The following is a 116,949-nucleotide window of genomic DNA, read 5'->3' on the forward strand; positions in this document are numbered from 1 at the left end:
CAGGTAGACATAGTGCTTGGGGACATGGTTTAGTGGTAGTTTTGGTAGTGTTAGGTTAATGATTGGACCTGATATTCTTAAAGGTCCCTTCCAACACAGGCGATTCTACGATTCTATGATTCCACGATTCCAAGGTAAGTGCTGTTTTCAGGTGAGTTGGGATGTTGACTGTTCCTGCTGTTGAGCATGCTCCAGTCTAAGCCGCAATTATTTGCTGTTATTGAACATGAATATCATGGGACCTGAGTACCTGTATCATATGGTTCACTAGATGACTCAAGCCTAGCTTTTTGTCTGTGGACAACACTATGCTATCCCATAGGTAGTTTGACCATTTCATAGAAGTGAGGACTTCTTAGGACTTAGGACAAGAGGTAACGGGCACAAACTTGAACACAGGAAGTTCCATCTTAACATGAGGAGGAACTTCTTTACTTTGAGGGTGGCAGAGCACTGGCACAGGCTGCCCAGAGAGGTTGTAGAGTCTCCCAACCTGGAGACATTCAAGGCCCGCCTGGATGCTGTGCTGTGCAACCTGCTGTAGGTGACCTTGCTCTGGCAGGGGGGTTGGACTGGATGATCTCCAGAGGTCCCTTCCAACCCTGACCATTCTGTGATTCTGTGAGGACTTGAAAGTTAAAATAAGTGCTGCCTTTTGGAAGATGTGTGGGAAGAAGGAAGTATCTGAAATAATCTTGGAGTGGTCTGAGCGCAACTTTATTTGTCCCTTTAAACTTGAGGCCCTGTAGCGGGCTTTTGTGAAGGTAGCTGTTGGCAATGCTTTCGCATTTTGAGACAAAGCAATGAATGTTCAGAATTTATTTCTCGGACTGTGTATGCCCTTCCCTTTGGAGAAGGAGGGAGAAGAGGTGAGCGGGAAGTATGCCTTCCCTTTATTATTTTTATCATCACAGCAAGCATGAGTCAGAGTTCCTATCGATTAATTCAGGTTGTTTGAGCTATATCTTGCACATCAAATTTAATGTCAAAGATCAAGTCTGTGATTGTAAAATACAATCTCAACCAAACAGAGAGGCGAGCTAAAAATAGTGAGTACTTTCTTGTAGTAATTCCATCTAGGAAGTAGGTGCCAGCAGCAGGGTACCACTAGAAGCATCTAAAGACTTGTTTCTCCTTTCAAATGCTTGTTTGCTCCTGGGCCACACTTGGGATCCAGATGTTTTAATTACACCAGTTATGTTTCCAGGCTTTCCTTTAGATGCTTAGTAGGACAAAAATACTTTAAAAAAAAAAATATAGAGATGAGACTGTGTTGTCTTTCCTATGAGTTAGCTTTTCTTCTTGCTTTTCCCAATGTGTTTGTAGACAGAGAGGCCACTTGCACAACGGTTGTATTTACGCCCAGGCTGTCAGCTCAAGAAAGCAAAGCTTAGTCAGAAGCTGAAAGAGACTTGGTAACAGTTAAGGGGCCTTAACTTACTGCATCACTTGCCCGACAGTAAATTCTCTTTTGAAGTACTCTTACTGTGCTTTGCAGACACTCATTCTTCCCTCTAGTAAAAGTGGGTAGCTCGTCTTTGTGTCTCTAGGCTGTGATGGCGCTGGAGTCTCTTCTGCAGTCACTAGCACACATATTCCTTAATCAGCCTGACTCTTCTTTATGGTTAAGTTAATTAATTTTATTCCCGATTGAGGAACATCATCAGCAAAATGCCCTTGTCTGTTTGGCCTCTGGAGGGGGCAGACAAGCAAAAAAACGAACTGACCTTGGCAGATGAGAGCAAGCAGATTGCCTCAACTTCTCGGTAGGAGTTTCTGTCGCTGGTTTTCAGGGACTCGGAGGTGTCCAGTGTCTGCAGTAATTATTGCCAGCAACAGAAACACTCAAGATATATTTTTTTTAAGGTTTTTGAAGTAGGTCACCTTCTTCCTAAAGAACAAGCTGATTCAAGCATGCAAGTACGGGCTGAGGTGCGAGCCTGTCACTGGCAGCAACAAGTGAGGGACACTGCTGTTCCTACATCCAGTAAATATAGGGAAGAGTAGCTGATACACTGGAGGATCCCCACGGGACATCCCACCCAGACCTGCATGGGTTATATACGTTCCACCATCAGTGGTACCTGCTGTCAGGGAGGATTCAGCTCTGTGACAATCCTCACAACAGTGACAGGACTCTGCAGTTCCTGTGTTTAGTCTCTGTGCTTGGAGAGGAAAGCCAAGTGCTGCAGAGTGCTTGAGGAAACAGCTTCTGACTTACAGGGCTTTAAAACTAATTGTAGTAGACAGTGGTGGGGGTGGGGAAAGATGCATTAACGAGGTTTCTGAGAAGATTATTTTACCCTTTTGCCGCCTGACCCAGTGGAAAGACCTCCCCCACTCATGGCTGAAATTGGAGATGTATACAGAAAATACAGCAGTTAAAAGTTGTATTCCTGGAGACTCACTGAGAAGCCCAAGACCCTGAAAAGCTGTGGAAGACCTTGCCTTCTTCTGAACCTATGGACAGCCACTGTCCCAATCTGCCTTGTCAAATTGCTCTGGAATAGGTCTGGCATGTTAATTACCGACTGGTGCAGTGGGTGGCTGACCAGGCGGAGTCTTGCAACAGCTCAGTCGTAGGGACCCTTCTGTCTTGAGCAAATAACGACACGTAGCTGGATCCTAAGTTTTGCTGAAAATGGCAGAAGTATCCAGTGCTAAGTAACTGTGTAGATTGTGACGGAATATCTAGAGATGGATCTTCAGATTGGCGATATAACCTCACAGTTCTCTGCTGCTAATTGACTGCAGCCCAGGAGCCTGATTAGAAATGAAAAGGAAGAAGCCACAGATCAGTTGTTAGTGTGTGTAGGGATAGGTTTCCCCTCGATTTGGGAGATTGCTTCTTAACCTCTGGAGAGGTAGTGGTTAGACTTTTGCAGCTGTTAGCCTAACCAGAAGGACCTGCAGTAGCTTATTCTCTGTGAATCTGTGGCTTATGAAATTTTTAACGGAACATTTGGTTCTTCACACCTAAATGGCATTAGCCACTTCAGAAATGAAAAGGTACGGGTGCATCCATTGATTTTAGTATACATAAAGATGTTGGATGGTTCTGCCAGCCCTGTTAGCTGAAAACATCTTAAAAAGATGCCCTAAGATCCATTAGTGTGGTTGTCCAGTCTTACTGTATTCCATTTGAAGGACTGGGCCAGAAGTAATGGGCACCCTGTATCCCACTGCGGTCGTCAATGCCATCCCCTTAATAGCAGCTTACACCACTTGCAACTTAGTAATGTGGCTTTGGACAACTACTGTCAACCAGACTTTTGGCAAGTGAGCAGAAACCTCTTCCCAAAATAGGGCAGCAATTTCACAAAAGTGTTGGAAATGTGCAACAGCATAGGGATTAGAATCATAAAATCATCTAGATTGGAAGGGACCTTGAAGATCATCGAGTCCAACCATCAACCTAACACTGCCAAAACCACCACTAAACTATGTCCCTCAGCACCACATCTACACATCTTTTAAATACCCCCAGGGATGGCGCTTCCACCACTTCCCTGGGCAGCCTGTTCCAATGCTTCATAACCCTTTTGGTGAAGAACTTTTTCCTAATATCTGTCCTAAACCTCCCCTAGCACAACTTGAGGCCGTTTCCTCTTGTCCTATCACTTGTTACTTGGGAGAAGAGATCAACCCCCACTTCTCTACAACCTCCTTTAGGTAGTTGTAGAGAGCGATTGTTTCACTAAAAATGTGAGTATACTGCCTGTATGTGGAACAAGTACTGTCACTGGTGTATTGTTATACTATCACCAACTAATGAAACAATTGTTGAAAGGTAAGTGGAAAAATCTGAAATTAGCTAGTACTTCTCTGTATTTAATTACACCGTAAACCTTGGCCTCCTCTTCCCCTCCTCTCCCCAATTTGAATCGATGCTATCATATTGCTAGGTGTACATTTTGTCTACAAAGGTAGGAAGAGTGATCTCATGCTTCATGAAACGTTTTAAACTGAACCGAACTGAAATGTTTTAAATTGTTACTGTTTAGAACTACAAAAGTCAAAGTTAACTATAGTACTTAATATAGGATAATACAGAAAATAATATAGTAACTAAGAAAGAGAACAGAATATAGCCAGGAGGTGAATATGTATGTGTTGTTGCAAGTAGCTTAGGTTAACCTAGCAGTAGTTATATGGGCAATGTTAGACAATCAAAAAACATTCAAGATGTGTGTCTGATTTAGGGCATGGGGAAGCATTTAGAAGAAACAGCTTGAGTGCCAAGTCACCGATAACTTTATATTGAGGAGATAGCATGGCTGTTTCTGATTACTTCTATAGATGGACATCTTCTAAATCAATTAAAATAATAAAAGGGGGAAGGGAGGAGAGCATGGCACCTAACAGTTTCCTTAACACCCAAGCCCTCCTTAAAACAGGTAATTTCCTTATCACTGGTTTTCAAAACAATATTTACTCTTGATTGAATAGGTTTTTCATTCTTCTGTACTCACATAATCATAATTTGCACATATGAGTGTAGAAAATTTTAGTTTATATTCTTATATTCTTTATTCATATTGCATAGTAAGGATAAGTGAATATCTCTTCACCTTCCTATGAAAACCTGATTCTTCTGGGACAAAGTCCTTGAACACATGATTTCTCAGTCAATGTTGGGTGGTCATGTGCATTTCTTTAGCTTCATTTTTTTGCCATCCACACATTACACTGGTTCTCTCATACTGCTCATTGCTCAGATTTCTCAAGGGACTTCTGTATCTATTTCCTCTGTCGTGAGAAACATTGTTATCATGGGACCACAGTGTTGTTCCTAATAGCCTTAATAATGCCTTAATAATTATCCTTTCTGTGTTGTTCCTGTAAAAAATAATATTCTTTTTATTTTACTCAACATACCAAGCGGATGAACTTGGTAGAAGCATCAGCTACTGTTTTTCCTAAGGACAGGGTTCAGTAGATAACACTCAATATTCCTTCCAATGGCTAACTAAGCATATATTATTTTTTCTCTCTCCCCAAAACTATATTTTCCTCAAGGGAAGCACATATATGTGTATTAGGACTTAGACATACAGAAGTAAAGGTGTTCAGCTGAGCTCCTGGCTTATTCCAAAAACTTCAAAGGATCAAGGAATCTTTGGTAACTGTATGCCATAGCTAATTCTCTATGTTTCTAAATACCTTAATGTGGATATTATAGTTAGAAAATGCTTTATCAAGCCATATATTAGTATTTTTCAGAAATATTTTCAAAATTGGTTTGTATGGCATCTACTTCAAAGAGCGTACATAACTCACTAACCCTAATTCAGTTAGAGGTATCTTATCTTGACACTTAATTTACTAAAGTCTATACTTACTGTTCTGTTAGACTAAATTATTTCTTCCAGTAACAGTCTATTGCTTGTGATAAGAAATGGAGTACTTAAGGGGAGTTACTAGCACAGTAAGTCGATTTGAAATGTGTTGGACATGGATCTTCCACCCCCACCACTACATATCTTTTTCCAGTCAATTCTGACCTCTGGATTAAGAAATCCAAAGGTGGCAGACAAAGTAGGTTCTGTTTCTTGTTCCACCTGCTATCTCCACCACACTCTGTTGCACTTCCCCATTAGTTCTGTTGCACTTCCCCATTAGTCCCATCTTAATCTTAAGTAATAGAGCTCCAAGTAAGTGCACTTCATCTCTTGCAGTATCAACCGAGCACTTCATAAACATGTGAAAATATCCAGTCTCTGTCAGACTGAAAGGACCGTCTGGACTCTCTCACCCTGCTTTTGAAATAGCCAAAAGCAGATAGAGCAGAATGTAGAAAACGGGTCATATGCAGTGAAATCTCTCTGCTTATATGATCTCCCACACCAGCACTTACCAGCCTGGGGACTCGCCAGCTGGAGCTCACTGTGTCGTGATAAAGCCCTCCCTTTTCAGTCAGGGAAATGGGGAGTGAGGAAGAGAGTCATTCAGACAAAGTCAGGAAAGGGATTTTTGATTCTACAAGCGACCAGGTCTCCTCTGGGGCTGTATCAGGAATCAGGACTAGGCACTCAACTCCAATCAGAAATACATATTTTAGTGGCGTTGCTTAAAGACAGTGGCACAAGATTTGTTCTTTTTGGTCAAAAAGCAGTTTCCCCTGGAGTCTGTTCTTCTGTTAGGAAGGTCAGCTGTAAATCACTGAGAGCCCTATATATGCTAGCAGAATATTTGAGTCATCTTAGAACAATTACAGAGGGGGAAATACATTCCTCTCTGAGGACTGAGAAAACCTGGAGGTCAATTCTCTTCATCACATACTAGGAAAGTGCTAGACCTTCAGCTCCAAGTTGAGTCTCTCTCCAGGCTTCTGTTGGATGCTCCCCACCCCATCTGAAAAGACTTCAAATCTTTGTTCTCTCCGTAGTGGTGCGATGGTGTCTGCCTTGCTCACTAGCAGCCTGCTGAGACTTGCCATGGAGCAGAACCACCTCCTGTGGTGGTGGGGCTGCACAGGGGTTCTCTGAACCCTTTGGTGTCCTCGAGAACTGCTTCTGTCACTGAGATATGCAGAAATACTGTCTCAAGCTCTGGTCAAACTTTTGCTTAGTATGCCATCACAAAAGCATTTAAATTTGATGGTGCGGTTGGCTGCGTGCTTCTCCAGCCTCTATTTTTATCCTTCATTCAGCTGCATAAGACTAAGTAAAGGTGTAGGGGATATACTGTTTAGAGGCATCCACCCCGTGACAATCATTCGGAGCAAAAAGTTAACTCACCAAAAACTAGAAGCTGTTTAAAAATGGATGTTCTTCCTTTGTATTTACCTTTGAATCCCTCAACAAAACTTGGGTATGAGATGCAAGAAGAAGATGAGGCATGTTCTTCCTCTTTTGTAGGTTGCTTGTGTAGTTTGACAGAGGAAAGTACTGCTGGATCTAAAATTTTTTCCAGCTCAAATAACCACATCTATGTATAGCGCAGTGAGAATATGCCTTCGGACAGCAGGTTTTGAAGAACTTCCTTTTTTTTGTGCTGTGAAATAAAGGCTGAGTGTACTCTAGTCCCTGTTCCAAGCGTCTTGTGTAGATAACACATGCATGCCTAAAGAGACAAGGTGTAAACCACTGACCGCTCCCAAGCTAGAACTTTCATGATATTTGGGGCGTTAACACTGATCCTCAGAACACACTGAAGAACATGGTAGGTGAGGAGAAAATGAGATCCAGTGGAGACCAGAAGGACTATTACATCTTGCATATCAATCACATTCAGATTAGGGGCTCCTGCCTGTTTACATAGTTTTCAATTGTTTTTTATGGTAACAATAATGAACTGACCTAGTTTACATAGCTGAAGAACTATACTCGTATGGTTTCTTCAGCAGATGTTATTATGTTGTACCATTATACAATATTAAGAAATATCAGAAGCCGCAGAAACCTTGTTCTCTCTTGGCCTGAACTGAATTAATGGTAGCATGGGAGTCTTTTCAACTAAAGTTGTCCCATTGTAGTTATATTGTGAAATGAGTCCCTTGATGGTACTGAAGGTTAGTTTATGTTTACTGGTATAGAGTTGAGTATTGACCGCTTTATGAAGTTGATATTTGTGTTACTTTATTTCTGTATAGTTGTGTTGGCAGGACAATGTTGCATTGGTATATTGGCACAGAAAAGGATTGGAAACTAACATTTATTAAAATACAAACGTTTCTGAAATAGTAAAAATTCTAACACTGATCATTAGCAAGACAATGTTTTTGAATAAATGATCTTTAGGTACTTTCCTGGTCAATGGTCATTTTGAAACTCTGCCATACTGTACCAATACAACAGTTTGTGCCACACATTCTGAACCATCTCAGAGCAGCTAAGTTACTTAAGAAAACTGTTTGGATTTGGGTTTTTTTGCAAACCTGTTTTTAAGCTTGCATCTCATTGAAATCTTCTGTGTTCTGAGTTGTGTCCCTTGCCTCTTGTTCATCCCCAGCGTGCAACCAAGAAGAGTCTGGCACTCCAGTCTCTTCCCCTCCACCCCAATTGTGTAATTGCAGACTGGAGTAAGATCTCCCCTCATCATTCTTTTCTATAGGCTGAGCAAACCCAGATCTCTCAGCCTCTCCTCAGTATCACGCTCCAGTCCCTTCAGCAGTCATCTTAGTCATCTGCTGGACTCGCTCGTTTTTTCTCATGCTGGGGACCCCCAAAATGGACACGGTACTTCGGGTGCAGTCGCAATGTAACTGTGTTCTTCACTGCAGTCTCAAACAAGCATCTGGTGTATGATTTTTTTGTCCACTACTGATCTGTTGGAACATTTGATCTGAGTCACAAGACTTGAACTTGACTCCAAGAATCTGAGAGCTCCTGACTCGCTTCCCTGTTAGAGAAGGTAACTGAGTGACTCTGTCTCAGCAGCGGATTTGTATGAAGCGAAAAAATACAATTGGGACATATTGCATAAAAAATTTAGAGGCTCCCTTTTTTTTTTTTTCAGACTACCTTTCATCTTCAATGCAATCAGATCCGCCTGTATCTCTAGTGAAAAGAGGTTGCTGTCATAACCACAGATATATAGATCTGAAAGCCCTTTGGGGTGCGGGGAAGGCGGGGGGAGAATAATTCTCATGTTTTATGGGCTCCCTGTGAATTTTTTTTTAATTTTTTTTCCAGCTGTGTGGGCTTTTTTGAAGCTAGTTTTGTTAATAGCCATTGAACTTAGTTGGGAGAATAAGTGAGATTCAGTTGTCACTGCAGATATCTGAACCACATAAATAATCTTCTGTCAGAGATGAAGTGGCACGGACTCTGATATGCAGGATCGAAATCAGCTTTATTAAGCAAGTGTGCTCTTTATATACTTTTCTACCAAGGCCACTAATTTTCTGCTTTACTTGTTTACACCACCGCATACTCTAAAAGATCATGTTCCCACCGAAAAGGGAATCTCTCTTCCCTGTGAGGAGCACCTCCTTATCTAGGGAGTAGCTTCACACAACTTCATCCTCTGCCAGAACAGTGCTGCAGCTGCTTATTCCTCCCTATTAGTTCTACCACACTTAACCCTTCTTTTGCCTCAGTCCCCACAATCTTTCACAAGACGACAGATTTTATATGCATTTATGTCTCAAGCTTAGATTGGGACTTTTGCTAAATTCAAGTTAAGTCTTAAGATTTCTTCAACATTCAGTTACCAAAGTTCAATATACTAAAGTGGGTTTTTGGGGGGTTGTTTTTTGTATTTTTTTTTTTTTATGTCAGAACTATATGGTTGCCAAAAGGGATTGGCTACATAGGATGGCCGTGGAAGGGTTTTTACCTATTATTTCAGTGGTTTCAGTTTGAGCTAAAATTCAAAAGTCTGATTTATATCTACTGAATCCCAGCTGAGAAAAGTAAATGCTAGTATAAAAGGTAGGACATACTTCTCATACCAGAAGGACCTCCAGAGGCACACTTGTTTGAACTGTGACGTTCTTGAATTATTTTTAAGTTCATGATTAAATGAAGTATTTTTCTTAAGTCTAAAACCAGTCTGAGTGTTCATTCTGTAGGATCATTTCTTTATCTTTTTATTTAATTAGCCAGAAGCCTTTCTTCTAGGGAGGTGCCTTCTGAGGAAATAAGTGCAACTGCTGGAATAATGTCATTGTTATTGCTGAGAGCTGGTCTATTCAAGCCCCATTTAAAACTCCTGTCCTGTATCTATTTGGGTGGACAGTTTGGTGGATAACAAATTGCTGAATGGTCACATCCAGAGGGTAGTGGTCAGTGGCTCAATGTTCAGATGAAGATCGGTGACAAGTGGAGTCACTCAGAGGTCTGTATTGGGACCAGTACTGTTTAATATCTTCATTTATGACATTGACAGTGAGATCGAGTGCACCCTCAGCAAGTTTGCAAATGACACCAAGCTGAGTTGTGTGGTTGACATGCCTGAGGGATGGGTTCCCATCCAGAGGGACCTGGAAAAGCTCAAGAAGTGGGCCTGTGTGAACCTCACGAGGTTCCTGGACCTGGGTTGGGGCAACTCCCAGTATCAATACAGGCTGAGGGATGAAGGGATTGAGAGCAGCCCTGCTGAGAAGGATGTGGCAGTAGTGGTGGATGAAAAGCTGGACATGAGCTGGCAAGGTGCACTCGCAGCCCAGTAGGCCAACCATATCCTGGGCTGCATCAAAAGAAGCATGGCCAGCAGGTCGAGGGAGGTGACTCTACTCCACTCTGGTGAGACCCCAGCTGGAGTACTGCACCTAGGTCTGGAGTCCTCAGCACAAGACATGGATCTGTTGGAGCAGGTCCAGAGGAGGGCCACAAAAATGACCAGAGGGCTGGAGCACCTCTCCTATGAGGAAAGGCTGAGAGAGTTGGGGTTGTTCAGCCTGGAGAAGAGAAGGCTCCGAAGAGACCTTATTGCAGCCTTTCAGTGCTTAAAGATGAGGACAAACTTTTTATCAGGGCCTGTTGCAATAGGAAGATTTAGGCTAAAGATAAGGAAGAATTTTTTTACAATGAGGATGGTGAAACACTGGCACAGGTTGCCCAGAGAGGTGGTAGATGCCTCACCTGAGCAGCTTAATCTAGTTTAAGATGTCCCTGCTCATTGCAGGGGGGTTGGACTAGATGACCTTTAAAGGTCCCTTCCAACACAAACTATCCTATGATCTACTCAAAGGCGCTATTTATTTCTCACTGTCTTGGTATCAGCAACCCCTAAAGTCACAGTTTTCTATCTCTAAAATTTAAGACAGAAGAATCTTCAGATAAGTCTTCTAAGTGTCAGAAGTTGAAGACCTCTTCCATGGCCAAACAGCAACTGTCACAGACGCACAAATGGAACAGTCACTGGTGGTTCAAACAGCACCAGCTTTTACTGGACCACTGGATCAGGTACTGGATCTGCATGAGACATGCAAAAGGCTGGTAAAAGGAGACTTCTGTTGCTTGGACACTGTGTTGAAAGCCTTGCTCAATTCAACACAAATAACATCCACTGCTCCCCCTTCCTCCACCAAGCCACTCATGTCATCAGGCAAGAGGCATGATCTCCACTTGCTAAATCAGTGCTGACTACTCCCCAACGCCTTCTTATGCTTAATATGTTGGAAATCATTTGCAACACCACCTTCCCTGGGGCTGAGTTGAGGACACCTGCCCTGTAGATTCTTGGATACTCCTTTTTGCCCTTCTTGAAGAGAGAAGTGACATTTGCTTTTTTCCAGTCCCCATGAATGTCCCCTGATCACTGTCACCTTTCAGACATTAGCAAGAGTGGCCTCACAATGACATCAGCCAGATCCATGATGTTATAACTTACATAATTCAAATCTAGAGGAAGCAGCACATTCCATGAATTGCAGGATTTGCACGGAGGAAGAAAACTGATCCTTAATTGTACATGACAGTGATCTTTAACCTTTGAAATGAAGGTAAGTTAATGTTTGATTAACATCAGATGTTTACGCAAATTTTGAAATGTACAACTATCTTAATACATCTCTGTGAGACTTCTGTAAATTTATGCTATTTTACCTTTTTAGCATACATATTTCTGTTTTCTTTGTTGAAGTTTTATACATTATAAACCAAACCATCTGATTTTTCAGCACTTGTAGGTGCATTAGATGCATCCCATCAGGTATCTTCTGGCTCTAGTTTCTCCCGGTATGGCTGCTCTGCTCCTCTCCTTTAGATACATCATGTCTTACCACTTCTCCACTGAAACCTAGAATACTGGATCCAAGGTCAAATCCACAATACAAGAAAGAATTTAGTTGTGTAGAATATATGGATATATACTACCATCTGAGGATGGGGTCTTTTCTGTAAGGAAAAAAAAAAGCAAAACCAAAAATTCCACACTTCTAAACAGGAGACAAGCAGCTCACTGTTCCCCTGAATATGGTAAAGCAAGCTGTATTGGTGGTGAGACTTGAAGATCATATTGACTATAAATTACCTTATTGTTATTTGCCTAAGATTATAGAAATCACATGGACTGCCATATGCATGGCAACTGGCCTCTTGCAAGTATCGCAAAAGTCCACTTTTTAGATCCAAAGTATGCAGGTCCAACCAATTCAACCCCTTTTGAAAGCATTCTTCCCTGCACCATCCAGCACTGCTAGAACAGAAGTCTATGGCCAGCACAGAGGGTCAAAGAGGTAGGAGCAGAATTTGTTCATAGGTCTAGGTGTTTCTATCTCCTCTGCTTCAGAGAATGCTCTATACCTCTGTTGTACTGAGGACAGGATCATAAATTTGAAATTATCTTTCTATTGACATTTAAGTGCCAAATGGACTATTACAATTTGATCTGCTCCATCACATCAAGCTATACAGAAAAACCTGGCACTTTTATTTATTGTCTTTCACGTGCAGCTTATTCCTAACTGACAAAGGCAATGGCAGTCCACAGACTTAGAGGAAAATTATGATCTTCAATATTTCCTGATGGAGGAAAAAAAAAAATGCAATTGAGAAAGGGACACTGCTTTTCTTTATCATGCAGTGTGGGAAACTACTGGGCTGAAATGTTATGAAATCAATGCAGTTCACAGCAGAATACATCTATTTATATCAAGACATTTCCCACAGACCAAAGAAATTGAATAATGCTTTGATAACAGAAGGCCAGAGAAAGGCTAATTACTAATTTAGGTCCTCTTTGTTTCAGACATGGGCAGAAGGAGCAACTGAGTCTAGATTCAGATTTTAATGTGGTAGAGGAATAAGTCAACTAAGTTGGAAAGGTGAATGGGTGCCAGGGCAAGAGGAAGAGGGATGTGGAGCAGAAGTGCGACTTGAATACCTTTCCTTAGCTGAAGTCTCTTGCTGTACTTCTAACTCCATAAAGTGGGTTGATGAGAGGTGTTGTCTTAGTTGTGCAACTCACCAAGGTGTTTCCCATCTGTTGAATCTTCTCTCTTCAAACAGGCTAGGTGACAATCTTCTACCACCACTCATGAAACCAAACAATGTAATAAAAAGATTAATAACAGGGCTTTATTAATAAAATGTTGCGAAGACCTGAAACCTGCTGTAAGATCATAAGAATGTTGATTGGAAGGCACCTCTGAAGGTTGTCTTTTTGTTGGACCATCTCAGCACTAGAATATGTCACTCTTGGCTTTGCCTGAAAAGCCCCAGTGATAGAGATTCCTCCACCTGCCTGGACAACCTTTTTTAGTGCCCAGCTACCCTCTTGTTGATTTTATTTTCTGGTGCCCAGTCTGAACCTCCCAAGCTGTAAACTGTGGCAATTGTTCTTTGTTAGACCAGCTGGCAGTAGCAAGAAGAGTTTGGCTCTGTCACTTTTCTAATAATACTTCAAGCAGTTTTAGGCTGATGTTATGTCACTTCCTATCTTCCTTTTTACCAGACTAAATCAGTCCAGCTCCCTCAGCCTCTCCTTAATAGCCTTCTTGGTAGCCGCCCACTGAACTCTTCCCAATTTCATCATGTCCCTCTTGATCAGAGGTATGCAAACCTAAACACTATTTCAGGTATGGCCTCACCAGTACCAAGTAGAGATTATCAGCAAATTTCCCCTTATGTGCTGGCCACACTTCTAATGTTAACCCAGTATGTAGCTTCTTTCAGAATAGCAGGTTGCAGGTTAGCATTCAACCCACAGTGTGCTGTAAGCCACAAGACTATGACCTAGACAGCCACTTCCCAGCCCCTACCCGTACGTGGGGTTATTCCAGCTGCTCCAGGTACAGAACTTCATACTTCTTATAAGGATCATGAGGTCTCTGTCCAATCCTTAAGTTTCTCAGGGTCCTTCTGGGTTGAACCAGCAGCCACTTCCACTAACTAAGTGCTATCTGCAAATCTGCTGAGAATGAGCTCTGAGTTGCAGCCAGGTTGTTAACGAAGGCATTGGGTATGGGTGCCAGTATTGACCCCAGGGTGCTTTGCTGATTACCAGCCAAATATTGAGTTATTGACTGCTACCTTTACAGTCAGTTTTCAACTCATATAACAGTCTGTTTGTCCGGTCTCTGCTTCTGCTGTTTCCAGAGGGGAAGGCTGGGGAAGTTGGTGTCAAAAGCCATATTCAAATCAAGGTATATTACACCCACCACTCTGCCCTTGCCCACAGAGCCAGTCATTTTATCATAGCTGCAATCAAGTCAAAAACACGGTTTGCCTTCCTGGGCTGACTACTGCTGATTATGTGTTCCATGATCTTTCCACTGACTGAAGTGAAGCTGACTGGCATATAGTTTCCCAAGTCCTCCTTCTTGCCTTTTTTCAAGATGCAGATTGATAGTGGCCTCATACTCAGGCTCATCAGGTCTTCCAGTAGCTTGGGGTGATTCCCATCCAGCCCACTGGATCTGAATACATCCAGTTTCTCCATTGCTGGCTGCCTAATTCCTTCACTGACTGGGCCCATCCAGGTAGGGGTCTGGGACTTAGATTTCACTGTGAAGAAAGAGAAAAAAAGCACTGAGTTCGTCACCTTTTTCATTGATACCTGTTGTCACTATGGGCCTCATCAGCAGAAGCCCATTTTCCTTGAACTTGCTTTTCCAATTAGCATTCTCGCAGAATCTGCCTTGTTCCAAACAGTGCCCCTCGGCAGCCCCAGCTCTGGCTTGGCTTTGGCCTTCCTGATTTGACACTAAGTACCTAACACTGCTTTTTTTTGTGTGCCTGTCAAGTGGTAGTGGCTTACTTAAGACATCAGAATAATTTTATTTAGTGTGGCTAATCTAAACCACATAGGAGATGTTTTTTTTCTGACTCTTGCACACTTTTGCTCCAGCAGGCCAAGACTCATGAAAGAATATGGAAAAATTGCTCCAACTGCAGAAGCAATTGTCTGCTAGTAGGAAGACATGGAAAAGATGTCTGAAATCACAATCCAGTGAAATATGGCTAATACAAAGATCAATAAAAATGGAATGGAATTCTCCTGGTCTTTAAAGATTTAGAGGAGAGATGCAACTAGACAATGATGACAAACAGATCACTCTATAAGAAGGTTTAGGGTTGTCTGCCACTGGGAAACATTCTTGGAAGAGGATCATACACCAAATAGTTCGAGTTCTGGACCAGGATCAAGGTTAATTTGATTGCTAAGAGCTTAAATTTAAAAGTAGGGAACAAAGCTGGGAACGGCTCATTTAGTCTGCGTGATGATAATGTAGTGAGAAAGAAACATGAGAGGGCCAGAGGAATGCAAGTGCCAATACTGATAAGAGCGCTTGCTGGCTAATACAGAGTGGGAAAGTATTGGCTAAAAATTAGCCTCTTGTGGTGGCCAGTATGAAGCTATTACATTGGCACAACAAAACAAAGGATCCAGAACAACTGAGTCAGAATGCACAGTACAGAGACCTGTGGAGGATTAGCAGTTGTGGCTGAAATATCACGATGGAAGTATATGCATCATTTAGGAAAGACAGAAGAGAAAAATAAAGATGATGAAATAGCATTATGCATTAATAACTTTAGAGAAAGAAAAGGGACAGTATGTATAAGATGGATCATTTAGAGAAAGGTAGAAAAAATACTGTACTGAAGTATCAGAGAGCCTGAAGTATCCATGAGAGCCTTAGGGTTGGATTTAGACAGGGATGTAGATCACTGCCATGTCATTTGGAAAAGAAAAGAAGTACCCTTAGTGACTCTATAAATATGGAAAAGTTTAAAGTCCTCAGATTGGAAGACTTACCTATTCATACATGTGCTAACCGATCACTACACTGCAGTAACAAGATATGCGAGAGTGCTATGCAAACTTTCTGTCATACGGCCTGGAAGCAATATGCAGAGTCCTTAAACAGTTTTTAACTACAAGTAAGTAATTTCCATTATTTTTAACAGAGTTTGAATGAAAAGAAATTCTGAAATGGCAGAATTTTCATTGAATAGAAACACTGGGTTTAGCCATCTTAATTTCTTCCAACTAGTTGGGTTAGTTGCATCAGTTTGTATCTTCAAATTGAGCTTGAAGGCAGAGTAAATAACTTCTCTCACAATTTAAAACCAAACTTTGAACATTCTGATATGCAGTAGGAATGACAAAAAAGGAAATTACAAGATACATACTTGACATAATTAGACTTGATTTTCAAGGGGCAGGGGGAAGACTAAATTGTCAAAGAGCTAGACTTCAGAAAACAGACTAAATGACTGCAAAAAGAACATTATGCATTTGGTACCGTCCTTTACATTATTTCCAGAGGATCTGTCATGCCTATTTTTATTAGCCTACTAGCAATCACCAGATCTTTTTATTTTATATTTTGGTCTCTCTTATGTTTGCTGTAGAGGTTTGTAAATGCTTACAAACCATTCCCTATGTTTGCTCAGCTATAACCCCTATAAAATTAAAATCTAGAGGAAGCAGCGTGTTCCATTAATTGCTGGATTGGCAGGGAGGCAGAAAATTGATCCTTAATTGTATGTAGGAGTGCTCTTTAACCTGTGAAATTAAGGTAAGTTAATGTTTGATTAACATCTGATGTTTACGCAAGTTTTGAAACGTATGACAACTATCTAAGTACATCTCTGTGAGACTTCTGTACAGTTGTTATTTTATCTTTTTAGCATATATATTTAAGATTTCTTTGTTGAATTTTTATACATAATAAACTGAAATATCTGATTTTTCTGTTCAGAGGCAGATTGTGTAATTTGTTGTAGCTGTGCTGAAGTTGTTGGAGCTCAGCCTGAGGATCCATTTCATTCTTGATGAACAAGTTTTGTCAACAGACCCTCCCCTTTTGTGTTAAAATGTTCAGTATAATTTTTTATACCCATTGATTTGAGACTCAGCTCAGCCATTTTTCAAACACTGCTTGCTTCAAAATTATTGATCTCATTTTAATAACCAGGAGACCTTTAGACTGTAAGCATCTACAGCCTGATTTATCTTGCTTTGAAGCAACCACAGAATCACTGTGACCAGTGCTGCATTCTCTATGTTTGAGTGCGCCAAGTCACACGCATGAATAAATGTCACGGTCTGTGGAAGTTAAGGAAGAACAAAAATTGATTATGAAAGTAATAAAATCTTCATCTTTTACAATGTTCTTTCTTTAAATAAAAGCAATCAGAATTCAACTTCTGTTTTCCTATGCTGGGCAGATTTTAAGTATATACTTAAGTCGCATATGGGTCTGTTGTGGATTCCTAATAGGTAGTTATGAAAGAAGACCTAAACCACTTTGACTTCTCTCCTCCAATTATTATGTCTCTCCCAGAATTACCTTATGGATAGCGCTCAGAAAGGCTGAGGCACAGGATTTACCAGTCATATGTGAAGGACTGAGCATGGGAGCATGCAAACGGTCTCACTGCAAGTGTGAGGCAGAGTCCCCTGTGCACATGCAGTACTACTCATAAATTCAGGTGGCCTCAAGACTGCCTGGCTTCTTGGACCTATCTGGTCTATATGTCCCAGAGGTTTTGTATCCCCATGGTAGTCATGACTTCTCTTCAAGGTGACTTCATTTCTTACACATGGGATTTAACCAAAATGTTAACCAAATGTTTAACCAAAATGTAAAAAAAACTAATTCTCTACTGACTGTCTGCCATTGGATGCAGTATAATTATTATTCAATGATAACTAAACTTAATCAGCTTAATGCTATTTTAGGCATTCACTCAGAGTAGAAATATCTTAGGATTTGATATTCCATAACCCTGAAAACAGCCTATTAACAATCTGATGTAGATATGTTCTTGTCCATGCTTCTATCATGTATGAATACAACATAATCTTCCCCTATATGAATAGATGTACTGCTGGGAAGGAACGTTCTTCTTCCTGGCAAAGTACGCTGGTGTGCAGTTAAACAAAAATATTACAAATAATTGCAAATCCTTCAGGCAAATATCAATCACTTCAGCAGGTGGTGAAGAGAAATGGAGAACTGTTTCTATGGCTGCAGGGCAGACATTCTTTCCTTCCTAAGCAAGACTTATCTTCTCCTGCCTCTCCCAGCAAATGCTAAGACTGTGTCACATCCTGTTAAAGCATGAAAAGCTAACAGAGCTTTTGCCTTTTCTTTGCCTAATACTGCAGTAACGAACCTTTAGTTTAATCCCAGAATTAAAAGCAATCCAAAACTCATCAAAATCTAACTTTTTCGGATCCCCCGGTGATACCTGGCCACAAATCTGCAAAGCAATTAATAACACGGCTCTTCTTAAGATTCATGGCTCACAGGGTTCTGAATATTGGAGGAGAAGAGCAGGTATTTGGTGGTAAATAAGGAAGGCCTTATTTACGGGAGAACTGGAGAAATAATATATATCACCCTTTCAATGAAACATTGATGAAAAAATATTCTGTTTAAATCAGGTGTGAAATAGGTTTATGCTGCATTCCACTACTGTTTAGCCCATTCCTGTGCTCAGTAAAGCAGGGTGTGTAGGCAGGGGTATGTTTGTACATGACTTAAAATGCCTGTGCAGTCAGTAAATAATGAAGGACAAGGTGATGAGAGAGTTTCTCCCTTTCTCCCTTTTCACTTATTTTTGTGAAGATTGACACCATTAGTCACACCAAGTCAAAAAGCTCCGGCTGAACTTCAAAAGATAACATCAATGTGTGAGGCAAGTGAGAATATACCCCTAGTTCAAGGCTTTCTGGGAGTATAAAATATCATATATGGCATAGGATATTGGGGTAGAAGATGTGGGATTTTACAATATAAGGGGTTTTTTTAATATGTTTTCATGTGGAGGAGAACTAATACACTTTCTGCATGCCAAATGACAAATACAAAAGCAATCCATTATGATTCATCCTAAAAATTATTTTAACATTATAATGATCAGTAATTAATGATATTCACTGATTGACACTTCTTAGCTGTGTAAGTACATAAAAATAAAGCAGACAGATGTAGTTCAAGCTTTGCCAGACTGAGCTGCATATTGGTCCTGCTCTTCAATCAAGAGAACTTAAAAAGTTAGTTTAATTCCTGTGGATATTCTGCCCATGGCTTCTTAGACAGTGAGAGACAAACAGAAATTGAAGCCATTTCACCAGGGAAAATTCAGCTGTATTTCATAAAAACATTCATGACTAAAAGGTAGAAGTCCTTTAGAAACAGCACTATGACTTTTGAATTCAAAATTGTGGTTTTGAAACAGAGTACCATTTTGCTGTTGATATCGAGTGTCAAGACTGACACCACCAATGGGTTTTATAGAACAGTTCCAAGCAACTGGAAAAAAAGATTTTCTCAGTTATCAAGCCACATCTCAGTTTATTGACTCAGTGCCCAAGAATTTTTCATGTAAGGCTGATGCTTCATGAGGAATATTTCTTATCGGCCAATTAGTCCATGAGCATTTCTGCCATTTGCAAACCTAATTTCACAATAACCCTCTAAGTACAATTATGGTTTATAATCTATTTTAGGGGAATGCTAAAGGTGGCAAATTAGTAATTCAACAATCAGGAATAACTATGATTAGTTATACTCGCCACCCTTCTTCAGTTTCTCATATATGTGTTACAATTCTTTTTAACTTCGAGTCATCTTCTGTTTCTCTTAGAGGACATGAACTTAGCCCATGAAGAGGAGTACTTGTCTTTTGATGAATTTGTATTGTCTGTAAAAATACTTTGGTGTGAGCACTCAATTTCATTCAGAAGTTATAAGAGAGATGGTAAAGGTGGCACTGGATTTCCAGGAGTTTCAGAAAAGGATGATTCTGAAGTTAAAGCAGGCAAATACTGCCAGGGAGAACTGGATTTCTCATCTTTGACACACAGCGTTTATGTGACGCTTGGCCAGTCACTCCCACTGAATTACCATGGGCAGACATCCTGTCTGCTTCGCTCTCTTGGGTTCTCAACCTGCCGGCTATCGATTCAAAACAGCAACAAAGAGAAGAAACTGCAGACTGTCGCAGATTTGTTATGTCGTAGATTGGGCCAGTTTGCTCAGGGCTCGCCATTCTGTTTTCCCTTGGAAGCATTCCTAGGGATAGATGGGATAGATGGCTTTGGTTGCATAGATACAACCACAAGATATAAAAAACCACTGAAAAACCAAGCCAAACTTTTCAAAATTAGTTTAGACTTTAGACAATTTTTACTTTAATGTCTGTTAAAGTGGCAAAATCAGCAGTCCCTCCAGCTTCTTTCTGCCTGCTTACTGAACAGACTTTAAGACTTTACCTCTGCAGATTTACCTCTGAGATTTTCCCATCCTTAGGCTGACCAACACCTATTGTAGCTCACAGATGAATATTTGGACAGACCTGCTTCAATACAGCACCTACTGAAAACTTGCGGTAAAAGGGAAAAATGTTTTCCATAAAAGAAACCCAAAAGGTTGTTGACTTTAACAACACACAACACACCATAAAAGAAAGAAAAACACTTTAAAATACAACAATCTGGAAGAAGTATTACCAGAGTTTCATTCACAGAAAGACAAACTGGGCATCAGATGAAGAAAGAAGAGTAACCAAAGTGCCTGCAATGAAACGCCTTCCCAGAGGGCTCAATGCGATGTGCCTTACAGAGATGAAGTGGCGCTTGGGAAAATTCCTGCCTTGCTTCATAATTCATGCTGGAGAGCTGATGATAAGAGGCTGGCCACAGCCCAGCACACACACGGCTGCTCCCTGCCCGTCTCCCTGCCCTCATGGGCAGCACTGTGGTAATTTGCTCTCCTGGTCCTTGGGGTGAGGAGAAACTTCCCGGTCCCGTCCCTCAGCTCCCTGAGGCTGTAGGGCTGTCAGGTTATGTCTTCCTTCCCCTATCACTCAAAAATGGAGCCTCATGTTGCTCCTGGTGACGTGCCACCTCTAGGGCAGTTTCCTTTAGTGTGATATGAAGGGACAGTAGACCAAAGCGGGGGGTGGAAAGTCAGAGAGGGACATGGTAACATCTCCAACTCTAAGCATGCAGACGCTGGCTGTAGTGCCATCACAGCTGGAAAAGCCTCTTTAGCTGCTATGGTCAAGAAAATCATCTTGTTCTGTAAAGTATGGGCAAAATTGAACAGTGCATAACTTCTTTTTAAAAGCAGAAGATTAAAAAATTCCCCAGAGTTCCTCTGTCATAAAGAAGAATACACAGACAGGTCTGAAACTAGCTCCTGACTCCTGGCTGTCAGTGCATGCCAAAGCTTTGTAGATTGTAAGAAATCCGCCACATCCGTAAAGTATTCAAAGTCAAACCTGAGCAAGAACGCTTGTGGTCTTGTTTCTTAGATGCTGGTAGATGCACACTGTATTAAATCCACTGTTGTCCACTTTAAAACAACCTGCCAACCTCCACAACATAAAGAATTAAAAACCATCTATGGACAACTCCAGACACATGACCTTCTGTCAGTTCTTCCCTGTGTGTAAAATATGATAATAGTACTACTTCAACTTAGAAGGCTGTTATAAAGTTAAATTTATTAATCCTTGAAGGAGTTATGAAAGTACCACAGGAAAGCCATCATGGAAATTAATTAACCTGCCTTCAAGGCAGGGTTTGAAGAATGTACAGTGAATATGACATGAAAGATTCCACTTTGCATGATGAAAATGAAGAGAAACACTGAAGAACTATACATTAATTAAACACATCCTTTGCATTGAATGAGGCAGGAGTCTTGCGGAAAAAACACTTTGTAAAGGTAATTTAAAAACTGACTTATATCACATACTACATAAAATACTATCGGGGAGGTTTTTGTCTTTGGAGCTTTTACATTTTCCATGTAGTTTCCTTAAGTTTTCTTTAAAATCTTTTTTTCACTGCATGACTCCCAGTCTGAATACTGGTGAGGCTGCAAGCCAGCTATCAGAGGAGATTACCATCGCAGGAGACCACTTATTTCTCCATGTGACATGCTACGCTTACGGGTTTCACGGCTGCTGGACAGACAGCACGAGTAGGCTCACATTCCCTGGGGCAGATTCTCCTGTGGTCCGATCCACCTCTTTCCACCCAACCGTCGGCTCCTGCCCAAATACCCTCCCTGCAGATACCCTCACATCCCTTTCTTCAGCTTCTGGCTCCTCCATCTTTTCCTGTCCCTTCGTATCCCCCACATCCATTGACTGCTTTCCTAATTCTCAGTCCTGGAAACTCATCCTCTCCGTTTCCTTTCCCTCAGCACTAAGCCCATGTAACTTGCACTGAGAGCAGCTGTTCCTTCCTGTGTGCTCGTCAGGCACCAATAGGCTAAAGATTAATTAAGATTACAGGACAGTCTTCCTTCTTTTGGTTTTGTTGCCAAAGGGAGCCCCCGGAAATCAGGAGGCACAGCTACAGGAAGATAGGTAGGATTTTTCTTCTGTAACATGAGCGAAACAGTACAATTTCATGTTTGGACAGGTAAAATAATTTTAAGTGGAGCCCCTTGACAGGAGTTTAGCCTGAGAAACAGCTGGCATGGAAACATCCACTGGCACTTTTTAAAATTTGGCAAAGTTATAAACAATGAAAGTGAAGTCTCTCACCGATAAGGCAACATCAGGAATAATTTTTACTATACGCAACGGGAAAAACTAAATCTGTCTAGCTAAACTTTTATTGAGGTGTGTAAACCCAAACATGAAGACACCACTCGAATGTACAGATGGAAGACAAATCGTTGACCAGCGCCCCAACAGAGTAATTTGCACTTAACAAGAAATAGCGATTTACTGGGACACACATCAGGAGTACCCAAGCAAATGTTTTCAAAAAAAAAAAAAAAAAAAAAAGAAGGGAAAATACTTTCCTTGTCTTTAGCTGAATTTTCAGCTAAAGATGACTATAACAGGAATACAATTGCCAGGCAAAAAGAACAGAACAAACGGAGTAAGAATGGAAAGCAGGAGGATTAAATATGTCTTCAGTTGCAATTTTGGTAAACTGGCACTGGAGACGAGACAATAAGGCTTTGTGGCATCAAACACCACTTTTGGTGACATTTTGGGGCGGTGGGGCCACTGCCGTCCCAAGGCCCAGCGCCGAGGCCACACGCGCTCCAGCGGGGTGGCAGTGTCCCCACCTGGTCAAGAAGTGGGTAAAAAACGGGAAAGCAGGAGGGAAACAAATACGCAGGCTGTGCGTTAAAACTTCTGGGTTGTTTTTTTTCCCCAACCGCTAGCATATAAACATTCAGGAGAATAAAAAATATGAGGTTTCCCTTTTTCCTGCCAGCCGCCGCAGGGCCAGCCTGGCACGAGGGCCCACACGCAGGCCTGCCTGCAGGAGTGACCTCGGGTGGGACCCACCAGCCGGGACAGGAGGACACGCTTCTGTCGTTCTCCAAGGCCATCCGCTCAACCGAGGCAGTCCGTGGCTGCCGACAGGATGGAAAAATCTAGGAAAAACGGCAGGGGCAAGGCAGAGGGTGCGTTGTTTGGCTTTCCCGGGCAGTTTGCTTTCCCAGGCAGCCGGATCAAACGTGCCCGGTCACCAAGACACAGGCTCGCCTGAGGGAGGGCAGACCCACGGGCGCAAGGTGACGGGCAGGCGGGGGGCAGCGGGCCAGGCCTCTCCTGCCAGCGGGATGCCGCTGCCCTACAGCCAAGGCCCGTCCCTCCCCGTCCCGCCGGCCGAGGTGCCGCTCTCCCGGCCGCAGCGGGGGACACGGTGGGACGAGGCTCTACCGAATGACTACCGGCGGGGCTCTCCCCGCCGCCCTTGGCACCGCGGGGCGGAGCAGCGGCAGCACCTGGCGGCGCCGGAGCCTCCCCCCCGCCCCGCGCAGGCGGCACCGGGTGAGGAGCCGCTGCCGAGCGGCATCAGGCTGCCGTCGGCCGCCGTGCCCGGCCCTGTTCCCGCTCCTCCCCGCTCGCCGCGCGGTGTCAGGTGCCGCGGGGCGGGCAGTGCGCCTGTGCGGCGGCCCCTGGGCGCCGCGGATCGGAGCGGAGCGGCGCCGAGCCCCGGCGGCGGCGGTGGCGGCAGCAGCACCAGCGGTAGGACGCGGCGGTGGCCACCGGCCGAGGAAGATGGCGGAGCCGGGGGCTGCGCGCAGCTACCCGCGGGCGACAGGTAAGGGATGAGTTTGTGGCCCCGCAAGGTGCTGGAGGACGGCAGTTTGACCGCCCGCCCGCCTCCTTCGGCTGCCCCCGGCACCGTCCCTTCCTTTCCCGCCCCGGGCCGGGGCTGCCGGAGTCCTGGGGGGCGGCGGGCGAGGGTCGCTCCCCAGCCTGTCCGGCAGGTGCCGGCCGGCGCGGCGCTTGAAGGGGCGGCGGGAGGGTCCGGCCGCCATCTCGGGCCGGGCCCGGGGCCGCCGTGGGGCGCGGAGTGGGGGTGGCCCCGGCCCCGGTGAGGGACGAGGCGGGTTAGCCTCGGCGGGAGCCGTGGGGGTGCTGGCGCCGGGGGGAGGTGGGGGTTGGCGACTCCTGAAGAAGGGGGGGGGGGACGCAGAGCGGTGTCGCCCCGAGGCCCCCGGGGTGCCCCTTCCCCCGCCGCCCGGTGCCGCCTTTGTGGTGCGGGAGGTGTTTGCCATGAGGTGGCTTTTGTGCGGCGGGTCGGGCTCGCCCGGCAGCCGCGTGTGCCGCCGCGATTTCCCCGACCGGCGGCGGTGCTGGCGGGGAGGGCGGCAGCTGGGTTTTGCCCCGAAGTGGAGAGCGGGGAGGGAGCGCTTTTATAAACCTCATTTTCAGCGGTGCCTGGGCCTGCCTGTGCTGGTTGGCCAACCCGGGCACCAAACTGGTTGAGCTGGTATCGAGCGTGAACGCCTCGCTCCGAGCCTTTATAAAGCTACCGCTCCGATTAAGGTGCCTCCTCGTTGCTGGGCAAATGTAATTTTTAATTTCCGAGGGCGGGTGTGAGATGTGGTGGAGGCTGCTGGGGCGTACGGAGGTGCGTGTGGTGTGGGATCAAGTCCCCCAGCACCAGGAGATGTGAGGGCCAAGGCTGGTGGTCACGACTGTGGATCTTGGCCTCACGTGTAGGTGTCAGGGTGGGTCTGGCTGCTCTGCCTTCGCGTGACCTCTCCCCGGTTCCACGTATGAGATGAGTGGTGATTAAGGGGTTAGGCAGCTGCTTATTACGCTTCTACCTTAATTATCTGATAGGGGGCCTTTGCTTTGTGGATGGCAAACCATCTAAACCCGGGGCGTAAGAGGGCGTAATTTCTCTCTTGTCCTAAGCCACTGTAGTTTCCAAAAGTAGCTTTACAATTGCTTTGGGAGATAAGGTAGTAAGTAGTATTATCCCAAATTTATGGGGTGGGAAGATGAATGTGAGTCTTTGGCTTCTCTGAGGTAATGCTGTGTGAGGAGCCAGGGAGGGAGCCGGGAACGCCTGTGTTTGCTATTCCTTGCCCTCCTCCTGGGCTCAGCAGTCACAGCTCCCAGGGTAAGCTGTTGTGGTTGAGCAGTCAAGCGCTTCTAGGTCTTGGATCTCCATATTTTCATGTTTCACATGGAAGAGAAGGGATAAAAACAATTAATGCTCAGAATTTGTATTTGTGACTTTTTTCCCCCCTCCTCCTCTCTAAAGTGTAAGGAAGTCTGTCCAATGTTTACTCACAGTCTTCCCAAACTTTTTTCTTCTTGTGTTTTTCTACTTTTTATACTTTCTAACTTCAGAGGCAAATGTTGCAAAAAAGCTTCAGTCATTATGTGGACCGGAACTTCACCCTGTATGAGATTGGGAATCCATAGAAAAGGCGGGATGTGGTGTAATTAGAGATGATATCAAATGGGTCACGTGTTGTAGAGCATGGACAGGCATGGGCAGATATAATCACTTGTGGTCAAGCATTGACATTTGAACACTAATGCCAAAGCATGGCAGTATAGAGCGGTCTCAGCCAAATCTGTTATTTTATTTGATCTGGCTTCTGGAAGATAATAAATGATGTGGTATCAATGATTGTCTATATGTTTGTGGTGTGTTTTACAGTCAGCAGTGTGGATGGGATTTGGATCTGTTGCAACAGAGAATGAGACTTTTTTACTGGGACCCAACTTATGAATTTTGTGGCAATCACAACAGTTACTAATGCAAATTGTTAACAGGGGTGTGGAACTGATGCTCTCTTAATTTATGTGTTTGTATGTACATCTAGGTCCTGGAGTCCTCATCTTGTTCATGGGGGTAGGAAGAAGGTAAAATGTTCCTTCCCAGTGTGTTTCCCCTAGAAAGGATGCTGTCTGCCCTGGCAATGAGTGGTGGCTGCTGCCACCGTCCCCCTTCCCAAACTTTGTAGTTCTCTGGCAGTGTTTAAGTTTTGATCTCTAGTGTCCTCCAATGCTGGGGGTATTGCTAGGATGGCAATGAAAGTGAGACGCCAGAACTAGCATGTCCATCACTTCAGACTGTCTGCACAGATCAAGCTGTAACAAACAAGCCTGTAGTAAGGGAAGATATTTGCATCTCTTGACTACTAGGGAGGAGGCTATTGTTCAGTGGTTTATAATTCTGCAAAAAGGAACAAAACTCTGTGGCACAATCAAATCATGTTTGCAGAGGTCAAGTGTTTACCTTTGCCAAAAATCAAAGGCATGTGGCAAACAATGGAGATGCTACATCCTGAGAAGGCATCACAAGAATCTTTTTGTCAGGGAAAGTGTTAGGTGACCAAAATGTAGGCGTTATTGCTGGTGCCATCTGTAGTAACAATAATGACTAAATAGCATTTGAAGGACAAGCTGCTCAGTATTGAATCTCTTGTAGTCCCTCTTGCTGCCCAGTGAAATTTGCTTAATGTATGTTCCAAGAGATTGAAATACTGAACACCGGTTTTCAGAGAAAAATATATTTTTCTTCTTACAGAAAAGTTGGTCAGTCCTAAGAGGATTTAAGAAAAAATTACGTATTGTGCCAAGTTAGACTGTATATCACAAAAACAGTTTGTGTGAAAGGAATTCATGTGTGTATTTCTTTAAAAATACTGCGTGGGTTTTTCTTCTTGATAGCAGTGCTTTTCCAACTGATTTCTTATCAGCCAAAATGATTTAAAGAAAGTATACTTATACTCCTTTTTTTTTTTTTTTGTACTATATTATTTTCTCTTATATATGGACACTCAAGGTTATTTATCCCTGAGGTTAATTCGTGTGCTGCTTTTCATGTGATATTACCATTTGCAAGTACTGGGCTTAGTTCAGAGCAGTTTAATATACTACATCTTCTCAAGGTTATTGTTTTATTATTTAAAATATTGTAACACTCACAGACTTAGCCTCTGTTCTTTCAAAAAAAAAAAAAAAAGTCAGATCTCTTTCCAACTAAGTTTTATTAAATTCCAGTGAAGAAAAATACCTTGCCTTTGAATTCCAAGATTGCAGAAATAACAGGAAGGAATAATTTGAAATGTGCATGTTAGGAAAGTGAAGCATCCGAAACAGTGTTTGTAAGACACTGTTGCATGGTGTCATATACCTCTGTTTGCTTTGGTGGCGAGCATATCCGTAGCAGTGGAAAAGGCATCAGGGATGCTTTTTTATATTAGGTAATTATTTCTAGACATGCTAATTGAAGAAGCATGTACATATTTAATATAAACGAAACTATATATCCTGCATGTTGATATTATACAGAGATTTATGTAGTAAGGCTTTTTTTTTCTCATGAATAAATAAAATACAATTATAGCTTTCTTAGTTATTGGTCTTTTAATGTGTGCAGAGCAAAATCGACAGGGGAAATGCTTTTAAAATCTTATCTGTCATTCAGTTACAAATGCATTTTAAGGCTACAGAATAGTAACAGCAAGGCTTTTAATTCTGTTAAACTCTGGACTGTTCAGGTGATTAAAAAAAAATAATAAATCTTCTTGTGTCTTTCACCTCTGCCAGAAGGTCCCAGTGTCAGTAATGTTGAGTAGCTTGTTTGGCTTTTCTCTGTTAAGCTTATCTTGACCACTCCTCATGAAATCTGGTTTTTGCTCCAACTCTCTGACAAGCATTACAGTTTTAGCCCTTCACTTACAATTGGCTCAAGCTGTTGAACAGATCCTAGAAGCAGTTATTCTCAGTTTAAATTCTGTATACACTTATGTGTTGTTTTGTTTTCTAAAGTATTATAAATAACTAGACCGTAAAGTTGGGGGGAGGGTTGGGGAATACAGCTGATCGAGAAACTGATGCAAATTATGGGAATACTAACTGCATTGAATAACAGCCAGCTCAAGTTGTGTCCTCCGTGTTTCCATCTTCCTCTTTTAATTGGCTTTCACGGTTGTTCTCAGCCTGATAACTTTGGGTTTTGTGAGGTCTGTGTGTCTTAGGTCCTGTTCCATATAGTTACCTTTCAGGTGATGTGTGTGTGTGTGTGTGTGACAAATTATACTTGGCTCTCAGTGTACTGTGGTACAGTGATTTGGGTCAGTAAGTATGATAAATACGCTTGTGTTACACACCCAAAGTTAACTTTGCTGTGAATCTCTCCTACTGGCTGAGAGGGGAAAATCTGGATAATATGCTTAAATAATGGAAGGAGTAGTAATGCTGTAACTCAGCCAAGGTTGTTGCAGTAATCAAAAGCAAAGTTCTTCCAGTATTGCAACAGATATTTTTTTTTAACCTGCATGGTTTATGACATTTAGATAATTTCTGAGCTACTATGCTGTAATTGACTTGTGTTTGGTATTTCCATCACAACTTGATATATTACCTGTGTATTTTCTATGGTTGGAATTAGTGCTTGTAAGAACACAGTATGTATTAGTTTTCCCAATATACTTGTGTTCAAGCAGCTAATCCAGTGAATTAGTGCTACTTAAGTAATTTAGTGGTCTGCCTATCAAATTGATTAAAAAAAGTTACTTGAAATCTTGGCTAATCACAGAGGTATTTTGCATTATAGTATTACCCTGGACTGACTTTAGATAGGATATTTACAAATACCTTTCACTGTGTTTTATCTCCACAATGATGAATGATGATGATGTGTGGGGGTGTAAAGATAAGAGGTAAGTGGGATAGTAGACATCTATCTAACCATTAAAATGGGGGAAAAAAATTAAAGAAACTCAAGATTATTGTTATGTTATTTGAAATACTGTAACACATCTGCCAGACTTTGTGCCTGTCATTCAAATAACACTTTTTCTTTTCTTCATTTGTATCATGAAACTGTCAAGATCATAAAACCCTAGCACCAGCACTCTCTGCAGGTCTGAATGTTGTAAGGATCTTAGTAAAGTACTTCTTGTTGCAGTTAAATAGTAATTAAAATGTTTCATATAGAATTACTTCTGCTTTTGAATTGTCTTGTGTGTTCTGTGTATGTACATACATAATGCATATACGTTTCAGGCTTTCTGCAGATGTAATGAAATAGTATATTAACCTGCCTGTTGGTCATGTCTTAGTTTTCATCTTCATTTTATTCCTGTAACTCTTAAAGTGTAGCTACTGCGGATAATTCATTTTCACAGAATCACAGAATGGTGAGGGTTGGAAGGGACCTCTGGAGATCATCTAGTCCAAACCCTCTGCCCGAGCAGGGTCACCTACAGCAGGTTGCACAGGATGGCATCTCGGCAGGTTTTGAATGTCTCCAGAGTGGGAGACTGCACCACCTCTTTGGACAGTCCTGTGCCAGTGCTCTGACACCCTCAAAGGAAAGAAGTTCCTCCTCATGTTAAGATGGAATTTCCTATATTCAAGTTTGTGCCCATTACCTCTTGCCCTATCACTGGGCACCACTGAAAAAAGATTCTTCCCGTCCTCCTGGCACCCTCCCTTTAAGTATTTATAAGCATTAATAAGATCCCCCCTCAGTCTCCTGTACTCTAGACTAAAAAGACCCAAGTCCCTCAGCCTTTCCTCATGAGAGATGTTCTAATCCCCTAATCATCTTCATAGCCCTTTGCTGGACCCTCTCCAGCAGATCCCTGTCCTTCTTGAACTGGGGTGCCCAGAACTGGACACACTACTCCAGATGCGGCTTCACCAGGGCAGAGTAGAGAGAAAGGATGACCTCCCTCCACCTGCTGGCCACTCTCTTCTTGATGCACCCCAGGATGCCATTGGCCTTCTTGGCCACCAGGGCACATTGCTGGCTCATGGTCATCCTGTTGTCCACCAGGATTCCCAGGTCCCTTTCCACAGAGCTGCTCTCCAGGAGGTCAGCCCCCAACCTGTACTGGTGCATGTGGTTATTCCTCCCCAGATGCAGTACGCTACACTTGCCCTTGTTGAATTTCATTATGTTCCTCTCTGCCCAGCTTTCCAGCCTGTCCAGGTCACACTGTAAGGCAGCACAGCCTTCCGGCGTGTCAGCCACTCCTCCCAGTTTTGTGTCATCAGCAAACTTGCTGATGGTACACTCTATCCCTTCATCCATGTCATTGATGAATATATTGAACAGGACTGGACCCACACCTGACCCTTGAGGGACACAACTCGTTACTGACCTCCAGCTAGACTCTGCACCACTAACCACAACCCTCTGAGGTTAACTTTCCTTAACTATTTAATATCTATCTCCTCTGCAATACGAAGTCTTGTGAAGTATGTCCTTGTTTTCATTTACTGTATTATTTGCATATATTATTGTTGTTTACTGAATGCCAGATTAAACTATGTGGAAATGTTCTGCCCTAAATTCTGGGACATCAGTTTCTCTTTTGCACTTGAGTATCTGGAGGTTTTTGCTACTGCTTTCATGTATTTGTCTGTTTTCCTTTGATCAAGAGGAAGCTGATTGTTCTTGTGGTTTTAAGGTGCTGCAGACAAACATCTGCTTTGCAGAGATTGATAAAGCATTTCTGTGATCTTTGCGTAAACTTCAGTTACATCGTAGGTAGGCTCCTCTTCGTTCCTTAGCTGCTTTTCAGTGAGAATGCCCAAAGTGGTGATGAGTAGCAGTATTCCTGATGTTGTGTAGGGTTTGCGCAGTTGCGTTGTGGTAGATGTTTGCTTAGAAGTCATTGTGCTTTAAGCTGTTTGTTTCTCAGTGTGCCAAAGTTTGTTCTTTCACTTTAATTTCATACTATTTTTGTTGGCATTAGTAGTTGTGCCATTAGCAAACTTCTGTTATTAATGTTTCGCTTCTGTTAAATTAATTCCTTTACAACATGGAAACTGCAGCTTTTTATGTTCCTGTGTTATGCTTTTATTGATTGGGATAATTTGAAAAACATATCTGAAAAACATTCATACTGAGCTGAATTTCTTGTAGCAATTTAATGGAGATTGTTTCCTGTGCATCACACAATACTTAGCTTTTTTTTTTAACTTTCTTTTTTTCATTACAACAATAAATAATATTTGGTGCAGTCTTGGGCATTCACACCCTTTTTCTGGTGTGCAAAAAATCTGGAGACTGTCCTTCTGCACTTTGTATACAGAAATAGATTAAATTGTTCAAGCTTTTGAAGTCAACCCTTTCACTAATAATTACACCTGTTGTTTTGTAACATCATTCCTGTGTGCTTGCATTTGCCTTCCAAGAGGTCCAGTCCACTTAATACATATTAGCTTGGTTTGATACAGTGGACATTTTAGTCTGGGGTGCCTTTTCAGTTGGTCCTTCATGCCAGAGCCACCTGCCTGTTGGCCCCACATGCGCATTAATGCATCTACTTGTACAAAAAGAGAAATGGATTTTATGCCCTGTAACCTTAACACCATCGTGGATCCAACATTAAACAACCATTTTGGAAGAGAGTGTATGAAGTTTCATAAATTTACGTTCCTTTGTTAATAATTTCTCTCAGATATTCCTTTTTCCTAGTAGTGATTGTAATAAATAAAATGAGGCTCTAGAATTTATCACGTGATACCGTGTGTCAGTTCATGGATGCCACTGTAAAAGCATCTCAAAAAACCTTCAAGAAAATACTAGTAACACTAGTATATCTGATTGTTTTGTCTGTTTTAATGCCAGATGCTGGAGGATGTATTGTGGTTTTGTTTCAATTAGGTAAGACCTGGAAGTATGCCTTGCTTGTTCAATCCATATGAATTATCAAATTACTTGTCTCATGCCAAGCAGAAGCTAGTAGAGCTCTTCTTTATTGCAGCAAAACATTCATGCAAATATTTCTAGTTTGCAATTAATTTTGGTTGTAGGTGGGGTGGAATACTGAAACTCTTAATATGGGTTTCATCAAAAAGAAAGATACAAACTTTCCTAAGGCAGCGCAGCATGTCTGGGTTTGTTAATTACAGCAAGAGTGCTGAAGGGGTCTTCCCCTGCTCGGCCAGGGAGAGCACCGCTTCTTTTTCACCTAAGCAGTAAATCAGTGATAGTTTGAAGAATACTCCAGTCTTGATGAACTAGCCTTTATTATTTAGTTAGAATAAACTTCAAATATGTAATTATACTGTAAGTAAAATAAACCTCGCTTTGAAAAAACTCCTGTCATATGAAACAAAAATATTTTCTTATGCTGCTAAGGTGGCCGTGTGACAAATTGCAAAAGAAAAGCCTTTTCTTCTTTCACAGAAGAGAAACTAAGACAATACTGCAGTGTTTATCCACACATCGTTACTGTGATTTTACATATTATAACTAAAGGTTTCTAATTTCCCTTCCCTCAGGAGGGGGATCTGGTTCAGCTGGACGGACAGACTTGCTGTGGTGAGGTGGGAGGAGATGCTCGTGATGGGATAGCCTGATATAGTGTGCTTGTCGCCAGCTGAAGAGAAATTTTGCCATTGGCATTCCTTCTCCCATCACTGGAGACTCACCTGCTCTCACTATTCTTTTTCATTCCCTCATTTGTGTTGAATGTGTGTAGAGACCCAGTCTGTGTATGGGGAAAGAGACCTCAGGGAGAGGACTGGAAACATGCTGTTGGGGCTCTTAAAATGCTGATAAACAGTAAGTCAATTATGGCTTCCAAAATAAATGATGGATGGGCTGGTTCTCCTTTCCCTGTCCTAAGGGGAAGAGGGAGTAGGGCTTTACTTTTATCCTTAGTTTCTTGACTTTTAGTACTGTGCTTCAGCCACGGGGCATCTCTTCCCCATACACTTAATGGTCTATTAATAGATGTAAGTATTTCCATTATGTTTCCTGGGTTTAGTAGTGCTAAGTGCTGTGGTTATAAGTAAGCATGGCAATTTTCAACAGTCATAGGAAGTGGTTTAATGGTGCAATGAAATAAATGGGTGACCTTCCTTTGGCATGAATGTTTTTTTGTTGAGGTTCTGGATGAGGATGCTGGATTGCAGGGTTGTGGTCCAGGATCTGTTTCATGGCTCTTTGAGGCTGGGTTATGGCACTGAATGAAAATGTTTGAGTGATGCAGAGGGGAGAGATTGTTTAGAGAAAGTATTCTGCAGAAATGTTGGGGTTTTGTGGCATTATCAAGTTACAGAACTGAAAGAAAATCTGAAATAGAAATAACTGCACGGATTATTTGAGGCATTTACAGATAATGGGAAGAGTTTGTTTTTATAATACTTGTTATAATCTAAGGGTGGTTTTGCATATTTCCCCCTCAGTATGTTTTCCCCCTGAGGTTTTGTAAAAACAGAGATTGCATCATAGTTACTACCTGTATTCACTTTTCCTTTAAGTATCATACTGCCAAAGGGTGTCTTAAAAAGAATAGGTGGCCTGTCTTTGGATCTTAATATATTTAATCTGTGATGAAGTTGCCCAAATGACGTGTGAATGGAACTGAAAGTCACATTACACAGTACAAGCACATCCACTTTCAAATCCAATTTTTGTGATGGCTGGTCTGTTTGTAGTGCTGAAGAAAAATTGAAGACTGTAAAGGTAGTCTTCATGCAACCAAAGTTCCTTGGCATGAATGCTCCGTAAGGCATAGTGACAAGCTTACAGGCCATGTGGCAATTCAGAAGGTGTTTAAAATAGCACAGTAGTGCTCCTGGAAGACCACTGAATTCTCTGTTGATGTAAAACCCTGCAATGTAGAGATCTTTTGTTGCCTACTTGCTGATAATGGTGCACCTGTGCTATTGATAAACTGACATCCTACTAGGTTAACTCTTGAATTTTTATAAGATGGCTTTTTACTTTTCTCTCTAATGGTGTTTTCTTCCTTCTCCATTCTCATCTACTCACCCCTGCCAATGAGGTCATAAGGATGGCCACTTCAGTAAGAGCAACAAGTATCTCCGTCGCTGCTCTGTCATCCCTGGTGGCTAGAAGACAACATTGAGGGTGGCGTATAAGATCACAGCAAGCATACAGTGTGCTTCCTAGTGTCCCACAAATTACAGTTCCAGGAGCTAGAGAGGTATCCAGAAGACTTGGATACATCTTCCATCATATACATACATATTCCTATGCTCTAGCCTGCCTCTCGCTCCAGCTTCATAATTGCACTCAATGCAGTAATTCCTTCTTGTGCCCCAGCAGAGCTCACCCTGCTCCATCCAGCCTTGGGAACAGAGGGAGAGAAAAGCATGAGGCCAAGGAGGAGGCTGGGCCCATCAGATGGGCTCCGGCAGGAATCAACCTCTCACCAGCCCACCTGCCTCCTGCAGTGGGAACCCAGAGGGCTAAAGTAGGTCTTAAATTTTTCTTGTGGCAGCTGCAGGGGAGGCAAGGAGACTGGGAAGAGGAAAAAGGTGGAAAGGCAAAGAAAATGCATTCCATGCTATTTAACCTCTGCTTCAGGCATTACTCTTCAGAAATGGAGAATCACCATATCAAAGAGCTCTTTGAAAATCAAAGGTAGCAAAAAACCAAATAGGCTGAGGAATGTTTTCCTAGTCTTCACAGCAACTATGGGTTAACCTGTGTTGCGGTATGATATACTTTCTTAAGTTATAGACTCAGAGAAGTAGAGGGGCAGAAGTCCTCAGGATGGTTTTCTAATGGCTCTTTTGCACTGAAATGGGCCCCTCAGTTCAAGAAGGACAGAGAGCTGCTGGAGAGAGTCCAGCGTAGGGCAACTAAGATGATTAAGGGAGTGGAGCATCTCCCTTATGAGGAAAGACTGAGGGAGCTGGGTCTCTTTAGTTTGGAGAAGAGGAGACTGAGGGGTGATCTTATTAGCGTTTATAAATATATAAAGGGGGAATGTCATGAGGATGGAGCCAGGCTCTTCTCAGTAGCAACCAATGATAGGACAAGGGGTAATGGATTCAAGCTGGAACACAAGAGGTTCCACTTAAATTTGAGAAGAAACTTCTTCTCAGTGAGGGTGACAGAGCACTGGAACAGGCTGCCCAGGGAGGTTGTGGAGTCTCCTTCTCTGGAGACATTCAAAACTCGCCTGGACGCCTTCCTGTGCAACCTCATCTAGGTGTTCCTGCTCCGACAGGGGGATTGGACTAGATGATCTTTTGAGGTCCCTTCCAATCCCTAGCATACTGTGATACTGTGACACTGTGATACTGTGAATCCAGATATCTCCTGGTAATGCACACATCTTGAGAAACTCTGGTCAAAACTCCTATGGTATAAGGTAGCGCTTGAAAGATGTAATTTTCATATTCTAACCTTCAGTCCCAATGACCAAGAACTGCTGGATCTGATTCTGAGAAGCAGCATTTCAGGTTGATTATATTGTACAGTCCTTTATAAAATTGGACAGCTGAAAAGTCCCAAGAAACAAAACTGTTAAAGGAACATGGAATAACTGTTCAGCAGCTAAAAGCTTACTTTAACTCCAACTAGATTTGAATGCAGTCAGCCCCCCCCTTTTTGTTTCCAGCTATATAATCGAGTTCATTACTTCATGCCTTGCCAGAATAAATCAAATTTGTTCTTCTTAAGTGTCACTCAGTAAAAAGATGATTTCAGCATTATCTGGCAGATGCTAAGTACTCTTTTTAGGGAACAGTGAAATAAATAAATAAATATGCATATTTATTTGTAGGTAGAGCTTGAGTGATAACCATTGGGTATACAGTTTAGGGTCTTTGGGAATTGAATTTGATGTAGTTTACACAAACTTGTAAAGGCTGATGGTGTCAGGTTTGTAGAGAGAATACCTATTTCAGTGTGCATCAGCTAGCACTGCTTTAATAAGGTGGTGCAGGATTTGGCTCCTGGTTCTGGATTTACCCAAGCACATTATAGTGAAGTAATCTGCCCCTGAGTCTTCAAATGTTTCATCAAGCACAAGAATCTCTTCAACTTCTGGTGGTAGCTGACTTTATCCTTTTGGTTCAGAAATGTTCCGTGCGTCACTTAAAAAGGTACTCAAAGTGAAGACAAAAATATTTCTCTCTTATAGTTAGGACAGATAGTCCTCTTGCCTGCGGACAGAAATAATATCAAAATGTTTGCTTGCTTGTTTGGGAGAACTTAATTTCAAATACCATTTGTGTTCTCATGTAAGTAGTTTGGATGCTGAATTTTCTACTGATAATTTTTTTGTTGGTACCATTAAACCTTCTCGGTAAAGTAGAGAAGGTGGATATAGTTGGCTGTTTGTGATGCTATACCTGTAATTTTCTTTGTCCCGTGGCGTGCTACCCCATTGCCAGCTACTCCTCTCGCTGCTGTCAGCTCAGGCATAGAAGGTGGCCATTATTGTGTTTGCATAGACCTGCTCTTCCTTTTCCCAAGCTTTCCTCTTACATGCACAGGAGGGGATGCAACTTTTGCTGCAACTCTGACTCCTGCTCTTCCCTTTCAAAATATTTACTGGCTTCTGTTACTTAAGCCAACTCGACCTACTCATCCCTCTCCTCTTTTCACTAGCTGTGGGTAGGCAGGTTTTTCAAGCCCTGACTCTATCTTTTGATTTGTATCTGCATGTGAAACAAAATTCTGGAAGGGTGCAGAATTCCTGTGCAAGTGCCGACTTTCACCCTGGGAGCATGGTGATACGGGGTTCTGCGTTCAACAGAACTACTTTCTGTTGCCACTATCAAACAAAAGGCTTTTCTTGTACAGGTGTGTCCTGAACTTTGATCTGACCACAGTTAGTCTGTGCCTAATCAGTCCTGGAAAGGAGCTCCATAGTCAGCTGCCTTCTGCTAAGAATGCTACATCTGATGAACGTATCTTTCCAGTGAGACAAGGTTTGTGGACAGATAACCTCTTTTTATTAGACCAACCAATTATACTCCAAACAAGCAAGTTTTCTTGCACATCGATCTGGAGAAGGAGCAACTGCATCCTGGTTCATGACAGGTGGAAGTGGAGAGGAGAAAAGAACAGAAGTGGATGCAGGAGCCTTGAGGCTCCTGCTCTTACAGAGGCACGGAATGTTGTGACCAAGCTTTTTTTATCAGAACACAGTACCTGTGATCTCTTACTTTGCTATAGGTGTGCTGCAGTATAGCAGCTGCTGCTCAGGCTGTTTCTGTTCAACTTGATGCAGATTCTAGATAAGCGCTGGCCAAGAGGGAAGGAATAAGAGTGCAGATGTCTAATTTACTTTGAAAAGTATTCCTGTATAGTTCCTGGATTTGTAGGGTGAATGTTGCTATTACATTTCAAGAAGTATTGCCTAGATGAAGTTAAGACAAATCTTTTGGGATATAGAACAAAGTGTGGAATAAGCAACTGCTGCTGTTCTAGTATTACCATTGATGGGGTTTGGGTTTTTTGTGCTTATGTCCAAAGCTGCTGTAGTTCTTGTTCACTTTGCCCTAATGCAGCAACCCTGATTAGTAGGTTTATTAACTGAAGTTGTAATGGTGGAATTCCAAATTAGCAAAGGAAAGTAAAAACTGGTGTAAAAAAAAGAAATGAAGAAAAAAAAAACCCCAACTTTTTCACTTATCTTTCTTGTCAGTATGTTTTGGTCCAGGATGCATACTTCCGTGATTTTTAAAATTAAACCAAGAGAGAACCAGTGAGATGTAACATCGTTATATGCAGTTTTCAGATTTCTTGTTGTAAATGCTGCAGCTAGCAGCATTTTTGAATTTTTGAATGCACTCTCTTGCAGAAATTACTGAATATTTATCAATTTCTAAATCCAGTAAGTCCATTTAAGTAGGCAAGACTCTTGTTTTATATACTGCAATTTTTTCACCTGTTTGCATTGTGTAATGAATGAAGAGATAAATGACACAGCTGGTTACCTTCCATGGAAAAGGTGTCACAGTCTCTACTTTCCTTGCTTTGAGAGCTTCCTTTGTCAAGGAAAAATGTCAGATGCAAGCTTGCTGGCTTCCTGGAAGAAGTAAAAATGTCAGCCACAATGCTGTTAGCAAGCGTTGGATTTTTCGTTCTGAATGCGGTGGGATTTATGGCACCAGACTGCAGGCACATCTGGAGCTAAACTGCATCAGGCAAACATGTTGCTGTGGCTCTTTTTGCGTGGACTCTGCTGGTGTAGGCTTCTACCATTTCTTTAGTAGAAAGGAATTTAAATGTCAAATGTATTGTATCACTAAAGCAGTAGCAGCTTTGCTGTTTTTCTGTAAGATCTTTATGGAGGATTTTAGGGTTAGAAGGGAGTAGAAGAGATCCTGCTGCCACCTACAGCACCACCAAATATCAGATCTATTCCTAGCACATACATGCTGTCATTCAGTGTTTAAGGATTTAAGTTACTAAGATAGGGATATGCAGTAGTTATCTGAAAAAACACCTTTTCTCTTACTTAGCTGAGCTGTGCTTCTTATCAGGAGCCATAACTGGAACCCACTGTCAGAGCCTTACATGCCTGAGGGCACGTTTTTTCAGCACATTTGAAGGAAAGGGAATACATGAGGCCATGTACAACTGCTTAGTTTCAGATTTAAGAGGTTTCAAAATCATTCTGAAGCTACTCCTGATATTTTGCCGCCTTTTATTCCTTGTGACGAAAAGCTCAGGGCAGTGTAAATAAAGAGGGGCGGGGGGGAAGAATTAAGGTCCTGTTTTGAATGTTGTGTAAAATATCCTTTAAAGTTTTTTGCCTTTGAAAATAGTATATATTTTCATCTCCTACACAGCCTGCCTTCTAAGTATAGAGAAGTAGCAGCTCTCTTAACGCTTTCCTTGTAGCATGAGGGCATGTGCTTTTCAAATTAGTTGGCAGAACAGCAAATTGCAGACAGAAGGAGCGAGGATTTTTGTGTACAGCACAGACACATGTAGGAGATGGAAAGTTAATCCAAACGGATATGGTAAGCTATTGAGTAAGGTGGAGATCTCCCTTGCTACTTTCATGTCTCATCTTTTAAAATATAGCTAGCTGCAAGGTATGTCGTAGTTTCATTTGACTGACAGGGTGAGAGTAGTAGACAAATTTGTGTGGGGAGAGGAGGTTTGCAAAAGCATTTTAAACTGTCCTCATACACATGTGTGGAGACAGGGTGTAGGCTACAGAGAGGCATATGTTGGCAGCGATAGTGCAAACAGTCCACTTTATTTTAGGAAGGGTTGGAAATAATGGGTATGAAACTACCTTTTTTTTGAGAAGCTCTAGAAGGAATGTAAAGCTGAAGGTGGTTGCCTTCCTCGGGGTCCTCATTGCTTATTAAAAGGTGATACGGGAGGAAACTTTAATGACAACAAAGGCACATCTTGGGCCTGGTTTCAGGGAGGTGAGGAGGTAAGGTGTTGCTGGAATACTGAGCATTCACATGTGTTGCAGATGGGCCTTATGCTGGGGAGACAGTATAAACAGCTGTGAGGCAGCGTGGGGTTAACCTCAACTCATTGCAATCATGGAAAGCTTTCCGTTTCAAAAACCTTCTCCATATTTGAAATATTTCATGCAAAATATTAGTGTTCTTTCTTATGCCTGTTAACACTACAAGAATTTTAAAATTATGACCAGTGCGAACCACAGTTGAGGTAGGGTGCACAACATTGACAGCTTTGGTATCAGTAGTAAGGAAGGAATCCATCCACTCTTCATTTTTCTGTAGGAGCTTTTAGGATCTTCTGAAAAAAGACAAAAAAATATACATGGGCAAGTTCTGGCAAATTGTTCAGTGATTTTCCTGTTCAGCTGCCTGTACTCTGAAGAACAGTGTCAGTGAGCGGAAAATGGTAGTAAGCACACACACTGACGTTTTGTTTTGGGGGTACTACAGAAAAGGGAATGCTTATTTACATGTAGCATGTTCTTTTGTGTAGCTGATGCTACCAAGACATGACTGTAGTTGTGTATATGTTACCAATAACGAGCAATTAGTATTGTTTTGTTTAAGCCTTTCCATGATGCATTGATTATTTTTTTTTCTCCTAGCCTGAATACTCTACTGTAAAAAAAACAATAAAAACCATTATTAGTTGAAGTCACTAACTCATGACATTTGCTCTGATGCTTCCCTTTCTACTTAGGTTACTTAGTGAGGTTTGAGTTTTGCAAGGAAGATACATTTGCTAATCTGTGACCACGACTTGATCCCGTAGAAGAATATAGAGCTTTTCAAATAGCTTGAATTTCAAAAACAAGAAAGGGGGTGGGAGGAGAAGACGTTGGAAATGCAGGTGGCTGTGTTGTTTTGTTTTTAGAGATGTCTTAAAAACGAGAATGAAGCTCATCAAAGCTCTGAAAAATCATGGAGGAATAAACAAGAAGTGAATCTGTTAACATTTTGTAGTGCGTTATCTAACACACTTCTTGCAACAGGATTAAGAATATATACGTGTGTGTAATTACTTTTTTAAGATACTGTGATACCATGGCTGAAGCATGGAACTATAACTTGAATTTCTCAAATATTAATCTCGCCTCTGTGCCATTTCTGTATCTATCCTCTCTCCTTTCCTCAAATGTTGCTAAAACAGCTTTTGCTGTTGATATTAACAATGCTTTTAAAAGGCTGCTACAATGTGTTGAGGACGACGTGTATAGTTTGTTCATTTGGAGAGTTTATTACAATTTTTTCTTGCCTCAGGGTTTTGTCTCCTGTGTGGTCTGGAGGATTGAATTTCTTTTATAAATAGCTATAGTTTGCATGGGGAGAATCTTGAGGAAGCTATTTTTGAGCAATACCTCTTAATTTACTTATGTGAAGTGTAAAATGAAGGCCACAGAGAAGATGGTGAGAAGAAGGCATTCCTGTTCCCTTTTTTCAACATCTGTGAGTGACAAAAGACCTTGTGTAAAATCTACTCTCAACTACAGTTTTTGCAAGTTCTTTTGTTTTTAATAAATCTTGCCTCCTACTGTTTAGTTTAATATGAAAACAGTGTGCAGGTGTCTACATAGAGAAAATCATCCCTGCCCAGGTGCTTCTAGGATGTACTTAACTGAGATGAGTAGTGCAGTGTGGGAATTCTCTTCCTTTGATGAAACTGCTTTTTTTTCTCCAGCTGTGTCTGCCATTCCTAATGACTTACTCATCAAAAGGTATCACTGCTAATGTTTCTTTTACAGAAGAGGTTTTTGCATTCCAGACACTTGGTTATAATTGAGGAAAACTATGCTTAATAAAGAATGACATACATTAATTAAAGAATAAACAAAGTTCATGCATATTCTGTGAAGAAATGTCATTATATTAGAGAGCAACTCATTGATTTTTGTCATGGTCCTGTTACATATGAAGTGGAAGCATAAGGGTTTTGCATATTGATTTTTATCTTTAGTCAGATCTCTGCTTTTATGAAAGAATTTTTTAAAAGGAGCATCCCGCTCCTGTTAGATGATCCTGGAAAAAAATCAATGTATGAGGTTGTATATTGAACATCTTCTCAATGTGTCAACTTACAAATCTTTCATCCTGCATGTAAATAGAAGGAAAAAGGCAGTTCAGTAAGGTTATTTCTTTATTCTTACTAGTCATTATTTTCCATCCTGTGGTAATGGACTCAATTTTTGCAGTTTTTGTGCATGCATATATATGAATTTCTTGGAAGCGTCCTGTATTTGCTTATACTTTTTATAGAATTCTTTTACACCTAGTCACAGGAAGAAAATAGCATGCATCCCTTTGGTTCAGTGGGATTTATTGTGGTGATGGGAAAAGGGATAATGGGATTAAGATTAAATAAAGGTCGAGCATTTCATGTTAGCATTACTGCACTGCCGTTGTTTCCTAGTGACCTTTTTCAAGCATCGCTCATGCTGTGCTTTCATTAAACCATGAAAACTCCAAGCTCTCCTCGGGTTTATTTCTTATCTCTGAAGTTAACAGAGCGCAAGTGCTGTCTATTTCATGCTGCTCTGAGCATTCAGCTTCAGCAAGTGCTGAACCTGGAAGTATACATTGAAAACAGACACTTTTCTGGGAAACAGTACCTGCTAATGAGCATTTGCACAGGTTTGTCACAGCTGAGGAAAATGTTAAGTGCAGATTTGTCAGTGTTATGAAAAACTAGGTTCTCTTCATCTAAGGCATTCTGCTTCTTAAATGTTTTGGTTTTGATGAAAGTAGGTTTTGAGGCTATGTTTCATCTCTTTAGCAGTCCAAGGAGATAATTATGAAATCAAATACCTAATATTTTAGTTCCTTTGTTAAGATGCTTTAGCTGGTATTTTTTCCATTCTTCTCAAAGGCTTGCTGTTCTCTCCTTTCGTTCCTTCGAGGTCTGTTCCTCTGACAGTGAAGGAGGTCTGCCTTTGTTCAGGAACCCAAAGGCTGATGATGCAGGATATAGCCGTATGTAATGGAACTGAAAAATATGGGCTTTAGATAGTGTAATCTGTTAGAAACCCTGATTTTAGTGTGTTCTTTCAGAAGGCTTTGATCCTTAGCTGGAAATTCATCATTATGTCCCTTCCCTGAAGGGATCTGTGTTCTGCTGCCCAATGTTCTTCCTTTGTCATCAATAAAAATGCAGAGTTTTGAGATTTTTTTTTTCCCAAACGTTTAAATAAAAACTGCCTGCATTGCTATTATATCTGCATTGTCATTTTCCAGCTATTTGTAAGCAGGCAAATGAAGACAGGTGGTATTTTGAAAATACCTGTAGAAAACCCTCCCGTTCCCTGTATGCACCCTAATGCCTCCCTGACAGGATAGTGCACAAATTGCATTACTGTGCACAGTTAGATGCTCTGCAGGAATTCGTCTGACATCTGTCTATGCTGGTTGTCTTGGGCTCCTTTTAAGTAGAGTGGAATAGGCACTTCTAAATTCCTCTATCAGGAGGAGGTGATGGGTCCTGGAAGTACCCCTGCTCTCCAGAAAGTGAGAGAGGAAGCTGAGAGCTACTAGCTCAGAGGTGAGTGCCTGTTTTCTTGGACAACTGAAATTAGGTTAAGTCTCACCCTCCCTGGTATGTTGGAGATGCTGTAGCAGTTCTAATGGACTGCTCTGTATCTGAGAGAACAATTTGTGAGCCACCATCCGCTCTTCATGAGATGCTGACGTCCGTAGCAGTCACTTTAATCCTCGCTGATCAGCCTTTTGTGCGTGCTGGAGAAGCGATGGAGGGCTTTTTGACCCTCCTGTACACTGGGTGAAACCTGCTGGCAGTGTGCCCATGGGCAGAAAGCCAAGTGCTGTTTACAGGTCGGGTTTATCATGCATGTTGCAAAGGTGGAGTGCCAGTTTGCTCTACCATTTTCCCATCTGCAGGAGCGTGTTGCTACTGGCTAGTAATTCACGGAGCCTCCGCTCAGCCATGCCCTCTCTCGGGAACTTTCTCCTTTCACTAACTTGTAAAGTTGAAACCAATGAGACTTTTCCAGTGGCAGCAGTTTGCATTGAGCTGCTGTCTTTTCCTCAGTGCGCTGATAGCTTTCCCTGGTATGTGACTTCAGATGCCCCATCTATGCAAGGAAAGCTGCTCATCATCTGTGTGACTTGTGCCGTGGGCAGCATACAGCCAGGAGGCTGTTGGTTTGGCACCACTGTATTTATTGCTGGTAATCACTTCATTCAAACCACTTACCACTTCATTTAAATCACTTCTTCATTTAAGAAGGCAGGCAAATTTCATAAAACAGTCTTAATAGACATATTGATGTGTCCTGAAAAAATCTACATCACACGGTTGCTTCTCTGGCTTTGAAATAGAAGCTTGTTTTAATCATAAATAGTGTTACTGCTCCATATATACTGTATGTCACTATAACCTTTGAACATTGTGGTTATAACACGTGCTACTTGAGCAAATATTGTTTGTAGTGTGTTAGCTTTTGGCAATATAGTAATTGGAAATTTGGAATGGACATTATCATGAGAGTTGCCTGTCCCTGGTTTAGAAAGGTCTGTGTAAGGTAAAAGGATTCCCACAAAGCCTATTATTCACCAAAGCATTTGGGCGTAGGTTTAAAAAAAAAAATATTCTAAAAATCAAAAAGCTTCAGGCTTTTGTTTTGGTTATACAACTTGTTGATCCACGTAGGGTATTTTTATTGCTACATTGAAAGTAATCATGAGAAGAGTTTGGAGAAAAGAAGATGATGCTCAATTAGTAGATGATATAGGTCTGTCTAATGAAGACTAAGACTTAACCTGCTATGTTAGTTCTACTTATTAGACTTGGATATTTGGTACGTTTCCATTGCTTATTATGTGTTTACTGGTTAATGTAAGCTTATTTTCCAGTTATAACTAGAGGGTCACGTACTTATCAGTCTGTAGAGCCCCCTGTTTTGGTGATGAAGCCATAACTGGAATAAGTAGAGAGTAGACTTCTCATTTTGAAAAAGCAGCAAATTGAAGTGGGGCACTGGTGTAGAGTCCCAGACTGGAAGGAACAGTGGGTGAGGGCTTTCAGCTGCCTACTTTTTTTTTTTTGGTAATTGATACTATGTCTGTAAAGTGCTTCAGTGCACTGTAAGCATTCTCCAGCTGTACAGACCCTGTCTTGTGTCTGGAATAACCATTCTCTCCTCTCCTAAGACAGAGATTTCAGCTTCAGGAAGCCTTTGTGTAATCACAGCAGTGCAGACAGTGGGTTAGATCTCATTGGACTCCTTGTCCTGCATCCTGCTTTCATTAGGATCTATGGAGTTTGCCTTACTGACTCTGCAAAACTCTGCTTGGATAAATGAAACCTCTTTTTTTTTCTGCAACATTTACCATATATATTTGACCAGTTTTCTTGCCATGGCTGCCTTATGTCACACTTAATGCCTTATAATTATAATCACTATGGGGCAGGGAATACCTTCTATGTCATGCTTCTGATGCGCAGTGCAACCCTGAGCCCAATATTAGAGACTGTGCAGTTTTTTCTACAATAGAAAAGAACATGGGGAGAAAAAAAAATTAAAACAGTACTTTCTTCAAACCCTGGAAACATGGCTAAACAGCAGAGTAAAGGAGGATATTGGAAATAAAAGGACAAGGGGGAAATATATCCAAATGAAAACATGGGAGAGCATAATCTCTGGAAAGTTAAAAATTAAATAATAACATTAAAAGACAAATATTTTTGAGGACCAAACTGGTAAAGGCATCAAAAGGACAGTGAACACCCCACTCCCACCCCATCACACAGACCCTGCCAGACTTTGTGGCAGGTTGCAAAGTGGTCCACGTGTGAAAGGAGCAGTCAAGAAACATAAGGCTGTATCATTGAAGCGTCATTACTTGCATTAGTATTCTGCGTGAAGGAGTTGAAGGGGGCTGTTTCTTATTCAAGTTTTTCTTACAGTGGAATACAGTTTACTCTATTGCTTAAATTATATTTGATGCCAGAGGAAATTAGCCTCAATACAAAGGCTTACAAAATCTAGAGAACTGAAGAGTGACAAATCAAGGTTTTCAAGCATAAAACTGAATGGACAAAATATGATATACTGGGAAGAGCCTATGCACTTTTTGTAAGGAAACGTATCTTGTAAACCAACTAGACTTCTCGCAAGAAGTCAGCAAATATGTGGGGTGGAGTAATCCAGAAGGAGTGTGCTTGGATTTTCTAGAAGGTATTTGCAGGAACCTTCATCAAAAATCCTAAACATCTTGAAAGCTCTTTAGTGTCTGGTAAATTCATAACTAATGTGGAAAAATGTGTGAATACCAAGGTGGAGTTTTCTGTTGGTAAGGTGTTAAGTAAGAGTAGTGACTTACTAAAGTTTAGCAAAGTTCTTACTGTAGATGGGCCAGTTCTTACCAAGTTTCAAGGTAAGTGGAGCTAGTGTATTGAAGACTTAACACCACCAAGTATTTTCATATTCCCTTCCTGAATTTTTTTTCCTACACTTATTTCCTACATGTAATTTTGCATACATGATCTAATATGCTTTTTCTACCTCTAAGTTTATAAGTTACCACCTTCAGGAATGCAATCATAATATTGTATTTGCTTGTTTTTCATCTTCAAAATATCCACATCTTTATCTCCTCTCTGCAGTTGTAGTATGTCCTAGTTGTCCAGAACTGGTGTCTACAAAGGAGAGGCCACGCTGCCACAGCTCAAATACTCTGTGAGCATACCTCAAAGACATTGAGGTTCTGGAGAGTGTTCAAAGAAGGGCGATGAAGCTGGTGAAGGGTCTAGAGCACAAGTCCTATGGGGGGCGGCTGGGGGACCTGGGGCTGTTTAGTCTGGAGAAAAGGAGGCTGAGGGGAGACCTTATTGCTCTCTACAACTACCTGAAAGGAGATTGTAGTGAGGTGGGAGTTGACCTCTTCTCCTGAGTAAGAAGTGATAGGATGAGTGGAAACAGCCTCAAGTTGCACAGGGGAGGTTTAGAATTGGGTATTAGGAAAAATTTGTTCACTGAAAGGGTTATCAAGCATTGGAGCAGGCTGCCCAGGGATGTGGTTGAGTCACCATGCCTGGAGGTATGGCAGATGGCACTTAGGGACACAGTTTAGTATGGTGGGACTTCATGATCTTAAAGGTCTCTTCCAATCTAAATGATTCTATGATTCTATTCTGTGAAGGCAATCCATGCATGTAATTTCCATGCTTGGCTTTATTGGTTTCAAGTTCAAATCAAGAGCCTACTGTGCTGCAAATCTATTTTGAACTGTGTTTGGTGAAACAGTTTCTTAGTGAAGTCTCATTCTTGCGTGTCTATTAGATGGACATCTTGTTTTTCCACCAAATATCCCTGTGATGTACGGAAGTTAATGTATAAGTCTTCTGTCAGTTAGATGGGATTGGAAAACATAGTCTAAAATGCTGACATCCCTGATTGCATTTCTTGCTTGTTTTGTGAATGCCTGTTCGGTCAAGACAAGGAGAAAGGGGGATCCCTTCCCTGCTTTGCCATATCCTGCACAATAGCACTTTGCACCCTCCTTGTGGTGTGTCCTATTAGTCTCACTACAGAGCCCTCAGAAAACCTTCTACCTAATCCCTGGTTTCTTGATCTTGGCTATTATGGTTGTTTTGACTAACCTTAATCTACAGCTGTACAGTCTGCTCTGTCTTGTATAAGTCCATCTTATTTCATGATGCTGTAGACTTTCTCGAGCGTTTCTTTTTTTTCGATCTACCAAAGAATTGCTGTTAACAACACACTTAAAAGTACAGCAATGTCAAAGAACTGAAGTTTTGACCCTTAAGAAGGCACACAGTACTCTGAACCCCTCTAGGGCTCTGGGATGTGCACATTAAGGGAATTTTCACTGTATTACTCTAAAAGATTGACTGGCTTTGTGAAGTGTTCTGAACTAGGGCTTGAGCAATTGCAGAGAATAAAAACTAGAATTTTAAGAGCATGTAGTTAAACCTTCACAATGCCTTAACTTCATCTTCCCACATACACTATTTGCTTCTGGTTTTCTTTTTAAGAGCTTTTTTTGCCTCTGGAGGCTATCTAAGTGATGCTCTTTCTTCTCTAGGTTCCATATGCCAAAATATTTATCTTGGTCTGGGTTTTTTTTGTGCGCTGATGACAGAGGATGCTGCTGTATGCTTTATTAATCATGCTCCTCAGTGTTCTCAAACATTACTAGCATTATGTTTACAAATAAGATAAACATGTAAAATAAAATGGATCTCAGTTGTCTCAAATAAAAGCCCTTCCTCCTTGCCTTGTTGAGCCATCTGAGCCCTTCATTTTGATTTACCAAATGATGTTAAGGGTATGCATTTAGATTGGTAAAGTTGAAATACCACAACAGATTTTAATAGGTTGAAAGAAGCTAGTTGTCTTGCTCAGGTGTAGTATTGTATTTACAATGAATTCAAGCATTAAACAAAATCCTAAGTCAGGCCTGTCAAGTTGTGTGGTTTAGGTGTGAAATTCCTTAATTTAGGCAGGTCAACACCCGCATCTTAATTTGAAAGAGCTATGCTGTTGCCTCCTTCCCACGTGTCAGACATAGCCGCTTGCTTCAGCTGTAATCTGCCAAACCCCTATATTAGATTTCCCAGTCATGGCATGGGAGAGGTGATGTCAGAGCAGTGCTGTGGGGCTGGGTGTGCGGCTCGGGGTGTCCTGCCTTCAAAGCATTCCTTTGCTTTCCTTCCACTCCCACTGCAGGGGGTGGCCCTCCTGCTCCCCTCTGCCTTGCCAAGCCAGCGTACAGTTGCCTCTGCAGGGGAGGCGGAGAAGGCGAGTGATCCGCTGTGCCCGTGTGCAAATGTAAAATAGAAATCCCCGAATAGGATCTGCTGCTTGTAGGTTTGAGCTGTTTTGGTTAGGCATACTCTGGAGTTCCTGGGTAGTATGTACCTACGCACACAGACAATTTAGTAATTCTTTTCTCAAGGCCAAATATTTCTACTTCAAGCTATTCTGGTACAGTGAGTAGGATGAAAATTTTCTTGATAAGCCTTAAAAAGCAATTAGAAAAAAACTAGTATTTTCAAATACCACACTTGAGTGTGTGACAGACTCGTTGGGTGAGTAATCTACATCAGATATCTATAGAACACTTATCACCTTGGTATTGGAATACTAAATATTAGGGGGTTTAGATTCATGGACTTGGTGTGTAGGGACTGTGATGTTTCATTCTGTTCTTTACTTCTGGGGTGCCCAGCTGTCTTGAGGTGTGTGTGCATATTGCTGATACACTATGTTGAATAGGTAAATTCTCCTAAATACATTTCAAGAGGGCAATCTTAGCATGAGCATTGCTGCAGCAGTGTAGATGTATTTCTAGCTGTCACAGGCAGAAGCCAGTCCTCTGTGATGCAGCTTTGCAGGTGGCCATTAATGGATTTCTGCATCTCCACAGAGCATTCCTGACTGTGGTTAGGGGGAATCCATTGCAGTGTCAAGACATATAGCTATGTGATATACAGACACCCCCCCTCACTCCCAGAAACAAATCTGGTAGGGTCTACAATCTAATGATTAGTAAGTATTTTTTGCTATAGAAGTCTAAAAGCACAGCTGTGATACTTCAGGTTGCTACCACATATAAAATCTCATAATTATGTCTTGGTATGATAATGTCTTAATTTCTTTTAAATGAATTGACTCCCCAGGAAAAGCTGTTATACTGAGAAGGAGCTTCATTTGTCATTTACAAATAAATGAATTTCATAACAGATTGAATGCCTTATGTCGAGCTGCTTATTTCTGATTTAATGAATAATGGAAGAATTGGAGAACACTTCATGGTGTTTTTGTTGTTGTTTTCTTTTTTAAAATTGCATAATTTGATCAACCTTGTAATAGGTTTTAATAATTATGAAGTCTGAGGCAAGCTCCTGTTGCCCAAATCAGTATCCCACACCTTGTGAAATAAGTAGTTGTGATCCACACTTCCTCAAGCCTGTTGACTGAGGCATATGTAGAAAATTATGAAGATCCCTTCCATTTGCAAAAAATTGGGCATTTTTTGTACGGAAATTAGATTCTGAGCGCCAGAAGGCAGTTATCAAAAATACCATCTTGCTCAGCTGCTGTAAGCTGGCCCAGTTCCGCACCCCCAGCTTGGATCCTCATGAAATGAAAGCAATACAGTTACTTCTCACCCTACTGTGGTTCTAATCAGATATGTTGCTATGCTGATTATCACTGCTTAAATGTGCACGGTTTTGATTGCCTTATCGCCATAGGAAAATAATGCCCTGAGTATGTTTGTTATTTTTGTTACTGAACTCAGAGCTGCTGTACTGTAGAAGCAGTAGCATCCAAATCATCTCCTCTGCTATAATTACGTGTAACAGATGAGAGCCTAGTACTACTCTCTGCAAAAGAAATCGGCTACTTAAGTGATATGAAAACATTCTTTAGCAAAGATGCCATTTTCCTTTTAAAGGACTGTGTACAGGCTCACCCCAAATTAGCTACATTAAGGTAATCACAATATTCACCACGTAAAAACAGTGTATCTTTTGCTTACAGATGCTCCAGGATGTCCTTTTGTGTCAAAAAGATGGCTGCAGGACTAGTGACAGTATGGACTCTTTTGTTGTTGGTTTGGTTTTGGTTTTTTTTTTTTTTTCCTTAGTTTTGGTCTGGTCTTATTTATAGACAGGGAGCAGATCTGCAAAGTTGACTCTGTTCCTACCTATCGCTTTCAGTGAGGTCGTGCAATACTGTGGGGCTTTTAATTGTCTTGTAACTTGGGACTCTGCTACATGTGTGTTAACTCCTTTTGCTCACTGAACCAGTACTAAACTTCCTAAATTGTCCTGCTCACTCAGTTCTCACAGCTGACAAGAAGAGCCTGCAGCGCCCGCAGCCTGCCCGCGAGGACCCCAAGCCATTCCCCTCTCCTGCTCCCATTTATCACTAGGAAGTTTTTTTACATCTTTACAAAGCTTTTCTACTCAAGTAAGCCTGTCACCCTCAGTTTCTGAGCATTGCATTGAAGTGGCTGCGGTACCCAAAGACTTACTTTGAAAAGTGGTGTATCAAACAGAAATTGTGGTGGTTTTGTCTGTGTAGCGTGACAAGATGTTGCTGTTTAAAATGTGGCAAATAAATTCTTTAAAGCTTTAAAGCGGAAAGACTTATCTGAGGACTCGGAAATGGTAGCTTTACGGAATTAAATGTCTTTGCAGACCAGTAGGTGTGGGGTGAAAAAGCGAAAACATGTTTCTTAAAGGGGGTTCAGAGACTGTCAAGCCAAAACAACTTTAGCCAAGGATCAGAAAGTGAGTTGATTTGCCAGTATTTCTTAGTTATAAACTGGTTTGTTGTTGTTCAAGTATTTCTGAATGATGTAATATTTTCCATTTATACTAGAAATAGTTATCAGTGATTTTTCTATTAAAAAATTCACTGAACACTTCAGAAAGAACACAGATTGGAATTGTATAAGTGGAAACTAGCTGAGAATTCTTCTGTCAGTGGAGGCAATGAGCAAACTAGGGAGGATCCAATTGGAGATGAGGTTATAGTTCTTGCATTTTAAAAAATAAAATAAAAAAAAATGTCATCTGCACCTTTCTACCTTTCACAGAAAACATAAAAACAGATGGAGTTAGAATTCTGAGTAGTGCCACAATTAAGCCAATTTTAGTCATAACAAAAAGGATGCCCAGTACATCATCTGCGTATATCAGACATACCACTGTGGAAGGACTTAATCACTTGGATCCTTGAATCTCTTTAGATAAAAATGTACTTATGTTGTTACAGTTTGGGTCAGGTCATTGCAAGGGTATTCACATATGCCAAATAGTTATTCAGATAGCTTCTATTTCATGTCAGGGGTGCGTATATGTGTTAAGTTTAAGAACTAATCAGAAGTACTTTGTAAAAACTAACATTCAGTCTTTGCTTTAAGGCAGCTTTGGTGTACTGACATTGCTTTCAAATTTTTTTAACTGCATTTTCCCATATTTCTTGAACCTTAAGCAGTCAAATATCAATGCTTATATACATCTGAAGTGTAAGGCAAGGCTTGCAGGAAACACTTCAAGTTGAATTTCACTTTTTTTTCCTGATTGCCACATTCCCTTTTGCTCAACTATTTCAAATGATCTTGCAGAGATGGTATTAATATTCTCTCTTAACAGTTTTACCTATTACAGCTACAAGAGAACTGTTTATTGAAGAGTAATCAACTTGCCATACCACCTTACTGTTCTTTCAATTATCCTCCTGTGTACATTTTGATTAAGATAGAAGTTGCAAGTTTAAAAATGGAAGCATACATGTATTTTAGAGTCAAATAGAACTTGATTTTATGAAAGTATGATATTGAAATATTGCTGTATACTTTTTGTATAGGAAATCACGCTGCCAGGAATTTAGTGGCATAAAATTTACCAGATGGTTTGTAAAAGCTCTATGAGATTTAATATCAGGTTGGGTTTTAATTTTGTAGCCAAATAATAAACAGTGAAGTTTGAATGACAGGGAAGAACATGGGGTGGTAGCGTAGAGAAGACAAATAATGATGCAGAGAAGAGATGTGTAGTTTAAAAAAAAAATCAGGAAAAACTAGTGAAAAGCTGGAGTAATTCTTAAACTTCTGGTGGATTTATATTTCATCTCTAAATTTATGCTATTTTTATTGAATATTTTATTATTAAAATAGTACTGAAAGGTGTACATTGACGTCTTGATACTGAAAAAGAAATGGCATGTTATTTTTCTCATTCAATATTTCTGGACTAACTTGGCTCAAAAAGAGACCGACCTGTTTTCCCAGTGAACTGAGTGCAAAACATATTTTTGATTCTTGTCAGAGAGCACTTAAAGTTCTATAAAATATCAGCTTTGAAGTATTTATATTAATAATATAAAAGTAATTTGTTTGCATTGATTCTTTTTTTTTTTCTTCTACTGGAAATAGGAGGCACTGTTATTGTAAGTATATTGGAGGAAATGATGCTTTATAACCTTGCAACTATCTTTCAAATAAAATTGACAAAAGTACTAGTCTAGTCAGCTACTGTAAGGGAACAGGTGCTCTTTTCTACTGTGATTTTAGGTCTGTCCTGCCTTAATGATGATTTAAAAAAAAAAATAAAAGCAGTGTGTTTTTCTGTTGCATTACAACCATGACAAAATATGAGAGATTTGGACTTCTTATAATTCACAGAATTGCCTTGGATTATTTCAATGTGCTTGGCTAGGCAGTTCTTTCACACTTACGATACTTCAGAACCCCACTGCAGGTCTGCACCTGTAGCTTCAGGAAAGGAACAGTGTCCGCCTCTCCTTCTTGCCTCTTCCATCTGCGCTGCAGCCTGGCTCTTTGTTCACCTCTTTCCTCTGCCCTGACAAGAAGAAATCAGTCTTTGGGGTCAGATGCTGGCAGCACAAGGCCCTGGGTTTTGTTCTTCTATTCTTTCTTCTGGAGAGCAGGCAGTTAACCTGGAGAAGGATCACAGAAGACTTCATCACTGTATCCCAGTACTTAAATGACAGCTACAAAGAGGACGGGGGCTTTCCCTTCACAAGGAGCCACATGGAGAAAATAAGAATCAATGGGTACAAATTGCACCAGGAGAGGTTTCATCTTGATGAAAGAAAGAATTTTTTTACAGTGAGAACAATAATTACTGAAACAACCTCCCTAGGGATGTGGTGGAGTCCCCACCACTGGAGATTTTCAAGATGTGATTAGACAGGGTGCTAGATAATCTCATTTGGGCTCCCCTTCCCAGAAAAGTCTGGACCAGATGATCTTTTGAGGTCCCTTTCAGCCTGGGCTGTGCTGTGGTTCTGTGAAACTGCAACCTCTCATACGTATGAGCCAAGAGCTCACATGGATTTATGCTGAGATTTTTAGGAAGCTGTACTTTACTCTTTATTTCAAAATCTTGCTCTTCAGAGGACAAACTTTAGAAAGCATCAAGCAAATTACCTATTCACATTACCAAACCCAAAGTTTGAAGTAAGACCTACTGTTTGATTTCATAAGGACAACCCCATATATAGTTTCCCTGTGTGGCCTGGAGCCGCTCTGGGCCGGGGCCACTTGCCTTGTGGCTGGCAGACCAGGCTGGGTTCACTGGAGCAGCCCAGGGTGGGGAGTTGCTGTGTCCGGCAAAGCCCATGGAAGTGTCCAAACCACCTTCCCCTGTGAATGGGGTGGCTGGGTGCCACGGAGAGACTTCGCTTCAAGGTCCTGAGGAAAGATGCTGGTTTTCTGGCTGAGGGTATCCCAGGTTCCCCAAAACAGCCAGCATGCGTGGGGCGCGTGGGTTGGCTTGCAGCTTAGTGTGTTGGAGCGTGCCAGCCACCCCTGACAGCAGGAAGCCGGGTGAGCCCCCCGGGGTGCCCTGCAGGTTGCAGACCTGGGAAGAAGATGCAGTGGTGGTGGGGTACAGGGCAGTTGTGCTGGAAGACGCAGGGCTGCAGGTGTGAGGCGTTGGACATGGCAGAAAGCTTTTTTTTGTTTGAGGCCTAAGGTTTTGAAGGGAGAGAAGAGCTCATATGGATTTATGCTGAGATGTGGGAAGGTATGGGGCGTGCCAGAGAAGGGGCATACGTGCATAGGCAGGACATTGGTTTTGGTGGAAGTTAAATTATTTCAAAAACAGAAGGGGAAGGGGGGAGAAGACTTCTTTTGTCCATTTCTTGTTCTCTTTTTAGTAAAAGGAGTGAGGAAAACTGCATAAAATGAGGAGAAATAGCAGAGCTCAGGGCAATGGCACTTTCTACAGCAAAATTCCACAAAGGTAGAAACAGATAATAATCTATTTACACTGAAATGTTGTCTCAGTAGCATTGTATATATCTCTGTATTTCTCAGACGTATATAAATACAACTTGTTTTCTTTGTTAAATAAAATCTGAAAATAAAGACTGGGTAATGCTCACCAACACTGAAGCTTAATGTATGTATTGTTTTTCCACTACAAAATTCTTTACGTGGCTGTAACGTGCTCAGTGCTGCCCATCCAGGGAAATCCCAGTCTTCTGGAGAGAGCTGCTGGGACGCTGCTCTGCTGGGGAAGGAGGTTTGGGGTGGTCATTCCTGGTCTGCCTTGCATGTGGCAGTTGTGGCAGTGGTGTTTCTGTTGATCTTTCAGATAAGCTTGTAAATTGGTGAGCATCCTGGCTTGGAAATAGTGTTAAGAGCAGGGAAATTAAATAAGCCTTCCATGCGATTTCCAGTGAATAAACAAACACAAAGCGGTGTTTTAAAAGATAAATGTGCACACAGCACTACTATTTATCACTTTGCTTGTGAAAACTGGAACACATTTCTATGTTTTGTTTTTCAGTTTCTGTCCTCCCGCCTTGTATGATATATATGTATGTGGGGGGAATAGATCTTTCTACACATGCATAAAAAAAATCTTTTCCTAAATCTTACTGTTTACTCTTAATCCTGTAAATCAATCTAAAATGACTGAAACAAAAAAATAAATGTAAGAGCTAATCCGGTCTTTGGCTGTTCATGTAATAGACAACACTTCCGACTGAACTGTTTGACAGCAAAAAAAGTAATCTTGAAATAATGATGTGCTCACTGTGTAAAGTATATATATTTTTTGCCTAGAAAGACAATATTTAGAGTGCTACTCGCTGATTTTTCTGTAGAAGTTAGCTCTGTGTAAATCATAATAATTGAGCTATTCATTTTTTCATAGGGTTAAAAGATGGAAAGTGCTTAGAAAAAGCCTGCATCCACTTCCAGTGAGAGGAAAGAAGCTCAGTTGCTGGTATCACTAGCTGGAGGTGTCTGTCAAAAGTCATTTTGAGGGTGGAACTGAATGGCCTATATACATACACTTTCTGAGAGGGCGGGAAACAGACATGATCTCATCCAATAGTGTTTAGGAATGTTGTCTTTGAGATTATCATGAAATCTGCTTAAGTAGTTGTCAAAAATGTTCTTGAGAGCTCTCCTTCAACACAGAAAAGGGAATCGTGGCTTCAGTCTGCTGCAGTGGCTGTTATGAGCAAAACTTCTTAGGAAGCTGTACTTTACTTTTTATTTCAAAAAACCCCTGCGGATTGTTTTCTGAAAATAACTTAGTACTAGCTGTGGTATTACAGTTTACAAGAAGAATGATCTTATTTCCCTGCTGTTGTTTTTCTCAGCTGTGCTATGCAGGATATTGTCTCCCATCTGGCTAGATCTACATGGTATTAATAATTAGAGTTGTTTGCAAAGCAGGCTAATTTAATTTTCATCTTGAATACCTCCTATTTTCAAACTGAAACTTTCAAAATATCCTCCTGGGTCTGCTGGTATCAATTTCAGAACTTGCTATAGTTGTATTGCGTCAATATATGGGGTTGTCTTGGTTTGGTTAATTCTTTTTTTTTTTTTTTAAATATGTGGACCTTCTTTAACTGGGCTTTGATAGACATACCACATTGGACATTTTTGAGGTGCTGCAGGTTTTAATAGGCAAGTAGCCCTCATCTTTTTAGCTGAACTGCCCTAATGGATTACATAAGGTAGGAATCTGCCCTTCAGCAAGTGTGTGTTTGAGACACCCTTCTTCCTAAGACTTGCTTTTTAAGGTGGCAAAATAAAAATACTTCTATTTCAGCACTCAGAATCTATTGACTCTCATTGATACACCAGCCTTTAGTAGGGAAATGTTCAGGAGCAGTGCATCCTAAAACTTAGGAAGAAGAAGAGAGGTTGATACAAGGGAGGGGGAACCCAAAACACTGCTGTGTAGGTATCTAATTTTTTTTTTCCCCTGTTGTCGTCTTTGTCTGACTACTTCTCACTTGTTATGCAGGAGTGGCTGCTGGTTTCTTGGGGTGTACATTATGGAGCAGAACAGCTTTTCCTTCCCTTCTGTTCACAGCTGGTGGTCCCTGTGCAGCGACCAAATGGATGGTTTGCTGGCTTCTGGTTACTTGTGCACCAGCCATATCTGCATGTTAACCAAGCTGTTTATTATGAACATCTTTTATGTATAAAGTATTTGGCCCAGCATGATCATAGGCTTGGGTAGTAGGCATGTGTGGCTTATTAAGATAGAAACAGAAGAATGTAATTATACCCGTTTTGAACGCTTTAATCTTTGTCAAAAGTACTTCACCCTTTATAAGCCTCTATTTAAAAAAAAAAAAAGTAAGTATCGCTACAAAGCATGTTTTGTTGTGATCTGATTGACATAAAAGTTGGGCTTGAGGAGACATCTGTATTTAAAAAGTCTGAAACCTTGTATGTTATTTGCTATTGACATAGCTATTACTTTACACTGTTGTCATCTAGTGGATAGACTAGTAGTATAACACCCTATTACTGGTGGCTTTTTGTTGGTTTATGTGGTGAAAAATCATCTTGTTTGATGTCAGTTAGTGATTCCTGAAAGCCAGAAGTGGAAAAGAGCGTGAAGGTTTTTGTTGCAGTAAAAAGAATGAGACCAGTATGTCTGTGCTTACTGGTCCTCCACCTTCACAAAGCCCTTCAGCTATAGCATGCAGCCTGTGCCCTGCATATACAATGCAGTAGCTTCTGGGCTGCAGGTAACAGAGTTCAGCACTTTGGTTTTCAGAGGAGTAATTCAGAGTTTTGTGTGTTGGAAATAGTACAGTGCGTTGCTGTTTTCCCCCAGCACCGTCCTTCAGGGCTTGGGCAGGGAGGGCACAGCAGCGCACTGGTAGCGGGGTCCATTGACAGTCCCATGGTGGCAGGATGATCAGTTGAATCCAGGGCTCTGAGCTGGGAAGATCAGGAGTTGGGCTGGAGGTGGGGCTACCTGAGACATCACCCAGAGCCCAGCCCAGATGTGGGCTGCAGCCAGCCTGCAACCTCAGTTGGGATCCATCCTTATGGCATTGGTCCCTTCTCCATGCCAGAGGTGTCTTCAAGGGGACAGTGTCCTGCGTAAAACCTCTCTTAATAAATGAGTTGACTAGAGAAACGGAAAAGACAGACAGGTGCAAGGTAATTCCAGTGTTTACCCCAAACTCTCGGGCTGTCCAGTAGACCTGTTAAGTATGTGGGTGATCAGGGTACTTGGGCCTTGGCTTCTGTGGGGACTACTGAGGTCTTCAGGCATCTTGGTTGTTGTTTTGCTTGCAGATTCCTTTGGATTGACCCTTTCTGTTGTCCTGCGTCTGTGCAGTTTGTAAACAGGATAAATTCTTAATTAAGGGTTTTCCAGGTAATGTTTAATACCTTTGGCAATTATTTATCGCTTGTAATTTAGTTTATATTGCGTGATACATGGGAGATTATTTCAATCGGTCAGATGAAATTCATCTACTGTTATAGCCCAGTCACTTCTAAGGTAGAACATAGCTTCTCTTTCTCCAGTCGTAGTAATAGGGCATGTTTATGTATATGGTAGATGATAAGTAACTGTATTGCAAACCAAAAGAAAGGTAATGAAGACAATCTAATTCAAATCTACCAATTTTATTAAATTGATAGATTGCTTGAAGAAAAAAAAATCCATTGATAATTTTATGGAATTACTTTAAATAATTGAAAATGTTCTTGGAATGAGGAAGGTTTTGTATCTGTCTACTCTGTAGCTGTAATTAAGTTCTGGCAGTCTGTGGATAGTGGGCAGTCTGGTTGTCGGTAGAGACCCCAATGAGATATTAAGGGCAAAGTTAAGGAATTAGTGTGCAGCAAGTTTTATTGGTACAAATGTAATAATAACTGAAGTACTAAATAAAATTAGATCCTTCTGTCTTACTGGCCTTGTGGCATGAAAAAAAAATCAAGTAGGAAATAATATAGTTTGGGATTTAGTGTTGACATTGGAACAGGGAAAGATGATGACACGCAAGCTGTTTTAAGAATTAAAACAGGATTATTTTGCTGTCTTTTTTTGGTGTGAAGTGGATGCTAAGTTATAAAGTTTAGGCTGTAAACACCTACATTTTCATGCCAAATACAACTACGTTTGTTTTATTTGCAGGATCAATCGGGTTAAATTTCCTGCCAATAAATTGTTTTATTAAAACCACAATTGCGACGCATCAGAAAAGGGGGAGAGGGAGGAACAATGACAAGAGAAAATGAAAAAGTAATTTCTAAATAGAAAATATCACCTAACCCATGTACAGGCTAATTGTAGACTTAGAGTCGAAACACACATTAGACGAAATTGAGCTAACTGGCCTTCATTTTCCAAAATGTACAATTACATTGTATTATAAGTAGATCACTTAATTGCAAAATCATCATTCAAGTGTTTTCGAAATCAATTAGAGCAAAGTATTGCCTGCCAAGCATATGTGACCTTCAATTTCTCGCATTCACCATGCGTTTATCTCTATTGAAGAGCTTTCTTTTTATCTCGATGTACACATTCACATCACATGTTACTAGACTATGTCATAGCACTAAATAAATCTGTATGCCAAAAAAAAGTCTGGCTGCGTGATTAGTCTTGGTGTATTCAGTGTGGTGTCTCCCACAGGAGAAGACTGTGAGTGTGAATTCAGCAATCATCATCAACCTTAGTTGCAATAATTATCTTTGTTTCCTTTTAGAGCTTGTTATGTTCCATGCAAATAATTTCTTCAAGATCATCTGTTATCATCCGCTTTTTAGGTGAACAGTGCTGTTTTGATAAACTGCAGGCACTCGCAGTTTCTCATTTGGCTTTTTATAAATAACCCAAAAGAAATTATGGGCAAATATTATTCTTCCATTATCGTTGGTCAATTTATCTTGGCAGTTTGATGTCACGACACTGGATTAAGCTTCTTTTAAAGTGCTCATTTTATATGTTGTCTCTGCCTTTCTTCAAGCCTGTCAGTTTAAACGTCGGGCAATTAACTAGGTGCTCTGAAAATCAGTACAGTGTAACATCATAAGGTTGTTTCCTAAAACATTTAAACTGGGTGTTTTGTGGTGTTTGGCTAATCTATGTCCTCTCATTTTTTCAGTTGCCTTTATTCTATATGAGTTATTCAGAAAATAACATGTAGAAGAATTAACAATTGTTCTCTGAACCAGTAGGTTCTTAAAAAAAAGACGCAGACTTCTGTATTTGTTGTTTTTAGAAACTTCAATTTTTGAAGGATTTTCTTAAGTTATGAGTTTTCTTTTTTCCCAAGGCTGTCCTGTTGTGAATAGCTGGGGCCTTGAAGATAAAAAACCCTTAACAATGTAAGGTCATCATACACTGAATATGCTGTAATTTTCAAGGCATGCAAATGAATAAGGCCTTTGATACGGGTTTTAAGTGTCTGACTACAATTTTGAGAATTTACTTGTCTGTACTTCTTCAAAAGGAAATGAAGCATAGAGGATCACACCTATCTGTCTGTCCATCCTTCTTTTTTCTCACCAATAATTAGCTGTAGAAGCCATCAGCCAACTTCAACCAAATTTGACAGAAGTTACAGTCTAAAGGATGCTATATTCCTGTAAAGATGGTGATGCCACAGAATGCAGTACAAGCGCAACCCATGTTACATGACGTAAAATTCCCCACTCTAAGGAGGGAGTTGATTGTAAATGCCTGGACCTCCAAGAAGACTTCAACAGAAGCTTGCATCTTGATAGACACAAGAGAATCTAGTGTCTAGGCACAGTCTCATAGGAAATGACGCTTTTTAGTGCTCTGTAGAGGTTTTTTCCAAGTCACTTGTTTAAAGAATTTGAGTTAGCAGAAAAATAAGATTATGTGGGCCTGATTTCCAGCTCTGCCCTTACATACAAATGAGAACAGAAACTGGCAGTGAAAAGTGCTACAGATTCAGGTAAAAGAACTAGCAGCATTCACGTTGTATTCCCAGAGCTCTACACACAGTCATAAGAGCTAAAATAATAAACAAATTTTTCCTTTGAACAAAAAAAGTAGGTTTTCTTATACCATGATGGAAGAAGCATACAAGCCTTTTAATAGAGATTTGTAACTGTGGACAAATACAAACCATATTTTTTTGTTAAAACATTTTAAATTAATTTCTGATGGTTTTGTGTAGCCTTTTAAAAGTGTCTGGATGCTGATGTTGAGTTACTAACTAGCACTTACTTACATGCCAGTGTTGGACTTTGTTCTGAATCAAGTGAGTCTTGTCCAGACAGTTGAAGGATCAACAGAAATACTCCCAAGAAATGTCATTCCTTAAGTATTTGTATTTTCTTAAAAAATAATGGTTTGTGCCAGTGTCTCTGAATTCAGGTAACAGTCAAAAGAAAATGCCATGCCTGTAGAGCATGAGCGTATGTGCCACGTGCCTCTGTGTGACTAAAGACTGTAAAATAATTGTGCCAAGAGAAATGCCAGTCAAGTCCCCCTAGTCCTCCCCTGGCCCCTGCTGTGCCTGTCGCACGTGCCTCTGCGCCGGACATCCTCTGAGCTAGGGCAGAGGCAGTCTTGTCATGGCAGTGAAAATTGCACGTTATTGACTTAATACATCTTCCAGCTCCTTTCTCTTGGGGCCATGAAGGTCACAAAAGAGGACCGGAGATACCTGTGCAAACTGGAGTGTTCCTTCATCCTGTGCAGCTTTGCTACACATCACTGCCAAAGTTTAGATGAACTTTGACAGAAGATCCTGAATATGGGACCAAATCTTTGTGCTAAGCACTACTTTACTGCAAAGCTTAGTGACCCACTATGTTTTAATTGGCTTTTTTCTGTTGGCATGTGTGCTGTGAATCCTGGATTCAGTGTATGTGTTCATCTTTGCATATCATTTAAGCACTTTTCATACAGCTTAGTCACTTTGTGCAGGTAGCTTTCACTTGTTTTATCCTTTTTTTTTCAGGGTAAGAATTTGGAGCTTTTACAAAGATTTACAAAAATATATAAAACTAAAACTTGCTCTTTCTGAGACTTGAAAAATCAGTGGGTGCGCAATCCACTCATCTCTCTTGTGTAGAAAAGTTTTGGGTTGGCAAAATATTTATTCTGCAGGTTAAGAGCTCCACATGTAATGTGATTTGTGTTCTGAATTTGCATGAACAAATAAGACAACTATAGCGGGAACTCAGTGTGTGTAATCCTCTGAGAAATTACGGATTAAACAAAGATTTATCTTTTGCAGTAGTAAAAAGGCAGATTAAATCTTTTTAACACTTTTTGGAGTACTGAAAATCCAACTAAATACTGCTTAAGAACATAGGATCACATAACTCTTTCAAGGGATGCAGAAATGATCAGCCTTATTTGTGTATCAGTCCATCTGCATACTGTTCTTTGCCCTTGAAAAATATTCTTCCAAGTACTAATTTAATAGATCAAATTCCATCCTGTCTGTTTCCACAAAATGCAAACATTGTCTTTACGTCAGAATGGATGGGAAAAGCCTGTCTCACAGGGGGAAAAGGGTTCTTGGAATAGAGTTATCAGGGCTAATTGAGAGAGCTTTAAACTAGATTCGAAGGGGGATGGGCATGTAACTGGGCTCGATAGAGACGTGCCTGGGGGTAGCAGCTCAGCATTTGTGGGGCAGAGTGCTAGTATTTTTGAGAATCAGAAGGCCCACCACCCTTCAAGGGCAAAAACTATACACTCATTGGCCTCTATGAAATGCCTCTACACTTTTGTGCACAGCACGGGGAATAAACAAGAGGAGTTAGAGATCTGTGTGCGGTCACAGGACCATGATCTCACTGCAATTACTGAGACGTGGTGGGATAGCTCATGACTGGAACACTGTCATGGAGGGTTATGTTCTCTTTAGGAAAGATAGGCCAGCGAAGCGAGGTGGTGGAGTCACTCTTTATGTGGGAGAGCAACTGGAATGTATTGAGCTCTCCCTGGGAGCAGATGAAGAGCAAGTTGAGAGCTTGTGGGTAAGGATTAAGGGGCAGGGTAATATGAGAGACACTGTTGTGGGTGTCCGTTACAGGCCACCTGATCAAGATGGGGAAGTTGATGAGGCCTTCTACAGACAGGTGAGAATCGCCTCACAATCACAGACCTTGATTCTCATGGGGGACTTCAACTACCCTGATATCTTCTGGAAGGGTCAAACAACTGGGCATGTACAGTCCAGGAGGTTCCTCCAGTGCATTGATGATAACTTTTTGACTCAGGTGGTGCAGGAGCCCACCAGGAGAGGTGCACTCCTGGACCTAGTACTGACAAACAAAGAGGGACTGGTGCAGGATGTTAAGGTTGGGGGCAGACTGGGCTGCAGTGACCATGAGAAGATAGAGTTCAGGATTAAGTGTAGTATGCACAAAATGACAAGTAGGGTTGAAACCTTAAACTTCAGGAGGGCAAACTTTGATCACTTCAAGGAATTGCTTGGACAAATCCCATGGGAGAGGACTCTAGAGCGTAAGGGGGCTCAAGAGAGCTGGCTGCTATTTAAGCATCACTTCATCCAAGCTCAGGATTGGTGCATCCTGAAGAGAAAGAAATCAAGCAAGGGAAGGAAGAGACCTGCATGGCTGAGCAGAGACCTTCTGAAAAAGCTCAGGTGGAAGTAGAGAGTTTACAATAGGGGAAAGAAGGGGCTGACTGCTTGGGAGGAGTGTAAGAATTCTGTCAGGGTATGCAGGGATGAAACAAGGAAAGGCAAGGCAGCCTTGGAATTGAACCTGGTGAGGGATGTCAAGGTCAATAGGAAGGGTTTCTTTAAGTATATAGGAGACAAAAGGAAAACTAGGGAAAATGTGGGCCCGCTGTTGAACAAGACAGGTGCCGTGGTGACAGATGATGCAGAGAAGGCAGAGTTGCTCAGTTGCTGAGAGTTGCTTTGCTTCTGTCTTCACTGCTTGGGCCAGCCCTCAGGAGTCCCAGACTTTGCAGGTAACAGAGAAAGTCTGGAGGAAGCAAGACTTCCCCTTGGTTGATGAGGAACAAGTTAGAGATCAGTTAGGTAAACTGGATATCCACAAGTCCATGGGGCCTGATGGGATGCACCCGCGAGTGCTGAGGGAGCTGAGCTGAGGGGAAGTAATTGCTGAGCCACTCTCCATCATCTTTGAAAGGTCCTGGAGAACAGGTGAGGTGCCTGAGGACCGGAAGAAAGCCAATGTCACTCCATTTTTTCAAAAAGGGCAAGAAGGATGACCCAGGGAACTACAGGCCGGTCAGCCTCACCTCCATCCCTGGAAAGATGATGGAACAGCTTGTGCTGGGTGTCATCTCAAAGCACCTGGAAGAAAAGAAGGCTATCAACAGTAGTCAACAGTAGATTCACCAAGGGGAAGTCATGTCTGACTAATCTGATGGCATGACTAGATGGGTGGATGAGGGGAGGGCAGTGGATGTTGTCTACCTTGACTTCAGCAAGGCTTTCGACACTGTCTCCCGCATCATCCTCACAGGTAAGCTTAGGAAGTGTGGGTTGGATGAACAGACAGTGCGGTGGATTGAACAGTGGCTGGCAGATAGAGCTCAGAGGGTTGTGGTTAGTGGTGCAGAGTCTAGTTGGAGGTCAGTAACGAGTTGTGTCCCTCAGGGGTCAGTACTGGATTCACTCCTGTTCAATATATTCATCAATGACATGGATGAAGGGATAGAGTGTACCATCAGCAAGTTTGCTGATGACACAAAACTGGGAGGAGTGGCTGACACGCCGGAAGGCTGTGCTGCCTTACAGTGTGACCTGGACAGGCTGGAAAGCTGGGCAGAGAGGAACATAATGAAATTCAACAAGGGCAAGTGTAGCGTACTGCATCTGGGGAGGAATAACCACATGCACCAGTACAGGTTGGGGGCTGACCCCCTGGAGAGCAGCTCTGTGGAAAGGGACCTGGGAATCCTGGTGGACAACAGGATGACCATGAGCCAGCAATGTGCCCTGGTGGCCAAGAAGGCCAATGGCATCCTGGGGTGCATCAAGAAGATGAGTGGCCAGCAGGTGGAGGGAGGTCATCCTTTCTCTCTACTCTGCCCTGGTGAAGCCGCATCTGGAGTAGTGTGTCCAGTTCTGGGCACCCCAGTTCAGGAAGGACAGGGATCTGCTGGAGAGGGTCCAGCAAAGGGCTATGAAGATGATTAGGGGATTAGAACATCTCTCATGAGGAAAGGCTGAGGGACTTGGGTCTTTTTAGTCTGGAGAAAAGAAGACTGAGGGGGGATCTTATTAATGCTTATAAATACTTAAAGGGAGGGTGCCAGGAGGACGGGAAGAATCTTTTTTCAGTGGTGCCCAGTGATAGGGCAAGAGGTAATGGGCACAAACTTGAATATAGGAAATTCCATCTTAACATGAGGAGGAACTTCTTTCCTTTGAGGGTGGCAGAGCACTGGCAGAGGACTGTCCAAAGAGGTGGTGCAGTCTCCCACTCTGGAGACATTCAAAACCTGCCGAGATGCCATCCTGTGCAACCTGCTGTAGGTGACCCTGCTCGGGCAGGGGGTTTGGACTAGATGATCTCCAGAGGTCCCTTCCAACCCTCACCATTCTGTGTGATTCTGTGTCTGTGTGAATGGAACGGGATTTAGGCAAGGTGAGTGAGACCCAACATGTGTCAATGCAATAGCTGTGACTGTTTCTCTCTGTCCCCTGGCAGTCACGGACTCCTTCAACAGGCTGCACCAGCCCCATGCACAAATTAGTTTGCCTGTGTCAGTGTTAAGATAGTCTCCACTTTGGGATATTTCCTAGACATGCAGGAGCTCTAAGTAATTCAGACCCTTTAACATAGTTCAAGCATAGGAGTTAAATGAGGTTCTTGCTTTTGGAGCCTTGTCCTTTGGGGAGGTTTGTTTGGTTTTTAACAGAGACAATTAACATTCTCAATGTGCAGCAGCTAATGTGAAATAGTTGGATCAAGCAAAATCATTATAAATGATCATACAAAAATACATGTATTACACAAAAAGGATGTATGTGAATTTGATATTTTTGTTCTCCTTGTCTGGGCCAGTGAGGTTGCCAGTGCTTGGTCAAGTCTCAGTAGTGTCTTGCGGGTGAAATTGCTTGCACTGAAAGCTTCATGCTTGATGTTCCATGAGAGTCAGAAGTTCACAGCTAAAGGGCAGGTAGAAAACTAGGCAGAATTTGCAACAAGGACGTGTTAGGCTCTTGAAGGACCTAGACCTAGAATGATTAGTTTCTCAGATGAAATCAAATAACTGCGTAAGCGCCAGAGTGAAAAGTTGATGTTCTGGGTTTAAAAGGGCAAATATTCAGATTCCACCACTAAATTATATGATTTATTAAGAATTATATCTAGGGGATAAGACTGAGGTGTCCAAAAGCAGCAGCTGTATGACATACACTTTGATAAACTGACCAGAAACATAGTTAAACCTATATATCTGTACATAACATTATTAATGTGAAGCACATTGGCATAGTACACCTACTAAAATGCAAGAAAAAAGGTTACAGACAGACATCTAATTGTAAAAGCTCTTCCTCCGTAGGAGGCTTTATTATGCATGTTTCTAGAATAAATTGGTTTTAGTTTGATAATGGATGTTCTTCCTCTCCCTTGAATAAATCAATGGGAAATATTAGTGTGAAGCACAGTAAAAGCAACATTTTCCTAATTGTAGGCACGTTGACAGAGGATGAAGTTCGCTTGATCATATCTACTCTGGATTAATCATCTTTGCTTCTTTTTTGAAGCTTTTATCAAATCGGAGGGAAAATGTGCTTTCTACATCTGATACCTGGTAGCTGCTTCTATGTAGAATAATATGCTGTTTTAGCAATGCACCAGGTAGGGGCAGAGCAAAGTGGAGGTTATTTAGGTTAGCGCTTGATGGGTGTGTGCCATGTATAGTAATGTATATAAATGGAATATTGCAAATGGATTCTTCTTTTGTTAAATGCTCTATATTCACTTTGCTCACCACAAAGAACAGAAGAGAAACACCCTAAAGCCTTCTCCAAATCTTCAGTCATCGCTGACTTAATGATGGAGGATAGGGTATAGTGAGAAATGAAGGTAATGTTAAAAAGTTAATTGTACTGTCTGTGAAAAATAACATAGGCATATTGTGGAAATAAAGGGCATGCTGGCAACCCTTCGTGTCTCTGTAAGCATTGTTAGAAGTCATTCTCTAAATACACCTTTTCTACAACTCAGAACAAATCCCAGTGCGCAGATACTTCTGTTGCAGTTTCTATTAAATTGGACTTGAAATTAGACATACATGTGCAGTGGATTGTTTAAGGTCAATGCTACACTGTACAAATTGCCATTTCTGAAATACACATTCACCAGTCCTCTGTCTCTCCAGTGTGAGCCCTTTATTTGTGGATAGTAACCTTGTTTTATAATTTCTTCAGGGGTTTCAACTCAATGATCTTCAAGGTCCCTTCCAACCTAAACCATTCTATGATTATCCCTAATTTTTTTTTAATGACAGTTAATGAGAATATACTGGTAAATCTGTGTCGTCGTTTTTACCCAAGGCTCCAGAAGAATGCTTTCTGACTGAGGTTGGTTTAGAACCAGGCTGTAGTTTTTCCATGTCACACTTTTGTATGGCTACTTTGACATACAGGTTAATTAAGAGTTTGATTATAGGACTTTTTTTTTATCTCTACTGATTGGCCCATCTGGAATCAGTTGCTCTCCTGAAGAGGCCCATGGCCATCTGCCTTGCCTTGCAGCGCTGCAGGCAGAGACCACACAGGAAGGCAGAGCGTACAGGGGGCTTCCCCTGAAACCTCGTCCTGTGACACCCAAGTTACCTGAAATTGGAGATTTGCATCTGCTCTGTACCAGTGCTGTGAAAGTTTCTTTTTGGATGAAAGGAGCTCTGGCAGCAGAATAATGGACTTCAGCGGTGCGCTTCAGTGCCTTGAGCTGGGCAGCTTGACACATGCTCCAGGCTACTGCCATGGTGGGAAAATCATCCCAACTTCCCTCTTCGCAGCGAAGCAGAATTTTAACAAGGGGTCCTGGCTGCTGGCGCAGTGGGCTGCAGGGAAGCCTGGCCGGCGGGTGGAGGCAGCACGACTGCCTGCTGCTGAGGCGGGTATCACTCGGGTCTCAAGGCCAGTGGCACCGAAGAGCCTGAGCATGAAAACAGGAGCTCTGCCCACTATGTTCTTAGCCTTTTTTGAGTGTTCTCGTTGGGTAAGCTGCCTGTTTTCTCCAGGTAACCATCTTTGCAAATACAGGCACCCCTTGGTTTTAAATCGCAACACTGGAAGTTGCTGCAAAGGTTTGAGTAAGTGTTCATCATTTTTGGTGAAAAACATCACAGTAGAATGAGAGGAATGGTGCACCTGAGGTGCAGGTCATCTCCTTCCCCACGTGGGGGCTGTGCAAGACTGCAGTGACTGTAAAGACTTCCACAAAAGCTCTTGCTACCTGGATCTGGAAAAGCAGTTCTGTGCTCTCCCTTCGCTTCTGTTGTCTTCATGCACTTCAGCTACCATTTGGGAGTGTAACACAGCAGTGAGAATTGTAAAACCACCAAAGCGTAAGATCACTATTGAGTGCCATACACCAGCAAAGCCAATTAACTTGAATAGGAAGTGGGTTTTAATGTGCATTCGGGGATTACAAGCTAGCTGGAGGTGGGAGAAATGAATACTTAGAGTTTCCATCTCATTTGCTGATGCTAAAAATACCTGAATCTCTCAGCGAAGTGCTAGTTTTCACTGAGTTTCTGATTATCTAATACCTCATAATAAGTATATAACATCCGCAGATGTTGATACATATGTGTATTGCAAGTCCAGAAACACTTTTAATGAGGAATTGAAGTGTGCTAGACTATACTATAGAAGCAAAGCTTTTGTTTCTAGTTCATTTTGGTGATTAAAGTTGTTGGAAAGAAATTGAATTTCTTTCATTTTGTTGTGTGTGTTCCTAAAATGAGGTTGTTCAGGTTGAATTCACCGGTATGGAGAAACAAATATATATGATCCTAAAATACTTCTCTTAGATAACTCGGGCAAAATAACTATGACTCGAGGCTTACTGTCTTACAGTGAGGCTTTTTCTTGCAAAGGTTGTAAGATGAAGTGAACTAGGCAAGCTGTTTTTACATTTATAGATACTTGTATGTATTTATAGATACTCTCCTTCCAACAAATGCGTTTTCCATTTACTATGATAGTACATGAGTGATAGGACCTCTTTTCAGACTTGGGTGGGGCATGCAAGGGCTTCTTGATCCTAACAAGATATTTCCATCTTTTCTGTTTTAACAAAGTAGTTCTGCTGAAGTCAGTGAAACTAGTCTGTGCAAGTTAGTAAATGTATAAATCCCAAATACATGTTGGGACAGTTGCTAATTCAGGAGATATGCAGTGAGTGAATGAAAGAAGAAAATATTTCTGTAGTGGAAACCTATAATGTTTATAGGTTTGAGGGGTTGCTTATTGTTTTAGTATATAAATTTCGGCTAGTGCCAGCAATTATTTCTTGCAAACCCTACTTCCATTTAGTTTAAAAGTGTTAATTGTGAGTTTGTTTTTTATTCCTTTTTTTATCATCCATTCCAGAATGCATAGTCTTTCCTTCCAGAAAGTTGCTAATTTGATCCCCTCCCCCCGAATTTTAAGATTATTTACTTGCTCGGGGAGCAGGTTTGAAAAGGATGGCTTTCCTTGGACGCAGAGTGTGTCTGTATAGGATGAATCTGTTATCAATTTAGTGTCATGAATGTATGAATTCCTTTTGGATTAGGCTACTCTCTTGTTCCACTTCTCATTATAAATCTTGAATAGTTGGGTATCTGAAGGGGTAAAGTTACTATTTTTGGTTAATATTCTTGAGGGCCTTTTCTGATAACATAATTAAAGTTATGAATGGATCAATTTTAGGAGCCATAATTTTCCTACATCTTAATAAGTGCATCTTCAAAATTGATTATCTGTCTTTTACAATGAGAATTTCTACATTTACTAGAAAAAACTATTTTTTTTAAAGCAAGGGGGGGTGGGTGGGTGGGGAACACCTAAAAACCCAAACAAAATCCCCAAACCTCAACCCTCCCAAAACCCTCTCGACTCCCGCAAAAAAAAAAAAAAAGGCCCCCAAAAAGCCCTGCTTTAGACTACTTTAAAGATTAAGTCTTAAAAATCATTCATAGTTGTAATTCTGATGTTCTGCAGTGTCCTTTTTTAATAAAACAGCTCTGGAAATTGTCCATAAACTTAGATCTTACTGCAAATGTGTAACTCAAATTTGTTGCAATTAGGAAAATGACTAGATATTTTAGTAAGAACAATTATAAATAAATGAGAACCTTCAGACCTTTTTTTTTTTTGGTACTTTTTTTCTCCTTTCATCTAATTTCATCTAATAGTCAACTCCTGACTTTTTTTGTTAGAAATATCTTGATAAATTTTACTGCTGATATCTGCAAACGATAAAATTCTTGAGACTTGCATGAGAGGAGGAGCCAACGGTAGAGCTGTGCCTACTGTGATGGATGGTTGCTAGCTAGTTTGAAGCTAGCATTAGAGCATTCAAGAACCATAAGCTAAGGCTCTGGACATAATGTTTACATGTGTGAACATTTTATTTTGTATTAAAATTTTATATGAGGCTATTATCAATAGTTTCCCGTTTGTCTTCTAGCAGAGGAATAATCTCATGGGTCCATGCTGGATGAAAGTTGTACAATAAGCAAAAGGGAAGCCCCTTCTTTTTTGTCTCCTTTCTCAGTCCCCTTTGTGAATTGACTTGGAAAGTGTTATTAGTGTAGAAAAAGGGAGTATAATATACTACCTTGGAGCAGGATGGAAAGGTAGGTATGTCCTTTATCCCTATTTACCATCTGTAAGTGTCTTTGCACAGGCTTTATTCTGCAGCATGTAAAATCTGACATACATGTCCACCATTTAATAGTTAACTGAGCATGTGTGTTTGCGTGTATGCTACAAAGATGAACTTGTCAGAGACATGATGCTACTTCTGAAAGTGCTGGAGCATAGTTTTTAATTTCAGCTTCAAGTGAAGTTACTGAAGGTGTTTTCAAGTTAGTTGCAGTCATAACTATAAATACAAAAATAGTTATGAAATGGAATCAGCATCTGCTATTAAAATTACTATTCATGAATAGTAAAAGATTATTGTTCATGCATAATATGCGTTCACATATATACAGACTTCTTTTTGAAGACAAAATTTTTCAACTCTAGTAAGGTTGAAAGGATTGAATAGGCTCTGTATTGACAAAGGTAGGAGTACAGAGTTTTTATAACTGCTGAACTTAGAAATTATAGAAATGAGATATATATATATAACAATATATATCATATATATAATTTCTGTCTTCATAAACATGAGTGATGCAGGGTTTCTTCTGAAGAAACTGAAGGTAAAAAAACAGAACACCATGGTTAAGTTATGGCTAAATTTCCACCTCTTGCCTCCCTTTTTGTGCAATTTTTGTAATTACCTGCAGTAAGAAGCTGAAGGGACAGGCTAGAAGGGTAGGAAGATCCTACCTACAAATTCCAAATGGGCCTGGTGTAATTTGAAAAACACAGCTATAAATGTTTGTGTGTGTTAAATCTGGGAGAAAGACACTGGCCAGGTCTGGTTAACCCTCCAAACTCCTGTCTGCCTGACAGGTTACAGAAGCACATGAATAAAACTGCAGTGTAGAACACACATCAACATCATGTGTGTATGCCACTCTGTGTGTGTTTACTGTGTAGTAGGCTGTCTAGTAGGGACTTGTTCAGTAAACTAAATTATTAATCTAGTGTTATTATTTAGCTGGTGTTTTCATAAGTAAAAACATTCTGCTAAGGTATCTTATCAGTCTTCTGAGTGATCTTGAGATGCGTCTGCTGTGTCTGCCTGATACCAGAGTCTCCGTAGGGCACTGTTAGGGCTGCGCACACTGTTGATAAGTAAATCACACAATGCCGTGGAGCTGATTAGGTGTCTGTGGGCTCAGGCAGAACTGAAAAGATCTGCATTTTCTATTTTAGCAAGTTTTTCCTCCCTATGCAGTAATTAAGACATTTTTGTTATTATAGATGGTCACCAAATGACCTGTATATATTTTATATATAATTTTAAATTTATTTGGCCAGCATTTTGGAGTGCTTTCACCTTAAACTTAAATAAACATACTAATAGGATATATTTTGCTACTGTAATCTTTGTGTTAGTATGATGTACAGCTGAAGTTCTTGATTCAAAAATTAATTTGAAAATTCAGGGTGGGGAATCATGAACATAAAAAAAGCACCTGGTGACACTTTGTGTCTTAGCCGTTTAACCAGAGCATGCAGGTCACTGACAGCTTCTCTGTCCTATCTGCCAGGCCACCTCTCAGACAATTAGCCTGGGGTGTCTGAAATGACACTGTGTTTGGCAACTGAGTCTGCCTTTAATGACTTCATCTACTTGACATCTTTATAATAACAGATAGCCATCCTGGTATTTTAATTAGACGTAATGGAAAATGTCCATTTTTTCTTTTCTGGTTATTTTTGAAATCCAGCCTGGCAAACATAAAATTAAGTAACTGATACTGGAAAAAATCTGATTCTTTGTATTTAGATTTTTGAGTGCAATACAATAAACAGCTTTTTTAATTAAAGATGACTTTTAAAAATACAATTATTGAAAAAGAGGACAATCCACTAAACCTCACTGAACATATCTGCAAAGCCCTTGTGTTGCTTGCATGTTGACTCTACCCAAAAGCTTCTTGGCAACATACCATAATTAAAATTTAGAAAAAGTGCCTTTTGCTAATAGAAAGTGTCATCCAGGTACAGTCACATGCAGTTTTCTACCTTTTTCTCCTCAGAGTATAGTCAGTAACTGAAAACTTGAATGTAACACTTCTTCATTCAGTAGTACCCAGAGGGAAGCAGTGGCAGGTAGAAAAGTCTTTTTTATTGTGTCAAAGAACAGTCTCATAGGAGAGAAAGCAGGTTTTTAGGGAGCAAACCCTTGATTTTATAGATTGAGATTGTATTATTTGAAACAACAGTTTGCCAGCAGAATGGTGGGTATAAGTGTTGTGATATCTCGGACTGGTCTGCTCTGCTACGTAGACCACCTGGCCGCACCCCTGGCAAGGCCACCTTTGGCAGAACTGCATTCAAACTGGGAATTTCACCAACACAGCAACGTCAATGTAGATGACATATACTGTGGCAAAGGTCTGAAAATGTTAGATGGAGTCATGTAGAATGGGTGAAGGTCTAAATGTGTTGAATGTGGTCATGTAGGATGGCCAAAGGTCTAGGTACATTGAATGCTGTTGCGTAGAGCTGGCTTTCCTTCTGTGTTGGGATGCCTGCTATCAAGGGCTTCGATAGCTGCTATATATAAAAATGTTGTAAAAGCAAATACCGTGGGATTTTACAGAGGGCAGAAGTGCATGTGGGTTCAACAACAAAGTAGAAAAATAAAAATAAATGAACAGAGGCCCTACCTGCTGGCAGTTACTCAGGTGCAAATTTCAGGAGAGGAGGTGTCCAAGCAGCCGGTTGGTCCTTCTCCACTTCCAGTAACCTGATTGTACTGCTCGAGTACTTGTTCTCTCAGCCAGAAACAGGATGCGGATTTCGAAAGACAGAGCTTGCCTTGTGTCTCATCGGGACAGGACAACCTTCCTTTCTGTCTTGAGCAACCACCGAGAGGCTTACGCAAGCAATACGTGGAGCAGAGCAGAGTGTGCGTGGCCATGTTCTGGCACTGTTTCATCAGCCTGAATAGGTTTACCTTGCCCATCAGAAAAGCAGCATTAACATGTCAGTTTTTGCTTCTGTGAATATTTATTTCAAAGTAACATTAAAGTATTGAAAGAGTCCTGCAGCATTAGCTGGTATATTGCTGTAGCAGGACTGCTGCTGACATTTTAACTAGTTTTAAGTTAAGATTTTTTTATTTTTTTTTTTTTAGAGAAATGTTTGTTGTAACAAAGTCCCAGGGGAGCAGCTGACCCTCTGCAGTTGAAAAATGAGGCACAGTCTTAAGGAATTAGCTCAGCAGTTAGATGCATGCCTTTGAGAGTAGGACTCTTTGGAAAAGGGGCTTTTGGGGAGGGCTGGGTGAATGAGTAGATGTAGCAGTAATTTGTGCGTGCGCATGCATGCTTCCTTACAGTAACACCTTTGATGTTGTTACTTGGGCAGTTTCCTTACTTTTCTGCAAGTCTGGGAATAAAGGGTTATTAGTGAATTTTCTGCCAGCCTCTCTTTGCATTCGTTACTCTGGTTGGCAAAAGGCACAACCGGCCTGCAGTTACATCCTGATTCTTAACCATGTCATTTGCTGCTACGCACCTTTCTAACTGAGGGATCAGAGGCTTAGATGTAAATATGAGGAAGGCTCAGGGTAAAGCTGAGTGTACAGAATATTAACCTGAGGTCACTTATCACAGTGAAAGCTTTTTTGCTGTGGGGTTTTCTTTTTCATTTAAACCTTGTTCTGCCCTCTGCTGGCGGTTCGTGGTATGAAACAGAGATGGCATTGTGTTACTTTCATGGTCGAGTTACCTGTGCTAGCTTGCTGTTTGCTGTCTGCTTTACCAAACAGAATTTGAATTCCTGTCATTAATCAAGTTTCTCACTGCAGGTAACTGCTGTGCACATTACATTTGTAATTTATATTATATGAAGATGCGCAGTAAATACGCTAATTTTTGCCTTAAAAATCATCCCAAGGTACAAGTTATTATCCAGGGGATAGTTATTCTCTCCTTCAAAGCTATATTTACTTTCTGAAGGCAAGCAAATGTCTGATTTTTGGCAGGCATGCTGATTTGTGAAGTCAAATACTTGAGTTAAGAAATGCCAGTACTGAGGATGCCTGTGCTATTTTAATGCTACCCTTGCTGCATGCGTACGCATTTGATGCCTGTATTTATTAGATTGCATGCTATTTTCCTCCACACCTTTTTTTGCACATTGCTGCTTATTACATGTGCAACACACCAATTCCATGTATTTGTTGTCTGACCTGTGACATAGCTAGGTCTGGAGTGCTGATCTCCAAGACAGACTTCAAATTATAGTTCTCTCTATTTTCCAGTTTCAGAAAGAAAGAAGCAAGAAGCACTAGTCACTTTGAACTTGGTTCACCTCTTGAGGAGGTTCTTCCTATGCGTTGAATAAGCGAACGGACCTAAAAGGGAAAAATGCATAATATATGTGTAAAAGGAGGCAAAATAAGGAATTGTGCAAACTGCTTCAATTCTGATACGTTCTTATTTCTTAAGTATCTAGCATTACAGCCTTGATCTTTTAATATGACCTTTGGGGGGGAGTGTTCAGACATCCGAACTCTTGAGAAAGCCAACCTGAAAAATTGTGCATCAGCTTTGGATAGCTATGGCGGTTGTGAGAAATGCCGGAGCTTTTAGGTCCACTTCTGCCAGTTGCGTTCATGAGGCAATCAAAGTAGAGATAAGTTTGCTGTAATTTTATTAACAAGCATAATGGGATGTGTTTTTGCCAGTGGGTTTCATAGCTGCTGAAAGCAGGAGAGTGATGAGAGTCAGAGTCAGTGCAGGATTTTGTGAACATAATCCATGGACATGGACTATCTGCTGTTCCTCTCCCCGTCCCTCCAGCTTATCTCCATCCTGGTTTCCATACTTCGGGTTCCACCTCTCCATCTGAGTTACGTCCCTTGCCACAGAAGAGTTTAGATCCTGCCTCTGCCTGCCTCTTTCCCTTTCTCCAGCCTCCACTTGCTCCCAAGATGAGTCTTCCCTCTTTGGGCTCTTGATCCAGTCTTGATTTCACCTCCTCAGCTGCTTCTTGCCTAAGTTGTACATTCCATGATGTTTTGACTTTCAGATCACTGAAAAACTTTCCATTGGAGCTGTAATTTAACTATGCTGACAACAGGATTCCCTTTCTTGGTTACTTACTGCAGGCTCCTTCAAAGTAGTTGCAAACCTTCACCTTACTGAGCCACCTCCTCTTCTCTCTTCCTTGCTTATCAAATCTGACAGTACACGGCAGCAAAGCAAACAAACAAGCAGACTAGTATGGAAGTAGCATGAGTCTTTGGTAATAAATAGATATGTATTTGACCCACAAACTCTATTTGTAATTAACCAGCTGGGAGCTATAATCGCAATTTTCCAGAGGCCTGGCTGCTGTTGGGTAGTCACCATCTGTGTGTGCAGAGGAGGATTAGAGATGATGTTTGAAGGTGCTGCTTGAGGAAAATGCAAGCTGTTATGTTAATGGTGGACAGCTGAGACCTGCGCTTTTCGCCAGTCACAAGGGACCACCAAGGCTGGTTTTCAGCCTTCCTACAGAACCCTGCAGAAAGGCACCTGCTATGCAAAATCTTTGCTCCTGCAGACAGGGTGCCCTCGGAGAGGAGCCTGCGCATGGGACTTTCCAGCAAGAGAGTCGGGGTTACAGTCTAAGTAACTTTTCCACTCCTATTTATCTGATAAAATTAACAACTGCGGTTCTTAGAGCAAAAGGGAAGGTGACTTAATTATAATTCAGTAACTCAGTAGGGAGCCCAAATAATGATTGCAAAGGATGTAAACTGTGCTGTGAGACACCATGCCTGTTTGCACTGCAGCCCTGCTAAGACTCCAGGAGATGCTGAAAACAAAGAAAGGAGGGCACTGGAGGCCCTGTCAGCTGTTTTAAAAGGATACCATCCTCTAGCTGGTCTGTCAAGTCACTAGCTGGTGAGCTTACTCATGGCATTGCAGAAGGTCCATCTGGCTGCTCATTCCAGGGCACGCAGGCAGGTGACCCCAAGGCGCCTTGTGTGTCACGCTCTGCCTGCCTTGCCTTCTTAAATTGGGCTTTTCAGTGGCTCATGCTGTCCAAAGAACTGGGGTGTCTGGATTCAGGTACAAAACATCCTTAGGCAACCTCCTCCCAGACAAGTAACCTGCTTTTAGATACCAACTCAGGGAGAAAACAAAGTGTTTCCTACCTGGAAAAGAGGGCAGGAGGGCTGCTGCTGCCGTAGCCTTGTCCAGTGCTAATTGCTGGTTGTTGAAATGAGGTGGTGCTAGTGGTTTCCTGTGGGCAAGGAAGCCATGGGACTGTGTTAAGTCATAAATATGAAGGCTGGGACTCCACATAGCATTAGACTGTAAGAGAGCCACATACCGCTTTTACTGCTTTCCTGAACTACCTTTTTCTTTTTTAGCCAAAAACTTTAAAATGAGGTTATTAACACAAATGAATACATGTTAATTGCATCCTTACGATTTTTCCCAAGAAAGTTTTTAAGTTTCCAAGCAAGCACTAACAGCATGCTTGTTTGCTCTGAGAAGAGGAGTCAGGCATGTACACGGAGGAACCGTGCTTGGAGTTCAGCAGTAGGTGGGAGACTGCGCTCAAGATGTATCCGAATCCCAGCTTGTTAACCCACGTACAAGTGCAAAATCGTTTTTGTTGTTGGAGTTTTTAAATGCAGTAGATAGGATTTATGTTTGGTGGATTTTTTTAGTTCTTTTGGGTGCTTCTTTAGTTTTACTAACTTTTTTTTTCTTTTCTCTCTCTGACTTCAGCCATTGATGGATTTCTAAAAACCGATGAAAGACAAAGGCTGGCGAAGGAGAGAAGAGAAGAAAGGGAGAAATACCTTGGTAAGATGGCAGGAGGTGTATGTATTATTTATGTATATGTGTTAATAGGCTTAGTTACTAACATGACATTTTTTCTGTTCTGAATTTTAAACATTGTGGTTCAATCTGTCCCTAGTCTTTATCGCTTATATTACTACTTTTAAATTAAATTATAAAAAATAAATTAATCTATGTCTTCTTTGATTCCCATTCGAGTATTTAATATTCTGTCGTTACAAATTGACTTTCTTCTTTGATTTATGTACTTTTGAATATAGGTTTATGTGCAAGATGCTGACTGCTAGGATTCCAACTTGTAAAAATACCAAATAAGCCTTGAATAATACGCAGGATAATATGTAAGATGATTTGGTGAAACAGCCTCAATTTTAGTCTATTAAGTCTTAGCCATATTAAGAGATCTCAGGGAGTTAAGTATGGCATAAAGCAGATACTTTTCCATAAGTTTTAAAATGGTTACTCTTTCAAGAGAACGAGAAAAAAATTTAATTCATTTCCTGAATAACATAAGATTTGATTTCAGAGTTTTTAAAATAGTTATTTTTAATCTACTAATCCCTCCAGGGAAATGTGGAGGAAATTGCAATATATATATCTTATATATATAAAAATATATAATCAATGTCTAAAAACATGTATATAAGGGGTGTGTGTGTATACACAGTTAATTTCATTTTTATATATGAATGAAATTAACTGTTCAACATTGTTTTGGACTTTCTATATATACATATATATATATAAAATGTTAAACAGTTAACTTCTTTTTTCCTCGTTATAATAACAAGAAAGACCAGTAGCACTGTTCCTTAAAGTTACCTGACAATACCTATCAGGAGGAATTGTCAGTGGTTTATGATTTTGTAAAATTTAGGCTAGGCATATATTTTGATGAAATGTCAGCTGAAACAGTATGGACACCAGTGAAAAGAATCATGGGAAACACTTTTTTTTTCTTGCAATAAATAAACAAACTGTAGACCATTTCTTGACAAAACCTGAGGCTTGAGACCAGTGACTTGACATTTTTTAGTACCATGGGCTTGGTAAGCAATATTCCTTTTGATACTTCTGTGAAAATCTGCTGGTGTTTAGTACTTAACCTCCCCAGAGGTTCTGTCCATATGGGGCATGCCCCAGCCTGAGTTGTAGCTTACATCTTTTCCAGGTATACTCAGTCCAGACTATCTCTTCTGTCCTCTTGATTATCCCTTCTCTGGTTCCTGAGAAAGTGACACAATGAGTAGATTGGAAAGAACTTGGATTAAAAAGCAGAAGAGGAGATGAGAGGGAAACTGAAAGCTGGAGAATCTGGGAGTGGTTGGCCAAGGGGATTTGGAAGGTGTTGGCTGCAGTTCTTGTCTCCAAACATCACATGTGCCTTCTGAAAACATACTTTTTTAGGGTTAAGACCATTTCTAGAATGGGGAGCTCTGGGTTTTGGTCACAGTTTCTGTGGCAGATTTCTTTTAGAAGTTCAGAAAAAAGCAGCAAGTTCCCCAGAAGGATATATCTTTATGCAGCCAGCAGGTACTTTGCAGCAATATAGAATAACTTTTTCACCAAAGCCAATACTCATTAATCAGTGGTTTAATATCCCTAAATTAAGAAACAAGAATTGTATGTGTGACCATGACGACAGGATGGTTTGCTTCTCCGTCCAAAATCAGTCCCAGGTTTCACCTACTTACTCAGAAGGTAATCTTAGCACAGTCTCTGGACACCTCACTTTATTTTTGTTTTTTATCAACTCCAGCATGCTGTTTTCACCTGCTCTACCTGACATGGCTAGTAGTCGTTAACAATTAGTGACCAGTCACTTGTCTCCCGCTGTCTCTGAGATAACTCTCTGTTGACAAGTCTGATTCTTCATATGTACAAGCCCAGGCTTGCCTGCAGCACTGACGCCCCTCTCATACTGCTCTGTCCTGGGGCGGGGGAAATAGTGAATTCTCATAAGGCAGGAAGGGAAAACAACATCAACTGTATTTCTAACCAAGAATAAGGTAGAAGGCGTTCTGTAAAGCAGGTTGGATGTGAGGAAGAAATATTTTAGGGGGATCCAGTATTCAAGGGAAAGAAATGCAACTGTTGGAAAAGGGTCTGGTGTTGGAGGGACTCTGGCTTTAAACCAAGGGCTTGAGGGTGGCATGGGGGTAAGAGTGACTGAAGGTCAAGGCTGTGGTTAAAAAGCCTGGGGGCAGGAGCTAAGGGAAAAAGGCTGATCTGAGAAGAGGGAATTGAGATGGCTGGGCAAGAGCCCAGGACTGAAGGGAAGATACTGAGAGAGAGTTAGAAGGACGAAAATTTGCTGTACAAGGAAACAGCAGACTGAGGCTGAATAGGTGAGCATGATGAAGGACGAGCTCTTGTATAAACAGTGTTAATTCTGGCTTTCCCTAACTTTCAAGTTCTTAGGCTGGCAACTGTGAGAATGTTCCTTCTTTGATATCAGCTGTATGTGTCTTGGTATGTGACATTACAGGCTTGCGTGTATGTAGGCATGCTTACTGAACTCCTCTCTCCTGACTTATTATGGAATACACTTGCATGAGAAGTGGATTTTTCCTCATGATTTGTCATGTTAACTTCTGCTACTTGTTCTCCTATGTAAACCTGAAGCAACAGTCCTGTATGTAATGTTGCAGTCTGAATTTCTGTAACAAGAAGCTAACGTCTAAAGAAGAACATTATGACTCCAGTTGGGTAAACTCTCAATAATGGAAGTAATTTTTTTTTTTTCATGCAAAGAGGCAGAAGTGGATAATGATGTAGCACCCAATTATGAACAGAATGGTGTATTTTCAAAGCTTCGTAGAAAAATTAACATGTGATGTTTTCATGTATTTATTTTGAAGGCAGCCCCATAATGAGAAGAACAGTTTTAAAGAAATTCCAAGGACTTTTGCTTCAACGTATATAACTGATTCACTTTAAAACCTACTAGGAACATTTCTTATGTCTGAAATAAGAATTTGGCTTTAAGCTACAGAAGGATTTGAAACGTAAACCAAAAAGTGTGGTTAATTATTCTGTACACTGTTTTTATGTAGATAAGGGGCACAAATTGTCACCTTGTGTACAAAGGGCTTCCCTATTTACTTATTGAGCAAATCACTTAGATTTACTTATCATTCCAGCACTTGTGTGCACTTTATTTTTTATCTCAGTGGACTAAAACCCTGTGTACTTGTTTTTGTTTTACTCTATTATGTCATGTTATCAAGTAATTTTGAAGCAGGAGAAAATTTGCATAAAGTGAAATGCACCTTTTCCTCTGCCTAAGCTGCTAGGGAACAGCAGATACTGGAGAAGGAGAGAAGAGCAAAACTTCAATATGAAAAGCAAATGGAGGAGCGATGGAGAAGACTGGAGGAACAGAGGCAGAGAGAGGAGCAGAAGAGAGCAGCTGTTGAAGAAAAACGGAGACAAAAGCTTAAAGAGGAGGAGGTAAGTTCCACTGGGAGATGTATGGCAGAGAACTCTGTATGGTATCATTAAACATAGCTGAATATTGACATGCATTAAATGTTGATTTCTTTTTTTGGCCCAGAGACGCGTGGGCATTACTTTGGGAACTGCAACCACACATCACCACCGCTATAAATACTCTACTATTGCTTGTACATCAAAAACATTTTCCAAAGCTTTTTTTGTCTCTTGATTTTTGTCTGATCTCACAGAATAGTCATCTACTTATGCTCACATGTCTGGGACTCTGACTGTCAGACGATAAAGTACCAGCTTTCCCGAAGGTAGCTTTTAAAGATGAATGTTTCCATAAAATGGCAAGATTTTTCTTACTGTTTTGTTTCCTGTCCATGAAACTGAACTAATGTTTATGAAAATGTTTTGGTTTTCCTCAGTAACATAAAATCGGAAATTCTTACTTAAAGCAGTGAAGAATCAAGGCTGGTTTAAAATTTGAGCACAGAACAGAATTAATCACATATCTTTTGAAGCATCTTCATACCCTTCCTCTTTTCTACTCTCTCCGCTGAGATCATTTAAGGTTCTTTCTTGCTCTAGTGAGTCCAATTTCTGATGCAGATCTCTGAATGCAGTGTGTGTGTGTCTCTCCGCATGACATTCTGTAGAGAACACTAGCACTGCTGCTGCAACTGATAAAGAATTAATGATTTTTGGAAAAGGGGGCAGTGGTTTAAAAAAAAAAAAAAGAACAAAGGAAGATATTTCCCTAGTTCCTAGATAAAAAGGCTCTAGAAATTTGCAGTTACTAACCTTCCTTTTTTTCTGCCCCCCATCTTTTGATCAAAATATCTTTGCAAAAGAGGCAAAACACTTGTGCATGGCATCAGAATAACATACTGCTGTCCATTAAAGTGAAAAATGAAACAACACAAGAATTTCAATCTGAAGAGAAGATTATATCCTGCCATTCCTCTTTCAGCTGTAACATATACTGATTGTGGCTTCTGCATAATAGCTGAGAATTCATTTCAAAATATTTTGTCATGTGGTTTGTTTCATATTTTGGTAAGAAAACTGGCAAAAACTGAAACAAAGGGCAGGAGGTCTCTCTCCTTCTGTGTTAACATCATTGCCCTGATGTGCTCCTTCCCCAGTATTTCCTGGTGTAATAACCTTTTGCAGCTAAGCAAAATTGATCCTCGTTATGGAGGTTGTAAGGGAAAGTGGCAAGCACAAAAACTTCCAAAAGCCTTTCCTCAAAATTTACACCTGAGGGGGGCAGGGAGGCAGAGAGGTGTAGGAAGAGAGAGCAACTGCCCGTTTTCCCTGCCTGCATGGTTTGCCTGTGCTGGGGAAATAAGACAGACATAAGTTGTTGTCAGAAATAAGAGAGGCTGTGCCAGGTCAGACCCGAAGGGTCTGTTCGGTGGGGACCTCATCTTCTGTAGTGGCCTCCTGCGCTTGCCCAGAGACAGACGTAAGAGGCTGAGCACACAGTGATGTTTCTCCCAGGCATCAGCAAGCCTTTTATAGCTCCCCAACATCCCGTAAATGGGATGAGAGGCTTCTCTAATGGCGAGAGAAAGGCTGCCTCCAAGTGTTTGGTCATGATAAGAATACCACTCCTAGCTCTGAGCTAGATCCTTCATGCTTAACCTGTCCAAAGCCCTTTAGGAGCCAAGGCAGGCCCAGGCCTGGGTCCTTTTTCTTTGCTTTTCTCCCTCCCCCTTCCTCCAGGTTGAGGAACCCGAGAGAAGGCTATGTGGGCAGGAGGGCAGGAGAGGATGCTTGTTTGTTTGGGGATGGATTAGACCTGGTGGGAGGAGCCTCTGAAGGAGGGGAGGGTACATAGGGGAATAATCTGTAGAACAGGGGAGTATGAGGGAAGAAGGAAATTGGGTAAAGGAGACACCACCACCTCCTGGCTTCCCTTTGTGTTTACTTGTCATTCTGTCATTTGTCAAATTCCACTTGAATTCTGCTAAAGGATCTGCCAAATCTGCCCCCCCGCCCCTTCACCCTCCAGCTCTTCCAGTAAGCCCCTGAAACCCCATATGTGTAGTAGCAGTGGAGGTCTGAGAAAGGATGGTGATAAAGCTGCAGCCCCTTGGGCATTGCATGTTACTCACTGCTCATGAGTCACTCTGGACATTGGAGGCCACCTTTACTGGAAGAGCTTTGAACCAGTATTTCCCACACCTGGGGGTGGGGGGTGCCCACTGTCCAGTGAACCAGTATACTGCAGCATGTCCTCAGTTTTTCCTTTTAACACTGGTTTACACTGCATGGGGACTGGAGCACCCATTTTACCTGCTTATTAGGTGTCTTCGGTGCCATGTAGAGAGATTTTCTTACTTGCTCTCTGCCTCACTGGTTGCCCTTTTATATCTTCCTTAAGTCTCTTTTCCTTGCTTTTTAACGCAGCAGAAGGCAGTGCGTATTTGTGATAGGACCAGGTTATGTAAATCTCTCTCTAGAAAATATTGTTGTTGCATCTGTAAGAGTTTCAGAGATGAATGGCTCTTAACAAACTGTGGGGACCTGTTGGCTTCTTACATCAGAGCATCCTCTGCTTGGCTGTTTTGCATGCAAAGGACTTCTCAAAGAGGAGTTGGCTAAAGCTTGATTTATTTTGCTTACTTTTCCCCCTCTGTAGTGCCAGATTAGAGATGGTGGTTTTAATGTTTGTGTTGATGGGAATAGAGGTGTTCTGGCAAAGTTCTCTGGGGCAGCTGGAGCTTGTTGCAGAGCACAGTGGAAGTGTGTCCAATTCCTCAGACAGGAACCAAATAAATGTTTCTGAAAATCATCCTGTCTATATTGACTGCACTTTTCTTATCTGTAGAGGTCTTCAGTAGCACTGCTGTTCCCTCCGTATTACTTTTAAAGCTGCCAACTTCCTTTAGTAAAAGCAGGCCCTGAGCCTTGAGGAAAGAAGCTTGTTGTTCAACAGAAGCTATTGAAGAGTTGCTTTTAATAGTAAGTAGCCAGTGGCTTTGGGACTGGATAAAAGCAAAGCTAGTCCTCATTTAGCTAAAATGTTTTTTTCTCTTTCCCTATCTTGAACTTCCATGTGACTCGGAAATGTCTAGTTGTACACAGGGTATTGGGAAGTCTCTGTAGAAGCTGTGTTCTTCCACTTCTATTCCATAAGACAATATAAACATCACTTGTAAGGGCCATGTCAAGGATGCTAGTGTGAATAAGAGCAATAACATCCATCTAGTCAAAGATTCATTTTTAATAAAGCCATTAGATTATTATGTTGTAATTGAAAGTTAATTGCTTTTTGAATTATAACATACAGAAATAATAACTGCTTTCCAAACATCTTTTAGCAGCTCATATACTGAGTGGTATTCAGCTGCAAAAGTAATACAAAAATTCTGCTACATTTTGAGATTGCTATGCAAGCAGTCTCTCAATTGTGCGGTGGACATGAGGAGGAGTATAGTACTCACTATGACACTGACCATCCCCTGCTCCCCCTCTTGCCATTAATTGCTTCTGCCACGTACCTTAACACAGAGCCTTCATTTGTCCCATGTTGTTCTTTGATGCACAGACCCTTAATAAATTTGCCCTTTCTACACACCCGTAATTGTAATTGGTTGAGAGTAGAAATTAATTCTGTTCAGAAGGGTGGTTAAATTTAAAAATACTGCATTGCTTTTTAATGCATTCTTTGTATAGAAAATAACAGAACTTTTTTGTTGCTATGAAGAAGACCTACTCAAAAGGTGAAGCCAACTGATAGTATCAGGAAATGGTGAGCTACTTACAGTGCTGATGAACACACATAAAGTGAAGAGGAAGAGGGGGTTTTGGGGCTCTTTTAGATGTTTGTCTTGTAGGTATAAGGCAGATTGGTTTAGAATTGTTCTCACAGATTATTTTAAGTCATAATAATTGTAAAATGAATGTTTTCCTCATTTTCACATCTGTGTTGTTGTTTTACATTATAAAAAAAAAGGAAAGTGCTTCAGTCAAGTTACTTGTGTTCTCACTGTTGGCTTGTGGGTTTGTTTGGTTTTGGTTTGTTTTTTGCTTGTTTTAGTTCAGACAGTGCAAATGTTTGTTCTGTTGCTTAGTTTGAGGAAAACCTGGATGAGTAACTATGGATTTTGGAAAGTAACATGTATATCTTAGATACTAGCAGTAGATGTCTCTCTTTTTATGATTTTACTTATTCTTAATTTAACCTACGTGCAAAGCTTGTACATTATACTTTTTTGTGGAAGCTCACTTTATCTTTAGTGCAGAGATTATTTCCTCTATCTATCGCTGTTAGAGTTCCCAAATGAGGATCGCATGGATAGTTTGATATGTCTTTTAAGAAGGTACTTCATCTATAACAGAGGAAGGATTTTTTGCTCATTGTTTGCTGATGGAGTGCTTTGTCTTGTTGTTTAGTTTTTGTCACAGTCCAAATTATTAATGTATGAGTTGCTTATGCTATACTTCCATGTGTCTTATTGTTTTCTTTTGGCTTTTTAGTTTTGTGATAACTTAAAATGTTTTTTTAAATAACTGTCCTTTCTTTGTGAAAAACGGCCTTCATATTGTTCTTAATCTAAGCTATATCTGCAGGGTTTCATGCGGTTTAATAATTATGTTCTATAGTGCTTTAATGAAAGGCTCTTTGGAAATGAATGATCCTCTCCACATCATGTAATTGAAGATTTCAACCCCAGATTGTAGGTAGCATGGACTTTCAAATATGTATGAAAAATCATTTAATTTATTTAATCTATTTCATTATGCATTTTATTCTTAAAACAGTGCTTTCGTAGTAGGTGGTATAAGTGTATTCTGTGGTTTGCAAATTAAAGAATATTGCTGGTCCTTGCTCCAAGCAGCATTAAAAAAAAAACAACAAAACCAAACATAAATCACCCAGATAATTGAAACTTGACTGCTTTCATCTTATCTTTTTTGATTAATATATAACGATATTCATTAGATACAAAAAGTTAGTTTCTGTATAAGTGTATGCTTTAATGGGAGGGTCATTTTCATTTGTGAAGAGTGTGGGTAGAAAGGTAAACTGGGGCAAGATGCAGAGTAGAAGAAAGGAATTAAAAGAAGCAGACTTGCAGAGAAGAACTGGTATTGCAATAGGAGGTGAGGTTTGGAAACACTAGTACAGAAAAGGGACTCAAACAGAATTAAGTTAACGTTGGGAGGTGGGAATTTAAAGGCAAAAAATGTGAACTTGAACGCAAAGCCAGCACACCCAGGTTTTAAATAGGGAAGTTGCATCATCAAGTAGTAAGAGAAGAAAGAAAGATTGTAGCAAAGTAAATCAGAGGATCGTGACTTTGGATTCCAGAGACTGGAAGATTGCTTTCTTTTCACGCCCGAAGTACAGACAAGAAGTGACAAAACTGCAGGGTTTTTCTGTGCTGTTGCAGGAGAGGCTGTGCTTGAGTTTTGCGATGCTTCATGCATTTGCTCTGTAGGGAGAAAAAGGAGGAGGAAAGGCAAAGCGAGCATTTGCGTGCCTGCCTGGACACTGATGGCACTGACTAGACAGAAGGGGGAGGAATGGCGGGGGGGTGGGGTGGATAAGCAGCTGCCTGCTCTCTGTGGTCTTTGAATGATGTTACCTAATAGACCGTGAGGCAAAGACATAGAAGGGAGACAGAACTGAAGTGAGAGCTCAAAACACATGACCAGAAGATCATCTTCCTTGAGATGGCAGGAGAAATTGTAACAGCAGGGTGGGTCACCTGGCCGAAAGGTAAGAGGGACAGGAGAGATGAGAATGATAGAAAGGGTATGTGAGAGTTGCCTTATTTCACTTGTTTTATGGAGGGTAATATAATGGAATTCTTAATTTTATTGTGATACATTTGTACCATAAAGAGAGCTTAAAGACAAAAGGTAGTGGCTTGCTGTTGAAATTGATGGATAGTTGGTAGCAGGGTTGGATGAGGTGGAAAAAATGAGGTCAGAAATAAATTACTGGAAGTCATGGTAGTAGAAGAGACTCTTCAAAGACATGGAAGAGACAAAAGTATGTTGCAGACAACCAGAAGATGATGAGAGGGTATCTGGCATTGTAGAAAGCCAGTGACCATAGACAGACCCCCAGGCAGGTAGCACGAAGTTTACAGGTACGTGCATAAAAGTTCAAGGCATGGTAGTTACTGGAGGTGCCTGATGTTAGGGTCTGATCTGCTGAAGGAGCTCTATCAGAAACAATAGGCTCAATCAACACCAGTGCAGAGACTGAAGGAGACATGCTTGAACAAAGACTGAAATTTTGTGGTGAAATATCTCAGGGAAGGGGAATAGGAAACCTAGACCAAAGTCATGAATCAGTGAGAGAAAGTAATCTGCCCAAGAGATGCAGGAGAGGTTTTCGGCACAGCTGATATAAGCTACCAAAGGTATTGCAGGAAGAGCAGGGGATTGATAGAAATTGACGGGGCTATGATGTTAGCATAGAAACCTGCCAAATCAAGAGTTTGAAGTGGCTAGATTAGGAGTTTTATACTAGACCAGAAGGACGTAGCAAAGGTAGTAAGTAATAGGACCAAAAATACTAATAGGAACAAAGGGCTAAAAACTGTTGGAGCAGGAGTTGGAGGCAGCAAGAGTAGACTCATATTTCACAGCAGGGGTTGAGCTGCTGAAACGTGAGGGTGCAAGAAGTTGACAGATGCGAATGAGGTACTGGGAGGATGAAAGGAAGAGGGTGGTAGGTGATGGAATGGTGGGTGGGGAAGAACCAGGTTTTATCTGCTTGAAAGGAGGGAAAGAAAAGGTACAGAGATCATTGCCACAACAGTAAACCACTGAAAACCTAGCAGAGGGAGGAGGTGGGAACAAAACTGAGTGGAAGTCTTTGAGTGAGAGTTAGGAGGTGGTGGACAGGGAATAAGGCGACCATATGTAGCTGTAAGTTAAAGGTAGAGCAGGATTTGGGGAGGGAAATTTATCTCCTTGTTCTTCCCCATCTGAAAATCCTAACTCATCAAGCCATGGAGAAGAACACGGGGGTGGAGAGAAAAAAAAATAATCTCAGAACAGCAGAATCTGGGCATGTACTAAAAAAATACACAGGGGAAAAAAAATCAGAAGCTCTTAAATGCCTAGACTGTAAAGAACATAGTGGAAGAAAGAAGGGAGGTTTTGTAAAAATAAATAAATAAATTGGGCATCCTGCAAAGTAACCTACTTTGGGTTTGAAGTGATCATTTATCTGCGTGGCTAGGAGGAGCCACTGGCATTGCAGCAATTTAGCTGTGCTCAGAAAGGGATGGAAAAAAAAATCCTGAGGTCTGCATAGACAAGAAGGAGTTAATGCTTGTCGAGCATTATTCTTATACAAATTAAGTCCAGAGCACGGCAGCAGCCTCACCAGCAGGAGCAGATGCTAGGCAGTGATGCAACCTGTGTTATTTACTTAGGCCTCTGTAGTGACCTCAGTGGCTTGCAGACAAAGGATACACATATCTGGAGGTAGGTAGCATGCTGATACCTTCTTTATTCAGTCCTTTTTCTTTTACTGCAAACAAGCTCCTGTAATCATTTTGCGTGGAGCAACAGGGGAACTGTGCGTTTTTAGCATGATTTCAGAAGGAGGAAAAAAAAAACCAAACTCCAAAGAAGCGATTCAGATTTGGTTTCTGGTTTTGTACCAATATAACCAGGAACGTTTAGAAGCCATGATGCGTCGGTCCCTTGAACGCAGCCAGCAGCTGGAACAGAAGCAGAAGCGATGGTCGTGGGGAGGAGCACTGGCTGCAGGCTCAGGAGGGAGAGATGGTAAGTGAAACAGGCTGCCTGCATTGCAGATCTTGAAGTGCAAAATGCATGAGGTTGTGCAGATAGTAAGGATGATGTATTTTATAGTTAGGGTGGTAGTGTAGGGGCTACTGCCTTGGGGCGTGAATAAATGTTTTGTAATTGCTTGCCAAGCTTCCTCTCTCTAATACCTTCTGGGGAGAAAGGTCACTCCTAACTTTAGGAATGCAGATCATTTTAATAGAGTAACCAGAATCTGTTGGGAGGATGCTAAATGCTGAAATTAAAATTTATGCTCTCTCTTCCTTATTCTCTTCCCCCGCATTGTCTTCCCACGCACACAGTTAGCAAATTTAATATTCTCCAAAGGACTGAGTGCTGTCTGAGCCTTGCAAAAGATGATCTGTTTTTGTTTGGTACTTCTAAAAACCTGATGGGAATTTCTAGATGACTATGCAGCATGTGCAGTTTAAAATAGTTTGGGTTTTTTCCCCACATACTTTTTGTTGCTGCTGGTTTTGATTTGGCTTCAGAACAAATTCTTTTTATTACATAATCAGCCATGTACCACTTTTATATTTCAAAAAGATGCATGTTTTCTGTTTTAAATCATGTAATTTATTTAAATTTGCCAGGTTTGAATAAACTGTTGTTATGGGGAAACATATCTGTGTTTGGGTCATGATGAAATAGGCAGTTACTCTCTTTCAAAAAGTGTAAATAACTCTAAAAAGGCAAACTGTTTCACATCATAGTTTACACGATGTGCCATCAAAAAAGCCAGGAAATTAAATCTATATGATAATAAAAGAAGTCTTTTATACTTTGATAAAGAAACCGGTTTATCTTTGTAATGCAGTTTATGCTTAATTCCACCTCCTTTAATTTATTCAGTAATTTCTTTCACCTCTTTTTGCTCTGATTTCTCTGCTGTGTAGGTGAATCAGAAAATACCCCACCCCCTGTTCTAGGTTTAGCTGCCAACACCCTTACTCCAGACCCTGTGACCTCTACTGCTCCTGCTGATTCCTTCAATGGTATTTCAGAGAATCACAGTACCATCGTGTCTCGTTTATAACTGTTCTAATCACTGTAATCCATCCACTGATCTTGTCCTTCCTAACCACTGTTTTCTTATTATTTCAGTCTGGTACTCTACAGCATTATCTTCAGTGATGTGGACCAAATGTCTTTTTAATTTCCTTTTAATTTTGCCATAGTGGAGCAGTGCATGCCTCACATTCCAGCACAGTAGAGGCATTTCATGGTTTTCTCACGAACTGTAGACTTCTACCGCTCAGATTCTCATCTCTGTTAATTCTGTGGGCACTCTGTGTTTGTGTGTGTGTGTAAATATAATTACGCATCTATTTGACAGTTCTAATGGACATGCGCAGGTGCAGATGCTGTTTAAGAAAAATAAAATTCAGTTGCACAGTAAGAGCAAATGTGTTACAGAGATGGTGTTTCATCAAAACAGTCCTCTTTTTCCATCTCAAGGGCCTTTTTCTGCATTATTTTAAGAACAACAAATTTGGTATAAACAGTCATGCTATGTTATCAGCCTCCTGAAGTGGATTTTGGCCAAGCTGGTATTTGTAACAAACTCAAGTAGTTGACTTTGTTTAGGCAATCGTGTTTTGTTTTCTTTTATGTTGTTCAGTTCCCTTTTTTTTTTTAATTACTATTCTCATAAAAGGGTTGTGAAGTAGATGAGTCCACCCAAATTAAAAAAGGATTGCATATAGGATTTCTAATTTTGATTGCAAAGGTACTTGGCATTTTGAAAGTGTACCATAGCCTTTTTAGTGCTTTTAAGGAGGAGCTAGGCTTGGCTATCATTCCTGCAGAATGCACAGTAAATCTCTTAGGACTGTTATTTCTGTGCAAACAGATTCAAAATTTTGTACTAATTGTTACTCATGTACAAAGAGATGTGGATGTGCAACAGATGTTTTGCAGCGTACCGGCATTGTACCTGCTTTTTTAAAAAAGCAAACGAAGACAATTATGTTGTTTACTGTAGTAGATGGAGGCAAATCTTGCAGAACCTACTGGGGCAACGTTTTGATGGATGTAATAAGGAATGCAGTAACTTAAGGGCTGCAGAATTAGGGTCAGATATATGTCTCTAGTTGAAAATATTATTGGTTTTGACAGAAATAAAACTTAAATTTAAGGGACAAAGCATCTGTGCTTTTACCTTCTGAGCATCATGCAATGATCATCATATACTAGTACTCTGTAGTAATACTTGAATGACATTTTTCTGTCATTCAGTTGAATAAATGGCAAGGTAGGAAATAGGTATTATGCTCAAACAGACTTTGTCAAACAGTATTTCAGAAGAAAAATTAAAGCACTTGGGGTAGTACCAAAAAGCACCTTTCTTTTTATATATATATTCTCAAGCACAAAAAGATAAAGCCAAATGGCTGTTGCCAGATGAGACATTAAAACAGTGAGTTGTCATTGTGCGAATGCACAAATGTTGGTTATTTAATTTTCATATTAGAATTGCACCCAAGGTCTACTCCAGCTCTTCCAGACTGAAAGTGGAGGGGAGGGGGAATGGAGATGAGGAGTTCAGAGTTGTGCGGTTCATTTTCTTCAGGTAACTTTCTGCTTGTGCTGGTATTGAATATCTTCTGTCAGAATGGCTTCACTCGTTCAGACCTGATATATAATGATTTGCCTGTGGCAGTATAAAAGATAGGTTGTCATAAAAGTAGAATGTTAAATTCACGAGCAGAAAAGCTGCATCCCAAAGCATGTCTTATAAAATGCTGGTCCTCCAGCAGTTGGAAAGAGCTTATCTCATGTCTTATTCAGTGATATGATCAGTGGCAAGGGCCAGGAGTACAAATGCGAGGTTAATTTGGGGAGTTTATCAACACTGTGATGTGAATACAAATATCTTCAATGCGTCTCTCTGCAGCATGTGACAAACTTTCAGCTTCTACAATGAATCTGCCAAAGCAAATGGAATCGCCAATCAGTAAGCGCCTCTCCTCCTCCACAGCGGCAATAACACATTCCCCTGACAGAGGCAAGTGAATATGCTGGTCTCCTACCAGCATAACCTCTCCTTCTGCTTAAAGCACTTCTTGTCCGTATAGCTGTGTAACTCGCTTTTGTCTGTTATTCAAAAGAACTCAAACAGCTGGGGGGATTGTAAGTTAATATAATAAAATAGTTCTGCAGCCTGTCTCAAGACTGCTGCCATGCTGGAGATCCTAGGCCAGCAACAAACGCTGTGGGTTTTTTTGCTGATTCTTTTTCAATTTTTGATACTCCAGCAAATGGAGTTGTTGTAAGTACGTGTGGCAACTGCAGCAATTTCGTATAACTGTACAGCTTGTGATCTTCTAGCCAAATAATGAAAAACAAGCAAACCAAACATGTGGCTCGACAATAGACATGGGATGTACCGTGGGCAGTACGTCCGATGAGCCACCTGGGAGACTTCAATCTGGTGACCAGAGTTGTAGAGCCCTTTAATTTGATTTGAAAACCTGATCCATCAGAGGCTCAGCAAAAGATGATCATCTTGCGGGATTAGTGGTTACTAAACACTACAGAGAGGACTGAAGGGTTCACCCCACTGTGAACTCTTTCGATTTTTTTGGGGTTGTTTTGTGTGTCTTTTTTCCTTAGTGTCCCGTCCCGTCCCCCTTTTTTTTTTAAACTCTAATGAGAAAAAAAATACCTGAAATAAGTGACAATGAAGGCTTATTTCTGGAATGAAAAGAGAAGGTAAATTTACTTTCATTTCTGAATTGCTTAATGAAAACGCTTCAGTAGCCTTGAGTTTATTATGATAAAAGGCTACATATCTATGCATGTAATAAGAACATCTATAAATATCTTTCTTACATAGTTGATGCTTGTATTTATGGAGTAGGAAGGAATGCAGGCATATTGTATAAATAAGACTTATATAATGCAGTGAGACTGCAAATTTTAAATGCAGTCCAAGTATGGTTGGCACACTAGTGAGTAGCTGTGCTGTTATACCAAATGCTTCACCTTTTCTACTGGGGAAAAAGGCAAACCTTCTTCACGCTGAGTCATGAAAGCAATCATTTTGCAGAATGGAACATACCTCTGTGTAAGAACAAAATGCAACGCGGTCTTAACCTTACTATATTTATTGTACAGGTGGGAAGATAATTTAAAATGATGGAGAAGCTAGAAACCTTCTTTTCAGAGGGAATGAATATTATCTTTAAATATTTTAAATCTCAAACACTTAAAGATTTTTTTCATTTCATTAAATCATTTCATCATTCTGTTTCAGTTATTTTAATGTAACATTATTTTATTTCTTTGCATTTTAAATTTTATTTTATTTGCTCCCATCCTTCAGCTCACCGCATGCATCTTAGTCCAATGGAAAACTTTATTGTTTCTCGACTGCTGACTCCCACACAGTCATCTTTAGCCAGAAGCAGAAGCACATTAATGCTTTCTGAGCAGTACAATAATCCAGGTAAAAATGTGAATTACTCACTCTGAAACTGTCAAGGTATGTTTTTGGTTGCATTTGAGTAGTCAAAAGAAACGAAGTACTATGAACTAAATGACAATTTACATGATAGGACAAAATCAACAATTAACTAAGTTGTTCATGATAGCAGTATTTAAAAGTGTGGAAAATCACATCATCTTGTCTGTCTTGTTCTAAATGTCTTTTTAAAAAGAATGTAGTTTAAAACATACAAACAAACAAACAAAACCCCACACAAACAAGAAAATGAATTGACAAAATCACTAAAACCTAAGCCAATGGAAAACTGAATATATTCATTTAAGAAATAGTTTTTATAGGCTAGTGTGTGACACCTCTCAGAGGCTTTATTTGATATATATTAATGTCATCCCCTTTCATACCCAAATAGTACGTGGAACAAAAATCTCAGTGCACCATTTGAGCCTTAATTATTTTTACTAGGGTTCCACTTCTTTGCTATTGAATTACTTTTTGCCTTTAACTGTGTTACTCTATGTGTATTCAGATATATATGTGTGTGTATATATACAAATATAAAATGATACTTTGAGGAAAAAACAGATATACTGATAGAAAGGTGTCAGTGTCCAGAAATTATTGATCTTTAAGAAACTAAAAATTAGGGATGATAGTTACTATTCCTATCTGTAAATGGCAGTCTAATAAAACTCTTATTTTGCAAACATCCATAAAACTGATGTTTCCAGTCCTGCTAATACTTAGGCAAGTGCCTGACTTCCAGAGTAGTTCCTGCTTATAAAGCTATACCTAGTTGTAGTGTTTGCTGAAACAAGGACAAAAGTTTAACAGGTTTTTTTTACTTTTATTAAAAGCAAACCCCACACCCAAATGCCTGGCTGCAAAAGGAAACTTTTTTTTTTTTTTCAAGATAAAACTGATTAGACAGTATAAGGCTGATCGTTTTTATGATTAGTATTTTTATATGGCATGGTTGAAACAGGCTCAGGTCCTGCATCTGTGTTTTTAATACAAAGCTATATAAAAATTGAGTAAGCCTACTTTCCTTTGTGCGTTACTTTGTTGCAGTGCATAGGGACATTGGTATTGAATGACTCTGAAATTCCTTCCCTTGTTTCTACATCAAAAGCAGCGTCTGTTGGAAGCAGAAAAGCTGTCATACAGTACTTGGCCCATGAGCAAATTCCCAGTTTACTTACTGCACAAGGATCAACTACTGCTAAGACTGAACAAAAGCCAACTTGAAATTAGATTAGTATATTCTCCTTAAAATTTTGAGTCGAATTGCTGGGGCCACCTACAGATGTTGTTTTCTGTGTTGTATTTGATATTGAGGAAATCAATAGGGACTTTCTTTGTCCTTCCCCGCTCGTTTTGTTTGTAAACTCCCAACTTCATCTCTCTCTTCATCGCAGGATCTTTAAAGTAGCGTGCTGGCAGGTCTGACAAGGATACAATTTGGTCTGCAGATCGCTTTTTCCCCTCAGCTGATTCTGGGAACAGCTCTCTGAACCAGCGTCCTCTTGTCATTTCCGTGCAAGGCAATCAGGCTACAGCACAGGTTGCAAGCAACATCAATGCACAGACTGGCTGTTGATGGTTTTGCCAGTAATTGCCGGCAAAAGGGTTGAGGGAAATCTCTCATTTGGGGTGTACTTCCCTCCATAGAAGTTGTTTCTTGAACAGGGAGGAGGGTTCTTCCTTTTCACGAGCTCATACTGTGCCTCATGTCATTATGTTTGAGTCAAAATTGCTCTGCTTCTGCGTTTTCTGTAAGCTTAGAAATGAGGAGTCTCAATTTAAGACTCTTTCTCTAGGGCAGTGCATTATTAATGTCACTCTGAGTCAAGGTGTTCAGGCAAACAGTTTTTATTGGACACATTAAATTTTTTTTACAGTTGAAGTAAAAATACTTATCTTAAGCAGCATTTATGTTTCTGAACGTTTTTCTTAATATTCAGTGAACTTTTGCCAACTTGCTGGAAAGTCAGTCAAAGAACACACAGGTCCAATTAAACTTCAAAGCATACGAAAAGGCTTCCTAAGAAATTTTATAGGACTGCCCCCAGTAAAAAAAAAAATATTGGAAATATGAATTCCTTTACATTTGAGCATAATTACTGCTTCTCCAAAGTCAATATCCCTCTTGACTTCAGTTGAATAAGATAGGAAACACACTGTCACGTGGTTAAGACAGATACTAATCGTATTAATAAAGCATATACTCTGCTGATTGTTCTGTATGTTTCATCTTAGAAGGCAATATAAACAAAAAAGGGAGTAAAAGATCCTATTTTTAAAAACTCCTGTTCATATTGCAAATAAAGAAAAAAATACCCAGAAAGAGTTGCCCTGTAAGGTGTAATGCGTGTGTCTCATTTAAACGGATGTCTACCACAAATAACAATAACTGAAATACCTACAGCAGCATTTAATTTAGGTTTGTGTTTGTGTTTGTTTTGTTTTGTTTTGTTTTTTTAAATTAAGTATTATTTTGAAAAGCAATTAAGGTATTTAGGAGCCTTTGCCATGTTCAGGCTTTAAAAAAAAAAAAACCACCCTACTCTTCTGTCACCTTTCCTGTTTTGCAGTATTTGTTCAAAAGTCACCCAACCAGAATTTTTTGATTACTCTTTTTATCATATGCAAACGAAGCTGGACTTTTCAGAAAAGAAGAGAATCACACTCATAGTCAGGTGTTCCAAAAGGTATATGAGTAAGAGAGCAATATTTTAGAGATAATTTAAAAAAAAAAAAAGTTAAAAATTCTATAAAATGTTACTTCGAGTTGATGCATTTTAGTAAACATGGGACCATGTTGAATGTGTTATATAATGACATATTTTGAAACACTTTTAGAAAAACCTTGAAAACTACCTTTGAACATTATAACATAAAAGTATGCTGTTTTCTCCTCTCCTTTACTTCCTCTGTCTGTGCTCCCTTTTGCTCTTGCTATTGTACTATAACTCTTTAGTATTCCATATCTGTCCTCGTGTAGCACCAGCTAGTCCTCTTAAATCTCCCTACAAGCCTTCCCCCACCCGAAGCACTGACAGAAAGAAGGCAACTTCACCCTCCACTTCCGATGCCATGAAAGGGGCAGCTGCAGCTGAAGTTACTCAGGTGGGTTTGCAATGGTTTTGATTTCACTTCTGGGTAAACTGTGGCTTCTGGTTGTTATCTTTCCCTTTACATTCATAAAAATAAAGTGCTACCTCTGTTGTAAGAAACATCAGTAAGAAAGTAAGCCTTGCCTGCATCTTTTGCTTTCCTGCTCCTGTTTAGCAGCATTTTAATATCTTCCTTGTCCTGGGAATCAAGGTTGAGCACTGGTATTTGGAACAGCAACACCTTTGTTTTCAGGGAACTGAGATTTCTGGCACTGGTGTATGTTTCATGGACTTGCCTGCAACTTCTGGGAACAGGGGTGACAAATACAATCTCTCCTGAGTATGACTATCCAGTCTTGCTGGTTAATTAGCAAGTTTCACATATTTTGGAAACTTGCCAAGTGTATTGACAATGCCTCCGTTTTATACCAATTGCTTAACTCTTCCTCTGGACGTTTTTAATGCTGTTTGCTTAAAATGCATTATTGATCCAGTGTAGTTTCCAGAAAAGCAAAGGCAAGTCATTCACCTTCACTGAGTCTAAACAATGTAAGGCATGTTTTAAAAAATTTATGCTAGGGCTGTAAAATTCATGTAAGGTCCTGTGTCTTGTAATAGTTAATAGTAGAGGGATTCACGCCATCTAAATTAGATGCAAGTGAGAGGACTAAAGCTGGAAGCTGAAGACTTCTGTAGTGTCTTTCTTAGGTGTGATTCACGGTGTTATATCCAGCAGCGTTGCTGTGAGATGCCTGGGTGCACTACTGACCATATCTTAGGAGGCATTGCAGGAGCATATAGATGATTTTGAAAACTCCACCCAGTGCCATCACCCCTCCCAAGAACTCTTGGAGAGGCTCTGATGTAGTGTTACTTATCTGCAACCTGTATGCTACGTCCGTGCAAGACATGGTTGTTTTTATGTCTATGTAAAATAAAAAACTATGCACTTCAGTTGTGAGCTGGTGTTTAAAAGAGTTTTATCTTAAATGTGTGTTACACAAGTCTGTTTATATGCAGTCTTGTTAATAAAACTGTTTTGTTGGTCCTAATTATGGAAACTAAAATGAACTGTATTTCTAGACTGAGAAGATAAAGAAAGAGAAGCGATCCGCAACACCTGGGTCATCATCTGGTATGGGATCTCCTCTAAGAAGGTCTGATTCTCCTGCTGCCATGTCCAGAAGATCTGCATCACCTGCGACGCCTAAGTATGCCTTTCTTATTAGTGGTCTAATATGCTGTGAGCTTCTTGTTGCCTATAAAGGAGACTCTTGAGGAACTTCCTTTGAAGTGTTGTGTAAAATCTAGTTAATTTTAGTTATAAATACACACATATACAGATGGGGGGGGAAAGAGAGAGAGATATTGATAAACAGATATATGTAAAGCTGTGTTAGTGGTCACTAAGGACACTTCTCTGCCTTTTCTCAGTCTTTTCAAATTATCACGGTGCATTTCATAACTCATGTGAAATATTACTTAAAATTTATTTTTAAACATGCTTTTGTTTTATTTGTTTTTGAAGAAACTCTGCATAATGTGAAGAAATGCACGGAACATGAGGACTAACTAGAAATTCCGGCATTTAAAATATGTATTTCCTATTGCTGGTATGACCCTATTGCTGGCATGACCATCTGGTTCCATAAATATACTTAACTATGCATCATCTAAACCATCGAGTTTAATCTTTATGTATTTGGAGACCTCTTTGGGTTTGTTGCCTTTGGTTGTTGGGGTGTTTTTCATGCAGAGTTGTGGACCTGTAGCATATCTGGTCTTACTAGCAATTGAGTTGCTTTTCTTAGTTGTCTTTTGCAGAAACTCGAAACTGTAGTCTGTGTAGCACAGCTTGCAACTCACAAGTCTAAGCAAACGTGTCTTCAGCTGTTTTAGAACGGGTTAAGTGTGGCTGAAATGCAGAAGTAGGCTAAAGTAGTCATGGTCTACAACAGTTGTCTGATTTCCATGTTTTGTTTTGTGTTTTTCTTTTCTCCTAGACCCTGTTCATGGGTCCCATTTCTGTCTTGAAAATTATCTCCTTTTGTCTGATTTTATTTGTTTTTAATCTGAACCTCGTAGCACAAGTGAGAATGCCTCCGCTGACACTCAAGGCTGGACTGGCTCTGTTACCTCTCCCGTCCTAAAAACCTCCTTGCCCTTGAGGAACAAGATGTCAAAGGAGGGGAGATTATCACAGACCCATTTCTCAAATATGCTCTTTATGACCCAAAATGTGTAGTTTCCATTTTTATTAAAAACAACACATTGCTCTATGTCCTAGGATCCATTTAGCATACCTTATGCTATTGGTTAAATGGCAATCCATTTACAATCTTACTTTCTACATTCCTAGTACAAGGGTCACAGTGCCCCTACAAACACCCTCATCAGATCCTTGCCAAAATGGCTGAAGCTCTCACTTGTTGCATGAAAGCAACCTCACCATCCTAAATCAAGATATCCTTACCTCCCCATTTAAACACACAGAAGTCCAACAGACCAGCAGATCACAAAAGCTGTTTGGCCTTCTGGCCTAAATAACAAAGCTCAGATGCGTTTCCCCACGTCAAAGGCAAACCGTGGGAGTTCCATTTGTGTTGCACCACTCATCACGGTTTCCAGGCAGATGGGGCTGAACCCATCCCACTTACATCACTCCAGGTAACCTGGCCGTAGTCTGAATCGGTTTTGATGATCCCCTTTCTGACAAATTTCTTCTGCTTCAAAAACTAGCCAGTGTTCCATTTCTGTTTCAGCTCTGAGTGCATAGCCCTTTAACGGAGGATGACTTTGTGTGTGAATCTGGTGTTAGACAAAATACAGGAAACCATCCAACTCTGAGCATTCTTTCTGTTATGGTCATCGCCTTGCGTGCAACTGGGAAATTGCAATTCTTTGTTTATATTATAGGGCTACAAATTTGCAAACTTTCAATATTATATATGTAATGTTGTCAGGTTCTGAACTACGTAAATTTTGTGAAGAACGGAATGGTATGAAATGTTAATGACAATCAGCTTTTTTCATTACGCCTTTGAGCAGATGCTTGTCTAGTGGCAGTCCAAAAAGTACAGAGAAAAGTTTGAGCTATAAAAATGTGTATTATTCTGTAAGTATTGATAGTCTCTGTTCAGAATGCATCTTTCAGTTCACTAGGCCAGTATAAAAGACATACCAAGAGACATATTTAGTTAAGCAAAATGATTGGTGGGAAATGGAGTGCTGAGAGTGAAGCATTTTTTGATGAGCAGACATTGAAAAGGTTGGTATAGCTCATCATAGAGACATCTGGGGGAAAAAAGAAAAATATTTTGTGAAACAGATGTTTAGAGCTTCGTGAAAAAAGTATGCCCAGTCTTAATTTGTGCTACTGATTTCCATAAAAGGTTAGGCAAAGATTGAGACTTTTCCCAGAGGTGCAAATTATGAGAACCTTTTTATAGTAGAATGTTTTCATGCCTACAAGGAATATAAACTACTCTTTTTAGAGGAAGAAGCAGATGCTGCGTGGAGGAATTAAGAAGCGTACTGGTGGGTTTGTCTCCGATTGTGAGTCACGGTAGTTATCCTGTTTTTCTTTTTCCTCCCTCTCTTCTTCAAGAAAATCTGATTCTGAGCACTGCTAGAAATGTATTACCGAGCATTTAATCTTAACATGGCCCAATTAGAACACCCTCCTTGACCTTATGAGAGATACAGTAAATAGAGTTTAAATCCATGTTTATTACTGATTGCAGAACAACAGTTCTGCTTCAGCACTCTCAAAACTTCCCTTCAGAAATATAAATAAAATTTTTAAAAAAGGCATCCCGATCACTATATTATATTATTATATAAAGATACAGATTTCTTCATACAAATCAAATGCTAAGTAATGATCTGGCTGGTCAGCGGATTTAAATATAGGCAGTCAGGCTTTTGGAACTCTCCTTTAGATTGTATAATCTTACCTTTTCATTTAAAATTAACTGTGGAACTTAATTTTAATGTGACTAAATATGTAGACAAATACTGATTCTCCTTGCATACCTGACAATCTTTTATAAGTTTACTGTTTCTCCTTCCAGCACACCATATGGCCAAAAAAATACCCTGGAAGAAATAAGAATATGTATTGTACAGCTTTAGTAGTCAGTGATCCTGCATAGCACCTTAACTTAGAAAGCTATTGAGGAAAGAATCAAGTATGGCCAGTGATTTAGATGATAATTACCTGTATGCATTTTTCTTCTTAAAAGTATGTGACTTGACATTCAAGTTTTCTTGGCGTTGTTCTAGTTACTAGTTTTTCACAGTTGTCATCTTGGTTTGTGAGTGGGTAGTTGCTTGTCTTCTTTATACGTTATTTCATTATTTATTAATTAATAAACTCTTTTTATCATGGTAAAGTAACTGAAACAGGTTCAAACAAGACAATAAAACTTCAACCTAAAGAGAGACAGTGATTGATGGCAAAGTAGATTTGCAGTAATTACATAAATAAAATACAAATGTTTGAAAGTGCAAATTTTGCTGAGAAAGGAAGAAAGATCAGCCCAAGGATATAACGTCCAAGACAAAATGAGTGAACAAATATGGACCTGAAAAAGGAGAAAAGAGGGAAAAATAAAAAACTGTTGAGCAATAATTAATACCAAGGAAATGATTCACAGCCTGAAGATATTTGAAAAAGTAAATATATCAAGAAATGTCACGCAAGAAAGAAACCCAAAACTATTGCTTTGAATCGGAGCAGTTAACAGAGGAGAAAGTTTAATGGATTAAAGAGCAGGATAACTGAGAAATCATCTTTTATTTTTACAATTGCTACTGGATACTGATTGTGTAAAGTGCTCTTGTTCTTCAGATCTCTCACAAAATCAATAATATCAGCTTTTTTGGTAATTTTTTTTTATGCTTTGTCTTCGAAGATCTATACATTAATCTGTTTATTCTTGCAGTATCCCTCAGAGAATAGGTAAGTGTTCTGTCTTATAGATCGGCAAAACAATAAAGCCTGTGTCCTTCACATGTCTTTGGGTAAATAGTCCCTTTGAAATCAATGGGACCTGAGTGAATCAAGGAAGTGGGATTTAGTTTTAAGCGTCTTCGGATAAGCTGTAGTATAAGCCAGTGAATGAAAATGGAAAGCTCTGACAAGCCTCTATGTTACATCATTTTGCTAAAGCATTACCCCGTACGAGAAGGCGAAAGGGCGGGGGGGTAGGGACTGCAGCGCTGCTGGTGGGTGATTCTTGGTCCATGTCCAGTTCCCAGTCTGCGTCATTGTCCTTTGCTCACAGTTTCACTAGCTGAACCCGTAACTCGGTGGTTCTTTTTGGCGACATCCCACTGCAGTTGTTGGGATGCGCTTTGACATCAGAAATGCACGTGCTCAATCCAATTACAGAATTCTGAGGAAATAAGAACCTAGAGTAGTACAAAAAAGCCCAAACTTTTAAAAATTTTAAAAATGACCTATTAGAAAGGTGTCTGCATGTGGTGAATTCCTTGCAGAAGTAGCTTCTATGTCCTGCAGTGACCTAGTTTTAGATTTTATTTGGCATGTGCTACATTTACTACTCTGTTTTGCCTTGGAAAGATAAAAACAGTGGGTGGAATGTTGGATCAAGACTATTTTAAGGTTTTTTTTCAGCAGCTAGCTATAGAATGGGCCAATTCAAGATTTTGAAAATGTCTGTAATAGTGCAGCTATCAAAATAACTATTCTATGGACCTATGCTGAGTTTGTGCTCATATGTAAAAAAGAAATGAATCTGCCTCTGGCTAGAAAACATCAAAACTAAAAGTGGAAAAAAAAAAACTGCTTTTGAGAAAACATTACAGATAGCAGAGCAAAAATATCAGAATCCAGGAATAGCTTATGATCAGAGCAACCTCAGAAAACAGGCTTGAGAACATGCAAGTCCTTGGTGTGGTTTCAGCAGAGCTTTTGTTGAATTAATAGGGCGATAAGGGAAAGAAATAATGCAGCTCTGGTATTGCTGCAGATTTCTGATTTAAAGTCAGCCTTGTGAACTGCTGTAACCGATGATGTCTCATGTACCTGGGTTTTCAAGAAAGCATGCTATTCTCTCCCTTACTGTTTAAATTGGACAAAATTGGATGTGACCTCTGACTTGTGCTACATGTACTTTATTTTCTATACTTAGCAAAAGTACGCTCAGAACCCCTCTTGTGTTCTTCCTGAGACATTCCTCTGCAGCATGGGCTATCCCTGCTATTCCTCTTTTAATTGAATAAAAGGCATAGTAATTTAAGGACCAGTGGATCCTCAGACCTGATAGTGGTTCTTGCAGTGCATGTAGGTTTCATGATGAAAATGGCTTCTTACAAGTTGCTGCCACCATGTCAACACAGGGCAGTTAGGTGAGAAAACTAAGACCTCCTGGAGGGAGGAAGATGCTTTCTGTACTTCTGTGTTCCCCTGTAAAATCTAGTGACTAAGGTGAGCCAACTTTCACGCAGCTTGCATGCTACCACTTCTTGCATTTTGGGGAGTTGTCATCTTAATTCTCTGATCCTCATCAGGCACACTTCTGTGTTCCCACATTCTTACATCCCTTTCCTTTTCTCCCAAAGCAAAAATAAAACGTTTTTTAAACTTAAATAGACCCCTACGCAAGCATTTATACATTTTTCCCTTAATAATCCAATTTTTCTGTCTTCACAGTCAAGTTTGGCCATTTACAGTAAAAAGCAGCATAATTTAAATACTATTAGAAGGAGTGGATTTTTTCCAGTAACAATTCTGCATGTGTCTAGGAATGTTAAAAACGCTAAGTTGACAATATGTTTTAAATACAAGGAGGAAAACAGTGATCATTTAAAACTTTCTACTGGCATCCAATAAATTATTTAAAATTTCTGAAGAAATATTCTTATTCCTGAGGGGCTTTTCACTCCTCGCACTACACTGTCATCCTAGCAGTATTCAGTCTTTTATATGCTTCTCCCTTTTAGTTGCTTTAAAAGAAGCAAAGCCATACCTGTTTCTTGTTCTTCTGGCCAAAGAGCTTTAAGAAAAAATTTCCGTAGGTCTAAAAGTTCAAAGATGCATTACTTAAATAATAGGCTTCAACACATGTTTCTAGTCCAACAGGTAAGTTGTGCAGCCAGCCTGCTCTGATTCCTACGCAGTGCCAGCACAGCTCTCATGACTAGACTCCTTCCTACCAACCTCTTTAATTTGATTGTCATGTCTTTATTAGAGAACAATTACTTCTGTGCTAATACTGAAAATGACTCAGCCTTAGTTATGTGGCTGTTTTGCTGCTCCTGTCACAACAAGTTAAATAAAAAGCATTGCAAGGAATGTGTGGTAAAGTCGGAAATGTAAACCAAAGACAGCAGGAAGGGACTATGCTTTGAAGAAGTGTCAGATTAGCAAGAAGCATCCTCTGCGCTGCAGAGACGCAGAAGAAAGGTTGTTTGCTTTTTATTACACATTATATTTCTATGAAATGCAGTTGGAAATGACTGTAATGGTGAGGCACATACGTAGGTGGGGCCTTGAAATTTCTGCCTTTGTCTTTAGGAGGGCCCGAGAGTCCATGTATGTCCTAAAGAGAAAACTAAAGATAATGCTAAAACCAGATATGGTCAACACCAACCAATCTCGTTGGCTTCTCCCATTGCTGTTTTTTACGAGACCTGGAAACAGACTTGCCTGTCCACATCTTCCAAAGCCTGTTTCTGTCAGGGAGCAGCAGGAGCAGGCTGCCCTGCAAGGCAAGGCAAGCCGGGAGCCGTGGGTGGCAGCAGGGCAGATAAGGACAGAGACCTCCCCCACAGGACCCCATCTCACAGTAGACAATAGTAGTGACCAGGGCAGGTCTGGTGACGGTGACCAGGGTCAGCCAAGAGTTTAGTGATAGCTAGCAAAGGCCTCAATGAAGCAGGTCCAAGGACAAACCAAGACATCAGGTTAGGATTGGCAGGTCGAGAGGCCGGGAACAGGCAGGCGTACCTACAGCTTAGCTTAGGCAAGGACCAAGGGCGAGGACTTGAGCTGACAAGGAACTCCTGGGCCTGCAGGCAGAGGGTGCCTGAGCTGAACTTCAAATTTAGTTGGGTGCTACTGTTCCACCAGCCCAAGGGCTTTTGGAGTCTGATGGCTCTTCAGTGGGAGTGAGAAAGTACGGGCGGTGCAATACTCTGCAGTCTTTTCCTCCCCACAAACTGGGCGGCTCTGAATGAGCTCCCTCTATTCTGGTATCTCACCCTCTTTCAAATGCAGCATAATATGGTGGAAAAGAACCCTTTCTTCTCCTGAATTCATGAACTGGGATGGGGGGGGGAGTTGAAAGGTGTTTAATTTTTATTGTCTGCTCTGTAATGCAAATGTTGTTCCTGTTATAATAGTCTCTGGCCACACAATACTATAGCTAGATCTACATAAAACTTGCCACTCCAGTCCATTAATTTTCAGCTATTGTCCATGTTTTCATGCTTGTGGTCTGCCGGAATGAGTGTATAGTCCAGAAAACATGTTATACTATATGAAACTATATTGTATAGATGCAAAAAGCGATAAGGGCTACTACATTTATATCATAATTGCATATCCATATGGAATGTTAAAACTACATGTGTAATGTTCACTTTAATGTAGGATTATTTATTCTAATGGGACTCACATAAATCATTATTTTAAGATTGTAATCTCTTCCACACTACTTAGTCACACAGCCCAGCCTTTCTTAATGTTACAAGTATTTAGTGCTAGTTACTGGTGTTACATAAATAATGAATGGTGTTTGTGTGTAGTTTTATGTTTCCTGGTAATCTATTCTCTTTAATGTGCACCTATTTTCAGTGAATATCGAGTATCTTTACCGTTCTGCTTTCCCAAAACTGACATCAAGGTTATCATTTCATCTAAAGTATGCAACAGCCAAATGAGCAATCGGCAGCGTTGCTGCTGTGCATCACCATCACCACAAGTGCAGCTGTGTGAAAGGTTGCAGGGGCTGAGTTTTGAGCCTTGAATCTGTTGTGGTGGTGCTGATTAAAGCACTAACTGAAACAGCAGAGCTGACTGTAGAATGGTTTGGTCAGTTTGGTCTCTTTTTGTGGTACCCAGCTTTACCTTGGTATATGGTAGTATTTGGTGCTATTTTAGAAAATCAGATACTATTAAGAAAAGACCATGTTTGACAAGGCGGTATTCAGGTGAAAGCAGCATGCTGCAACTCATAATTTCTGCAGACAGAAAGCAGACATAGATTTGCTTAAATGTTGAGAAAGGACTATTCAATGCAGTAATGTTGACAAAATTGTTATGAAATGGCCATTACTAAAATAGTTGTTTTAAGTATTCCATGATTTCATATATCTTGTCTAGAACTCAGACAGTATTGTTGGTCCTTTTAAATGAGGATTTTCTGTAATCGTTCATACTTTCATGCCTGTTCCCTGCATTTTAGGTTCTGATTGTTTGCATCCAGGTGGTTCCCATGCAGTATTGTGCAAAAGAACTGATATTCCTATGTAGTCAGAGACAAGAAAGAGGAACGATATATGTGAAGGAGTTTGATTCCAAACTGTGTAACATAACTGTTTTAATTTTTGTTTTCCTTTATCAGGACAGTTGCAAAGACTTATCCTCAGTCTCCTAAAAATGCCAAACAATATCCAGCTTCTCCTGTGAAGCATCGTGCCACTTCTAATCTCAACCAGGAAACTCCTAAAAAGAAAGCAGACAAGGAGAAAGAAAATGTCAGTCATCAGAAATCCCCAGGAGCACGCACTGATGATGCAGGCCAGGTGGCTTCTGAGAAGCACGTGCCTTCTGCAGGAAAGATTGAAAATAGTGAAGGTGCGTCTTACTGGAAGAATAACTTGCAAGGTATCGTGGGTCTGTGAGGCTTTTAAACAGTGATGCGCTGTTCTTTTTATGAAGCTGCTCAGTCATGGGTTTATGAGTGTGTAAAGGTACATACTATAACCGGTCAGTGTATAGTTTTCACCAGGGTTGCCCATGTGTGAAAAACACTTGTTAATGAGGATGTGCAAAGGTTGAAATCCAGCGATGCCCTTACCTATCCCATATTTTGGCTGCTGGAAATGCTGATGTATGTTTTTGAAAAGCAAAGGTATGATACCGGCGTGAACCAGGACCGTTTTAGCCTCTGTGTGAGTGTTGAAGTTCTGGGCACTCTCAGTTCCCTGCCTAAATTTCCACTCTTGGTTGTCCTCTCCCAGGGAAGATCACGGCAGGAACAACTGATGCAGAAGAAGCCTCAAAAATTCTAGCTGAAAAAAGACGACAGGCCCGCCTGCAAAAAGAACAAGAAGAAAGGGAGAGACAGGAAAGAGAAGAACGGGAGAGGTATCTCTGTTGATTTGTGAAAATTATTACCTAATAATTTAACCTGTATTATTCAAGATGCTTGAAACTGTGGTGGCTTTAGAATCAAGGTGGGAGCTTACATGTAAGTGTTAATTTCTTTCAGTTTGGATCCATAATTAATTAGTGTCTTTTGCTGTCTTTATGACTAGTGAAGGTAGAAAATAATAATTTGGCCTCTCTAAGAAGCCTAAAGGAACTATTACTTATCCAAATACTTCCATCCAATACTTCATCCAATACCGGAAGTATTTTATTTTGTAAAAAAATATTTGAGGTGGTTTTAAATGAGCTAGTTCACGTAGAAGAAACAGTCTTGCAGTAGTACTACATGCCTTAAATGGCAAGGCTTGTGTTGTTCAACAAATTAACCTGAAGCTCATCTCCCTGCCCAACTTGCTGGAGGGAGTTGAGGGCTTTAAAAGTGTGGGCACAAGTAAGGTTGCTGTGTCTAAGCAATGAAATTTTGGCTCTGTTCTGGGAGCAAGCTTTTAGGTTGATCTCCACATTGGATGCTGGTTGCAAGTGTCAACAAATCGAGCCCTTCCTTCAAGGCCCTAATAGTAAATCACTAACTCTGCATGTCTAAATTCAGCTTTGTCTGTTCTTATTGAAAATGGGGGGGGAGGAAAAAGTTGGACATATTTCCAGAATCCCTGATATGCAAGGATAAGAATGATAAGAATGATCAGTTGTCACAGCAGCTCTTGGATGTGGTGACAAAGGAGGATGATGTCTCTAAGTGGGCCAGGGAACAACATAGGTGGAATGTACACCCACTCTTTCTAGTGTACCACTGTGTTTTGTGGACATTGTTTGCTGCTACTTATCCAATCTGTTTATCTTTGGCTGAAACGAAGGAAAAAAGTACTTGCTTGTTTGTAGATACCAGCATTCTGGGTGTGAAGTACAGAAGAGGGGTGTTTTTATTATTGAAGCTCTAATTGAAATTAGGATGGAAATGTTTTCTTTTCTTTGACACCTTTTTTTTCCAAGGGAAATTATAATTTCTAGGAAACATTTGGGGCAGTGAAAATAAGATTGGAATGAAAATGTGATAGCAACCTGAATTCTGGGCATGTGCTCAACCTCTTTGCTATATCTTCGCTTTTTTCATGAAAATGTGCGCTGATGCATGCATTATCAGCTACTGCTGATTGCGTGCCACGTACAATAGGATTCATGCTAAACAAGATGAAACCTTTTAAACAGACTGTTATATTTTTTACAGGCTTGAAAGAGAAGAACAGAAAAGAAAGGCAGAAGAAGAAAGACTTCGTCTAGAGGAAGAGGCTCGCAAGAAGGAGGAGGAAAGAAAACGTGAAGAAGAAGCCGCTAGGAAAAAGGCAGAAGAGGAAGCCAGGCGAAAAGCTGAGGAAGAACAAATGCTAAAAGAAAAGCAAGAAAAAGAGCACCAAGCCAAACTGGAGAAACAGGTACCATCTCAAACACAAATGTGAAACTTTATATCCATATATATGTGTATATATATATTTATATATACATATAAATAAATACTTTATAGTATCTGGTAATCTGCCTGAAATAAATAATGGCTCTATCGTATTTCACACATCTTGATTAGAAGGAAGAAGCAGAAATCAAAGCCCGTGAGGCAGCAGAACAACTTCGTCTTGAAAGGGAACAGATCATGCAGCAAATTGAGCAAGAAAGACTGGAGCGGAAGAAGGTAGATATTTGCATCTCATTTAAGATAATTATTTCATTTCTTGTTTGAATACATAACCCAAATAGTACCCGATAGTATCTAGAAATAAAAATCTGGAGGGATTACAGATCGATATTTATGCCTAACTTACTGTTTGCTACTTGCATCTTAGGGGAATGTGGACATCAAAATTTGTAACAATAGAATTGCCTAAAGCAAATGACTTTCTACTAGGTCCTGAACAAACACAGAATTAGCCTCTACCTACAAAGTTAAATGCCTGAGACAAACAAGGAAAGGCATGCCAAGGCAAATGTCGATTGCCGCCCAACCCAGGACATCACAGATTATTGAGGAACATGGGTGACATTGCTTTAAAACTTACTCAACAAAAGGTCCGTGTCATTAATTGAGAAAGTTAATGTGATTAACAGGCAGGTTTTCTCCCACCTGGCTTGTCTCTGGTTGCATTACGTAGAGGCAATAAGGGTTTCTGTCCACTACCCCACAAGGAAACGGCTGGAGCTGCATAACTTGGCCTTATCTACAGCTCTGTGTCAGGAAGGAGAGAACAACTGCAGAGCTGCAGAACCTCTGTCTGGTTATAAAAAGTAGTCTTTACATATATGTTATTCCAATATGTTATTTTTAACTGTTTGCCACTGAGCTGGAGGCATGTTGCAGATTAGAATGCCAACCAAAGTGTTGTTAAATCTGAAATAGTTTCCTTTCTCAGTAGTGTAAATAAACAAGGTTTGTGGGAAGGGTTTATTTTTTAATGAACAAAGAAGAAAAAAATAAAAATATTTTCGGGTAATGCCTTATACTATTTTTAAAGGAACTATTTGGAAATAGTTGGAAAAGCAACTAGATGAAAATAATAGCTGTTGGTTTTAAATAAACATCTTGTTCCAGAACTGAGCACAACTCATAACTGCAAACACCTTTGTCCCCAAATTGCATCTACTGAGAAAGTCATGTTCTTTGAGATCTGATATGTGAAAGCCAGCTCCCAGGTATTTTCTGTCTTTTGTTTTCTGTATTTTTCTTTCTTATTCTCCCTTTTTCAAGACAAGCAGGGTTGAGGTCATGACAGTGGAGAAAAGTTTTTCTTTTTGTCTTTTTTTTTCTCCTTTGTCAGTCTGTTGTGTTAAATATTCTGTCTGCCTTCTCATACACCAATTTATTTTGATTTCTAGAGAATAGACGAAATAATGAAGAGAACAAGGAGGAGTGAAACACCAGAAATAAAGGTATGAAACAGTGTGTGATTGTTTTATAACCCGTATGTGAAAATTATACTTTAGTATTTCTGTGTTAGGAGGTATACTTTGGTACACTCTATGCCCAAATTTTAGTTACATTTCAAACTGCAAATGACTGTTACTGTGTCACACTTACTGTTGTGCCATGGCTGCAGGGAGACAGCTTTATGCAACTGTTGCAGACTTATCTTCCTCATTATCCAGCAAGGTGGCAAGAGCCCATTCCTGGAGCGGTAATGTTTGCTGCTGTGATGTATCTTCTCCTGCTTTGTACCAGCCAGTGAATTAGTTACTGAGCTCTCAGTGTTAAGCCTGCCTGGAATGTAGGATTGAGAACAAGGCAATTGTGTCCAGCTTGAAATGACAGTCTCGAGTTTTCACCTCTATTTTAAGTTTTCTACTAAGGAAACCATTTCTTCAGTTACTTTCAGATGATGGTTTGTTTTTTCTTTTACTTCAAAAAGAAAATAAATCCTATGCCTAATTAAAAAGGAAAAAAAATAAAATCCTCTCTTGCTGTCGATGACCTCTGACCACCCCATGGCCCTGGGCGGTCTCACAAGCTTGAAGTCCAATCAGTCATGAAGGTTACAGTCCTTCATCTAATACAGGTGACTCATTACTTAATTACAGAAGGAAGAGCCAAAACTGGAGGTGCCATCAACTCTGAATGTGGAAAAGCAACCAAAGACCCTTGTTCTCAACCAGCCAGGTAAAAATTGCCATATTTTTCTGACGTGTTTTCACAGTTCTTTTCAGAGTTTCGTAATCTCAGGCAGAGCACTGTGTATTATCACAGTTTCTTTGCTTTCATCTCAAAAAGAACAGCTACATTTGCATCAGCAACAAACGTTAGAAACTGGAGACTTAGCTTTGTTTTGCCGTGTAAGCAGGAGTAAGTTTCCTCCATTTTAGTACCTGACATAGCATTTCTGTTAATGAGAAATTCAGTCTGCCAGTAGGTTTAGTTGCTGCAATCTACCTTTGAATTTTGTAGGTAGAAAATTTTTGTATACAACTAAGCTTGCAAGCTTTTTATAGCATTGCTATAAATCTTACATTTAATTTGACTTCACAAAAAAATGCATATTTAAAGAATTATTAAATAAAATATACATACCTGGCATTTTTCTATATTTTGTTTACTTCCCCAGGCTAAGGCTTTTAGTACATGATATAAAACATTCTCTTCTTGTTTCCTCAGATTTAAAAGATGTAGCATAAAGAGCAATTTTAGAGTGGAAAAAGAGGATTGACAGTATAGTATGATGAGTCATAGCTGAAACTGAGTCCTACTGCATTGTCAGTCTTTCTTTCTACTCAATCGATAACTTAAAAGCATTTGTGATTTTTTTAAACTATTTAAGTAAAGAAGCTGCTGTCATAATTTCTAACTTTCTTTTATAGATATCAATGGATTGGCAACCTGCCTGAAAAATAAAAGCTTAGAAAGTGCTGCCTCTGTACTCCCTTCCCAAGATGTAGTTGCTAATGGACTCAAGTCAGTTGCAGGACTTATTCAGATGGAAGGTGTCGATGGGAAATCTAACAGCATGGAAGATTCAACAGATGAGGTTCAGTCCATGGATGTGAGGTACAGACCGTATCTGCCAATAGAAGTTGTGGAATTCATATTAGACACGCACAAAGTTTTCTGGTTTATTTGTTAATACTTTACTGCTTTACTTCTCGCCTACCCCACAATGGGGCACTCAGGTGTCTACTGTGGTGTTCTCCACGCCTGCCGAGATGCAAATTGGTTGTTTCAGACAAGAGTCAACAGAACCTCATCTCACTCTCACATTTTTGGCGGGGGGGCTCTAAAATCCTTCTACAGTCCTTACTTATGGATTCTGTACAAGTTTGCCCAAACCTTTCAGATTGTTCTGTGAAAGTAGCTACTGTAGATATTCTCACATGTCACCATTTTTTTTCATTTGTGACAAGAGTACATAGCCATGATGCATGAACTTTTCTCCCTCTATACAAACAGAATAAAGAAAATAATTAATTTAGAATTTTAAGTGCTTAACTGGAACAAATGTATGGAAATCAGTAAATAACTTTGTATGTATTAAATACTGTTGGATTTTGATGGAAGGACTTGCTGAAAAGAAGGAAGTTGATAATTCAAGGCTGCTATGAGAAAGCTAGCTCTGAATTTTAAACGTGGAATTTTTATACGATGCTCCCTTAATTGGTAAGCCAACTTAACCTCTCATACTGTTTCAGTATTTCCAGTAAATCTGTGTAAGTGCATAAGAAATGCCCTACTGGGACAGACCAGAAGTCTGTCTAGCCCATTATTTGGTCTTGGAGAGCATCGATAAGAAAAACTAGTTTGGGAGAGCACCTAAGCCTATCACTTTCCGCAATCCAAGACCACGCAGAAGTGTGACATTAGGGATGTTAGAGGGCACAGCTTTGCCTTGCCCTTTGAAATACCCACTGAGGGACCTGTTGCCCATGAGTTTATCCAATTCCTTTTTCAACCTGCTGATAATATTTGCATCCAGGACCTCATCTGGCAGCAAGTTCCACAGTACAGTCTCACTAGGTAAATTGCGTTCTTTGATGTGTGTTAAACCCAACCTCTTACTAGTGTCATTGGGCACCCCCTAGGTTTTGTGTTGCAGGATTTGATGCACAGTAGTTTTGCCCTCAACTTAGCCACCACTCTTTCGTGGGTTTTGAAATCTTTGTGAAAGCCTTCCTCTACCTTCTCTTCTCCAAACTGAAACGCACTGGCCTTACTAGTCTTGGCAAAGTGTCAGCTGGTAGCAGCACTTCTTAAATTAAATTCTAGGATTTTTAATGTCTGAAGTATATCATAAGATCGTAAGAAATAACTTTTGATTTAAGTTGTGAAGTGTGAGTGCTTTAGGTAAATGTTTGCAGGGTCAAGACAAGAATTTGAAAGATGCAATAAATGTTTAAGTAAGGGAATGCTGCAGCAACTGAAATAATGAGTTGGCAGTAAACTACCAGAAATGTGTTTTTAGGAAATGAGTGTTCACATCACACAGCTACCACAAATCTTAATCTTTAAGGAATATGGATTAGGTATGACCTTCCATCTTGAACAAGATAACTACTTTTTCTTTGGATTGGGATGTATTCTAGGTAAAGGCTTGCTGCAGCTGGCCTTGAGATAAGTAGTAGCTTTTGAACAGTCGAAGGTTAATTTGGTTGTTGCTTAATGAAAAGTTACATAGCTCTTATTCTGCATCTTCCTTTCATTTATCTTTTGTATAGCCCAGTTTCAAAAGAAGAACTTATCTCTATCCCCGAATATTCACCCATGAATGAACTCATGCCGAGTGTTTCTTTGGACCAAAATGGGACAAGTAATGCCAAGGCTCTTGAAGATCTCTTGGATTTCACAGGCCAAGCTACGTACTCCAAGATGTCCAGTGATACCATTAGCCTAGATGACTGTAACAAAAACTTGATTGAGGGATTTAACAGTCCAGGACAGGAAAATACACTGAATTCTATCTGTTGACAACCTCGCTTTTCAGCAGAACAGTTAAAGGTATGGTATTGTGATAAACATCTTTGATATGATAAATTGCTGTGATTACTTACGAGCTCCCCAGAAAAATATAGCAGTTGTAAACAGTATATGTGGAGAGAGGAAGAAAGCTGGTCTCCTAGATATTTAAATTTAGCATAATCTTTCATATTTGCAGCTCTTTGTAAATTGGTTTCATATGCAAACGGAGCGTATCATAGCAACTGAAAGTATCTGGTAAATGAAAACATTTCCTTTATCCATTCAGAATATAGTGGGAAGAGTTGCTGCTTTTGTTCATTAATACAATACCTTTCCTATGAGTCTATGGAGCCTTTTTGCATGAAGAAAACAATTAAAAGTGGGGTCAGCTAGTTATTATTGCTGCTCACTCTTTTCCACTGCTGTAAATACTTGCAGCACAGTGTGGAATCACTTAGACTGGAAAGCCTGCAAACAACATGAAAAAAGCATAGTAGGCTTTAGTGACAGTTTCAAAGTACAATGCCACAGTTGATTTTTATTTTTTTTTTGAAAGAGTGTATTCTAAATTACAAAACTGAGGTCATCTAACTTGCATAGCTGACTCGATATTCTTCTCTCTCTTTTTTTAATTGACAGCGGTAGCAATTTGTGGAGGATATATATCCCTGTGATGCTACTGGCAGTAAAGTATGAGCTTGTCACTTGAAAAAGCTTCTGCAGTCCTTGAACACTGGATTTCAAATAATCAGAGCTGAATATAACTTTGTCTTCCCAGGGAATATGTTGAATAACTGTCTGCTTTTGGCAGAAACCAGTGATCTAGAGCCTCGGTGGTTTCAGGGAAGACTGAGTGTGCATTAGAATTTGAGCTTTAGCTGCTAATAAAGCACTTATTTCTTATTTTAATTTAAAATTCATCTCAACACTTCACTGTGATTTTTACCTGTGCATTTTATTTTGAAATGATTCTTCCTTAAGCTTTATCATACATCTATTTAGACATCTTTTTCTTGTAAATAATGATGAGGTTTGCCCACAGTGCATTGAAATGGAATAATCTGTACTTTAGTTTTGTGCCTATCTCTTTTGTCTTTAATAAAGAGTTATTTGCAACTTTTATGCAGGTGTAGAATTCAAAAATATAGCTGAAGAGGCTTGAAAAATATACAGCTGCTGGAATCAAAAGAGCCTTCTTACTGACTGTGGAGCGTGAGATATATCCCGTTATGTTTATGTTGACACTTTTAGTCACTAGTGGCACTTACTGGTTAATATTAATTAGTCCGGGAGCGACTATCAATTATGTGTTTAAAAACATACTTGTGTAACACCTGTAAACAAAGTAGGCAAAATGCCTAGTATAATCCCTTAATAGATATATAGTATAGCTGTAGTAGATGCAAGTGAGTGGTCAGGGGGGTGAGATAACGTGTTAATCTTTGAAGATGCAGACACTTGATTGATACCAGCAGGCTTTCTATCAGGTGAAGTATTTTGGCTTCCTGTAGGCTCAACAATACAAGATTTAGTCAGCAGCTAAAAAATATGCAAATGTTGCAGCAGAATTACAAAAGCTGAGACACACACGGGGAGCACTACTAACCCTCTTAACGTTCTGTAGGCATCTGTATGGAAAAATTCACATCAAGATGTATAATGTCTAGACATTATGTGCCATACAGCGTTAACTTTATTTCTGTCGGTGAACTATGATAACTTTCTGCTAAGATCATGTGCTGCTTTGAGGACACTTTTGTCCAGTTCCTTATAAGAATAAATTATAAATGCAACTCTCTTTGGACACTAACACAAAAGAAGTGAAAACTTGGGGGGGTGGTTTTTTGCTTTTTTATTTGTGTTTTTCACTTGTAAGGGAGTTCACAGCATAGCTCGAGCTCAGTTGTAGCCCCGTTCTTGCGCTCTTTAAAGCCAGCAACGGGAAAGTAACCAATGACATTATGTGCGATGTATAAAGAAATCATACCTACAACAATCCAGCTCTATTTATGTTAGTGTACTTCAGAGAAACACTTTCTTTTGACTGTGCAGTAAGCTGTAGCATGGTACTGTGTCTTCCAAATAAGTCCTTCATCTATTGCCTAAATACTAAACAAACAAAACCAGTTTGTTTTGCTGTGATACATTGTGTTTGACAAACGTCACATTATATTTTATTATGGTGTCATTGTATAACCTGTAGATTTCTGTATTTGCATGACCTGTATAGCATGTATAAAGGTGAAATACATTTTCATTTATGAATCTAACTTGTTTCTTAGCTTTTTTTACTCCCAGAAAAAATATGACAAATACAAAAATGCATGTATGTTAATCTGTTCCAAGTTTTTTTTCTGAAGGAGGGTGTAATACTGAATGAAGGAGTGGTTGTCAGAGCCTCAAAATATTTCACCGTTGTTTCCTTTGCCATATACTAGTTTGCTTTCTGAGGTCTTGCCAATAAACAGAAGAAATGCAGACTGGTGGCAGAAGAGCCTTGAGGTGAGGGCTTCCAAACTCGGGCATCCAGGGTGCCACTGACAGAATACAAGCCAGTTTGCAGCTGTTTCTGCTCTCTGGGGTCTTACTTGGCAAAAAAAACAAGGACAAGAAAACTTGGGAGCCGTGGCTGGCAGACACTGTTCTGTTGAGCGTGCAAGAGCTGTTCTGTAAGGGTACTTGGAACATAAATGCTGAACTTCTCTTCAAGCTACATGCATGTACTGCTGCTTAGAAAGAGGCCAGCCTGGAGCTGCTCTAAGTTTTCTAGTGAAACACTGGGGGGAAACATTGTACAATTTTTTTAAAAAAATAAATAATAACCAGTCAAAATTAAAAATTACATAATCTGCTTTTATTATGAAGTATATTAATACTTTCCATGGTGACAGTTCACTTCCGTCTTATTAACTCTTGAATCATTCATTTGATTTGTCCACTTAATTATTTACTAAGATTAAAGGAAGCATGACAAGTGAGTATTCATGAAAAAAGATACTGTATATTTTCCTTTATATTTGCTTTCAGTTGTAACTTTGTGAATTCAACTGAATATCTGAAGCAAGTACTGTTAGCTGAGGGATGAAATTGATTCTACTTTTTGCTTTTGGTGATGTAACTTCTTCATACCAATGCCATACCAGTGTTTGCTGCTGTGATTCAAGTCTGCGCAATGAGCTTTACTTTTAATCTGTCAGTGGTCTTGAAACTGCGGTGAAGGATCACTAGTGATTCACACAAGTCCTTCGTAGAGCTTTTTGGTTGTAAAGCACTTGAGAATCAAGCTGTGAGAAGTGGCAAGAAAAAAGAAGAGTAGAGCAGCGATCGTAGAATCATAGAATGATTTAGGTTGGAAGGAACCTTGAAGATCATCTAGTTCCAACCCCCCTGCCACGGGCAGGGACACCTCCCACTAGACCAGGTTGCTCAAAGCCCCATCCAGCCTGGCCTTGAACACTTCCAGGGATGGGCCATCCACAGCTTCCCTGGGCAACCTGTGCCAGTGCCTCACCACCACCCTCAGGGTGAAGAATTTTTTCCTAATATCTAATCTAAATCTCCCCTCTTCCAGTTTGAAGCCATTCCCCCAGCTTTCTTGTAGGTGCCCTTCAGATACTGGAAGGCTGCTATAAGGTTTCCCTGGAGCCTTCTCTTCTCCAGGCTGAACAACCCTAATTTTCTCAGTCTGTCCTCGTAGGAGAGGTGCTCCAGCCCTCTGATCATCCTCATGGATCTCCTCTGGACACACTCCAACAGGTCCATGTCTTTCCTGTGCTGAGGGCTCCAGAGCTGGGCGCAGTACTTCAGGTGTGGGGTCTCACCAGAGTGGAGAAGAGGAGAAAAATCACCTCCTTCAATGGATTTTTATAAATGGTTTTGTAAAGTGATGAATGGAAATTACACCCAAAGCTTGTCTCAGGCCCCAGCAAAGGCCCTGAGCAGACCTCCTGGGTCCCCAGCGAGTTTGTTTCAAAACAAAATGGCATCAGCGAGGAGTGGGTCTGGACCCCCAGGCTGCATTTTCATCTAGCGATGAAGAGATAGAAGGGGGGGGAAATCATCCACTCTCCTGTAACTGTACAAATTGTATGTGTGGGGAAAGCAACAGCAGTAGCACAGACTGCGACCCCAGCTGGCATGGTGGAGATCTTCCCTCTGCCACCTCGCACAAAGAGAGCAGCACCTCACCCCACCACAGTCCCAGCCTCGCCACCATCCCACTTGTATTTTGGGCATCGGCAGTGTGGCACTGCAGCTCTGACTGCTCCGCAGCCCCACGTGCCTGAGGTAGCGCTGTGGCCTTCTCCAGCATCAGACACGACTGGTCAGAGGAGTCCAGGATCCCAGGACACCTCTGGGGCTTCAGCCCTGCAAGGCAGCCTGGAAACCCTAGTAAGAAGACATCCTTCCCATAAAGGTTTAAACTGTGGTTCCTTCCCCGTATTAGAATGTAAACAGTTTAATATTTAAGAGGTGAAGACCGTTCACTCTGTGAGGTCTGCTGCTTGTTTGCTCTAAGCCACGGCTCGTGTCCTGTACAAGAGGGACACTGTCTTGTGAGCGGCACAAATGGATCGGTGGGGATACGGTGCTCCTTCTCCCTCTTTCGTGACCTGCAGAACTTCTTCCTTGCTCCTCCCCCCTCCCTCCC

General features: G+C 40.6%; 1 protein-coding gene across 1 annotated transcript; it reads left to right on the plus strand.

Annotated features, from left to right (window-relative positions):
• Nucleotides 1-23,894: 23,894 nt before the first annotated feature.
• On the plus strand, nt 23,895-112,307 carry MAP7D2 (MAP7 domain containing 2; the record flags this gene model as incomplete). The annotated part of the gene is made up of 17 exons (XM_082482540.1): nt 23,895-23,937; nt 76,642-76,719; nt 80,006-80,169; nt 87,813-87,927; nt 88,845-88,943; nt 90,845-90,955; nt 92,276-92,398; nt 95,376-95,524; nt 96,595-96,722; nt 105,105-105,337; nt 105,724-105,850; nt 107,100-107,304; nt 107,454-107,558; nt 108,737-108,790; nt 109,436-109,514; nt 110,210-110,396; nt 112,058-112,307. 17 exons carry the CDS (start codon nt 23,895-23,897, stop codon nt 112,305-112,307), a joined length of 2,250 nt encoding a protein of 749 aa, XP_082338666.1.
• Between the last annotated feature and the right edge of the window lie 4,642 nt (nt 112,308-116,949).

This window comes from Vanellus vanellus, assembly GCF_965231255.1.
Source record: "Vanellus vanellus genome assembly, chromosome: 1".
NCBI lineage: Eukaryota > Metazoa > Chordata > Aves > Charadriiformes > Charadriidae > Vanellus > Vanellus vanellus.